Raw genomic sequence first — 144179 nt, 5'->3', positions numbered from 1 at the left:
AATCAATTTAGAAAGCAAGAGGGGAAGCAAGCTTGTGAATGTAAGCAGGTTGTTGAGACGTCACAAGTTTGAAACCATGTGTTAAATGTGGCTTGAATTTTGGTGAGTCCACATAAGAGTTTTGTTCGACTCTTCTTCATTGATCTTTTATGATGACCCATGAGCCTAAAGGAAAGCTAGGTTTCTTAAATTCTAAGAAAATAAAATTAGAAAAAGTGGGTGGGCTCTCTTTTCTGAAAAAAAACTTGAGATAGACTCTTTTGGAGTGTTGTGAACTGAGAAAGAGAGGGGGCATCTCTCTTGGTGAAGGGCCCTCATCAATGGATGATAAGGTGGCTTTTTGTGTTTTTTTGGTAGTTGAGAGACGAATAAAAGAAGAGTGGGTTTAGTTATCTCCTGGTTGCTTTTTAGGTTTGGGCAACGGGCCTGGTTTACTTGGACTCGACCTCAATCAAACCCTATAGGGTCCGGATATGGTGATAAATAAGAAGACCTGATTAAGACCCGAAGGTTCCATTAATACAATGACTAAGGTATAGTTTGTAAAATTTTATACCAAAACTGGACCCAACCCAAGCTTCGATTAAGACCCATAATTTTTTAATGTAAAAATGATAAAAAAATATGGTTTTGTTGGGTTTGGTTCTTGTAAATCTTATCGGTTTCAGGTATAGTTTTTCTTATAATGGACTCGATTAGACCCAGCACCCGATACGATACCCAAAAATCTGGTTTAAGTATGGCTCTACTTAGGTCTGAACCAAACCGACCCGTTAACACCTCTAATTGAGACAAATGGTTAAGAGAAGAGAAAGGTATGTTCGCTTCTTCTTGGTATGGAAAATGAAAATTTGGGTTGCATGCGTGGATCATGTTTGTGGGTCAAATGATAAATGTAGTTCTTGTTTGTGATTTTATTTATTTTATTTATTGATAATTAATTTTAAATGAGGTCATATGTCAGCATGATGACGTGGGGTGAGGGAATGGTGCTTTGTGCACCATGTTGTATTTAGAGCCTCACGCTCCTTTACAGTCACACACTTGTATTGCCCAGATTTAATGTTATAGTTTTTTTTTTTTTAATAAAACCGGCACCAGTAAAAGATAAAATTGTCATGAAAAAACCCTAATAACTTAACCGCAATTCAATGTTGAAAACAGGGAATTTCTCAGTAGTGGAAAATCTCATCATAAATAAAAAAGTTTTTTTTTTTGTCAAAAGTATCTTGCGAAAAGAACACATAAGGTGTGTAAATTTTTTTTAAATATCGGAATATATATATGCAACCTATGGGATCTGATCAGCCCCTTCCTTTATTTGATAAAACTGATCCCCCAAAGGTTTCCATTTGAAACCCCTCATGCATCGAGTTTCGGCTATGTCTAATTTGCCCGCATAAAGCTATAACATATCAAAAATTCATTTTTTATATTTTATAGCCTATATCTTAAAACCCAATATATTCATACATATATATGCGTATACATATCAAATTTGGTATGTAAATGTAGTATATATATGCAGCCCAAAAATTACATTATCATCGGGACCGATTCGGGTTTGAATCGAGTCATAAAAGGAGTTTTTTATTCCAAAAACTATTTATAAGCTAAATATGGTAGAAACAACATTGAATCCTTGTACAAACGAGTCAATGCATGGTTTCACCTATTCAGTCTCAGAATATACTCATGCATAAGAGTTTTTGATTTACGGGAAAAGAATTGAACCCCCTACCTTGTTTTGTTGATACTGGTAGGCATGAACGTTGAAACAACCAGTTCAATGACTCGATCCATGCCACTCCTTCGATGTGTGGCTGCAACTCCTTGATCAGTCCACCTTCAATGGATGTTCAGACCTCCTACACTCAATGAAGGAAAGATATAAGCAAATGAGGAAAAGAGGGGAAAAAAAAGAGAATGAGGGAGAGAAGAGAAGAGAGAGAAAAAGACTAAAAAATCTAAAAGAGACTAATAAGGGAGCCTTGACTCTTTGTAGAGTTTCTCTCCTCTTTCAAACATTTCATAATTCTTTAGGTTCCAACCCAAACTTACAAATTTTCAAAACCACTTAGCCTAACACTACTACACTTATTTGGTAAGTTTTGAATTTATTTTTCTTTATTTCCCTCTTTATTTGTTTTCTTTTTAGGAAACTTTTAGAAATATATTTTAGCTAAGGTTTTTAACTTACACTTTTAAATTAAATTTTAGCATGAGGTACCGTATAGGATGGGCCCACATAGGGGGATGCCCCACCCAGTGGACCTCTACCATTTTATTAAACTTAGTTAATTCAAGTTTTTTATTCTATAAAATCTATATTTAATGTTTTTTATTATTTTAGATTTTGGATTTTAAATCCACATAAACTCAATTTCATAAAAATTCTACTTTTAATCAATTTTATTTTGAATGCAAATTTCACTAAAATCAACTTTAATTCTTCATAAAATATCTTTTAAACTTCAACTTAGACTAATTTGCATTTTTTTATTTTTTCTCATAAAAAAATTTATTAATAGTATTTTATTCATTAAAATGCTTCGAAAAATCATAGGTGTTACATCCAAATTCAATTTAAATTTTAAGTTTAATTTCAACAAAGATTCAAATTATTGTATAATTCAAATTCTAAATTCGCATCCAATTTAATTATAGTTTAGATGCAAATTCTAATCAAATCTAAATTCAATTAAAATATCTGAGATCTAATTACTAAATTTGAATTAAATCCAAATCTGAATTTAAATTCTAGAAATTAAAATCAAAACTCAATGAGACTCCAAATTCAAATGCACGCTCAATTCAAATCCTGACTAAATTGAAACTCAAATTAAATTTCAATTTAGTCCAACTTAAATCCAGATTAAATCTAATTAAAATTTAGATCCCAATTCAAAATAAATTTTCAGTTCGAGATTCATTACAAATCCAAATTAAAGCTCAAATTACCATTAAATCATGTCTTAAGTTCAAATAATATTCTACTATTAAATTCGTCTTTATTCCTTATAAAAATATAAAAAATTTGTGGGGTTCATACAATGAACATAGTCCAGGTTTAAAATAATTTAGAGTCGGATCTTAAAAGAGATACGGATCACTCAAAACCTTCAGGACATAAGATCGAATTCATTATAATGATCTACTCTCAAAACAAGTTGGATCCATATTGATAAATATTATGGGTCTAGAATTCGATCCAAAGATATGGATCAGTTCTTAAAACATATAAAGACCTATATATATATATATATATATATATATATATATATATATATATATATATATATATATAAAGAGAGAGAGAGAGAGAAATTGGTAGTTGCTCACACATTTGGTACGAAATCATACGTGCCAAATATGTTTTTCTGCCTTAATTGTATCTTTTTCATAGTTTAGACCCCATAAATGTGTCAGGCATGGTCGATTTATAAGGAATTCACACTTGGGTCATGTGTTTTTGATGAAAAAAATGATATTTGAAGCCTAAAAATTTATAAAGATTTTTAACCATTGATTTTTTGAACCTTATAAAAACCCACCCATGTGTCAGAATAGAACACTTCAAGAGTTGATCCCTATAAAATCAAGTACATAGATAACATCTGTACGATCAAAATTTAAAAATAAAATGAAAAAAGCTAAAAAATTCATTTAGCACGTTCATTTCACACCTAATGTGTGAGTAGCTACCAATCACTCTATATACACATATATTTATCAAAATAGAAATATGAATGGATTGTTTGGATACGAGATCCAAACGAGGCCCAAAGTGGGTCTCACATAAAATAACGTAAGGTGTGGTCCATTCGGTTCCAACCCAACAAAGAACACAACACTATTGCATTAAAATTGGAATTGGATCCGAATTGGATCCAATCCAATCTCAATTCAATGCACTTTACCTTAAAATAAGGTTTTATAATGGATTTGGATTTTTAAGAATCCAAATCCAAACCACACACACACACACACACACACACTATATATATATATATATATACATAATAAAGATTGAGTTGGATCCAAATGGACCCAACCCAATCCGAAATAAAACACCCAACTAATATATATATATAGATATAGATATAGATATAGATATATATCTATATATCTATATCTATATCTATATCTATATCTATATCTATATCTATATATATATATATAATTAGATTGAATTGGATCCAAATAGACCCAACCCAATCCAACCCCCCTTCCAAACACACTTGAGTGTTTTGGGTTTGGGGTTGGATCCAACCCACACCCAAACACCCCCACCACCACAAAAGGGGTTATAAAACCCCCTTCTCGCTCTCTGATTTTTTTCAAAAAAAAAATGACAGCACCCCTTCCCCCACCATCTCTCTCAACCTTCACCTCTCTCTCCCTCCCTGCTTATGCCGCTACCCCTTTGCCGGGGGGCTGCACACATCGCTGTCGCTTCCAAGGTATGGCCTTCCTCCTCTCCTCCATGCTTCTTTTTCTTCTTCTTTTTCTCGTTGCTTCTCTCGGCCTTCGTGGGAAGCGGCGACAACAACAACTATCGTTGTTGCTGCTATTGTAGCTGACAGGGGAGGAGGGTTGGTCGGTGCGACCCTCCGCCATCTCTCCTGCCCCCTCTGTTTCCTGTGAAGACCAGCAACAACATCAGGTAAGTAAATATCGATTTCATTATGTAAGTACCCACAGGTAGGTAAATATCAAAACAAGGCATGATGGATACACTCTTTTTTCGAAATAGAAAGGATATCATGCTTATACCAATTCATGATTTTTTCAGTTACATGTAATACAACATTCATGAATCATGATTAATACTTGTATTAGCTACGTACAATTGTGTAACCTCATCGTACCTACCAGGCTTTCACAAGTCTAACCCATTTTATGAGATGCAGGTGATGAGTAGAAGGCTACTTCAAGTAATGATGCAACAATATCAAAAAAAAATTCTCTCTATTGTTCACTCCTGAGCACATTTTGACATTTTGTATTAGGATTTTTATATAAAACTATTTATATCTAAATATTTTGTTTATCAGGCTTTCACGAGTCTAACCCATTTCATGGGATGCATGTGACGAGTAGAAGGCTACTTCAAGCAATGATGTGACGATGCAATGATATAAAAAATTCTTTCACTGTTGTTCGCTCCTGAGCATACTAAATCCTTAGTTTAAATATTTATGGTTTTGAATGATTGTATGAAAATACGAGCCTAAATTCAACACATTAGGGAACTCAATCCATTTACTGAAAATTCTATGTATAACCTGCTCAGGATTCACTAACTTGGTCTTTTCGAACTACTATTCTGCTGAACTATCGTTTTAACTTTGAAAAATGATTAACTATAAAAAATTTACTTTTTTCTAAATTTTAAGTTAGAAATTTTGAGACATTACACCCCATGTTTTGGGTAGCTTCTAAACTTGCATTAGTGTGTCATCGTCTCATGGAATGGAAGAAACAAGTGGTGAGAGATTTGTGCATCAGAAAAAATAGCATTGGTGCTGCAATTATTGTATTTCCCTAGGCAGCCCTGAAGCAATTGACTATGAAAATACCTACAGAATGAGCTTGCAGATATCCTTAAAGCGGAAGAATCCAATTGGAGGCAGAAATGGAGATATCAGTAGATCAAAAAAGGTTATCAAAACACTCACTATTTTCAGCTTTTAACAACTAGGAATATGCAACCAGTCAAAAGAGGTCGAGGTAGGCCTAAGAAGACTTGGATGGAGATGATAGGAAAGGATATGAATGCTTTGAACCTCATTGAGGACATGGCATTGAATAAAAATGATTGGAGGAGAAGGATTCATGTGGAGGACCCAGAATGATTTTCTATTTTGGTTCATATCGCCGACCCCAATTGTTTTGGGATGAAGGCGTTGTTGTTGTTGTTGTTGTTGTTGTTGTTGTTGTTGTTGTTGTTGTTGTAACAACCAAGAATATGCAAAGAAAATAAATTCACTAGAGGATGGATCTGAAGTAGTTGAGGGAGAAGATATTTTTATGGAGGCGACATAGTTTTTCTCCACCCTCTTTACTTGTATTGTGATTGATCCCCTTCCTTTTGAGGGACCAATAAACCCAACAATCACCCCAAGCGAAAATAAATGCCTTCTTCATTTTGTTTCAGATGATGAAATTACTGTTGAAGTTTTTAGAATTGATAGAGAGAGCTCCCCTCGTCCAAACAGCTTTACAGGTACTTTTTCACCACTTTCTTGTTTATTATTTCCAAAGACATTTGTGAGGCTATGAAGGATTTTTTTTGTAAAAAGTAAAATTATGAAAAGCATCAATTATACTCGTATTGTCCTCATTCTGAAAGAAGAGGGAGCCCATTCACTATCAAAATTCTGTCCCATTAGTCTTTGCAATTTTCTTTATAAAATTTCTAAGATCATGACGATGAGGATAACTCCCATTAAGAAACGTATCATATCGTCCAATCAAAGGGCATTTATATGGGGTCGTAATATTCACTAAAGTATTCTTATTGCCCATGAGCTTGTGGCTTCTATGGCTCTTTTAGTTTTGTTTAGAACTAACCCAGCCATGGCTTATGATCGTGTTGATTGGCGCTTTCTGGTGGACACATTAAGGAGGTTTGGCTTTGCAGAGCTCTAGATTAACCGTATCATGAGGTGTGTATCTTAACCATCATTTTTTGTGGTGGAAAATGGTGAACCTGATCTGATGTTTTTGAGTAGCAAAGGTGTGCGACGGGAATCCACTCTCCCCTCTTCTGTTTCTGCTTGTTACCGAAGCTCAGAGCTCAATGTCACTTGTTTCTATTAAAAGTTTTGCTTGGAGCCACTCTTTTCTTTTCTTTTGAAGATAATGCATTATTCTTTCTTATAGACAAGAAGAGATCCATTCAGAATTTTTTTGGTATTATTCGCGACTTTGAATAGAAATTGGGGCTTCTTGTTAGTCCAGTGAAATTTATTTTTATTCCTTTTAATCTTTATCTTATTTGATCCTCTTGCATTGTATCACTAAGTGGGTGGCACCAAGGTAGTCTCCCTTTCAAATATCTGGGTCTTCCATTGTTCAAAGGTCGTATGCAAAGGCGTAGCTAGGGGGGTGCAGAACTGGGTTGTAGCCCAGTCCTGCCTCCCAAAACAGTTAATTTTTTTTTTAAAGCCCAGTCCTAGCCCAACCCTGATTCCATATGAAATAGATTTTTATCCATTTTTGTAGCCCAACCCAGCCCTGTCTGCAACAAATAGTTTGATTTGTCCATATGAAATAGATTTTTATTAATAATTGTAGCCATTTTTTATTTTATCTCAAAAAAATTTGGTGGTGCTGCCCCGGAACCCCCGGCTATCACACAAATATTTTTTTTTGCTACACCCATGTCCCCCCCCCCCCCTTCAAATGAATCCTAGCTACACCATTGGTCGTATGAGATCACCTATTTGTGAACCTTTACTCTCTAAGTTTTGCAGGCGACTTGAAAATTGGTGCAGTAGATCTCTTTCAATGTCCGGTAGACTGATTATAATAAAATGGGTTTTGACATATTTTCCTATTTACAGGAGCTCTTGTTTAATTCTTCAAAGTTTGGTGATTTCAAAAATGAAAAGAATGATGAATCAATTTCTATGGTATGAATCTTCTACCAACGAACACTTTCATTTTATGGCTTGCGACAAGGTTTGTAGAATAAAAGGAGGTCTGGGCATCAAATCCTTAAGGATATGTTTGATGTGTCATTTTCAACAGGATTTAGACAAAAATCTTGCTATGAACAAAGATTTTCAACAATCGTTGGATGCGGTGAATACACTAAACGGCATTCGCCATGTTCATGTACATACGATATTTTTTGTTTCACTCTGCCTCTATTTCAAAAGTAATAGGGACGACAGGAGCTAAGTTTCCTCGACGAGCGTGCCTCTCTTGTCTGATACTCTCTGTGACTCGCTGGACAGGAGCCTACCGAAGATAAGCAACGAGCGGGCAGCCAACAGGGTGATCGTTGACGTTGTCACCTGCCCGGTCGGCCAGTCCGCAGAGCGGAGGGAGCGTGCGGACGGGTGGACGAGGCGGCTCTGCTTCGCCGGATTCTCACCCGCGGCCTTCAATGACGATGTTTTCCACGACGTGCGGGCGCTGCTTAAGCAATACAGAGAGGGATGGTCGATGGTTTTCGACAAAGATTTAGCAAAAATATGTTGGATTAATTTCCTGATTACATTGTTTCACAATCAATAGCGTGATAGAAATCAGAACATGTATAAACATGATATTCATGATAGACAATCGATCGAAACATAAACAAGGAGCAAACATGTCGAGTTCCACAATACGCCAAAATCCAGACACATGCAAATGAACAAACAGATGCAAAGAACATAATATAAACAAAAACATGTTAATATTATGTAATAAGCTAAGGCGTACAAAAGTATTTCCTTAGAGAAGATTTGCCCCCATATACGGTGCAAATAGGGTATGGCGTCCTACCCCAAGGATACAATAGCCTCGACGATCAAGATCGATGTACTCTGAAGGTAGATTGTCCTTCGAAGAAAACCTCTCGAAACCGCATTTGCAGAAAATCCCTTTCTGGGAAAACTCAGGAGAGAGAGAGAGAGCAACAGAGAGAGAGAGAAAACAAAGAGTCAGGCGACTTCTTCTCGTGTCTGTAACCCCAACCCTAACCATGTTTTATAACCCACGAACGGTTACAAAATGTGGAAGGGACCCATTACGAAATCTGAAGGGTCGTGACCCGTCAATAGATTTATCTGTTATCCATTTCTTATAACCCATTAATTAATCCAAATAAAAAACTAAAAAACGAGGCAAAAAGAACATTGGACTCTGATTGGATATGGCCCTAAAGAGCCATTTACCCAAACACGAACCGGCTCGGCGCGACGAGCGAACAAGCGTGTGTATGTGGTAGTCATCCCACTCCCTTGTTCTTTGGAACAAGTGTAAGAGCTTTCATGTAGGTTATAAAGCCCACAACATTCTTGAACCTCTTCAATACGATCCACATCATTAAGTCCAAACATACTCCAAAAAGGAGTGGTCCCCATGGTTTTTCATTATTTGAATTCACTCTTCTCCTCTTCTTACACCCAACAGAATATTCCTCTCTCTTCCTCTCCCTCCTTGCAACCTTTGTCGGAGGCCCAGAACTGTCTGAGTGTCGTTGAAGGCCAAGCACTCACAATGCCAGAGGTCTGCCCTTTCCCCTCTCTGTGCCTCTATCTTTCTCTTTGCAACCCCTCTTTCTCCCGCAGGAAGCAGTTGGAGACAGTCGAAGCTCGCCAGAACCCAGTCGGTCGACACAACTTGCAAGAACGCCCATCATCGATGTGACAGGCGGTGGGCTACTTTTGACGTTGTTTTCCTGATGATCACCTCATAAAAGATTTTCTAATGCATCTGAAAGGCTTTCACTATATTTAAAAAATAGGGCAAGGTGGGTTATTTTTTATTCTCTTACTCATGTTCATGCTTTCCCTTTTATTTGTTGGTTTTATGTTAGTTCATCTCTTACTTCATTAGCTTTTGTTATTTGCTTTTTCTTGTGGAGATATTGAGCTCTCTATTTCTTTGGCTCCCATTGCATATATCTTGCATTTGCGAGGTTGTCAATATGTTGTCATTTTATGTAGTTTCCGCAGTTTTTTAGCTCATGGTTGTCAATATGTTGTCATTTTATGTTTTTTTTTATTCATATTTTTCTAGAGATTAGCAAGGTATTATTTTTATTTATTAGAGGCAAGCATAATTACAATCACGTCCCCATGCACAAAAAGATCAATCAACCTCTTGTGTTTTCCCTAATATCTTTCCAAATACAAAAACTTGATCTGACTAGTGGTTTCCAAACATAGACTAATTGACTCAACTCCTTGTGTTTCAACACCTTTATTCTTTCAATCATGTTTAGTAGGTTACTTGAGGTGATTTATGGTTTAATACTAGTTTCTAGAACTTCATTTCAAAGAATTTCTTTTTATTTGAACTTGGTCTTCATTGCAACAAAGCTACATGTTTTTTTTTTCATTTTATATTTTTCTTTTTTACTTTTCATTTTTATTTTTTTAATTAAACAAAGGATGGTGATTTTGAGTATTTTGATAATCACAGCCTTTTTTATTTTTTCTTTTTAATTATTACATATTTACAAAGGAATCATCCAATGAGGGACCAATGACTCAAGTTATCAACAAACATGGTTAGGTGATCCAGTGAGGATCCAATTACGACGATGTTCGAGCGTGAGCTGAAATTATGATTTTAGATATAATTTCGTAATTGGATCCATATCTGGGCAAAAAATCATAATAAACTTGTTAAAACATGTAATATGGGGGACGAATCGGGTCATATGATCCAAAATGAAGTAATTTGACCCATTATTCATGATTGTCAAGTTGTCCGCACATCGTCATCAAACAACGGACATTTGGAACATAACATTTGAGTACGGTTCAAACAAATGTTGGACTTGGAACAATTGTTGCGGAGAACCAATGTTTTGTTCCATTTTTTTTTGTTCATTTCATCCAACCCAGGACAATCGATCAAACATACCCTAAGAGATCATAAACTCTCATGTCTAGCTAAGCAGGGGTGGGTTGTGTTGCAAGACATTTGGTCGCCATGGGTCCATCTTGTTAAATGCAAGTATTTACGAATTTCGTCAGTTTGGTTCCCTCAATTTGCTTCTAAAGCCTCGTTTGGTTGGAAGAGTTTTTGTACTACCACATTGAATGGGCGCATTGGTGATGGTTCAAAAACCTCTTTTTGGCTGGATCCAAGGATTTACATGTCAACGTTCAGGGCCTATGTACCTCACCTAAAGATGCCAGATTTATTTTTTATTTTTTTAAAAGCAAGCTGGGGTTAGGCAGACCCCCTACCAGTCATACAACTATACCACTGGGTTTTGAACCTGCAACGTCCCAAAACACAAGGTGACGTGCACTAGCTACTCCTACCAGACAAGCTGAGCCTCGATGGTAAAATACCCAAGATCTTTGAATTCTTGATCATGTAAGCTTTGCCTTCATTTAGGGAAAGTTGGTGGTAAAGAGGAATCTTCAAAAAATAGCACTTAGGAAATTAGGATGTGAAGTGGAATATACCATTGGCCCTATAGTTTTCACTAGGCTCTGTTTGGGAGCCTTGAATTGGAGCCGTGTTCCGGTTTCCACCAATGCTCTCATGCTCTCCGCCATTTCCAGCTTATGGTCGTTTCATCTATGGTGCCAGCTTGGCCTATTTCAGACTTGCTTGTGGCCAGAAAATGACCAAAGAGCAGCCAATTAAAAAATAAATAACAAAGTGAAAGAATTCCAGCCATTTCTGGCCAGAAAATGGCCGAAACAGTATCGCCCACACCAGGCGGTGCAAGGCTGTAAATGGCCAGTCTGAAATTGGGTTAGAATGTGGGAGGGTAAGGGTAATGAGAGGGGGGTTGTCATAGGGTTGGTGTGAAGGAGGGGTATTTTTTTTATAGGCAAGCTGGGGTTAGACAGACCCCTACCAGATATCTCTTAAGCCCCATGTGGTAGAGGGATTCCAACCTGGGCCTTCAGCTTGGCACAGGAACCCGCTTACCACATCCCTCCCTGTCGTGCACCGCCACTAAAAAGTCGCCACTATTGACTTTGTTCTTTGTAGTGGGTTGAAGCCATCAGGAAAAGGGGTGTGGGGGGGGGGGGGGAGGTGGTAATACTTGTGGAGCTTTATATTGTATTGCAGGTGTTCTCTTGGGACTTACAGTGTACAGTTGCACTTAGAGTCTGTTTTGCTTTTGTTGAGTCTGATGTAAGCTGCCCGGTTCAGGTGAATCAATACCCCGAAGGGGCAGCCCGTATACTTGAACTGTAATAGCCTGCAGGCAAAATTGTGAATAAAGTAAATGCGTTGAGCTTTCTTTTGTTCACCCTCGTTGTGATTGCTTCTTGTGATTACAATTTCTCTCCCTCTATTCTCTCTTGCTCTCTTGCACTCTCATTACAAGCTTCCGCGACCGGCAAGCGAGCTGACGAGTAGGCTTGCGGCGGTAAGGAAGGACTGTCGCGCTGCGCTGGCCCATTGAAGGAAATAGGCTCGTGACAAGTGGTACCATAGCCCGTTCTCGTGCTGGGGAAAGGACTCCAGAGTCGGTGTCGACAGACACACCGACAGGCTGCGATTTATGAGCAAGACATCGTGGCACCTTATCAACACTTGCGCAACACCAAAGGCAAGGCAATTATCGAAGCTGAGGAGATGGGTTCACCTCGGGGCCATGAAGAGTTGGCTGCAACTGTTAACAAGCTGGTGGAAGATGTGACTTCACATGATGAAGCGATTTCACGCGCATGTGAATCATTCAATGGATTGAATGATGTGGTGGCGAGCCTGCAAGAGCAAGTGAACTTACTAATTTGGCAGGTCACTTCATTGACAACTACAGTGACCGATCTTGAGTTGAGGAACCGTACGTTGCAGCGGACGATAACCCTAAATGGCGGAAATGGTGAGAGACCATCAAGGATTGATGTACCTAGACCCGCAAAATTCAATGGTTCTCATGACAGCAAGGTCATTGAGAACTTCTTGTTCCAAGTAGAAGACTACTTGGATATCCAGAACGTGACCCTCGAAGATCTGAGGATCAAGGCTGCAGCGGCCTTACTTGATGGTGATGCTATCGCTTGGTGGAGGCGGAAGCGCAATGACATGGAGAGGGGTCAATGTGTGATAGACACCTTTGATGACTTCAAAGTAGAGTTGCGCAACTACTTCATGCCAAGAAATGCGCAGAGACACGCTTACCGGATGATTCGTGAGCTCAAACATACTGGTTCGTTGCAAGACTATGTCAGAATATTCCAGAAGCTTATGCTGAAGATACCTAACATGCCAGAAGACGACATGCTCAACTGGTTCATTGTGGGACTTCAGCCATGGGCACAGTCTGAAGTGGAAAGGAGCAACCCTTGTATTTTGGAAGAGGCATATGTGGCGGCTGAGCGCTTAATTGACACTCAGCGCAAGCCTTTCACCCCATCAACCAAAGTTGGGAAGAAGCCTGACCACGGAGGCAGGAAGGATGAGCAGCGCAATGATAAAGGTGAGGCGTCGACACGCCATCAATCCGAAAAGAAACCGAACTCCACAAAGCATAACAACAACAACAAGGGTGCGGTTGTGACATGTTGGTTCTGCGGCGATAGACATATCGCCAGGCAGTGCCCAAAGCGTCTTGTAAAGGACGACGGGCAAGCCAATGCTGCACAGAAGGAATGCAGCGATACTGAATGCAGTGACACTGAGACCATGCAACCAAGGATGGGGGCCATGCGATCGATTAACGCAGCTAGAAGTTGCGCAGCTAAGAACATGCAGGTCAGTAAGGAACTTATGTACGTAGAAGTCATTATGAATGAAAAGTCTACTTCAGCAATGGTAGACTCGAGGGCCACACACAACTTTGTCTCGCGGGAAGAGGCAGAGCGATTGGGCTTGAAAGTTGGGCCAAAGCAGGGGACTATCAAAACAGTAAACTCTGAGGCCAAGCCCATCCTTGGTGAAGCAAGAGATGTGGCTACTCAAGTGGGGAGTTGGGTCGGCAAAGCCAACTTCTCTGTGGTGCCCCTGGACGATTTCAAGGTGATTCTGGGTATGGAGTTTCTGCGAAGCCAGAATGTTATGTTGCTGCCAAAGTTTAACACGTTGACGATCATGGGGTCAGACCTGTCACACACAGTGCAGTGCCTTACGCAGAAAGGCAAGTCTTCCGTGTTATCGGCAATGCAACTGAAGAAGGGTGTCAAGCATGGGGAGCAGACATTCTTAGTTGCAGTGCGTGCAGATGAAGAGAAGGTAGAAGCAACAGTGCCACCGACCCTAGCCCCACTATTGGAGAAGTTTCGGGGGGTGATGCCCCCGGAATTGCCAAAGCGTCTTCCGCCAAGACGCGAGGTCGACCACAAGATTGAGTTGACCCCAGGAGCGAAGCCTCTTGCAATGGTTTCATACCGTATGGGGCCAGCTGAGCTGAAGGAGCTGCGCAGGCAGCTAGACGAGATGTTGGACGCATGCATTGTTCGTCCATCAAAAGCCCCATTTGGTGCTCCGGTCCTTTTCTAGATGAAACATGATGGCTCTAAACGGTTATGTGTGGATTATCGTGCCTTGAACAAGGTCACGGTGAAGAACAAGTACCCATTGCCATTGATAGCAGACTTGTTCGATCAGCTAGGCAGTGCCCGTATCTTTTCCAAGCTAGATCTATGTTCGGGTTACTGACAGGTGAGGATTGCCGAAGGTGATGAGCCGAAAACAACTTGTGTCACCCGCTATGGTGCTTACGAATTTCTAGTAATGCCATTCGGGTTGACAAATGCTCCAACCACTTTCACGACTTTAATAAACCAGATTTTCTACCCTTACTTAGACAAGTTTGTGGTAGTCTACCTGGATGATATCGTGATCTACAGCAGCAACATGGAGGAACATGTCGGGCACTTACGAACAGTGTTTCAGGTGATGAAGGAGAATGACCTATGTGTCAAACGAGAGAAGTGTCTCTTCGGGTAGGAGGAGATAAGCTTCATTGGCCACATTGTGGGGCGTGGTGTGCTGCGTATGGATGGGCAGAAGATAAGGGCCATCCAGGAATGGGTTCCGCCAAGCAAAGTGCCAGAATTACGGTCATTCCTTGGTTTGGCAAACTATTATCGGTGTTTCATCGAAGGTTATTCCCTCATTGCTGCGCCACTCACAGATTTGTTAAAGAAGAATCGGGTATGGCTCTGAACAGGAGCGTGCCAAGATGCTTTCGATGGCTTAAAGAAAGCCTTAGTGAGGGAGCCAGTGTTGCGACTGCCTGATCATTCGAGACCCTTTGAAGTCCACATTGATGCCTCAGACTTTGCCATTGGCGGAGTTATTATGCAAGATGGTCATCTGATCGCATATGAGAGTCGTAAGCTGAAGGATGTAGAGAGGCGTTACACAGTGCACGAACGTGAGATGACCGCCATTATGTATTGCCTCAGGACCTGGCGGCACTACCTTTTGGGTGCCGAGTTCGTCGTCAAGACGGACAATGTGGCCACGAGCTATTTTCAGACACAAAATAAGTTGACGCCTAAAAAGCTCGATGGCAGATGTTTTTGGCTGAGTTCGACTTTGTCTTGGAGTACAAGGTTGGAAAGACCAATGTTGTGGCGGATGCGTTGAGCCGTAAAGCTGAACTGGCAGTTGTGCGTGCGGAGTTTTCTGAAGTGCATTTGGAGGGTGCATTGCTGAGCCGCATCCGCGAGGGTACGCAGCAGGATCCGACCGCACAACACCTTGTTTCTCTGGCGCAGGCAGGGAAGACTCGGCAATTTTGGCTACAGGATGGCCTCCTCGTAACAAAAAAGGGATGCATCTTTGTACCACAGTGGTGAAGCCTTCGCCGAGAGCTACTCAAGGAGTGCCATGATACACTATGGGCCGGCCATCCTGGTCAGGAGCGGACCTTAGCACTCCTTGAGCGCGGCTACTATTGGTCGCAGATGAGAGACGACGTTGAGGGGGTATGTGCGGACATGCCTCATCTACCAACAAGATAAGGGGACAAACCAGAAGGCTGCTGGTCTCCTTGAGCCTCTACCAATTCCAGAATGTCCTTGGGATAGCATCTCCATGGACTTTTTTGTTAGTCTGCCAAAGGTAGAGGGCCTCAGTTCTATTTTGGTTGTGGTGGATCGTTTCTCAAAGTATGTCACCTTCATCCCAGCTTCCAAGGAGTGCTCTGCAGAGTTGTTCGTAAAGCATGTGGTGAAGCACTGGGGCATACCAAAGAGCATTGTGAGTGATCGCGATGCTCGCTTCACGGGCAAGTTCTGGCGTGAAGTATTTCGGCTACTTGGCTCTGAGTTGCTTTTTTCAACAAGCTTTCATCCGCAGACAGATGGGCAGATAGAGCGTATCAATGGGATACTGGAGCAGTACCTTAGGCACTTTGTTAGTGTCAATCAGAAAAATTGGGTAAAGCTCTTTGATGTGGCACAGTTTTGTTATAATCTGCAGAAGAGCGAGTCTTCAGGCAACAGTCCGTTCGAGATAGCCACGGAGCAGCAGCCACTGACCCCGCACACTCTTGCCACACAGGAAAAGGGAAGGCCATCATTCGCCTATCAGTTTGTTTGCGTCTGGCACGAGTAAAATGAGTTAGCGAAGGCATTCTTACACAAAGCGACAAAAAGAATGAAGAAGTGGGCGGACAAACACCGTCGGCCCGCAGGGTTCCAAGTTGGGGACCAAGTGTTGGTGAAGTTATATCCTGGTCGCACAAGCATCTTCCATGGGCGGCAACGCGGACTACTCAGAAAGTATGAGGGACCCTTCACCATCACAAAGAAGGTGGGCAAACTGGCATACAAGCTCGAGTTGCCCCCAAACTTCAAGGTGCACCCGATGTTCCACGTGTGCAACCTCAAACAGTTCCATCTAGATGATGGAGACCCGGAACGCAGTGTGCCGCAACGCGCTCCCATCATGCAGAGGGCCCCGGCAGCACAACGGGCCGAGAAGCACCTCAGTCAGATCCTTCGCCACAAGGTCAACTACTTGGGACAAGCGAAGAAATACTTGGTGCAGTGGGAGGAAACAACGGAACCAACGTGGGAGCCTGCATTTTGAATGAACAGCCGCTATCCGGCTGAAGTCAGGGCTTACCACGAAACAGATGGTGCCGAGGACGGTGCATGATTTGAAGGGGGAGCATGTTCCCTTGCGACTTACAGTGTACAGTTGCGCTTAGAGTCTGTTTTGCTTTTGTTGAGTCTGATGTAAGCTGCCCGGTTCAGGTGAATCAATACCCCGAAGGGGCAGCCCGTATACTTGAACTGTAATAGTCTGCGGGCAAAATTGTGAATGAAGTAAATGCGTTGAGCTTTATTTTGTTCACCCTCGTTGTGATTGCTTCTTGTGATTGCAATTTCTCTCCCTTTATTCTCTCTTGCTCTCTTGCACTCTGATTACAAGCTTCCGCGACCGGCAAGCGAGCTGACGAGTAGGCTTGCGACGATAAGGAAGGACCATCGCGCCGCGCTGGCCCATTGAAAGAAATAGGCCCGTGACATCAGGCATCCAAATAGTAGCAAGGCTGTCAATGGATTGAGTTTGTGTCGGGTATCTACCCTGACCAGAACCTAGATATCCATGTATGGATATGATAAATGCTAACCCGAAGTTATTCAGGTTGGCTGAAACCTGACCTGAACATGTGGATTACATTGAAAATTTGTGGGTCTTAATCAGAACTCAGGTCGGGTCCGGGTCTGGTATAAATTTTCACAAACTGTACACAGATCCATGTATTAATCGGACCTTTGGGTTCGATCCCGGGGTCTTAATCAGGTCAACTTATTTATCACCATACCCAGACACTATAGGGTTTGGTACGGGCTGGGTCCGATTAAACCAAGCCTGTTGACACCCCTAGTGTAAACAGCCCGTTCCATCACATTTTCTCGATTCTTTTGTGGATCAAGCCCCATGGGTATGATCCAGATGGTCTGTTTAGTCAAAAACATGTTTTAGATCGTTAGGTTTCATTGTGTAGTAGAATTTTTGAAGGCTTAATTCAGTAGTTCACAATGTGTAGTTATGAATGAGAAAATTCATGTTTTGACATAGAAACTACTAAATCAAAAGCCATTTTCTAGTAAACGAACCATGCTAAATGCATTTGTAGGGTCAAATTAATGAAATAAAACTCTCACGAGTTTTAGATAAAGAGTATGGTACTCTAGAGTGTAACCAATATTGTTCTTATTTAAATTGTGTGATCAGTTTTGGGATTCAATTTCTCGACCTGACATAACTCGAACTCGATTGCTTGTACAGTACTTAGGTGTGAAAAGATCAGGTGCAACCAAGATGGAGGGTGATCAGGTGCTTAATGCACAAATATTTGTGCAATCATATTGCACCCGATCCGGACTCTTTAGTATGGGTAACATCCAAGTTCCAAAATTTCACTAAATGTATCATGATACCTATGAGAATCTCTCTCTCTCTCTCTCTCTCTTACATTTTGTGTGTGAAAAGAAAATATTTGCATATGAATGTGTCATGTCCTACATACTTTATACTGCTATCTGCACCATCCAGCACGCATGCTGGATGCTGCTGGTTAAAGAAAAATTTGTCTAAACTTGACCCAGCTTTTAGTACCAAAGGCATGAGAATGAGAGAGCGCACTACCATTATTTTCTGTCATGAAAATGATGAAAAAAAAATTTGCCTTACAGAGTAAAATTTTAAGTGGGTGTGGATCCATATTTTTTGAAATGGGTTTTAAAACAGGTATTTCGAAAAATAGATCCGGATATAGATTCTTGAGAGACAAGGGTTCTGTTCTTCAAGTATATGAGTTTTTTCTCTTTTGGCGAACAAGGATAAATAGATTTAGGGGTGCAGCTTTTCATCTCATGATTTTGGACATGCGATCCAGATATATATATCTCGACTCAAACTCCTAAAAAGAAGGCAAGGTTGATGGCGCGAAACACCACCAACACTTGAACAACACGAAAAATCCAACAAAAAGTATGATAATTAAAATAAATATGCCCTAATGAATAAAGTAAAATAAAATAATAAAAATAAATAAAGAGGAGGTGCCTACCATGAGCTTAGATATATAGCCATCTTATGACTCTGACGAGCACTGAACTAGTCTGACAAGGCTTTCACAGGATTGAAACTCTAAAGGGACCATGCCTAGATAGAAAGATTGGGGCAATGAATCTTACCTAGCTAGAAGATGGCTAATGGGCTCAACAGGGTGAGGGTGCTAGGTTAAGAAAGATCTTCGATAGTAGCAGTAATCTCACACTCAAACTCATGTTGAAAGAGTAAAAAAGGATCCCTATTTATAGGTTTTTTTACTGGACTTTGGATCTTAATTGGTGGGATTTTAGATTTAGGTATCCAAATTTGACTTCTACACTTGAATTTGATTGGTTGATATATATAGCATGAGGTATCTGGCTGATAAATTTCTTAAAGTTTAAAAAATGAGGTTTTAAGAAGGCTAATGGGATAGGTTTTGGCTCATGTAAGGCTTATCCACGGAACCAAGGGGTTTGGCAAGATAGCTAAACCAGGCTGGCTCGGACAATGGTTGTATGACCTCTTATAACAATTTGGTTATGATAACATGGTCTAACGACAATTATACTTGTCGTCCAACAGGTAGACTAGGCTTATCTTAACAGATTGACTTATTTTAGCCATCTTTCGTGGTTTGATGCATTGGAAAGTTAACATTCTCATCTTTTAGACACAAAACCAAGATTGACTAGAGCATAAGTTTCGGCTTGATTTTATCATAATTTTGTACTCCAATAACAAATCAACATGATTTTTGTCTAGTTCAACTCTCTTTTGGACAAAAACCTTGAGAACATATTTTGAAGGTTAAAAATATTGTAGAAGTCAGGGTTACATTATAAAAAATTCGGGGCAAGTGATTTTTGACATAAGACTATGAGCTTTTTATCTTTTATAGAGAATCCAAAGATAGCTAGCACCTGACCCATGTATGCCAAGAGGCCCAAGACCAATATCCAATCCTCAGCTTATGTATACCAGAATTGCATTGTAGAATTACATCTCTGAATGACAATCATTAGACATCTTAGTATTGGCCATGGATAACCGGACCCTATAAAAGAGGGTGAAGCATCCCCATGCATTTACATCATATGATTTGATCGATGCTTACCAATTATTTTTAGGTTGTGGTTCTTTATGATGTGAAATCCATCTAACCTAAGGAAGGTACATAATCTACCACCGATGATAATAGATGGTGTTCTTTCTCTAACAATCGAGTTTTTCATCAATCCAACTTTACATATTGAATTTTTAGCATTTATTTAGTGAGCAACATATTTTGGATTATGAATTTTTGATGTTTAAATGTGTTTTTTGAAAGTGCAAAAAATCAACATCCCACAATACTTTGTTTTGTAAAGTTTTAAATGCATTGTGAGTCATTGATTGTTCACATTTCAAAAAACATGTCTATATGTCGTAAAGTCTTTGTAGTTTCTCAAGCATTGGAGTTGGTTGAAGATTTTAGACCTTTGGTTCAATGGTCCACTTCTCTCTCTCTCTCTCTCTCTCTCTCTCTATATATATATATATATATATATATATATATATATATATATACACACACACCACACACATGAAAACCTGTATCATTGAATGGGTTTTCGTCAAACAAGGGTCGGCCACGCGTCAAAAAAATTGAAAAAGACCTTTTAGCGTTGGTTCTTGACCGCTGCTAAAAAGTGTTAAAATGGAAAAAATGTGTTGTTGATCGCGTGCGATCAGCGGCACAAAAAGCGCCTGATTTTCATCCGACATCTCAGAGAGAGAGAGAGAGAGTTAAGTGTGATGGCATTTTTAAAAAAAATGGAGGGAATGGATAGGTGTTTTTAGATTTAAAAAAATGAAGGGAATGGATAAGTGTATTTGGATTTTAAAGTTTTTTTAGGAGAAGTGATTGGTCCCTTGAAAATAGCTACAATTTTTCATTGGCTAACAGATCATGTTGTTTCATTGGATAGGTGCTTCTAGCATTGTTCCAAAGGTTAACATGCAAAGGTGGATTTTCTTTGATGGGCATTATAGATGCAATAAAAAATCATTTTTGGCTTACCGGGAATGTCCCTAATGTGCCGAGGCAAAAGGGACACAATTGCAGTTCCTACTCTTTGAACATACGAAAGTGATTTAATTGCCCTTAGTGGAACTTAATAACCATAAAATAAATAAATACCATGAAAATTTGGCATACACTAGCAACAAATAGAAGTGTTGATCTTCTTGTGCGATTAGATATTTAATTTCATTTCCTTATGTAAGACATGTTTGAATCTATAGAAGGTTTTATCTAAATCTAGAGAAGATTGAAAGTTACAACTTTTTCAAGATTTGATAAATTAAATGATCTTTAATCTATCATTATCTTATTTTAATTAGTTATCATATGAGTTGTAGATAAAGTTTCTTATTTGGATCTTGAACATATATAAATATGAAACTTGAGGGATTGAATAAATGAGAAAGAAAAGGGGTGTGAGAGTTTTTTTCATGAAAAAATGTGTTGTCTTATGCACATCCAACTCTCTAAAAAGACCACCCGAAAGAAACAACATTCAACACTGAACGGACAGTGAGTGGTTTCACAACAAGGCTAAACATTTCAAAGAAATCAATGCATTTTTCTTGTGTATAGCCCTCGGCCACAAGCCAAGCTTTGTAATGCTCATGACTCTCATCAACGTGCCTTTTTATTTTAAAAAATCACAACATTATATGAAGACGAAAAAGGAACACGACTCCATGTTTCATTATTTAGGAGGGCATTAAACTCATCTTGCATAGTTTATCATAATTCAATGAGAATGACGGTTGGGAAAGGATAATGGGTAGACACAAAAAAATTGGATTTGAGGGATCTGGTTTGGTTTGATTGAGGAAGAACGAGTGGATATGGATTAGGCAGGTTCATAGGGGTGGGAATTGGGTTAGATCCACTTGAGGATCCATGTGAAGGAAAAGATATAGCAATGAGATTGGGTGTCTTGGGACGAACCTGAGAACCCGTTTACCCGACCCAACCCATTTATTAAATGGGTTGGCGGGTCGTGTCGGGTTACCCGTTTATTAAACGGGCCGGGTTCATGTTTTCCATAGCCGACCCGTTTAATAAACGGGTCGGGTTCGGGTTGAGGTATGCTGACCCACCAACTCGTCGGGTCGACCCGCCAACCCGACACGATTGCCACCCCTATCTAGAAGTAGGAGGCGGGTTTTTAAAGGGGAATACTTATTCATAAAAAGCAATATTTCTGCTTACAAATACCTTATCACTTTAAATATCAAAACATAAGTAACCTTTATATTGCCCATTGTATCTCAAACTAGGCTAGCAAGCACACCCATTTTTTTTTAAAAACTTGTAATTGGAAACATTTTTAGACACTTAAAATAAAGATTTCATCTTTGTAATGAGAGATGGAAGTCTATTAATCAAGCAGACGACAATCACAAACATATAGTCTCAAAACTTGTGTGGGGAATAAGATTGAGCAAGAAAATTAAGACCAAACTCTACTATATGGTGGTGTTTGTGCTCCCCACACCCATTTTGACAAGTGATTATATGCTCTATACCACTTGATTTCAAATACGCGGAAATAGGCTTATATTCACCGACCCAATCACTTTGTAGATACTTTATATGTTTCCAGAACTTATTTTTCACAAGCTTTTAGAAATTTGGAAAAAAAAAAAAACTTCAGAGATTTGTGCTTGATAACATATATCTAGGTGAATCTAGTATTTTTCATGCATCGTTGGCACATGTGCAGGTCTCCACACATCTGAAAAATCAAATCTAAAGGTCCAAGAACTTTATGAGATGATAACTTAAAGGAGAGATCACTCTTACCATGATGACATGACTCACATAATATGATAAAATGACAAACCATATTTATGAATAACATGTTGAACAATTCTAAGGGATGGGTGCCCCATCTATAGATGGGCCGACACCTTTTTTCCAATGCAAACAGCAACATCATGATGATAAGGATAAAAATCAAGCAGTTAAAACCAATAAGATCACTATGAAGAAGTCCCTCTTAGTAAGAAACCCCAGCATAAAATGTGAAAGGAAGTTGGACTCCTTCCATAATGGTTGATCTCACATTTTGGATAAACCAAAGAAGTTAATGTGAGATCAGAATTATCATTTTTTATAATATTGTTTTTGTTTTTATCAGTTTTGATAATTGTTGTTATTATCTTTTGATAGTTGTTATCGTGTTATAAAAAATGTGTATTCCAAAACTATTGTAACAAATTATGTTTATATAATAGAGTGCTCGATCCTCTCGGTGGACAAGAGAGTGATTATCGAGTTTGTCTATCGAGTTTATAGTTATTTCATAGTATCAGAGCTATTAAGCTCAAACGAGTTTTCAATGGCCTCCTCGTTGTCCTTTTCCTTTCCCACGACCCACTGGAATGCTATCGCCAGTCTCATTTTGATAAAATTAAACTGAGTTAACTATTTACTATGGAGATCTTAGCTTGAATCGGTCATGATCAGCCAAGATCTTCTCAAGTTCGTCGATGACTCCTCACCTCAACCAGATCAACTCATTACTGCATTATATGGAGGTAAAACAGAGAATCCAAATTATTCGGTTTGGGTTTGTTCTGATCAATTAGCTCTCAGCTGAATCAAGATGACTATTTCTAAGTTTGTTCTCAATCAAATTATGAGGACAAGAACAACATGTGAAGCTTGGCTTCTTCTGAAAAAAAATATATGGGTCTCAATCTCCTTTGAGACTCATGATTTTGAAGAAAGAACTGACTTTCATCAAGAAAGAGAATATGGACATGTCATATCTAAACTGCATAAAAAATTTAGCTAATTCTCTTGCCACTAACCACCCCGTAGACGATGAAAAACTCATTCAGATAACCTTAAATGAGCTCCCTCTAAAGTATGAGAATTTTATGACATCAATCACCACCAAATCTGGCCTTTTACACCTTCACTGATTTGTATGATCTCCTACTTAATAAAAAAAAGTGTGCTCCTAATCCATACCAAGCCCACTCAAATGCCTGAAACTCAGCATACTGCTTTTACTGCCTTTAAAGATCGCAGTTGCGGACGCGGCCATTATAGAGGTAGTGGAAGGGGCCAAGGGAGAATTTTCCCTCAAAATCCGACTAATGGCACTCAGGTTACATCAAACCAAGGAGGTCGTGGGGCAGTCACCTGTCAATACTGTGAAAAATGAGGTCATACTTCTTTGGATTTTGAGTGTGCAATCCTCTGGATGAACAAGAGAGTGATTATTGAGTTTGCCTATCAAGTTTATAGTTATTTCACATGCACCTCGTTGGGCTCGTTAACCTTATTCAGGTTCACTTTGTATAAGCCTTTGTCACTTGTACCCACCAGAATGGTTTTCCTCATTTTGTTTGCTTTTACATAACACCAGTCAGGATAAAACTCAAAGAAAGCATCATTATTTCTACAAAACTTATGCACAGAAAGAAGATTTCAAGAAATAGATGGCATGTGTAAAATATCATTCATAACAAACTTGCAATCCGAAGAACTAAAATTAGAGTTATCAATGCTTTTGATTTTCATACTTGTATCATTGTCAATCCAAACTTGATCATTTCCTTGATACTCATGTTGCATTGAATGATTGTTCAAATCCGCGGTGACATAATGGGTAGCTCCTGAGTTAGAATACTAGCCACTATCATCCACATGAGAGATGCCAACAACACTTCAGGTTTCGCATCCAACTGATTTCTTGTGAAATAGATGTCTTGCATTGAATGAAACCATGCCCTTGCTTGCAACAGGCTTGAATGTTCTTCGGAAATTGGATTCTACGTGGCCTTGATTACCATATGAGTGACACATGACAATAATTGAAGGGTTCTATATGCCTGCTAATTATAGTTCCGAATACCACGGTTTTCTTGTTCTGACAACCATCACGATTTGTCTGATTACCATAGTACTATTGTTTGAGAGCCATGTTGGATATAGGACTTTTTAGTCCATTAGGATCAAGTTCTTGCATTTGAACTTCATGAACAAGAACCAAGCTAAAATGAGTGTCAAGGGCAATAGCATTGTCTCTGGTATTTAACAAGGTTCTCAATGATACATATTCATTTATTGGAAGACCCAACAAATACATGTTTACAATCTTCTAGAATTGATCCATCATGATCACCTTCTAAGCTGGATGTCCATTTGGTGCCTTCCCCATGTTTTCCTTGTTTGGATTTTGGATCAGTATGACACTCCCGATGCTGACTCAAAATATCGTTAACAGGCTTTTAGGTATATGTCTATTTGATAAATTACACCATGTTAAATTTTTTGGAATAAAAGAGGTCTTATTATGCTGGTGTATCTTGTTGATTGTGTATGGTTTGATCGATATGGATGGATGATTGTTGGAATTTCCACATATAAGCTTACAAGTTCTCATTTCACTAACACAATTAAAGAAACTTTTGCAAAATAGGCATTCATGTGATGGCAGTAGAGTGGAGGAAAGTGGGGATTCATCGAAATTCACCCTGTTTGGGGAGGGGATGGAGGACATAAAATAGAGAATGGACCAAGGATGGAGGTGAAAATAAAAACCTAGGATGGACTTACGCTTCCTCCTGACCTGCCCCATTTTATCTCCAATTCTCGTTAGTTAAATGACTAAAATACCTTTAGTTATTTAACAAAATTATGTATAAATCATATATATATATATATGTATATATATATATATAATTATAATATCGTGCATTTTTCACACTTAGTCATTTTGAGATTTTTCAAAAATTTGGCTAAGTATAGAAGAAAAATCGATAGATTCTCTATTTTAGGCTAATTCTTTTGAGTCTGAGTTTGGCTAAGGTCTTATGGCCAAGGCCTAAACGAGCCACTTAAAACATGAGAAAGAGTTTTACTTTCAACCTTTAAATTCAAGCAAAACTTAGGTTATTTTATGACAAATTTCATAGGCAAAATTCAAGTTATATATTATTGGATGCGTTTCAAAATTCTGAACGTAACGATATTTTACTTTTTCGGATTCGGGCTACGGTTGGCCCAAAAATTGTATTTAAAAAAAAAGACTGCCTCGATGGGTCAGGTCCGAATTTGGATCAGACTGGATCCAATGCTTATGATCCAAATTAATATGGATCTGGACTTTATCCAAGACCCAAATTAATATGGTATTTATCCAGACTAAGACCCATTTATATTTTTGAAGTTTCAAATCCATGCCCAACGAATTTTCAATTTTAAATTCATTAGACACCTTTAAATTGAAGTTAATTAGTGTTAAGAAGTCTCCCAAGTTAATATGGCAACTTTTGGAAGCTTCAGGATAATTATTTATTATTTAATAATTAATAATTAATAATTAATAATTAGTTAATTTTATTTAATTTTAGAATTTTATTTTGGTATTTGTTTAGGACTCTTAGTAGAGTCCTTAAACTCTTGTAAAGAACTAAGAAGGTTTTAGAAAGACTATTTAAATAGAAGCTTTGAAAAAAAAATTGTAGGCAGCTTGAAAGACTATTTACATACCACATACGTTGAGGGGTATGTGGGGACCCCTCTTTGCTTATTTAAACATAAAAAAAAAAAGTGAAGGAAGTAAGGAGAAAGAAAGAGAGAGAAGGAAAGAAAGAAAAAGATGGAAGGAGGAAGAAGAAGAGAGGTTCTTCTCCAATCCATCCGTTCATCCTTGATTCCTTTTCGATCTACACGTATGGTACAGATTTTCTCTCTTGTTTTAAGCGAGAAATTAAATATAGATGAGATTTCCATGCAATATTTTGGTAGAAATCCATAGAAAAAAAGAGAAAACCTAGATGTTTACTCTAAAATACATGGGTGGGGATTTATGGATCCTCTTTCATGGATGTATTTTCTTTATTTTGTGATATCTATCATTTCAAAAATAAATTTTTGTATATGCTTATTTCTATGGTAAAACAAAAATTTGATTCATGATAGAAGTGCTTATTGAGAGCTTGTCCTTTGATGAATATTGATTTTCCATGGATGGTCCATGATATGGATTGTTAGATGCATATAGGCATGTGAAAGAAACCTATTTATGCATGCATATTTATATAAAAATCTTTATGAGTGTGTTGGCAGCTTGAAGAATATGAGCATACTTAAATATTAATATGTTCATGCACGCATACTTGATCTTGAATGTGCTTGTGGTTGCATACTGTGCATATCTAAATGAAAAGGTTCCATATGCATGTTTATTGATTTATGAAACTATGCATAACTGAATATAAACATGCTTATGCCTGCATGTTTGAGATACAAATCTGTATGTGCCTACATAACTGAATCAATTGCAAGCATATCCGGATTTAGTCATATTATTTTTTTGTATCGTTATATTGTTTTTTTCTTGGTTTCTGCTAGGTTGATTGGCAGCCCAGTCGAATCAGATTCGGTTGGCCTATTAGTGCTTGACATACCTGTCAGGTCTAGCCAAATAGGCTGGCTAGAAGGAGGTTAAAGAAAAAAAAAATATCGAGGGGGAGTTGGTCTGGTTGGTTGACCAACCGAGCTCGGCTCGGTTGGCCAGGCCACGCCTGACTAGACCTGGCCACGACTGACAGGTCTGGTCTATTGAGTCGTAGGTGCCCAGCCGAGTGGGCTCAGCTGGGCAGGTATTTATAAAAAGAAAAAAGAAAGATTTGTTTTAAAAACAAAAGAAAATTTTTAAAGGAAAAGATTTTATGCATGTGCTTTGTCTAAAAAATTTTCCAGACTTTCTATGTGTTTTGTATGGTCGGGTATGCATTGGTGAAATTTGGATGGATATATGCAAATCTCTTGCTCATGCTCATGTAATATGCCTATGTGAACCTGAAAAAAAATATATATGTAGTCTGGCATGAATATTTTCAAATTCTTGCTCATGAAAATAAACTTGTTATGGTATGCATGCTCATAGTATTAATGCATATTTGTCTTTCATCTACATGTAAGTGATTGCATGAATGCTCACATGTTTTAATTGAAATGATTCATAAATGAAAGCATGCATTTGACATGAATATGTGTATTAGATGAAAGCATGCACTCAGCAAGAATATGTGAACTCATGCACATGCATATGAATATTGTTGTTTCATGCACATCTTTATTTTGGCATACATGATTGTGTATTGAAAGACATGTGAAACGAATGCATAATGGCATGCAATTCATGATTTTTGCGTATGAATGCATCGATGGTCAAAATGGATCATCGTGGGTCGGGTGAGCCTTGAGCATGTGTTGCTCTTTATTTTAGTTGTTCTATGCATTGCAAAAATCAAATGTGATATTATTGTTCTAATTGCACTATTCTATGTTGTCACGAGTTATGGTCCTGTGAAAAGCTTCAGATATGGATTTACAAACTTGTGTTACTAATTCTGCATATAGAATTGCAAATTAAAGAAGGTGGTTTAATAACAAAATAAAAGAAATTAAAATAATAGTGTAATCTATATTTCATTGATGTCCCTTTTATAGTTTAAAAATCTTGGATATTGCAGTTTTGGAGAAACCGTAAGGATACTAAAACTCTGTGTGCATTGTTGTACCCCTAAACCCGATATTGATGTTCTTCTCTTGGCCACGGTTTTAGGGAGAGTCTGTCACTTTACCTGAAGGTGGTGTGTAGACACAACCGTTGTTTTGGTATATCAAGAAAGTAGCACTTGTGAATGTAGATGTTCCTAGTGTCCAGGCATTAGATATGAATTTTTAATGTTCCGAAGGTTTTTTTTATCAAAGGCTAAGTTTGAAACCCAATAATAAAATGCAAATTGTGTGATAAACTACAACTAGAAACCTAACTTGACCTTAGAAAAATTTACCCGTTTAGAGTATCTGCGAACAACGGTAATAAAAAAAGGATTTTAATTTGTGTGTATTTAATAGGAACATACATATGAAAAGAAAACTTTGATAAAATATAATAATTTATTCATACATGTGCACTGCAATCATGCATATTCCTGATATTCACTAGATCATGCACATTTACTTATTCTCTTACTTGTGATATATGGGTGATTGCATGATATGTGATTTCTATTTCATGATAATTGTCTTTAATGCTTAATTCATGTTCTCTGTTACTTAAATGATTATTTAAATTAAGAATTTATCATAATTGCATTTCTCTAAAATATTGCATTAATCTTATTTGTATTTTTTTTACTTATTTATTTCATTAGAGGGATCCGTACACAAAATTATTTAGATTCTGACACCCTACTTTTGTTTTTTTCGCCGCCTCTGATGCTCAGTGAAGAGATTTGTTTGCGATGAGCTACGAGGGTCATGCGACTACTTGTCAGGCTTTTCTTGGGATGATGTGGCTCTTCTTTTTGCTTTATTATTATTTTATTTTGCTTGTGTCTCAGACTCTATGCACTTTAATAAATAAAGTTGGTTTGGTTTGGAATATGGGTATAAGATCCCTTGTGGTTGTAGATGTGTTATAACTATAAAGGCCTCGGGTCTTTGAGAATATTTTCGCACTTGTTTAAAAAAAAATCATTTTTCACAGGTATGAGTTGGGGTTGTTATACTAATACTAAATTTTTAACCTTAAAGCCTAAAACGACTATTTTGGCTTCTTTAGTTCTCCTACCTTTCATTCTTTTGATTATCATGGTCGACCCTTTCAGCCTTCTTTCAAGGCTCTTCGTGCCACTCAGTGTGACAATTCGATCATCTTGGTTGCTTGGCCTCTCGTTCTCCTCCTTCTAACAACCTCAATGGTAGGAGATAGGGACAATAAATTTGGTAAGATACAGGAACAGTAATAGGAACGGGGTGAGAGGTAGCGATAGAGACGATGACAATAAATTTAAAATGGGGCGAGAGTAAAGGTCCAAAGTCCCCTCGGGAATGAAGTGGAGATGGAGGTCACTATTTTGAGATAGAGTAGAGATGTAGACCTTGTCTCCCACCATCTCTATGCATATGGAGAAATGAAGCAAAGTTTTTGTGAAGCTATTTGTATTAACTTTACATACTGACAAGTGTTGCACCTTCTTATCTTGGGACAATCACCATTTGCCATCTGGCATGCAATGACTATGGTTTGAAACTTGAGGGCGTCCATTGCCATGAGGTCAAAGTTGGGTGTTGTGATGTACTCCCTAGGGGGGGGGGGGGGACTTCAAGGGCTTTAGTAACTAGAGATCTTACAATGTGCTATGGTGATGGGGGTTTTCCTTGGCATAGCAAAAAAAATAATGAAAAGTGCATTCTTAATATTATGAACTTTTCCCTTGGTTGCATGAAATAGCAACATAACCCTTGAACTTTGTAAATATTTTTTATAGCTTTTTAACCATGGCAGTAGCATTTGTATAAATGAGTATTATCATTTTTTGGGCTAATATTGCATTGGATTGGCATGCATATCAAGTTATCAGTATAAGCTCATTCACAACATTCCAAGGAATGAACAATAATATATTAAAACATACATGAAAAAATCCTTGGCTCATTTAAGTAATTTAAAGGTTGAAAAATTATACAAGTAAACTAGCAAAAGTCACGAAAAATATAAGAAAGAAAAAAAAAATTTGGTTCAAATTGAGATAAATCATGATATATTGAAAATTATGGCATTTTGAATTTATTACAAATTTATCAAGTTTTCACATATTGGTAAATTTATCTTAATAAATGTCACTAATATTTAGCACATATACCTAAATTTGTCACATATTGGTTCTTCAAATCCCCAAGATAGATCAAATCGCCATCTTGGACTATCAAATCAAGTTGTTTGCTTGGTCTCAACCAAACCATTACAAGCATGGAGCCACATCCACATGTCCCTATAGATAGTTTAAGTCCCCTAAAGGCCACCCTAGGCTAAATCAAGTGTATTAAGTGCAAGCCCTATGGCATAATGACTAAACCAAGCTCATTTACACTATTGTCAAAAAAATATGGAAGTTGTAAAAATATCATGTTTCCAATAGTCTTTTAAAAACCAATAAAGTGCCAAACACTATTTACATGGTGCTTTTGTTGCTTAGTTTGTAGTTATTTATTTTGTTGTGCTATATCAATTTTTTGATCATATCAGGTACTTGCAAGAATTTTTCTTTTTTGTTACTTGCTTGGATTCATCAAAGCTGCCTTTTCCTCGACATCATACAATCAATGACTAACACAAGGCTTGCATAACTGGCTAGTGAGCTGGCTTAAGACATTCAATTTGAAGGATGGTGTGAGCATCACACCCAAAGTGGGTGAGGGAGGTGGCCAAGGGGTTTTACCACTTAGGAGTGAAACACAATGGTGCATAATTCTCTCTTAGGATCCACCACTTGAACCGGGGTTTGCCCTCATGAAATATTTAAACAAAAAAATGGTTGATAGAGTCTTTAAATACTAAATAATTATAAAATTGCTCAAAATTATTCCACACCAACAAGGCATGATTGATTTCATGTATTCCATGCTTCTATGCTTAGGTTTTTTTTACATTATCTTTTTCAATTGGAAAGTGAAACCTACGTGGTAGTGTTTCTTACCTACAATTAATATATGCTACTTTGGTAATAGATAACAATAAAAGATGGTAAATTATTTATAAATAAAAGACAATGGCCTTCATAAGGTAAAAATGTATATTTATTATAAAACAAGATTGTTGGAAAGAATAATGTTCGAACTATATTTAAGAGCAACAACTTAATGAAATAAAGTCTCAAAACCTAAATATTACTTAAAAGAGTACATGCCTTGTTTTTATAAAGAATTAAAGTAGTGTTTTTTTTGTTTTCTATTTTTTTAAAATCTATTTTTATAGCGTTGGAAAGCGCAAAACTAAAGAGATGGTTCATGGCATCCTTATGAATTTAAGCAAGTCTTCAAAATTTTCCAATCAATATTTTTTATCGAGAATATTTAAAAGTCTTTATATTCTTATGTTGTATGTAAAAAAATAAAAAATACTTTGAAATAGGAAGTCTTTTAATATATGAAAGTTACAAAATTTTCATCAATTTTTAACATATTTAATTATATTGGTTATTTTACAAATATTTTGTGTTTTGTTATGACCTTTGCCAATTACATAGTTTTGCTCTTAACATCCTTGATAGGCGATTGTCAAACAAAACCTTTTAGTGTATTCAATTAATTATTAGAATTTTCTATTAACAAATCTATACAAAATGAATAAAATGTATGAAATTTAGAGCATAATATAAAATGAGTAGTTATTAATTTGTAATTAATTTACTTAAAGAGTTATAGCATGATAAATTATGTCTTTTACCATATATCATAACATAAAACCATACTTCACATTCATAATGCTTGTTATAATATACATTTGTAACTTCATATAAAAGCTTAAAATAGTATGTTTGTTATCATCTTTATATGTTATAATGGAGTCGATAATTGATACAACAAATATAATGGTTTCGACATATGATAAAGGTAAAAAGATTTTCAACTGCACTTTTTGAAAACTTGCCACAAAAAATAACTTCTCGATGCCTATGAGGATCTTGGTTGAAATGCAAGTGATTAATGGAGAGTGACTATAATAGTGGCAAGGCGACCATCAAAAATCAATTCATATTTTTATATAACAAAAAGTTGGGTAAATAATTGATTGTCTTAAAAAAGATCTCAAATATTTTACTTGCAGAAATTTAACCTTTCTTGTTTTGCTTCTCTTTTGTACTAATATGTATATGTTCATGTATAATAACTTAAATAGAATATCAATTGAAAGTTGTGTATGTGCATATGGACATAATTCACTCATGCACTCTTTTTAAAGTTTACTCTAATTGTTTAATGGATTAAATAAAATTTCTTATAGTTCATAAATTGTATAGAAAAATAAATATTATTTATTTTAACATGTCATAAAATGTATAAGATCAATTTCAGTTTAATTAAACAATAACCATATTTTATATGTGCAAAAATATATGTATTCATGTGGTGTATCTATGTCATTAAAACAATTATAACTTAAGAAAATTTGATAATTTTAGATCTTTTTATTATGTGACTAGGCCATATATGTACTACAATGGCAATTACATTGAAAAATAAGGTTGCAAGAATGAGCAAAACTAGAAAATTTATCGCAGTTTAGAATATTCTTTATATCTCAAGGACATGAAGTTCGAATTGCTAAAATTGTGAATTTATTTGCTACATCAAATATATACCCATGCGCTGAGAATTGGTTTTGTCTGAACTATTGAACCAATAATCACCCATGACTTCTATGTCCTACTAGTGACAAATAGTTTTGACAATCTTATTGGGTCAGATGTATTTTTTTAGTGTTTTAATTTCCATTTAAATATGAGATCTTATATTTAATCACATATACCAAAATTTGAGTCAAATTTATAATATTAGATAAGTCAACAAAAATCAATAGGCTAATACATGATTCAAAATCTTATTACTATTTAGTGGTTTAAATAATTTCTTATACAACTCCAAAACCTAAGATAATAGCGTATAAAATAAACTCATGAAAAGTTATGGAGATGCTATGAAGTAGTGAATTTGTATTATTCTATATGTGGTTTCACATGTGAACATTTAGTTAGTATCTAATATAATTCTATAATATGATTTTGTTTGTTTGTAAATAAAAAAAGTTTAAACAATTATATAAGAAAATGGTAGCATTATAAACTTTTTTATGGAAAAATAAAATGCATGGTCTATTGTTGCCATGAGCAATGATAAAACATAATGCTCGAAGTTATACATTTAATTTTTTGATTAATTTCTTATGTAACCTTTAAATTTCATAAGAGAAACAATATGATGCTGGATTATTTATATTTTTTATAAATAATCAACTATGAATTGATCGACACTGTGTTGTAAAACAAAGACCATAATGTCTTATTGCCATGAGTAATGGTAGGACAAAGTATTATAATGAGACATATATTTTAGTCATAACTAAAATGCAAAATCCTAATTGAGAAAATTAAAGCTAATATGTTAGGCACCAATTTTTTTTTTGCTTTCATTATAACAACTTTTTATGAAGTAATATTCATCTTTTATCTATATTTTAGTATATTTTGGCTTCTAAATGATGCAGTTCATAGATGATTGAGTATTGTAGTTGTGTAACTTATCTATTTGTATTAGGTTCATGATTTTTTTTCTTTTTTTCTTTTTTCCTTTCATATTAAATGTAATGAGGGAGGCTTGAAGCTTCTTTTAAAATATAAAATGTGATATCCCTCATTATTCAACACCTTTGGTCCTTTCTAGTTTTATGATGCCATTGTTCTAAGTTAATAAATTTGAATTGCAAGTAGCCTGTGTTTTTTTCTTTTCTAGGTTACACTATATATGACCAACTGCTGTTGGTCTATATTAAATATATTAATAACCATTGTTAGATTATGGCATAGGCCCGACAAGAAGAGTGCGTGCATGTTGAAATGACTAAATGTAATACCTATCATAGTTGTATTATTAAATAAGTGTGTGCATGTGAGAAGGCGTATGCTTTTTATAATTGGTATATTATTAAAAGATGGCTTATGTCAAACCATGAAAACTTACATGTGGGTTATGTGTTTTAAGATCATTGCTTTCAAATGTTATTTGTCTATCTAATCTTGAGATTTATGAATCTAAGAAGTTGGATTGTTAGTTGAGGGTTTGCCGAAGGCAATGAGTAGTAAATGCGGCATGGAGAGTTGGTAATTTTGAAATTAAGTTTGTTTGCCACTTTAATGTCACATAAAACTTAATATTGATTGGTTGTAATTCTGATGTAGGACTATCAAGATTTTCATATATGTTAAGACACACTTGCTTCTTGCCAATAAGCCTTTATTTTTAAACTTGGTTGTTGTTGTCAAAGAAAATAATTTTGCAATAATGTGAACCCCACTAACTCTCGTAATACTCATCTTAAACCTACCTCGATTTACCTATAAAAAAATGCAATAAGATATGCCATTTTTGTTTTAATCCTTTTGTAGTATATAATTTTGTCGAGTTACTTTTTGTTACTACAATTTTGTAGAATAGTATTTCATGTAATAGTATCACATTATTTGTAATGGAAACAACAAAATTTCTCAAATCTATTTCAAATGTGTAGGACTTTTAAACTTCAATGGTGTATGTGTATAAAGACATGTAACATATAGTTTAATTCTCATAAGCAAAAACTAGAAACTATGTGGCTTTTGCATACGTGATGCTTTATTGAAATTGACACTTAAAATTTAACTAGCACATTTTACTTGATTGTTTGTTTTGTTAGAATTTCCTGTTTATATGGTAAAAAAAAGTAAAACCTTTACACATGATAAAATCACATTGGCTCCTTTTATCCTCTAATTGAATGATTTACTCCTTTGTGGGGTGACTCATATATGGAATGACGAGTTAATGCCTTTGAGTTTAAAAATAAAATATGATAAATTTTGTTGTCACTTGTAAATTTATGATTTCTTTCTTTAGAATTTTATCCTTTAACTTAATTGGTTACATGTTACAGTGAAATGAATTTTTCAGTCTGGTCGAACATGTCATTGCCCTTTCCAATTAAAAAGAGTTTCTTTCATAAACATACTTTAAGTTTAGGCAGAGTTGCAATAAAATCATTGAACATGTTTACTTTTAAATCATGCAAGAATAAGAAAATAATATACTATAAATTAGATAAATTTTAGATCATTGGCCATTGTTTTTCCATATATAATATTCTGTATGAACATTTAATATTCATAATTGCACTTGCTTACTGTTTTATTTTACTTGTTTAGTCTAGACATTTAATACAAGTTGTAATTAATTATGTATTTAAAGTTATTTTATTTATCTTATACTACATAGATAAACTTTACCAGGCTAAAGAAAAACTCATAATATTATGATTCCTAAGAATGTACTAGGCCTTACATGACGAGTTTTAATACAAGGTTGAATTGCTCATGAATTACATAATCCTTACCCAGAGTTTGGCTCAATATGTGGGTCCAATAAGATTAGACAACATGCACATAATTTGTGCCAAAAATGTTTCATTTACTTGATAACACAGGGTTCCTAACTAGTCAAACAAAATCCAAATCTCATTTATTAATGTGACATGGAGCATGACCTTGACACAAAGTTGTTCAGGACTCCCCTAAGCCAAGACCTTAATGGTTACAAACTCGTGATGATAAAATTCATATTAAATCATGATATTTTCAACAATTGGTTTTAAAACATCATGATTTAAGTGCAATATTAGCAGGGTATAATTTTATAGTTTATTGAAAGCACTTATTTTGTGTTTCTAACTTAGAATACTGATTTTTCTTTTCGTGTCTCCAAGTTTCAATGTTTTTTCTTTCTTTCTTAGAAACAAACATGTTTAATTTATTTTAAGATTTTCTTTGCATATAAGATCCCGATTCCGAGTTTGTGACATTGGTTGGAATTTTATGCTCTGATAATCAACAAAATACAAATAGAAGTCTGGTATCCCCACATCATACCCACATTCAACTACGCCAGCACAAAATAACATGAACCGAGTATGGCTGGATCCGGATCCATTTTCCATTCCAACCATCACTTCCTAACCCAAATCCAGAAAAGTGTACTACCTTACAACCCTCGTACGGGTCCTGTCCTTGATGCCCGCGGTCCTTACCCACACGAGGCCTAGGCCTCCTACATTTGAGGAAACGGGTACTGTGACATCAATTCTGGACCCGTACCCGACCCGTCTCGAGCTCCCAATTATCCTGTTTAGTCGTCCGGCCGGAACTCAAACCATCCATTAAATTGGGCGTAATGCAAGCCAAAGGCCGCAGAGAGAGAGAGAGAGAGAGAGAGAGAGAGAAGAGGGTGACGAAGAGCGACCGTGTGAGCCCTAGATTTCTCGGACCGTCTATCCACTCCTCTCGATCGTTCGATTCCTGCAATCGGGAGCCCTAGTGCTCGATCCCCTCCTTCTTGATCGTCCGATTCGTACAGGTACGGCGTTAGATTTCCGCCTTTTGTCTGTTATTCGTTCTCTTTTCCGTGTTTTTCATAGTTGGTTTTGATGATTCTTTCAATGGTTTCAATTCTGTGAATTTTGGGGTTCTTGGGTGCGGTTCTCGTTTTTTATTCGTTTTCGGATTCTAGGGTTTTGGATTCGTGGGCGAAGTCCCGGTTTTTAGGGTTGGGAATTGGGGAATTCGTGTGTTGACGTGAATTACGATTCTTTTTTGTGTTTTGAGATAAATTCGGAAACGTTTGATTGGTTTTGGATGGTGGCGGTCTTGGTTGTGTTGTTGAGTTGGTGTCTGTGTCTTTGATTTGGAGTGGATGACGTTGAGGTCCGCATTCGCAGGATATGTCTATGAAGTATAATTCTTCATGTTTGTTGTATAGTTTCGGTTTGGTTCGAGTTTTTGCAGCCATTTGAGTTGATTTGTTGGTGGTTAGCGACACCTTTCCGCCAGTGGAATTCCTATGCTTGGTGTGCCGTTGGACTGTTTGGATGGAAATCACCATTGAGTTAAGCTTGCGTATGCTCAGCGAGCCTCTTGAGCCTTGTAGATTGCTTACGTTCTAATGAGTATAAATTTGTGAGGATGGACTATAGATTCTTCCAGAGATGGGTTTTCACGGTCTCGATGGGCATTGCCATTTTCAGTAGGCTGGGTGTTAGCAGGTCCCATCATCACGGCCAGAACCCAATCTGGAAATTTGAACATTGGATTGCCTAGTGCAACCGATGGTTGATACACCCAAGTTGGTTAATAACATATGGGCTTAGACCCACCTGTTTTCTGCCCTTTTCTAGACTTACCAAAGAGCTTTGGATATCAAACTTCCTCTGGACGAAATTTGGGTGATTTAAAGTAGATTGGTGCTTCAAGAGTCAAGGGCATCTTAAAATGTTTCGTACTGTAAGAGCTGTCAAATCAATGTTAAGTGATCAAATGATTAAGGTTTATATATATATATATATATATATATATATATATATATATATATATATATATATATATATAGTGGCGGAGCCAGGAATCTAAACTAGGGTGGGCACAAATGGAAAGTGAAAAGGAGAAAAAAAAAGCACAAAGAATCTAAAACCTAATTAAATAATCATGCTATAAAAAGGAAATCTAAATCCTAACAAACATCATATATATATATGTATAATAATTAAAAAAACTAAACCCCTAAAATTATAAGTTTATAACTAAAATCAATCATGTGGAATCAAGTTCAATGTTGATTGAAAAGAAAAAATACATAAATACCTAAATGATAATTGGGAAAAATATAAAAAACCAAAAACCTAACAAAATATTCATTTTCATGCTATTTTAAAAATAAAAACTAAATAAAAAACCTAATTCCTAAACAAACATCATTAACATATACATACTAATTGGAAAAAAACCTAAATTTCAAAGTTTCTAACTAAAATTAAGCATGTTGAGTCATGCTTAATGTTGATTAAAAATAAAAACACTAAAATATCTAATTAAATATTCACCTCATTTAAAAAACTAAATTCAAACACCTAAATGCTAATTAAAAAAAGCAAAAAACCTACCGAATTAAATGTTCATGTTATTTAAAAAGTTAAATATAAAACGTAAATCCTAACGAAAAACATTCACATATAATAATTAAAAACCTTAAAATTTTAAGTTTATTAACTAAAATCAAGCATGTGAAATCAAGTTCAAGTTTGATTGACATGAAAAAACACAAAAATACCTAAATGCTAATTGAAAGGAGAAAAAACACAAAAAACCCTAAAACCTAATGAAACATTCATGGTTCATACTATTTAAAAAAAAACTAAATCAAAAGCCTAAATCCTAAACAAACATCATTCATATATATATATATACTAATTGAAAAGGAACCCTAAAATATCAAGCATGGGATCAAGTTTAATGTTGATTGAAATGAAAACACACAAAAATATCTAAATGCTAATTTAAAAAAACACAAAAAACCTTAAAACCTAATGAAATATTCATGGCTCATGCTATTTAAAAAATAAAACCTAAATCCTAAACAAACATCATTCACATATGTATGCTAACTGAAAACAAAAACCCTAAAATTTTAAGTTTTTAACTAAAATCAAGTATGTGGAATCATCAATCATATTTAATGTTGATTGAAAATAAAAACATAGAAGCTAATGTTGCTTTCATCTCATTTGCAAAAACAAAAAAAACCTAATTGCTAATTGAAAAAAGAAAACCCAAAAAACCCTTAAGTATGAAACCCTAAAAGAAAGCACAAGAAGAAGGTGAGGATGGAATGCCTACCGCCTTGTGCCCGCCGACCGTTGGACTCACGCTTGGGACTTGAGAGAGAGAGAGAGAGAGAGAGAGAGAGAGAGAGAGAGAGACTACCAAAAATTCTGATTGTTCAAAAACTTCACCTGAACCTTGTTCAGTGGCTAGTTCGGGCTCAACACTGGGGTGCACTAGCTCCAACCCGTAATGGAGCAGTTCTTGAAGGGGGCGGGCCTCTGAACGATGCCCCTTTGGAACAAAGGGAAAACCCCTGCCACGTGTCGGAAAACCTCCCCGACGAGCTATGGTTGTAAGAGGGGCTTACCAGAAAAGGTTCGCTGGATGTTATGGCGGTGACAAGAGGGGTCGTCAAGTGGCGCGCGATGAGTTGTTGAAACTGCAGAGGCGAGCCCGTGCGGGAGGCACTCGGCAGGGACAACCACGTGTGAAGCGCGCGGCATTGAGGCGCACAGAGTGCGACAGGGCCAGCTGCGCATGAAGCGCACGGGGCACGCGGTATGAGGGAGCGCGCGGGGGGCGTGCAGTGCGGCTGAGGCTTACGGCGTGAAGGCCTGCGGCAGGGGAGCGATGTGGTAACATGGATAGCATGGGCGTGCAGAACGCGAAGCGTCCAAGCACGACGGTGAGGCGCACGGTGGTGCGGCTTGGAGGAGGATGAGGCGGGCGGTGAGGAAAATGATGCAGGGTGAGCAACGCCTTGGGGCATGTGGTGTGATGCAGCTGACTGGGAGAACCATGCCCAGGTTCGAGACCTTTACAGCAGGGTTGCTTCGAAGGGAGTGCCGACCCGAGAGAGGAGGCCAGAGAAGAAGAAAAGACCGATAGGTCCGATGGGGGGGGGAGCAGAGCAGAGGGGAGCGAGAAGAGAGAGCAGAAGGCGAGAAGTCACAGGGGAAAGAAAATTCTATTTCCATTCATAAAAACTCAAAGAGCTACAACATGGGGCTTTATAGGCCCTTCATTTGAGTGGTCCCCACAGGCGGGGCGCATTCCACAAAAGGCAAAAACACAAAAAGCAAAAACGGTGCTTTGGCACGCACGTGCCAGATTGTGCGCCATGTTGGCCACGATCTCTGCGACGCGCCTGCTGCAGGGTGGTGGCCGTACCAACGGATAGGTGTGGCCTCTTGCCACGCCTAGAAGCTTATACTGCAACAGAAGGGTTCGGTCCGCGTGCTTGAGGCGCAGCGCACGTGGGAATGTAAGAGCATCGCTGTGCCTACACTGCAATAATCTGCTGGAGAGAGAGAGAGAGAGAGAGAGAGAGAGAGAGAGAGAGAGAGAGAGAGAGAGAGAGAGAGAGAGAGAGAGAGAGAGAGAGAGAGGTGCTCTCGTGACCCCTGGTGGGTTGGGCCCAGGTGGTGCCCACCTTGACCTGATACCCCTAAGCTATGTCACATGGGTGCGGGTGCGGGGGTGGGGTGCGGCACTTTCAAAAAACTTAGGTGCGGGGGTGCGGAAAAAATATATTATATATATATATATATATATATATATAATTTTTAAGTTTTAACAGTTAACAACATTAACACTAATGAAATAAAAAAGTTATAACTTATATTAAAATCAATCAATTATGCAGACAATCAAGATTTATAATATTAAGTGCAAAGCAGGAATCAGTACACGACACGACAACTGAAAACAAAGATATGTGAGAAATAGAAAAGAGTAAAAACCACATTGAGTGCAAACTTCAAAGCAATAAAAGTCAGTTTTAACAGGCATTACCAAGGTTGATATAAAAAATGTGAATCAATTGGACAAATTCACATTCATTATGAATTTTCAATGCACATTCAAGACTGCAAGTCTGCACCAATAATATAAAAACATAGAATGAAACATGCACTATTGCAGTATCTTTTAAGCGTATTCACAATAAACAAACTTTCGATATTGCATTCAGATGACAGAGAATGAACGAACAAAATTTTAGATATGTGTCTCAACAAGATTTGCAAAAAAAAAACTATTTTTTTTAAATCAAACCGTTTACTAGGAAGGACATAGGATGACTATCAAACATTAGAGGACGTCAAAACTGAGAGAATCAGTTTGACGCCAAGTACTAGGGAAACAATAACACTTACAAAAATCTAATAAAAAATATTTTATTTCAAGGAAAACGTCTAAACAGATTGTGTATACACAAAATTTTTTCTACTTAACGATCAATGTTAACAACCCGATAGCCAACAACAAAATCACAGAAATCAGTCATAAAAAAATCAAATCACAGCATTAGCAAATGAGAGTTCAACCTCTTTCACGCACGCGCGATTATAGGATATATCATCATCAATTCATTGAGAAATTTCGGAAAGCCCCAAACCCCCAAATAACATTATTGAAATTTTTTTGGAATGCCCAAAACCCCCAAATAACATTATTGAAAATGAGTGAGAAAGAGAGAGAGAGAGAGAGAGAGAGAGAGAGAGAGAGAGAGAGAGAGAGAGAGAGAGAGAGAGAGAGAGAGAGAGAGAGAGAGACCTGATAATTGAGGAGCGGCCGGAAGGAGTCGGCGAAGGCGTGTGCGTCGACTTCAGGAAGCAAACTTGGGAGGATTAGGGCAAAATTTGCCCTAATCCTCCTCCCCTTAGCCGTTTTCATCGGGCATTTTTTTGGTCCAAAAATTGGACACAAATGACCCTGGGTGCGTTGACCACACCCAGGGTCTGGTTGACCGCACCCACACGCGCACCTGCATCGCGTCACGTCGACGTGGGTGCGGCACCCGGTTGGCCGAATCCTTGTGACTTAGCCCCTAAGGGGTTTCTCAGGTCAGGGTGGGCAAGCCATATATATATATATATATATATATATATATAGTAAGGTGATCCTAAAAAGTGTTCAACATTCAGCACAATAGTTTGATCTGTTTATTGTTTACTAACTATTCTTTTTTCTGCTTGTGGTGATATCATCTTGTTTATTTCTTGGTTTTTAGCTGCTCTTATGTTTGGTGGACTAGCTTAGGTCACAGCCATGGTCTTGATTAATACATGTACTTGAAAGGCATATACATATTTTTATTACCATTGTCCTCACATGTGAATGCTGGGAGTACTCTTCCCCTCAAGAGAATAGCTATGGACGACCACATGATGCATGTCTACTAGTATTTTCTGTTGAAGCATATCAAGAAAACTTGTTTTCGCTTTCCACTACCATAATTGCATTTGCCAAGTGATTGAGGCATGGATGTGGTAAATCTGATTATCTGCATGAACTCAGAATAATGCATTTGGTTAGGAGCGAAATCTATGTGGCAAAAAGGAATTGTATTTATTGTAAAAATATGGGGGGTAATAATTTCTAAGATTATTGTGGGGCCCATGATTTCTAAGAAACCATTTTACACTTTTACAAGTGGTATTGCTGGACACCTTTGAAAGCCTATTTTGTCCACCTCTTTAGAAATTAACGGAAATCTGACACCACCTTTCACTTTTCTACTTTTCATCCAAACATTTGAAAAATGGGCTAAATGAGATTTCTCACTTAGGTTATCCACATGCACTGATAGTGGCTAGGGAAATATTTAAGAAAAATAAATGCAAAAGGCTTGAGTTTTTAGACTGACTTCCAAATCTAATAATCAAGAAAGCAACTAAGAACTAAGAAAATGAGTTCCCGCAAAGAAAGTGGTGAGGATGTGAACCACAAGAGTCAGGGATCCAGTGCCTGTTTCCAATAGGAGTGAATCTAGAATTTCTTTCCACTATTAAACAAGAAATATCTAAAAGATTGATGCTTTAAAGTTTTTGGAACTAAGAAGTTTGGACCAACACTAAGAAAGATGGGGAAAGCATTCTTTTAACCTTTTTTTTTCTCTCATATTTTTTCTTTTCTTGAACATTTGATGTTGTAATTGTTTAATTTTTTTATGACACATGCTTATTTTGGAGAAAGGCTGTCACATGTGTGCGTCACTTGGGCTGACGGACCCGTGTTGACTCGGAAGGGTGAGGGCGCCGGTACTGCCTGCGTACCGGGTTGGGTCCTGACCTGGCACATCCTGACCAACAACTTTTATCTTTTATTTATTTATTTATTTTTTCTAGGTCAGATGGCAGTATTTTTTGGTTCATATCGCCGACCCCAATTGTTTTGGGATGAAGGCGTAGTTGTTGTTGTTGTGTCAGATGACAGTATTGTTCAGTGGAAGAAGAAGAGTAGAAGAAGGAGGACGAGGAGGAAGAGGGGGAGGAGGATTATAGTACGGGGGCTTTGATTTTAACTTGGTACTAACTTCATATTTTTGTATATGGGTTTGGCACCCAGATTTTTAAAAATTTCCGCGTCGTACCCTTTAACCTGTACCTGAACCGACACCTGCACCCTGTACCCATGTGAAGTTTGTAACTTTCGGTCTCTATTTTCTTTACTTTATTTTATTTTTTGCCCTAGTCATACTATGGTGAAATTTGGATTTCACCATAGACTGGCTTGTAGTGGCAGTATCCAAAACACTGTTTCTGCCATTATATCAGCAACTTCGACAATGTGATCCTTCTCATGCAAGTGGTGGCTTTTTACTTGTTATGTTTGGTCATGTTGTTTGAACACTCATTAGTCTCACATAACTGTCACAATTCTTATAGCTGCTTTCTTGTATTTCTTAGAATTTTTAACAGATGATGCTCAAAGCATTATTCATGCATGTGTTTTATTGCTTTACAGTTAACACCTTAGTAATATGTCAAAATTGTCATGGATCATTTATGTAGACAAGGGATGGGCTGTCCCTTTTGTTAATTCTATCACGCTCTAAACTATCCATCGTATCCATATAGGGAGACTGTTTTTGCTGAATTTGCCATGAACCATCTAAAGAGGAAATTAATTGAAGAGTGAACTACAAAAAGATACCCAAGTTATCTGCTACTTGCAAAGGATTACAACTTTTTGGTTATCACTTTGTCCGCCTGCGTTTTTCATGTTTGTTCCAACAAAGACACTCTTGGTCCTAAAATAATTTGGTCAATTAAAATACCATCCATATTTAATTCTTTTAACAGAATAATAGAGGATGAGCTATTTTATCAACAAAAGGAAAAGTGTTTTATGCTTTAGACAGGTATTTGAATTTCATTAACAAAAAGAGGGCTGAATAACTACAAAAATTGGTGGTTTGTAAATTGCTGATGAGGCCAGCAGCTTTTGTTACTTAATTGATAGTTGCCATCAGATGTGAAGGTTGTCTTGGTAATCCATGGCCATCACTCCAACCCTGGCTCCCAATGTTCCTCCCTCACCGCACATCAAAAGGGAAAAAAATGGGGGGAGGCGGAGCGGGGGTCTGGTTTATCATCAGGTGGAGTTACTGCACGACAAATCCCAGTACGAATCAAGTAATATGTCTTATCAAATCCAATAATGTCATTGTACTTAGAAGATATTATGACATAATTTTTATATAAATGGCTTAATTATGGAGGTTAATGGATAAGCTGTTGTCCAATTGGGTCAAGAGCAGGGATTTCCTTTCTTATTATACCTTGACAGTATGTTGTTCTTTCATGGTGCTTTTCATACCATTGTTTTCTGACTCATACAATCTCATTGGCCACATCGTGATATTGAAAGTCACAAATCAGTTTGATCTTCCTATTTGTTCAATTTATTTGTGAAATAAGCTCAAGAAAAGCAGAAAATTGAAAACTTGTGAATTGGAATATATATTTTTTGCTACTATGAACCCAATTAAAAAAAAAGAAAGCTGCACATGAAAACATGGACAATCTAAATATGACATGCAACAGTGTGGCTTAGCTAGACTCTTGATCCAACTTTGTTTATGATGAATCTGGTTGATAAGGCCAATCTGGTAATGCTTTTTCTGATACCGTGCTTAGTTTGGCTTTTCAGGTTATGTGTCATGTCTTGCACATCATTTGTTTTTACATTTTTTTAATAACCAATGTATGATAGCCATCTTAATCTATCCATCCAACATCATTGTTAATGTTTTGATTGGATTCTTTGACAGGTGGTTTGCTGCTTCACATCTTGTGCCATATGGTTTCAGAATCTGGGCTTTTTACTTGCAGGGTCTGATATTTCGTAACTCCTGATTTTAGTAATAAAGAGGGCTGTGTGCTGCTGGTCGATTAAAAATGGGAGCTTCTGTTTTGGTTTCAGTGTTACTGTTTACTTGACCACTAGCATGAGGTCATGGCCTTATTGCAAACTTTATAGGCACTAGAGATACAAGCGGTTGAAGCCGGAAATTTAAAGTTTTGGTTTACTTGATGTAGTATTTTTTTGGCAAGATGCATGTGCAGGCACATATGTCAGGCCAGGTTCCTGGCCAGTTATCTAGCCAACCAGGTCCACAGTTGCCTGCTTTACCTCAGCAAAATGTTAGCTCTATTCCTTCCCAGATGCAAAATTTGGGAAATCTACAAAGTTCATGGAGAGCTGATCCTGATATTGATTCTATCCGGAACCGTGTAGCAGAAGAAATGTAAGTCACTGCTAATTTTTCGCATCATCAGACAGAACAGTTCACCAGCTTCATGCTTATATTTTGAATTTAATAAGACTAGTATATTAATGGCTGGCTTTATTTCATTTTGCTAACTTGAAAAAACTGCTTCAGCAACCATCTTTATAACTGCTTAATGTTATAAACAGATTACCAATCCATAGCAGATCCTATATTTTGACTTCCTTTTCTTCTTGATGCCATAAACCTTATATTCCCTTTTATATCTAAAATACAAACGTTTCAGTTTCACTTAATGAAAGTAGTAATTCTTGCTGTTCCTCATCTATTTCAGCATGAGTTTTTTTCGGCGGCAACCTCAGGCTAATGAATGGGGGCACAACAAATTATCTGATTTTACAAGGCGATTGGAGCTAGCACTGTTCAAGAATGCTTCTTCTAAGGTTCCTAAGCTTGCATTATAAACTTTCATAGTTCAACACATCTTGTTCTCAGTGTTGCAGGCTGCAAATATATCATTACTGCTTTCCATTGGTGATGTTTGCAATCACTGACTGAAAAACAATCATCATTAATTGGCTAGTACTTTGATATATGAGAATTTTTATTTTTGGCATTACTAATATCAGATTTTCTTCTGATTAGGAGGAGTATATGGACACCAGCACATTGCAGCGTAGGCTAGCAAGTTTTTTGAGTCGTATGTCAGCTGGCAGCCATAGTCAACAATTAGGTCACTTTAATTCATCTTCATCTGTTGGAACCATGATTCCTACTCCAGGTATGTCACAAAGCGGAAATGCAAATTATGTGGTCCCATCTGTTGATAATTCTATGGCTGCTAGTGCCAATGCCAGCCTGATGGTTCCAAACTCGGTTGGCATGGTGAGTTTGTTGCCAACTGCCAATGGGTCTGTTGGTGGAATGCAGCGTAATTCCTTCAACTCATCTGACGGTAAATTTCAGCTTGAATGTTTCCTTGTGCACCATCATTCTATGTGTTTTTATTAATTTAGTGCAATCCACTTCTTTAGGACTACTGCCTAATGGATATCAGCAATCACTTCCTAATATTTCTGTTCGTTCGGGAAGCAATGTGTTATCATCATTGGGTACATCAAGGCATTCAAGTCAGATGATCCCTACACCTGGATTGAATGATTCACGTTCATTGCCCATGAACACATCTATTGGAGGGGTTTTTTCAAGTGTTGAATCTATTATGGCGTCTCAAACACAGCAACCTAGGCAATATATTGGTGGTCAAAATAGTCGTATGGTGCATAATGTTGGTAGACAAATCGGCATGGGTATGGGAATGAGGTCTAGCATGCAGCCCAAACCTTCAGCTTATGGTTTCTCAAGTGGAGTTCCGAACGGTGGGTTGGCAGCAGTGGGGAATAACATGCAATTAATGAATGGGACTGCACATTCTGAGGGTTATTTAAATTCTCCTGCTTATGTGAACTCTCAGAAACCTCCACAGCAGCGGTTTGATCAGCAGCGACAGCAAAAAATAATGCAGAGTACTCTCTCTCTCTCTCACTCACACACACACTCGTGCACAGACACATGTGCAGGCACATGCACGCATGCATAGGCACACGGATGTATGAGTTGGATCAATAGCTTTATGGTTGAGTTATTTTGATTTGATAGTTTATGTTGCTGGAAAGAGATATTATATTTAAACGCAAAAGGGCTTTTTCCTTTTAAGGACTTTATGGAATTGATAGTGTATATCATGTGTATATTGTTTTCAAATATTGATCTGCAAATATTCTTTCTGTATTGAAGCATTCCTGATTGAAGCATTCCTGATCAAATGAATTTTTGGCAGGTGATGGTTACACAATTAATAGCACTGATATTTCTGGGTCTGGAAACCTTTTTGGATCTGTAGGAAATAACCAGAATGTGAATTCTCTTGGGTTTCAGTCTAATCTGAAAGCAAACTCCATGTTGCAGTCTCATCAATCAAATCTGCAGTCACTTCAGCAGGCATGTAATATTAAGTCTCAGTCTCTTGATCATTCTACAAAGATGAATCTGCCAGAATCCCATTCTAGAGACCATTTACTCCAGCCTCAACCACTTCAAAGGGTCCAGCAGCAACAATTCTCACAGCATCCCCATCAGCCTCACGCGCAATTTGCGCATCAGCCTCAGCTGAGGCAGCAGAATCAGCAGCACCAACAGTTGTTGAAGAATGAGAGCTTAAGGCAGCCTCAGTTTCCATCAAATGGTCAACTTGCATCAACTCCAGTCAATCAGATACTGCTGGAGCATGAAGTGGAGTCACATAATGAAGCTCTTCACAATCAACTACCTGATCAATATCAGTTCTCAGATTTGCATAATCAATTCCAGCCTAGTCCTGCACCTGAAGATCAGTCTAAAGGTTCACAGTTTCTCTGCCAATCATCAAGTTCCCAGGATTTGCTTTCTTCATTCTCACATACTTCACATCAATTTCAGCAGATTGTGCAGCCACAGAAACGAGTTGCACAGTTACAAAATGAATTTACAGGTCTTTCTGTTGCTCAGTCAGAAATCCCTGTCGCTGAAGAATGGCATTCTTCACTGGAAGTGAAATCTCCTGTTGTGAACCAGTCATCTGCTGAGCAACACATGCATGAAGACTTACGCCAACGAATAATGCAACAAGATGAAGCTCAACGCCCTCATCTCACTACACATGGGCCAATGAATGGACAAACTGTTTCTTCAGAAAGTTATGAAAGACTTCAAGGTTCATCAAGGGCTCTATGCAGATCTGGAGGTAGGACTCTGAGATCACGTAGGAAAGAGATTATTGACCAACAAAGATGGCTCCTTTTTCTACGACATGCTAAGAAATGTTCTGCTTCAGAGGGAAAATGTCCAGATGGACATTGCGTAATAGCTCAGAATTTATGCAGGCATATGGATAAATGCCACGAGGTTCACTGTAAATATACTTATTGTTATACAACCAAGATGCTGATGAATCATTTTAACAACTGTCATTCTGGAACCTGTGCTCTTTGTGTTCCTGTTCGTCGTTGGACATCTCGACAGAAAGTCTCTGCCAACCCCCCATTAAATTCTGTGCAAGAAAATTCAACAAATGGCACTTGGAAGATGACTTCTTTAGTAGATGCAACTAAAATGACATCTAAGAGTGTTAATTCTAGTTTCGAAACCTCAGGTTGTATGCAGTCGTCACTGAAGCGAGTGAAGCTTGAGCATTCTTCCCCTTCAATCATTCAGCCCAAGGGAGAATTAATGCATGTAGCTTCTTCACCTCTGGAGGAATCAGAGGAACAGCTACAGGGGAACCAACTGCCTGATGCACCTATGCCTACAAAATCTGATGTTATGGAAGTAAAGATGGAGTCTTCCATGAACTCTCTGCTTGGAAGCCCTGATAAAGTTAGCGAAAATAGTCGAAATGACTTAGATAATTCTGGTATGATGAAGTTTGAATCTGAAACTCAGATTTCAAATAATTCTGTATCTGATTTTAAGCAAGAAAATGTGCCTCTTCAGAAGGAACTAGATCAGGTGAGGCAGGATATAAAGCAGGACATTTATGGATCCACAGCTGATCAAACAGCAGGCACTAAATCAGGGAAGCCGAAGATAAAAGGTGTATCTCTGACTGAACTTTTTACTCCAGAGCAAGTTAGGGAGCATATTGTTAGTCTTCGGCAATGGGTTGGTCAGGTCAGTCCTTTTTGTTTGTTTATTCTTTTCCATATCACTAATGTGTTTGATTTACTGGTCATTGCTACTGTTTTGGGCATAATTAGGCACAAATTGATCCAACACATCTGTTGTCTTTTACCGTGTATGGTCTTGCCTTTACACCTTAGAATGTGGAGCAACTACAGTGTTGCTTTCACATGTAGCGGAGAATTTTGTCGCATGTCTTTAATATATGAAAGATGAAAACAATGATGTGGTTAAAATGTATGCATTTAACTCATTTTTTTCAATGTCATGGATTTGGTTGTTGATAGCCGCCCTCAGTGTAAAACTCCACAGAAACTCCCCATTGCCCACTGGAAAGGTTTTCCTTGTGCTTTGGTTTGTGCATTGTATGCACCCTCCTGGTTTTGAATTCGAAATGTTCATCTTAAACAAATCATGCTTTCCCCTTGCCTGATGTGCAGAGCCCATATAGGCATTTAGACTCATGTTTACAAACCTACTCTTTTTAAGTCTTGTAGCATTTCCCTTGTGAATTGTGATTCTATTATAGTTTATGCATGTTTTGTTAGTTTATAGTACCTTAAAAGGTCTATCTTGTGTGCTTCAACCATGGACAGAGTAAATCCAAAGCAGAAAAGAATCAAGCAATGGAGCATTCAATGAGTGAGAACTCGTGCCAGCTGTGTGCTGTTGAGAAACTTACATTTGAACCATCTCCTATATATTGCACGCCATGTGGTGCTCGTATTAAGCGAAATTCTACGTATTATACCATAGGCAGTGGTGATACACGTCACTATTTTTGTATACCATGCTATAATGAGGCCCGAGGTGAGACCATTGAGGTTGATGGAACTGCACTACCAAAGGCACGGATGGAGAAGAAAAAGAATGATGAAGAAACTGAAGAATGGGTAAGTTGCATTCCTTTTAAGGTGTTTGTTTTGGGGAAGAGCTTCTACTATGGTGCGTGCAACCTTATTCTTTTCCTCTTTTTCTGACTGATTTCTTTGTTGTTTCTAGTGGGTTCAATGTGACAAATGTGAGGCATGGCAGCATCAGATTTGTGCTCTTTTCAATGGCAGGAGAAATGATGGAGGGCAGGCTGAGTATACATGCCCTAATTGTTACATTGCAGAGATTGAGAGAGGGGAAAGGAAACCTTTACCACAAAGTGCTGTTCTAGGTGCCAAAGATCTGCCAAGGACTATTCTTAGTGATGACATCGAGCAGCGGCTTTTCAGGAGACTGAAGCAAGAGAGACAGGAAAGGGCAAGAGTACAGGGGAAGAGTTTTGATGAGGTAATTTCTGGCAGAAAATATTAAGTTTGGTTGATTATAAAGCATTTTGCTTTTGGCATTTAGTAGTTGATATATCCTTATCTGAGAAATGGAACTAAACTATTTGGTGGGTTATTTCAATCGCCTTTATTGGATACACTCATGTGTTAATTTTTCTTGCAACAACTTGTACTGTCAGTTCATTGGGTTATTGAAAAATACATCGTGAAAGTACACCTAAGCTCAAGGTTGTGGCATCCTCTCTTGAGAAAAAGGAAAGTTCATATTGCACTGAATACAGTTGTTATTTTAGTTATTGAGAAAATAAGGCCTGAAACCACTTCTGTTTGTTTGGAGGGCTAAAATGGTTTCTCTTATAAATCTTTAAATTGCTTAATTTGGTTGTGTTTTCACATGCTCTTATTGTAATCAAATTTATGACCTATGGAATTGTTGGTTTTCAATGTTATTACATGTTTCTCGGTATGCATTTCTTTCAAGGAGACATTTTGCATTCATATCTATGTTTGGAATTGGTTTTTACTCTTATCCAAGTGTTATGATATCTACATCTGTTTGGTTCTAATTATCTATGTAGTCAAAAGCCCTAGGCGGTGCCTAGTCGGTAGACTTCTAAAAAGACTAGTTGAGGACTAGGCGGGTCAGTACCCCAATTAAAAAATAAAAAATATATACAAAATATACATCAAAATGTTTAATTCTTTTGGTAATAAGATGTTTTCATCAGACAAGTACACAATTACACGCCCTTTCACAGAATATATATATATATATATATATATATATATTCAATGTCATAATATATAATATATTCAGTATAATCAACAAAATATGCTTTTAGCCTTTCATAGAAAATTTGATTGTAACACACACACACATATTATTCATATATATATATATATATAAATCATACTTTCTGCCTTTCACAGAAAAAATCAGACACACCAACACATACATATATAAATAGCATATTACATATTCAGTAATACTGAACATGCTTTCAAGCTTTTATAGAAATTTTTTCAAAATCTCACACATATATACAAACAAAAATCACACATATATATCACTTTCAGCCTTTAAAAAAAAATCAACGGAAACAAATTAACATGCACATATAAAAAACATAATCATTTAAAATTAACCCGCTTCTGTTGTACGTTTTATATATATATATATATATATATATATATATATATATAATACTAAAAATGACTAAACTGCCCTTGCACCTAGGCAAGGGAAGCCTAGTCACTGACTAGGCACCCTAGTCGATGCCTGTTTGGCAAAATTGGTACCTTTTGAGGTACCTACCTAGGAATTGTAAATCCTAGGCATTTTACTTATGCTTAGGCCGACTAGGCGGAGTAGTCTGTGCTTTTGACCAGTGTTGTATGTATCATAGCGTATTGTACGATACACTATGATACATGTCATATCTATGGTTTTTTTTCGGTATGATACACACCCTTGTGTATCTTATGATATACCTCTATATCTTACGTACACTCTGATATGGGGTGTATCTTAAGATATGCTATAAATGCAGTTTAAGTGCACTCATTTCAATAATTTGTTTTTCAAAAACATATAAAGCCACTTAGGGCTAGTTCATATTCATCCCTAAAGAGCTTAACAATGGTGTAAGGAGATTTTTTGCAAAAAAAAAGGAAGAGAATGATGACGATGATGATACTCATGATTGACGCAATCTAATTCATTTTGGTTTGAATTTTGAATAAATTTGGTTATGTAAAATTGGTAAGTATTTAAAAAAAACTTATAAATTTTTTGATGTAAACACATTATTATGAATCTTGTGACTTATTAGATTAGATTCATTATTTAGCATGCATATTATTTGATAGTTTGCATTTTTCTTATGAGATATGCATGCAATTTACAACATATTGTCTTGATTATTGAATCTTCGATGTCTTATGCATGTCATTAATTGCACATAATTGTTTTAATATGTGATGCTATGGTTTTATCTTATGATATTAATCATTGTTTCTTGTGTTATGATTTTTTTTAGATTTTTCTAATTTTTTGGATTATTTTTTATTCTTTTATTTAAAACATACAATTTTTTATGATATGCTACAATACATATCTTATTTTGGGCCCATCTAACTGTGAAGAATCCTTGCAAACAATGAAGTTTTCAAATAACTTGATACTTCAAATACTCAAGACATAAATGCACACTGTTTATAAGCTTTACACCACAAAAGAAGTGCAATAAATGCACAATGTTTATAAGCTTAAGGAGACAACTCTTTACTGTAATACATTATCTTATGAATTATAATTTAACACCCTCCCCTCAAACTTAGGGCAAGATGAACGAAAGTTTGCCAAGGAGAAAATTGAACCACTGAGCACACAAGGCTTTGGTGAAAAAATCTGCCAACTGATATTCTGAAGTTACACATGGAAGATCTATAACTTCTTTCAGATACACTTCTCGAACATAGTGACAATCCATCTCAATATGTGTAGTTTGCTCATGAAAAATATGATTTTTGGCAATGTATATTGCACTCTTGTTATCACAGCATAGCTTGGTGGACCCTTCTATTGAGATTCCCATGTCTTCTAATAGCTGATGAATCCATACAATTTCCATGGTTGTAGTCGTCATGACACAATATTCAGCTTCTGTTGAGGATAGAGACACTTTTTGTTGCTTCTTACATTTCCATGAAATCAGTGAGTCTCCTAAAAACACACAAAAACCAATGGTGGAGTGACGGTTATTTGGGTCACCTCCCCAGTCAGAATCAGTATGAGCAATTAATTTTAATTCAGAAGAGGATAATAATACTCCCTTGTTTAGTGTGCTCTTTATGTATCTCACAATCCGCAAGATGGCACTCATGTGAACTGATGTTGGTAAATGTTGGAACTGACTTGCGGTATGAACTGCATGAGAGATATCTGGTCTAGTAATACTCAGATACATCAAAGATCTTACAAGTTTTCTGTAGGGGGTAGGATCAGAGAGAGGAATACCATCATCAATCTTCATTTCGGCTCCTACTATAGCAGGAGTTTCACAGACCTTATCATCCGTAATACCTGACCTGCCAATAATCTCGGAGGCAAGCTTAGTTTGAGATAAAAAATACCCTCTATGAGAGTATGCTACTTCAATACTCAAAAAATAAGTTAGAAATCTCAAATCAGACATTTCAAACCTATCTTTCAAAATTGATTTTATGCTTTTAACCCCTTTAGAATCACTTCCGGTTATAAGTATATCATCCACATATAAGAGCAGAATGACAATCCTTGCATTGATTTTTCTAATAAATAAGGCAGTGTCAGTGAAACAAAAACAAAAACCATTTTCTAATATTACGAAGTTAAATCTATTATACCAAACTTTGGGGGTTTGTATTAAATCATAAAGTGTTTTTCGAAGGCGAAACACTTTCTCTTTGAGAGTCTCCATTCCTGTCCATATATACCTCTTCATTCAGATCACCATTAAAGAATGCATTTTTAACATCCATTTGATAGATGTTCCATTTGTTGATTGAGGCAACGGTAATGAGACATTAGACAGTGACCATTCATGCCACGGGGGCAAAAGTTTCTTTATAGTCAATTCCGTATTCTTGACTATATCTCTTTGCAACTAATCGAGCCTTATATCTCTCAAGAGATCAATCACTCTTAGTTTTTACCTTAAATACCCATCTACACTCTATTGCTTTCTTACCCTTAGGAAGATCTTAGAACTCCCAAGTCTTTGCCCTGATGAGAGTTGAAAGCTCACATTTCATTGCTTTCAGCCATTCATCATTCTTTTTGGCTTCTTCGAAGTTTCTGGGTTCTATATAGGAATGAATGACGCTAAGGCAGACTCTATGTTTATGAGTAAACGAATCATATGAAATAAACCTAGAAGGCATCTTTCTACTTTTCTCAGTTCTTCGTAGGTTTTCATCATTTGTTGAATTGGACCCACTGGGTTCACTGAATTTTTCAATTGCACTCCTAAAATTGTTTCTATCTCTATGGGTATATGTTATAGGATCTCTCAATGGTCCTTCATTTCTATGTTGAGAGATAGGTGGATGGGAAGAGCCATCTTCTTTATCATTGATGTCATTATGAATGAAATCGTCATCACTCTCAATGGTCCTTCATTTCTATGTTGAGAGATAGGTGGATGGGAAGAGCCATCTTCTTTATCATTGATGTCATTATGAATGAAATCGTCATCACTATCATCATCATGTGCTAACATTTCAAATAAAAAAGTGTAATCCATGTTTTCTTCAGAGGGTTCACTCATTTTAAAACCATTAACATTTTTCAGAAAACTCACATTTCTGAAAACATATAACTTGTCATTCTTAATATCATAGCAACAAAACCCTTTTTGGGTTTTGGAATATCCAAGAAAAGCGCAGGCAATGGCTTTTGATGAAAGCTTTTCGTTCTTGTCAGTAAGAACGAAGCATTTACAACCGAAAATTCTCAACCGACTATAGTCGGGTTCTTTGGTATACAATTTTTCAAAAGGCGAGATATTGTTTAAGTTTTTAGAAGGTAGCCGATTTATTAGATAGACAGATGCTAAAACTGCTTCAGCCAAAAAACCTTTTCGGATGTTTTGAGAAACAAATAATGTTCGAGTTGTCTCTATTATATGTCTATGCTTTCTTTCGGCTAATCCATTTTGTTGAGGAGTTTTCAGACAAGATCTTTGGTGAAGAATACCATGACTTTCAAGATAATTTTTGAATTCACTTGAAAGATATTCTCCACCAGAGTCAGTTTTAAAAATTTTTAGATTCTCATTAAATTGATTTTTAATCATCATATGATAGGTTTTAAAAATCGAGAAAACTTCATATTTGTGTTTAAGAAAATAAATCCAACAATATCTCTTGTAGTCGTCAACAAAAATGACATAATATGCAAAGCCTCCTTTTGATAGGACGGGTGCCGGTCTTCATACATCCGAATGGCTAATTTCAAAAGGTCTTGTTGTAAACATAGATCTTTGACAAAAAGGCAATTTTTTCCTTTTCTCAAGAATACAACTGTTACAAGTGAAATCACTTTTACATAGACTTTTAACAAAAGGTAAATGAGAATTTTTTGCAATATTTGGATGTTCAAGTCTTTTGTGCCATACATTAATATCCTTTTGTTGGACAACATTACAAAACATGTTCTTTGGAATTCAAAGAGAATCGACATAGTATAGATCGCCCTTCCTAGAGCCTTCTCCAATCAATCTCCCGGACCGGTGATCCTGTATCCAACATTTGTTAGATGAAAACTTTATATCACACCCATGATTTGAGAGTTGAGAATCAAAAAACAAATTTAAGTTTAATTTGGGTATAAATCTAATTTTTGGAATAAAAAACCCTTGTTTTTCAAAATTTCTTATTCCTTTTACTTCAAGAGATGTTTAAAGAACTAAAACTTGGGGTCATGTGAAAAGAAGCACCCGAATCTAAAAGTCAAGAGGTCTTACCGGGAGGAGAAAAGGTTGACATGGCGGCTCCGAAAATAGCCCCTTTTAGGAGAGGTTGAAGTGCATCCACGATTTGTTGCAATGAAAGAGCTCTATTTGAAGATGACAAACACTCTTCCTTTTGAGGTTGAGATTGTTAAAATATGTAATCCAAACTTGTAACTTCGTATATATATTTTACATATATAAGGTAATACATATACATATATATAATATATGTATATGTATCTACCTATTATATATGTAAAATATATATAATTCTATCTTTAGTCTTAGGGGTAGTTTAGTCTTTTTTACACATTCTTTTTCGAATATGTCTTGTAATTTCTTTTCCCATTTTTATTTTTCTTTTTCTTTTAATAAATGAGTTGTACCTACCTTGGGAGGGGCCCAACACACTAGTCGTTGGACCCCTCCAACGGTCACATTTGTGACCGTTGGAGGGGCTCCAACGACTATGTGGAGCCCCTTCCAAGGTCTCCTTTAGCCCTATAAATATGGGCTCTCTCCATTGTATTTGGATGAAGAGTTTTGGGATTATAGCCCAACCTCTTTAGTGTTTATGAAACTTATGGGTGCAAGTGCACATTTGTGATTCGGTGTGTTGTGTTCGTTGTGCACAAGTGTTCTTGGGTGTGTATGTTCACACATTTATTCTTAAGGTTGTTGCGTTATCGGCTAAAGTATCTTGTTGAAGATACTTTTACATGGTATCAGAGCAAGGTTGAAGAAGAAGAATTGCGATTCGCCTTCTTTTGCATTCCTCGGGAAGCGTGCCTTCAAGTTTTTTGAAATCAAAGAGGATCATCTTCTTCGAGCAATATTTTAGGAGCCTCTTTTGTCAAGAAAGACGCAAAAAGTAATTAAGGTACATACTATCTCTTGCATTCTTTCCTCTCTAATGGGCGAAAAAGACTCCCATTTCTCTCTTGGGTTTAAGCTTAATGGCTCAAACTATCACATTTGGGCCGGTAATATGGAAGCCCATATTAAAGGAAAGGGGCTTTGGGGTTACGTTCATGGATCCATACCGGAACCGTAACCCAAGATTACCATTGTTGAAGGAGGGGATATTAAGATCCTTGAAGGGGATGAAAGACAAAAGGCCCTTGAAGAGTATTCTAAGAAACATGATGATTGGGAAATGAAGAACTTCAAGATCTTATCTTGGATTTTCTCATCCGTTGAGACCAAGATAAATGCCAACATCATCAAATTTAAAAGGGCTTCCGAAGCTTGGGTATATCTTGAGAAAATGTACACCTCAAGAGATCTATCCCATAAGTACTTTCTCCAAAAGAGGGCCTTGACTCTCCAACAAAATGACATGACCATTCGGGAGTATTTTGCCGAATTATCCTCTATTTGGGACGAGCTCGCTATTCTTGAACCTAAATGGAGTGGTGAGGCAATCAAATTAAGGCACAAACAACTTGAAGAAGACCGGTTCTTCAATTTTTTAAATGGCCTTAGACCCGAATTTGAACAAGTCCGGTCCTCTTTTCTCTCCGCCTTCACATCCCCCTCACTCGAAGATGTTATCACCAAGCTAAGTGGTGAAGAAACCCGTATGGGGATTGGCAAAAATAATCCTAGCATTCTTGTTACTTCCTCTACTCAAGACGATGGTGAAATGGCTAATGCCGTGTCAAGACCGGGAAATAACATGAGAACCTATAGACCTCCTCATTTCAAGAATCAAGGTCAAGGAGGAAATGATCGGTATGGCAAAAAAGATTATAGCAAAGTAACTTGCTATCATTGTAAAGAACCCGGACATATCAAACCCTTGTGTCCTAAATGGAAGAAATTGATTGCAACGGCTATGGCATCTCAAGTTGAAGAACGACCCTCTTTATCAAGTGAGTCTCTATCTCTTCAACAAATCGTGGAAGCCCTACAACCTCTTCTCAAGGGAGGTACTTCCGGAGCCGCTATGTCATCCTCTTCCCCCGGTAAGACATCTTGGCTTTTAGATTCCGGGGCATCCTTTCACATGACCCCTAGTTATTGCACTCTTTCAAACTTTTCTAAAAATGCTTTTCCATCTTTTGTATCAACCGCGGACGGTACATCTCTTGAGATTAAAGGAATAGGTAATTTTGAAAAACAAGACTTCTTTGTTCCAAAAATTCGTTTTATCCCAAACCTTAACCTAAATCTTCTTTCCGTTTCCCAACTCTCGGACCATGGTTGCGATATAAAATTTTCTTCTAATAAATGTTGGATACAGGATCGCCAGTCCGGGAGATTGATTGGGGAAGGCTCTAGAAGAGGAGACCTCTACTACGTAGATTTTCTTCAAGTTCCCAAGAGTCAATTTTGCAACGTCGTCCAAAACAAAGACATTCATGTATGGCATAAGAGACTGGGTCATCCCAATATTGTTAAAATCTCGTATTTGCCTTTTGTTAAACATCTTTGTAAAAGTGACTTTTTGTGTAATGAATGCATTCTTGGGAAAATGAAATGTTTGCCTTTTCCTCAAAGATCCATGTTTACGACAAAACCATTTGAAATTGTCCATTCCGATGTATGGGGACCGGCTCCGGTAATGTCAAAAGGAGGTTTTTCATATTATGTGATCTTTGTGGATGACTATACTAGATTTTGTTGGATCTATTTCCTTAAACATAAACATGAGGTTTTTTCAACCTTTAAAAGCTTTCACATGATGATTTCAAATCAATTCAATGGATGTTTAAAAATCTTTAGGTCTGACTCTGGAGGAGAATACCTCTCAAATGAATTTAAGAGTTATCTTGAAAATTTTGGAATTCTTCACCAAAAATCATGTCCGAAAACCCCGCAACAAAATGCGTTAGCCGAACGAAAGCACAGGCACATCATTGAAACCACTAGGACTTTGCTCATTTCTCAAAACATTCCAAAAAATCTTTGGGCTGAGGCAGCCCTTACCTCTGTCTATCTCATAAACCGACTTCCATCGAAAAATTTAAACAAAATTTCTCCCTTTGAAAAACTGTATGATAAGGAACCTGATTATAGCAGGTTAAGGGTCTTTGGGTGTAAGTGTTTTGTTCTTACTGATAAGAATGACAAACTTTCTCCAAAAGCCATTCCTTGTGCCTTTCTTGGCTATTCTGAAACCCAAAAGGGGTTTCGTTGTTATGATATCAAAAGTGATAAATTGTATGTTTCCAGAAACGTGAGTTTTTTGGAAAATGTTAGTGGGTTTGAACGTTGTGACCCCCATAATGAAAATATGGATTATTCCTTTTTATTTGATTTATTGAATAAGGACGATGATACTAGTGATAATGAGTCAGATCAAAGTAACCCAAATGAACTTGAAACCGAGGAAAACATCTCCTTATCTCCTTCGTCACATCAACCTATTGAATTACCTAGAAACCCTATCACCTACTCTCATAGAGATCAAAACAACTTTAGGAGTGCTCTTGACAGATATAATGATGCCAGTCCCAGTGCCTCTCAGAATGAAGTGATCCCTCGTAGAACTGAGAGAAGTAGAAGGCCTCCTTCTAGGTTCATTTCCTATGACTCTTTCTCACCAAGATATAGAGCCTGCCTTAGTGCCTTCCACTCTTATATAGAACCTAGAAATTTTGAAGAAGCACGTAGATGCCCTGAATGGATTAATGCCATGGACAATGAACTTGAGGCCCTGAGAAGAGCTAAAACTTGGGAGTTTCAACCTCTTCCTAAAGGTAAGAAAACAATAGGATGCAGATGGGTTTTTAAAGTAAAAACTAAAAGTGATGGATCCCTTGAAAGGTATAAAGCTCGCTTGGTTGCAAAAGGATATAGTCAAGAATATGGTATTGACTATGAAGAAACTTTTGCTCCTGTAGCCCGTATGGTCACTGTTCGATGCCTAATAACCGTTGCCTCTATCAACAAGTGGAACATCTATCAAATGGATGTTAAAAATGCCTTTTTAAATGGTGATTTGAGTGAAGAAGTTTATATGGATGCTCCTCCTGGAATGGAGGCTCCTAAGGGAAAGGTGCTTCGTCTTCAAAAAACACTCTATGGTCTAAAACAAGCCCCCAAGGCTTGGTATGATAGATTTAATTCTGTTATGATTGAAAATGGCTTTTCCTCTTGTTTTACTGACACTGCTCTATTTGTTAGAAAATCCAATGCAGGGATTGTAATTTTACTTTTGTATGTTGATGACATGCTCATCACTGGGAATGACTCTAACGGGGTTAAGAGTATAAAATCTATCTTGAAGGATAAATTTGAAATGTCTGACTTGGGTTTTCTAACTTATTTTTTGGGAATTGAAGTAGCATACTCTCTTAGAGGATATTTTTTATCTCAAACTAAGCTTGCCTCTGAGATCATTGACAGGTCAGGTATTACGGATGAGAAGCTTTGCGAAACTCCTGCGGTTGTAGGAGCAAATATGAAAATTGATGATGGGGTTCCACTTTTGGATCCTACACCCTACAGACAGCTTGTAGGATCTCTGATGTATCTAAGTATTACCAGACCAGATATATCCCATGCAGTCCACACTGCAAGTCAGTTTCAGCATGCGCCTACATCCGTTCACATGAGTGCCATCTTACGAGTCGTAAGATACATAAAGGGTACTCTAAATAAGGGAGTTTTTCTATCTTCTTCTTCCGATTTAAAATTAATTGCTTGTACTGATTCTGATTGGGGAGGTGACCCAAATAACCGTCACTCCACCACTGGATTTTGTGTATTTTTAGGTGACTCGCTGATTTCATGGAGATGCAAGAAGCAACAAAAGGTGTCACTCTCCTCAACAGAAGCTGAATATCGTGCCATGGCAACTACTACCATGGAGATTGTCTGGATTCATCAACTGCTTGAAGACATGGGAGTCACAATTGAAGGGCCTACCAAGCTGTGTTGCGACAACAAGAGCGCAATCTACATTGCGAAAAACCACACATTCCATGAGCGGACCAAACACATTGAAATGGACTGTCACTATGTTCGCGAAGCATATCTCCGAGGAGTCATTGATCTTCCTTATGTTACGTCCGAATATCAGTTGGCGGACTTCTTTACCAAAGCCTTGTGTGCTCCACGGTTCAACTTCCTTCTTGGCAAACTATCGGTCATCCTGCCCTAAGTTTGAGGGGGGGTGTTAAAATATGTAATCCAAACTTGTAACTTCGTATATATATTTTACATATATAAGGTAATACATATACATATATATAATATATGTATATGTATCTACCTATTATATATGTAAAATATATATATAATTCTATCTTTAGTCTTAGGGGTAGTTTAGTCTTTTTACACATATTCTTTTTCGAATATGTCTTGTAATTTCTTTTCCCATTTTTATTTTTCTTTTTCTTTTAATAAATGAGTTGTACCTACCTTGGGAGGGGCCCAACACACTAGTCGTTGGACCCCTCCAACGGTCACATTTGTGACCGTTGAAGGGGCTCCAACGACTATGTGGAGCCCCTTCCAAGGTCTCCTTTAGCCCTATAAATATGGGCTCTCTCCATTGTATTTGGATGAAGAGTTTTGGGATTATAGCCCAACCTCTTTAGTGTTTATGAAACTTATGGGTGCAAGTGCACATTTGTGATTCGGTGTGTTGTGTTCGTTGTGCACAAGTGTTCTTGGGTGTGTATGTTCACACATTTATTCTTAAGGTTGTTGCGTTATCGGCTAAAGTATCTTGTTGAAGATACTTTTACAGAGATGTAGTAGCTCAAGACATAAATGCATAGTGTTTATAAGCTTTACACCACAAAAGAAATGCAATATATGCACAGTGTTTATAAGCTTTACACTTCAAAAGAAGTGCAATAAATGCACAGTGTTTATAAGCTTAAGGAGACAACTCCTTACTGTAATACATTGTCTTATGAATTACAATTTAACGCAAATATGGGTTACAACTTACAATACACTTTTACAACCTTACTGTTGACTACGTAGCTAGTCATTTTAATGCTTTTAGCTCAATTCACTCCTCCATTCTACACTTGGTTATCCATATGTACAGGGTGATGGGTATGATTATGATCTATATTCTCTAGTGCCTGAAATTTGCAGTAGTCTTCATTCATTTATTTCTCAGCACTGGGTTTGTATGAAAATGATACTGTCTGATGCCGTGGTTGAGAATCTTCATATAATGGGATTTCTCTTCATCTCAGGTGCCAAGTGCTGAAGGTCTCGTTATCAGGGTTGTATCATCAGTTGACAAAAAGTTGGAAGTGAAACAGCGCTTTCTGGAGATTTTCCAAGAAGATAACTACCCTGTAGAATTCCCATACAAATCGAAGGTGTTTGCTTATTTCTCTTCTTTTTATTCAGACCAAGCATATGAGAGACCTTGTCCACCCCCCCTTTCTCTCTCGTTGTGATTATCTCTAGTGCATCTTTTCTGTTTATTTGACATTAATCTTGTGTATGCTCCTGTCAGGCTATTTTGTTGTTCCAAAAGATTGAAGGGGTTGAAGTTTGCCTTTTTGGCATGTACGTCCAGGAATTTGGTTCAGAATGTCAATTCCCCAATCAGCGTCGCGTTTATCTCTCCTATCTTGACTCTGTGAAATATTTCAGACCTGAGATCAAAGCTGTCACTGGAGAGGCACTTCGGACATTTGTTTATCATGAAATACTGGTACTGAAGACCATACATATTTTTTCGTCAATTGTTTGGTTTTTTCTGATCAGGAATGCATTTGTTTGTCGTCTGGCCTTTTGGAAAACAAGTATCTTTAACAAAGTTTTACTGTGATATGTTAACAGATAGGGTACCTTGATTACTGTAAGAAGCGAGGATTTACTAGCTGTTATATATGGGCCTGCCCTCCGTTAAAGGGAGAGGATTATATCCTATATTGTCATCCCGAAATACAGAAGACACCCAAGTCTGATAAGCTTCGGGAATGGTGTGCTCTCTCTCTCTCTCTCACACACACACTCACACACTCATTGACATCTAGCCTGACAAGTCTGTCTGTGTCATGGATGCTTTATGTTTCCCTATCAGGTATCTCTCCATGCTCCGAAAAGCTACCAGGGAAGAAATTGTGGTAGATCTGACTAATTTATATGACCACTTCTTCCTATCAACTGGTGAATGTAAGTCAAAGGTCACAGCAGCTCGGCTTCCATATTTCGATGGTGACTACTGGCCTGGTGCTGCGGAAGATATGATTAATCAGCTTAGACAAGAAGAAGATGGACGAAAGCTACAGAAGAAAGGAAAGGTGAAGAAGACTATAACAAAACGGGCACTGAAAGCTGCTGCCCAAGCTGATCTTTCTAGCAATGCATCTAAGGATGCTCTTTTGATGCAAAAGGTTAGTATTTGTCTCTCTTTTGCAGTTGACCATTTCATATTCATGTTTTTCTGTATTTCTTTTGGAATTTAGGTATTGCAGAGGAAATTGCTTTTTTTGTTCCCCTGACCTTTTTAAATCACCATTTTACCAAGCTTTGTCAATTTGTGTTGAGTCACTGGTGTTTATTATTATTGCAACTAACTTTTCTTTTTCCTCTACAGCTTGGTGAAACCATCTCTCCCATGAAGGAGGACTTCATAATGGTTCATCTGCAGCATGCATGCACCCATTGTTGTCAACTTATGGTGTCTGGGAGGCGGTGGGTTTGTAACAGGCAGTGCAAAAAATTCCAACTCTGTGATAAGTAAGTTCTTTTATTCTCTCTTTTTTCTGTGTTTCTTATGTTTCTGGACTTTATTACAGGTGTTTTACTTTCCATGGAATAACAAATGAGTTTGTATATTCTATTATTTTGCCATTTGAATTCTCTGTCTGCTTATCCAGTGGGCAGTTGGACACTCTATGTCAGACAGAAACTTCATGAGCAGTGGTCAGCAGGATCATGAATAATACCACGAATGACAATATTATGATCAATATTATATTATTTGTTTTCTTGCCTGTGTACTTGGATTAAAGTTCCTCACACTTTTTGTTTTTCAAGGTTGAAATTAAACTGATGTTTGCTGCGTTTGTTGCCTAGAGAAGATTTGTTCTCAGTTACATTAGGCATAGGATGTTAAAAAATATATATATATATATATATATATATATATATATATGGATTATATATATATCGAGTATTTATGTATTTCCTTTTGTAATGTCCTAGAGGCAATTTAGTTTTTTTGTTCACATGTAAATAGTCTTGTCCACTAGGGACTTTTTTGTAATCATTTATTTTTTGTCTTTTTATTTTTTATTTATTTGTTTAAGGGGTAATAAAGGGGCCTCCCAAAAGAGCTGTTGGGACCCTCCCCAACATTCACAGAGCTCCCAACGTCCCTTTTGGGAGCTCCCTTTGAGGCCCAAAAGCTTGTATAAATAGGGGACTTCTCTCCGACTTCTTGTAATGCTTGTTCAAGCATTTTCAATAATATTCTCTTTAACTATTTTTAAGGATTCTCTCTCATTGTGTGTGCTTTGCTCTTAGCCCTTGAGCCTTATTGTGTTTTGCCCATTGGTGGCTTCTTGTTTGTATACTTATGCATTTGTCTTTGCACTAGTGTTTCATTACATGGTATCAGAGCCTCTAGGTGATTGAACCCTCTTGGGACTCGATTGTTCTATTTTTTTGTGTGCTTGTATTTTGCATACTTGTTATCTTCCTTTTTCTCTTCGATAATAGCCGACAATGTTGCAAAGTTTGATCTCTCATTGAAATTGAATGAGGCTAACTATATAATGTGGGTGGCCGATATGGAAAACAACCTCAAAGGTAAAAAACTTTGGGGATTTGTATGTGGTATGGTTTCAGAACCTCAACTAAAGTTCACCGAGAAGAAAAAAAAAGAAGAAAAAGCCTTGAATGAAGAAGAAAAAGCCAAGGCCATTGAAGAATACCAATCCAAAGTTGAAGATTGAGAAAGTAACCTTGGTAATCTAGCAAAATTCAAGAAAGCAAATGAATTATGGTTCTTCATGAAAGGTATGTACACTCAAAGAGACCTTTCTAGACATTTCATTTTGCAAAAAAAAGTGAGAGCATCAAAGCAAGGAGATATGAGTATTAGAGATCACTATAGCACTTTTCTCGTCTATGGGATGAATTTGCTCTCCTTGAACCCCAATGAGAAGGAAGTGCTATTGCTACGAGGCAAGAACAAATGGAGAGAGAGATTCTTTCAATTCATTCATGGGCTTAAGGCCGAATTTGAACTACTACGAGGATTTTTATTTCATAGGGCTTAAACTCCTCTTAGTGAAATTATTGTCGATCTATGTTAAGAGAAGACACACTTGGCTTTAAAAAAAGATATTGATGTACATGCGATCTCTAAATCAGGCAATAATATGAGGACATATAAGCCTCCTCACTTTAGGAAAAAATACAACAATGGTGGTGGACGAAAATTTGTCATCATTATAATGAACCGGGGCATCTTAGACCCGATTATCCTAAGAGAAAAGTGGCTTCCGTTGGAGAGAACTCAAGCAACTCAAATAGAGATAAAAAAATGGATGGAGATATCAAGGAGTCCATTACACAACTTACAGAAGTATTTCAACAATTTGTGAGGAACAACTCTTCCACACCTACTTTCGGTGTTGCACTTTCATCAACTCCTAGTATGTCTTCTTGGATTCTTGATTCTGGTGCTTCATTTCATATGACTTCAAATGCATCGCTTTTATCCGAACCAAGCACTAAGTATTTCAAATCTCTTGTTTCTACGACCGTTGGTACATCTTTGAATATTAAAAGAATATGAACTCTTAAAACCACTTTAAGCAATGACAAAAAATTCTTTGTTCAAAAAATTAGAATTATTTCAAAACTTAAACCTTTTTTCGGTTTCTCAAACATTCGATTTTGGTTGTAGTGTCTTTTTCATCTTCAAGTTGCTATATGCAATTTTGTAATGAAAAGGAATTTACATGCAATGATTGTATCCTTTGAAAAATGCATTCTCTTCCTTTTCTACGTAGCAACTTCATTTCAAAAAGACCCTTTGAGTTAGTGCATTCGGATGTACAGGGACTGACACCCATCTTGTCTAAAGGAAGATATTCATATTATGTTATCTTTATTATGATTTCACTAGATATACTTGAGTTTATTTTCTCAAAAACAAATCCGATGTTTTTTCTACTTTCAAAAAATTTTATATCCTTATTCAAAACCAATTTCAACATAATATAGCTATCTTTAGATCTGACTCCGAATACATGTCAAAAGAATTTCAAAATTATCTTAAACAACATGACATTATTCATCAAAAATCTTGTCCTAAAACTCCACAACAAAATGGCCTTGCCAAAAGAAAGTGTTAAAAATATAAATATACATATATATATATATGTATAAATATATATTGTCATATGTCATGTAACTAGGAATAATAACTAGGAACAATCTCTTTAGGTTTCCTTTATTTTTTTGGTTGCATTTGAACTAGTCAACACATGTTGATTAGTGAACATAGGGGACCCTTGGGTCCCAACGACTCTCTATGGCTTCCTTCACTTGTGTATAAATATGGGGCAAAGCCCCACTACAAATGAATGAATCTTGCATATGTTGATATAAATAAGATCATTATTTTTTATCTCTTATTTTTATTTCCCTTTAGTGGGTGTCTCTGAGAGAACCCATTTGTGGTTCTTTGAGTGTTCATTTTGGTATTTTGGTGGAACTCTCTTGAGTGTCCACTATTGGTAATTGAGTGAACATCTTTTAAGGAACTCATTTCATTACATGGTATGAGAGCTTGGTGATCATGTTGAAATTGGTTTAGTACATTGGGAAGTGTGCCATTCTAATTTTGAAAGTATTGAAGCTCTTTTGCAATTCTTATACTTTTATTCTCATACATTCAAAATAGGGAACCGTTGGGTCCCAACGACTCTATTTAGAGCATTTGGGGTCCCAACGATTAGTGGGTGTATGTGAGAGAACCCATTTGTGGTTCTTTGAGTGTTCATTTTGGTATTTTGGTGGAACTCTCTTGAGTGTCCACTATTGGTAATTGAGTGAACATCTTTGAAGGAACTCATTTCATTATATGGTATCAAAGCTTGGTGATCATGTTGAAATTGTTTTTAGTACATTGGGAAGTGTGCCATTTTTCAAATTTAAAAGTATTGAAGCTCTATTGCAATTCTTCTACTTCTATTCCCATACATTCAAATCATGCTCCACATGATTTTTGAACTACATTTCAAGGTTTGCACGATCCTTTGCATCACACATACTCACACAGGTAGTTTACCCGATTTCTTAGATAATCTATTTAATTTTTTTTAATGCGCATTGATTCAATGGCTACTTTGTGATACTTAGCATTAAGTATCATATTTTTGCGGTACCTACATGACGATTTATAGACATGTATGGTTCAAACATTTAAGCATTATATATATATATACATTAAAAATTGAATTAACAGATGCATCTATATACATACAATTGTGAAGATAAACATTACATGAGCACTTGCACCAAACTGAAATTACGATGTGCGTGTTAACATAGTTAACTACACACATTTGCGCTTGCTCACATGTATTTTTCGAGGACTTCTCTTGTCAGCTTCTTCATCCTTAGATTTAATTGCTTATATTGATGCTAATTGGGGAGGTGATCCAAATAACCGACACTCAACCACTAGTTTTTGTGTATTTTTAGCTGAATTGTTGATTTCTTGGAGGTGCAAGAAGCAACATAAAGTCTCTCTCTTCAACTGAAGCAGAATACAGAGACATGACTACAACCACTATAAAAGTGGTTTGGCTAAGGAGATTGTTGGCTGACATGGGTGTTCAGAGCAAAAGTTTCATATACACATTGCCAGCAACCAGACCTTCCACGAACGAACCAAACACATTGAGATGGACTGCCACTGTATACAAGAGGAATTCCTACATGAAACTATTGATCTTCCCTATGTTACTTTAGAATATCAATTGACAGATTTCTTCACCAAACCTTTCGTTGTTCCTAGATTTCACTTTCTCTTGGATAAACTTTCGGTTATCCAATCGTAAGTGTGAGGGAGAATGTTAAAAATGTAAATGTATATATATTGTCATATGTAATGTAACTGGGAATAATAACTAGGAATAGTCTTTTTAGGTTTTATTTATTTTTTTGGTTGCATTTGAACCAGAGTTGCCAGTTGGGAAAGCGAAAGCAGGAAGTGAGACACTTCCAAAATTTTAGGAAGCGGGAAACGCGGGACGACTTAGAAGCAAACCAGAAATCGTCTCGGAAGCGAACTGTAAGCGACCTAGGAAGCAAGGGGGAACCGTAAAAAGAGAAAAAACTATGAAAAAAAATGAAAAAATAAGAGGAAGTGAGCTTCCCCTAAATGAGAAACATGCTTCCCAATTTTTTTGGCGCTTCCCCGCACGTTTTTGAAATGCTATTCAGGGAAGCACACTTTCCCATATGTATGGCACTTCTGGTAACCCTGATTTGAACTAGTCAAACATGTTGACTAGTCAACATAGGGAACCGTTGGGGTCCTATCGACTCTCTATGGCCTCCTTCATTTGTGTATAAATATGGGACAAAGCCCCACTACAAATGTATGAATCTTGTATATGTTGAGATAAATGAAATCATTGTTTTTTATCTCTTGTTTTTATTTTCCTTTAGTGGGTGTTTGTGAGAGAACTTGATTGTGGTTCTTTGAGTGTTCATTTTAGTATTTTGGTGGAACTCTCTTGAGTGTCCACTATTGGTGATTGAGTGAACATCTTCGAAGGAACTCATTTTCATACATAAAGCATAAACATCTTATTGAAACTACAAGAACTCTTCTATCTCTAAAAATATTCCAAAAGATTTTTGGGCTGAAGCCGCTCTTTCTACAACGTATCTTATAAATACGATGCCATCCTCATCTTTAAAAAAATGTTTCTACTTTTGAAAAATTGTTTAAAATATTTTCGGATTTTAAAAGATTAAGAATATTTGGTTGTAAGCTGTTTAGTTATGCTTCGCCTGTGTATAACTGTTTAGTTATACACTGTCGGTCCCAAGCCCGGATAAAGGAGGGTTGCGGTAGGCCAGTGACAGCCAGCATAAAAACTTAGTCATACCCTATGAATATGAACCAATATGAGAATTTCGTTGGGGCGTTCCCTACTGAGCGACGCGCTGTGCTCTATAGGCCCGGAGGCAGTGATAAATGGGTAAGGGTTGCTCGGTCGTCGCCCAAAAGCGACGCGTCACACCAGTGCCCAAGTGTGGTGTCAAATAGGCAAGGGTTCCCTCACTTTGTTGGACGGGTGGGGGTAAAGAAGTTAGTCCAAGACCATAAAATTAGGTTAGCCACGTGGAACATAGGGTCTTTAACTGGTAAGTTGGTAGAGTTAGTAGATGTTATGTGTAGGAGAAAGATTGATATTTTATGTCTACAAGAGATCAAATGGGTAGGTGAGAAAGCAAAAGTGATAGAACCTTAGGGATATAAGAGTTGGTATACAAGAATAAATAGGAATATGAATGGTGTAGGGATTGTTATGAGTTGTGAGTTTATAGATAATGTAGTTGATGTCCGTAGGAAGGGTGATATGATTTTACTTATTAAATTAGTATTAGGTACGTATATTGTTAATATTATTAGTGTTTATGCACCTCAAGTAGGTTTAGATGATTCCATTAAGCGTCAATTTTGGAAAGATTTAGATGGAGTAGTACAAGGGATATCTTATGAAGAAAAGCTTTTCATCGGCGGTGACCTTAATGGACATGCAAGCATTAGTAGGGAATCAGGGATGGATTTGAGAGTATCCATGGAGGCTATGGTATAGGAGAAAGAAACGAAAGTGGAGAAAGGATTTTAACACTTGGTTTAGGAAGAGGGAGTGTCACCTAGTAACATTTAAAAGTGGGGTTAATATTAGTCAGGTAGATTTTTTTCTACTTAGAAAGAGAGATAGGGGTTGTTGCATCGATTGTAAGGTTATACTGGGAGAAAGTGTAGCTACACAACATAGAGTCTTAATTTTAGATCTTAGAATTAGACAATGCCGCAAAAGGGATAGACATAGGATAGATCCTAGAATTAAGTGGTTGGCACTGAAAGGAGCTAAACAAGGAATGTTTTTAGAGCAGGTAGTTAAGGAAGTTGATTGGTGTCTCGAGGAGGATTCAGAATCAATGTGGAATAAGATAGCGGGTGGCATGAGAAAGGTGGCTAAGGAGGTATTAGGTGAGTCTAAAGGCGGTGCACCGCTAGGTAATGATACATCATGGTGGAACGAGGATGTCAAATTAGCTATTAAGGTTAAAAGAGAGTTATAGAAATCTAAGTAAGAGTCGTGATAATGAGAATTTGGAGAAGTATATGATAACAAAGAAGGAAGCTAAAAAAGTAGTTCGAAACGCGAGGGATAAGGTATATAAGGAGGTTTATGACAAGTTGGATACCAAAGAGGGTGAAAAGAATATTTTTAGGCTTGCAAAGATGAGAGTTAGGAAATCGAGGGATCTGTGTATGGTTAGATGTATCAAAGATGAAACGCAAAGCGTTTTAGTCAAAGATGAGGAGATTAAGGAGAGATGGAAAGATTATTTTGATAAGCTATTTAATGAAAGTCATGCTCAGGATCTTGGAGACTTCTCCATTCCTTTTCATGAGATAAATTGTGACTTCATGCGCAAGATTCAAAAGAAAGAAATTGCAGAGGCTTTGAAGAAACTGAAATCAAGAAGGGCAGTTGGCCCAGATGGTATACCTATCGAGGCTTCGAAATGCTTGGGGGAGAAAGCTTTAGAATGGTTGACAAATCTTTTTAACAAGATTTGACGGGCAAATAAGATGCCTAATGAGTGGAGGAAGAGCACTTTGGTGCCTCTATATAAGAATAAGGGTGATATACAAGATTACACAAACTATTGTGGTATAAAACTCATGAGTCATACCATGAAACTTTGGGAGAGGGTGATTGCGTTTAGGTTGATGAAGGTTGTCATGATATCGGAGAATCAATTTGGTTTTATGCCTGGAAGATCAACTATGGTAGCTATACATCTTCTTAGACAACTTATTGAGAGATATAGAGAGAGGAACAAAGATTTGCATATGGTTTTTATTGATTTAGAGAAGGCATGCGATAGAGTACCTAGGGACGTTCTCTTGTGGACAATGATGAAGAAAGGTGTTTCTCTCAAGTACATTAGTATAATTAAAAATATGTATGAAGGAGTAGTGACCAATGTTCGCACTTGTGGAGGGGTGACAACCAATTTTCCTATAACGGTTGGGTTACATCAAGGATCTGCTTTAAGCCATTTCCTATTTGCTATAGTGATGGATGAGCTTACAAGATCAATTTAAGAAAATGTGCCATGGTGTATGTTGTTTGTTGATGATATTGTCTTGATTGATGAGTCTAGAGCTGGGGTTAATGCTAAGTTAGAATTATGGAGACAGACATTGGAAGCAAGTGGTTTTAAGTTGAGTAAGAGTAAGACAAAATATATGAAATGTCGGTTTAGTAAGCAACGAAGTAGCGATGGGAGTGTAGTGAAGCTTGGTGAGCAAGAAATACTGGTGGTTGATTGTTTCAAATATTTGAGATCTATCATTCAAAAGTATGGAGAAATTGATGGAGATGGAAATCATAGGATAAAGGTTGGGTGGATGAAATGGAAAAGTGCAACTGAAGTGTTGTGCGATCGTAGAATGCCATTGCGATTGAAGGAAAAGTTTTATAGGATGACTATTGGGCCCGCTTTACTATATGGTACAGAATGTTGGGCTGCCAAGAGACATCATATTCAAAAAATGAGTGTAGCTGAGATGCGTATGCTTAGATGGATGTGTGGAAATACAATAAAAGATAAGATTCAGAACGAGGAGATACGTAAGAAAGTAGGCGTTGTACCCATTGAAAATAAGATGAGTGAGAATCGTTTACGGTGGTTTGGACATATTCGGCGAAGGCCTAATGATGCTCCAGTTAGAAGGATGGAGAAATGGAAAATATATTAGTTAAAAGAGGTCGGGGTAGGCCTAGGAAGACTTGGATGGAGATGATAGGAAAGGATATGAATGCTTTGAACCTCACCAAGGACATGACATTGAATAGAAATGATTGGAGGAGAAGGATTCATGTGGAAGACCCAGAATGATTTTCTTTTTTGGTTCATATCGCCGACCCCAATTATTGTGGGATGAAGGCGTTGTTGTTGTTGTACGAATATTTGGTTGTAAATGTTTTGTTATTTTTTAAGAACAAAACAAACTCTCACCAAAGGCTCTTGAACGTGCTTTTATTGGTTATGGTGAAAATAAAAAAGGATATAGGTGTTATAATGTTAAAAACAACAAACTTTATGTTTCAAGAAAATGCGACCTACTTCCTAGATATAACTCTAAAAAATCTAATGATACAATTTGTGATAGTGAGATTGTTTGTGATAACCATTCACATCAAAGAGATAATTGTCCTAGTGAGAATCCTAATGATATTCATGTATATACTTGACGTGAGGGAAATGAGCATCAAAATGCTTTTGACATATGTTCACAAAATCTCCCTTTAAATAACCAAGTTGATGAATCCTTACCTCGATGATCCTCTAGAAGCATTAGACCTGCTAAAAAATTTGTATCATATGACTCATTTTCTCCAAATTATCGATCTGTCTAATGATGATCCATTTCTATCATGAGCCTTCAAACTTTAAAGAAGCTAGGCAATACTCTTATTGGATAGATGCCATGCACCTAGAATTAGAAGCACTCAATAAGGCCAACACTTGAAAAATTATAACTATCCCTTTAGGTAAAAAAGCTATTGATTGTAGGTGGGTCTATAAAGTAAAAACTAAAAGCGATGGGTCATTAGAAAGATATAAAGCTAGGTTAGTTACTAAGGAATATGTACAAGAATATGAAATTAATTACGAAGAAACATTTGCTCTAGTTGCAAGGATAACGAGTGTTAGAACTCTAATAGCTTTAGTATCGATCAAACAATGACCGGTCTACCAATTAGATGTCAAAAATGTTTTTTTAAATTAGGATCTTTGTGAAGAAATTTATATGGATCCTCCGCTGGGTTTTGAAATAAAAAAAGAAAAAAACACTTAAGCAAGCTCCAAAAGCTTGGTGTGACTGCTTCAGTAAAGTCTTATTATATTGACACTACTCTTTTTGTTAAGAATGCAGGAGACCACATGACTATCTTACTGTTATATGTTGATGATATAATTATCACTGGAAATGATAAAATGGGCATTGAGTCTATTAAAAATGTTCTTAAAAACAATTTTGATATGTCTGACTTTGGATTTCTAAGGTATTTTTTAGGGATTGAAGTTGCATATTTTTCTCGAGGATATGTTCTTTCTCAGATGAAGCTTGTATCAGATATGATGAAACTCCTTTAGAAGATCCCACTCCTTATCGTCAATTGATTGGGTCACTAACGTATGTGTCTATTACCTGGCCGAATATTGTTGATGCTGTTCACAGTTCAAGTCAATTCCAAAATGCTCCTACTGCTATTCACATAGCCGCTGTCATGCAAATTATCAGATATCTAAAGGAAACAATAATAAAAGGGATATTCTTATTCTCTTCTTCATCTCCTAATTTAATTGATTATATTAACTCTGATTGGGGTGGTAACCCCAATGATCGTATTTCTAACACATGTTATTGTGTTTTTCTTGGAGAATCATTAATTTCTTGAAGATGTAAGAAACAACAAAATGTATCATTTATGTCACAGGGATTCGACCAGACAGGTGCCGCACCTGCGTCGACGCGATGCGATGCGGGTGCGGCACCCGGTGCGGTCAACCCGACCCTGGGTGTGGTCAATGCACCCAGGGTCATTTTGGTCCATTTTTGGATTTTTTTTTAAATTTACCCTATGAAACCTCGTCGAAGCGTGGAAGGAGATGACATGGAGCCCTCGACTTGGTGACTGCCATGGAGCCCTCACCTTCATCCTCTTCTTTGTCATTTTACCTTACTGGTTGGACGCCACCATCGATCGCCGGTCCAGCTAGACTCGACCTCGCCAAGGAGGTGCGGTTCACGAGGGGCCACCATCATTGGATGGGGAGATTCACTATTCCCAACGTGGTGCCGTTGGATGGAGTTACCCTGGAGATTATCATGCCCTCTCAACTTCCTTTTTTGAGAGCCAATGAGAGGCAAAGTAGCCCCTTAAATAGAGGAGTCATTATTGAATATTATGTGGATACTCTCAATATTATTGGCAACAAGGTTAGGCCAATCAATGCACTCTTTTTTTATAACGTGTGAGACTGGCCTTTATTGCCCTCTCCCTATTACCAATGGTTTCAAGGCATTTAAATGGCCTCTCATGCATGATTGGTTGGATCTTCACATGGCCCCACTATTACTATTGTTGATTCAGACCCATAATGTGTAACGGTTCTAGACCCCTCTTTATGAAGTTCATCCGGACCAAGAACCTGAAGTGGGCCCAGACCCAGTACTTGAAGTGGGCTCGGACCCAGTACCTAAAGTGGATCCTGACCCGGTTTCTCAAACTGGACATGGCAGGCTAGATTTGCCCAACTCTTTTGGGTCGACCGGAGCCAACCTGCCCCATGACTTGGATGCTCACCACCACCTTCTTTAGGGTGGCATCAGTGTTGTTAAAAACGCGCCTCAAGGCGCAAAAAGCGCGCCTCGCCTCGAGGCGAGGCCCTTTTCGCCTTGAGGCGCACTTAAAAAGCGCAACAGCCTCAAGGCGTACGCCTCATGCGCCTTGAGACGTACGCCTTGAGGCAAGGCGCGCCTCAAAGTGAGGTGCGCATTAAAAATCGGATGGCCCGGACCCGAGTTCGACCCGGATCCGGGCCCGTATTCTCGAAAGATCGAGAACCTGTGTCTTTAAAAAAGACACAGGCGCTTCGGGGCGGGGGAAAGCCCTCGCCCCTTCTCTCTCCACTCCGTCCCCTCTCGTCCACCGCCACTGCTATCGCCGGCCACCACCCGTCGCCGATCATCGCCTCTTCCACCTTCTTCTTTCCTCTGCTGAGAAGGGATCGGCGACCCACAACCACCGCCATGCGACCACTCGCCGCCGCCACTGCTGTCGCCGGCCATCACTCGCCGCCGGCGACCTCTGCGTTTTCCGATGACAGGTAAAGTTCTCTGTTTTCTGCTGAGAAGGCATCGGCGACCCACAGCCACCGCCGACTTTAATTTTCCCGAGAAATTAAAGAGTGAGAAATAAGGGAAAGACGACGGAGGAAGAGTCATCGCACCGCTCGGACTCTTGCACGTGGACTATTTTAAGGGCGTGTTGGCCACCGCTCCGATTCGACGCACAACACATCATTTTCCTTCAGTCTTCTTCAGGGGAAAGGCATCGAGGTGCGAAAATCCCTTCTCCTCCTCTTTCTTCTTCATCATCTTCTTATTCTTATTCCTATTATTCTCATCATCATCCTTATCTTCTTTCTATATCGCATCGATTATTTTCCTCGATCCTTTCCTATTGTTGTTGTTTTCTTGCGAAGAAAGAAAAACCCTATAATTCACGAGGCTCTTTTGCTTTTACGAGGAATTCTAGGGTTTGAGTTTTATATATTGTAGTTCGGATTTTGATGTTATGGTATGGCTTTTTCGTTTTTTTTTAATTAACGGATTGGAGTTTGTGGAAATTCGAGTTGTCGTTGTAGGATTTGTGGCGTTGATTGATTTGTCGATGTTTGATCAACTTTGTGGTTTATTGATTGTTTGGAGTAAGATTTGATTGGGATTAGTCGTCGCCTCATCAGTGTTTTTTCCTTTTTCTGTTTTTTTGCTGGTGATTAGATTGATGCTCCTAAAATCTATCATGTATAGATCGATCGTGCGGTCCCTTGTTTTCCTTTTTCGGATAAGATGTGTCGGTTTTCGTGAATTGGAATTGTGAAACCTTTGCATTTTTTTTTGTTTATTAATTAATGCCTTTATACTGCTTCACGAGTCTCTTTGGATGTACGACCTTTTCTAATTTTATTTGGATAACTGTAGCGATGATGATTTGGTTGTTAATGTTAACATGCATTTTTTAATTATGACATGATGTTGTTAGTGCTAATATGCATTTTGTTGTTAATGTTAGTTTTTTATTGAATGAATGCTCATATTTATGCAATTAGATACTTATATAGATTAAGTTGTTGCATTAATGTTACTTTTACATGTTAATCTCATATTTTTTTTATTTGAGAATTTTTATTTCATGTTGGTTGGCGCTTCATCAATAAAGCATTTCTTATTTATTTATAATTTTAGATCATTTTTATAGTTTTTTTTAAGTTTAAAAATTTTTTTTTGAGGCTTACGCCTCGCCTCAGATTTTGGTGGAGCGCCTCGCTACGCCTCAACGCTTTTCACAACACTGGGTGGCATTGAAGGGGTGCCTCCTCCCTGTACGTTTGACCTGCGCCAGGGGGAACCCCCTTCTCTCTCTCTCTATCTATATATATATATATATATATATATATATATATATATATATATATATATATATATATATATATATATATATTGCCGCACCTCCGCACCCAAGGTTTTTGAAATTGCCGCACCCCCGCACCTGCACCCGCACCCATGTGACATATATATATATATATTGCCGCACCCCCGCACCCATGTGACATAGTGTATCATTGTCTTCTACGAAAAGAGTGATGGCAACTTGTCTGGTTGCGAAGTCTGCTCAAAGATATGGGAGTCATCATCTCTATTCTCTCGAAATTGTGTTGCGATAACAAAAATGCTATCTACATTGCCAACAATCATACCTTCTATGAACGAACAAAACACATCGAGATGGGCTGTCATATTGTTCGAGATGAATTTTTGCGAGGCACCATTCAACTGTCATATGTCACTTCAGAATATCAACTCGCAAATTTCTTTACCAAAACTTTGCAATCCCTCCGTTTCTACTTTCTCCTAAGCAAACTCTCGGTGCTCTCACCGTCAGTTTGAGGGAGGGTGTTAATATATATATATATATATATATATATATATATATATATATATCGAGTATTTATGTGTTTCATTTTGTAATGCCCACTAGGGTCAATTTAGTTCTGTTGTTCACATGTAAATAGGCATGTCCACTAGGGACTTTTTTGTAATCTGTTATTTTTTTGTCTTTTTATTTTTTATTTATTTGTTTAAGGGGTAATAAAGTAGCCTCTGAAAAGAGCTTTTGGGGGAGCTCCCAATGTCCCCAAAAGCATGTATAAATAGGGGACTTCTCCCCTACTTCTTGTAATGCTTTTTCAAGCATTTTCAATAATATTCTCTTTCATTATTTTTAAGGATTCTCTCTCATTGTGTGTCCTTTGCTCTTAGCCCTTTGAGGCTTATTGTATTTTGCCCATTAGTGGATTCTTGTTTGTGTACTTGTGCATTTGTCTTTGAACTAGTGTTTCATAATTCATTACATAGGATTCACCATGGTCGCTTAGGCCAAGGGTCATTGGTTCATGGGTTATGGTTTCTAGGAGCCTAGAGATTATATAAAATATACATTTTATATTTATGTGTATAATTTCATATTCATATTGACATGTAGGGAGTTTTAACTTCCATGGCTTCAAATGGATGCTAGCAAGTTCGGCTCAGTTGCCAGATTGAGAAGTAGAAGCGGTAAACGATTCGGGACGTGCAAGTGAGATTGAGACATTTTAAAATTTATAATTAAAAAGTGGGGACTCCATTTGAAAGCGAAATGATAATCGAAAAGGAAGCAACATGGGAATCAAATGGGAAGTAAAATGAGAATCAAAAGGGAAGTGAAAAGAAAATCAAATGAGAAACAAATATGTATCATGTATATTTAACTTGTTAAAACATATGATCCATACAATTCTTGTGATATGAACTGAAAAAGTAATGATCTTAAAATTTAAAAATTCTTGTGATCAGAATGTTGTGGGGGTGTAAATGGGTATGGAGACTGATGCATAAGTAGGAGCTGATGGGAGGAAGAGAAAGAATAGATAGGAAGGCCATCCATCAAGAGAAAAATGAAACATCAAATAACTTTGCATGTAAAAGTCAAGGTAATGTTAGTATTATAATTGTATGCTTTACTTAATTTAAAATATGATGTATTACTTTGTCTTCCTCCGAATGAGAGTACATACACTCTCTTCCAGCAGAACAAGGCCTCAGGCTCACCTTTTGCTCTCAGGATCCATTAATGATCAATGTTTTTTGGATGAAAGTCGCCTGCCCTCTTACTGGGATTAAGGTTTAGAAATCTTCCGGCTTTGTAGGACAATATTTCTGCAGTTTTCTCGTCTCTCTAATCTTATTTGGAACAAACTTCCGGTTTTTGATAGCTTTGTACAGTTCCTAATAAATGGGGTGAGTATTAGGACAACATTTCTGCAGTTTTCACATTTCTCTAATCTTATTTGGAACAAACTTCAGTTTTTTTATAGCTTTGTGCAATTCCTAATAAATGGGGTGGCTATTTTGACCATCTACCTTTATGTCACTTTAATGTAGCATTCAGACGCCTTTAAGTATGTATATCCGCACCATTCTTTTGGGAGACACACGTATCATACTAGCTGTACCCACATTGTACCACATACCTGTACTCATATCCATGTGACAGCCTTTAATACAATGTGTTGGAACTGAGTTCTTTTGCTACTTTTTTAGTTGTTATTTCCATGAGCTTTTTCTGCATCTAGGTTTTATATGGCATAATAAATTAGCGATTTTTGACAGATTCTGACTTCTTTCAACTTTGTTAGATGTTATGAGGCAGAGCAGAAGCTTGAGGAGAGGGACAGACACCCAATAAACAGCAGAGAAAAGCACACTCTTTTCCCGGTGAGTGTCTAGAAGTGTTCTCATCTGTGATAAGCGAATCTAATATAACTTCTATTCTTGGTTGTGAAATTTTTGTTGCATGAGTGCTTTTATGTGATGTTTTGGAGCCTACCACTTTCTGCTATGACAACTACAAGCTTCAAAGGTTGGAAAGGCTCAAGATGGTTGATTTCATTGGTGCTATAATAATTTATGCTTTCCATGCAGGTTGAGATTAATGATGTTCCTGCAGACACCAAGGATCAGGATGAGATCCTCGAAAGTGAATTTTTTGACACCAGGCAAGCCTTTTTAAGTCTATGTCAGGGAAACCACTACCAATATGATACTCTGCGTCGTGCCAAGCATTCTTCGATGATGGTTCTCTATCATCTCCATAATCCAACAGCACCTGCTTTTGTAACTACCTGCACCTCATGCCACCATGACATTGAGGCTGGTCAAGGATGGCGCTGTGAGATCTGCCCTGATTTTGATGTCTGCAATGCATGTTACCAGAAGGATGGTGGTGTTGATCATCCTCATAAACTGACAAATCCTCCATCAACAGCAGATCGTGATGCTCAAAATAAAGAGGCTCGGCAAAAGCGAGTGTTGCAGGTATTACACCTAGGTTTTTGCCAGTGTTTTACAAAACTTCCTTCTGAAATCTGTAGTTTACGCTTTATCTTTGCTTGTTCTTTTTCTTTACTTTTTGATACAAAAAGCTGGTTGTTGAACCTCTTAGAGCTATTTTCTGATGAATATCAGTTAGGCCTGTTTCCCTCTCTCCATAATCAGTTGATGCGTTACTTTTAGGATAGAAGCTGGATAGCTGTGGAAGACGAAAATTTGCTGGGCAGAAACCTTAAGCTATATTATGTGCAACTTAAGACTTTAAGCGAAATTCATGTTTCCCACATCTTATATTAGGATGAGCTCTCCCTAGGTTTTAATTGCATACTCGTTTACCTAAGGAATCAATGGTTTTTCCAACTCGCCCTTCATTGAAATAGTATAAATACTAATTAGATTTATATAGAATTAATTCTGTTATTTTTTTTAACTATTGTATTTGTATGTAATTCTTAAGATGGTTCAATTGTAGAGTTAGTTTAGATCATTTTCTTCTCTATCCTCGTTGCATATAGGGTGATTGTCATCAATAAAAATGCCCCCTTTGGCTTGGTATATGAGCCATGATCTGAATGACTTTTTGTCCAATGGTAAATGCTAGCGGTACAGATGCTACATTTTATTCTTATCCCAAACTTTACGGTGGCATTGGTATAAAGGTTTTTTTTGTCAATTGATGATTGCTTGAAACATTATCATGTGCAAAAGTTGCAGGTTGGTAGCTTTGCTGTCTAGACTCTAGATGGTCTTGCACATGCTTTTCCACAATTCTGAAACCTGGGTACGATTTAGATTTTAGCACATGATTACACTGTCTGATATTTATACCAAGCAAACAAAAAAAAAGTATAAAAAAACAAGTGAAGATACCAAATAAAGAAATAGAGCAAAACCATCAGCACTTGGTTTGATTGGGCTATACTGCTGATGACCATGTTGGTCAGTAGCTCAAGAAATCTTATGTGCTTCTTATATGGTTTGGCATGTTCCCATGAGAAAAGTATGGGTTATCATCTATAGAGATGCAACACATAATTATGTACCCTGTGGCGATCTCTCTGCCCTTAACCTTCCGTCATGCTTTTGAGGGCTTATCCACCGGTAGTCTTTTGACTTTTTTTTATCGGCGAGTGTGGGCAGTTTCACTCCCTAGCTTATCATGTAACAAGATCAAAATCTGTGTCATGTTTGGCTGTTCAGTACTGGAAAATCTGGTTAGTGCCTCATTAAGGCATAGATAAAATTTGAAATTTATCAAGGGCATGCCAGTAATAGTCTAGTGGGAACCCTATAATAGGAAAGTCTGCAATGTAGTATTACATAGACTTAGTGTTGTCAGTATCGATGCAAATCGACCTAAAATTGATTCCATAAGGGCTGATCCAAAGTGGCCCAAAATTGATTCCATAAGGGCCGATTCAGCCCTCAATCGATTTTTAATCTTTTAATGATTGTAATAGTTTTTTAAAATATTATAATATTTTTAAATTTTCAATGATTTTTTTATTAAAAAGTAAAATTGGCTCATTCAGCTTGATTCAGTTCGAGTCTGAATCTGCTGATTCTCTGAATTGACCTGAAAATCTATTTAGCTTGAACTCGAGTCCATTAGGAACTATAAATAAAAATATGATATGGACAAAAGAAATTCCAGTAAATGCGATTTTATCTGGGATTTCACAAATATTCTACAGTTAGAACCTGAAATCAATTTTGATCAATTTCCCCATCTTTGCTGTTGATTGATATTGTGAACTAGATCCTTTTGTAGTTCTGTCTAATCCAGGTCATGTCTTTTGGGGAATGAGTTGAAACTTTGAACTAGATTATAGAAATAGATCAATTTCATATTAAAGAGTTTCAGAACTACAATATTGAGTGAGAAAAGAAAGCTTATCTAATAAGAATATGGTTGCATTATAGAACTATGAATGTTTTCCAGATGATATGCTTTGCCACCTAAATTCCTAAATGCCTGTGAGCCGTGGTCATGACAAACATCAATACTGAACCTGCCTTGGTTTGTTAGGCTTTGTTTTATGGACCACATTGAACGATCCATCAGAACTTGGTTGGGATCCAACTAGTCCACCAGTTGTTTTCTGCCAGCTCATGTATGTGTTATTGTGGCCAGAACTCAGAACTCTCGGATATTTTGTTATGGGAGAAAGTTATATGATATGGATACTTTTGGAATAGCCAGTGTACTTATGTTGTTGGCTGTACAACGTACTTCGTATATTGTAAAATATGTATATGTTACATCTTTATATCTTTCTTCATATCTTTGAAATCCTTTCTATTCCCAAATAATCATGCAAAGGCATACTTCTGAATTCTTAAGATTTGTAATAACCCACAGTTTTATTCCATCCTTCATACATACTTCAGCGGTTTTAAGATTTTTAGTACCCCATATACTTCTATTCTACCACTTACCCGTACCCATGTATACCTCTACAAGCGTGGGAATGAGGATCAAACTACCAAATATATGCAAATGTCTGTACATATCATTAACGGATATCTTCCTACTCAAGTGCTCTTATGCCTACTCCTAGAGCCATTAGTGCGTTGTTTAAAGTATCCACCAATGAATTTTGTGGTTGATAGATCATGGTCTCATGCACACTGGCCATTTTTTTTATCATACTGCTAGTAAATCATACCTGCTACTTAAAGTTCCTACTTTGTGAAGGCATGTAGAGCTTGACTTCATGTTCTTGATTCTGCTTGTTACCGCGGAGGTACTTCATAAGTTTATTCTTATTTCTTTCTTTTTGGTCTATAACCCTATCAGTACAGCTGTCACGTGGGTACGGGTACAGATGGTACAACACAGAAATTTCAAAAAATGAGAGTACGGGAACACAACTATATATATATACATATATATATATATATATATATATATATATATATATATATATATATATATATATGGGTCTAGATCAAGTGTAGATCTACATTAGGGTCCATATCAGAAATTAAAAAAAGAGTATTCTAAAGGGGTTGACTGCAATTTCTGAAAAGGAAAGGAGGAATGCTTTTGTTTTCTAAACTAAAAAAGAGGGTTGATTATAAAAAAAATAAAAAGGAAGTGGGTTGGGCCAAGAGCGGGGAACAAAAGGGGGTTTTCGTCCCTCACCAGCCCCCTTCCCCCCTCTCTTTCTCTCTCTCGAGTAGATTGGGAGAAGAAGAAGAAGAAGAAAAGGTTGAGGAAAAATCGGTGCTCTCTCTCTCTCCTCATATTTCTTTTTCTTCCTCCTCTTTATTCTTCTTTTCCCTTCTCTTCCTTTCTTTGTCTTTTTATTTTTCTTTCCTCTTTTTTCTTCCTCTCTGCCCTTTCACCCAAGTTAAACGTAAAAAAAAAATGGCGAACAAAAGTTATTTGGGTTGGGTCAAGGTGTAATCAAATACAAAAAAGAGTAATAGAGTGCCTCTTATGGGCCTTACAAACACACAAAAGTGGGTATACACAAGGACCACTTATGGGTCAAATACAAGCACACAATCACAACTCATAGATGGGCAAGAAACAAATAGTAATAAACATAAGTCTTAATAGGATTATTGCTTGAGACAAGCCATTTTACATCTAAGGAGAAGCACCCCTGTATATACACAAAGGAGAGCCAACATAGTTGTTGGGAGCATCCCAACAACTATATTTGGGTAATGACAATATTGCCCATAACAAAAACAGAAATTTACCAAAAAAAATAAAGGAAACAAAAAATATACAAAAACACTAGTGCCCCTAGCGGGCACAACCTATACAGTGAAAAGACTGAAATACCCCTATTGGGTATTACCTATTGCAATGATATATATATATATAATGTGTGTGTGTGTATATATATATATATATATGATACAACTTAACACTCACCCTCAAACTTACGCTGTGATCACCAAAAGTTTGTCAAGTAAGAAGTGAAATCGAAGAGATGCAAACGCTTTTGTGAAGTCAGCTAGCTAGAATTTTGATGCTACATAGGGCAAAATAATAGTTTTCTTAAGATATTCTTTACGAACATAATGGCAATTCATCTCGATGTACTTGGTTCGTTCATGGAATGTATGATTACCGACTATTTAGATGACATTTTTATTATCACAACATAACCTTGAGGGTGATTGCATATGCACGTTTGTTTTCCAATATTCTTTTCAACCACACAACTTCAGATGTTGTGGTGGTCATGGCCCGCTACTCAACTTCGGTTGACGATAATAACACCTTTGGCTGCTGCTTGCCAGTCAAAGTCAATATAAACAATTAATTCAAGTGGAGAGGCGGAAGGCAAAACAATCCCTTTAAAAACAAAATTTTGCAAATATCTAATGATACAAATAATGACACTCATGTGCACAATGGTAGGAAAATTTTGGAATTGACTGGTGATATGGATTGTATGTGATATCAGGACTGGTAATGGTCAAATATGTGAGAGCCCCAATTATTTGGTGGTAAGGAGTAGGATCGTCTAGAGGTGTGCCATCATCTATCGTCTTTTTTTGCATTTATCACTTCAGGATTGTCCACCTTTTTCTTATATGTAATTTCAGAATCAAACTTGGATTGAGTTAGAAAATAGCCACAAGGAGAATATGTAATCTCAATCCCTAAAAAGTATCTAAGAAAACCTAGATTAATCATTTAAAAGATTTAAAAGATTGTTTTAAAACATTCTTAATAAACATAGAAAAGCATAATATGTAACATGTTTGTCTCTTTCAGTGATGATCATATTGTCAACGTAGAGAAGAAGAATAGCAATACCTGCATCAGATATCTTAATAAACATAGCGGTGTCAATATAACGGGAAGTAAAACCTAGTTTAATCATAACAAAATTAAATTGATCGTACTTGACTTTAGGCGTATGTTTCAGACCATAAAGCACTTTCCTTAAGTGAAGCACCTTTACAACAAGAACTTCATATTCAGGTGGTGGATCCATATAAACTTCTTCCTTCAATTCACCATTGAATAAGGCATTCTTGACTTCCATTTGATAAATAGGCCAACATTTAATAACTTTAACTATAAAAGTTCTAACAGAAGTCATCCTAGCTACTGAAACAAAGGTTTCATCATAATTTATTCCATACTCCTAAGAATAACCCTTGACCACTATTCTAGCCTTATGCCTCTCTAAAGTTCCATCACTCTTGGTTTTAATTTTAAATACCCATCTACAATCTATTGTCTTCTTTCTATGAGGAAGATTTTTGATATCTCAGTTTCTGGACTTTTTTAAGGCTTGTATTTCATCATTCATGGCACTCATCCATTTAGGATAATTCTTAGTCTGGTTGTATGCGGAGGGTTCAAAGTAATAAAATATCTTGGCTAGTCAGGCTCTATATTGAGGAGTAAAATGTTTAGGATACAAATCTATCTGGAGGCTTATGTGTTTTTTCTGATTTCCTAAGAGTGCTTGGTTATTGATTTTCTATGCTAAAGATGTCTATCACCAGTTCTTCCATACTGGATAACTAGAGGTCCATCATCAATGTCATGTGATTCACCACACTGGATGTTGTATTGCGATTCATCATTAACAACATCATTATTGTTTAACATTGAAATGAAATGGGGATCTTCGAAACACAAGCTTAGATTCACAAGGGCAAGTGTCAAGAATGACACTAAAGCATAACCCTTAAAAAGGGTATAACTCGACACAAAATAAAAATAAAAATGTATTCTTTACTGATATGAAAAACCAATTGCTTAAAAAGCATTGGAATTAAAATACAAGAGGGGCTGCACCCCTTAATATACACAGCTGAAAGAGGATTCAATAGAGCTGTTGGACACAGTTCTATTTAGAGTTGTTGGGCTGTGTCAGTCGTGTCAGTCCAACAACTCTATTGCTAGTCAAGTCTGGACAAGACTTGACTAGCAACCGTCATTCTAGTTCAAACTGAACTAAATGACATAAAGACAAAAAATAACAATAAAGGAAAAAAATTACAGAGAAGAAAAAAATGAAATATATATATATATATAATATATAATATTATTATTATATATATGTACAATTTTACATTTTAACACTCCCCCTCAAACTTACGGTACAATGAGCGAAAGTTTGTCTAAGAGAAAGTGAAATCGGGGAGCAGCGAGAGGCTTTGTAAAGAAGTTTGCTAACTGATATTCTGAAGTGACATATGGCATATCAATTATCTCGTGTAGATATTCCTTTCTGACGTAGTGACAATCCATTTCGATGTGTTTTGTGCATTCGTGGAATGTTCTGTTACTGACAATGTAGATCACACTTTTGTTGTCACAACACATTTGTGAAGCCTTTGTTGCTTCAGTTCCCATGTCAGCAAGCAGTCGTCGGAGCCAAACTACTTTCATGGTCGTGGTTGCCATGACTCTGTATTCAGCTTCGGTGGATGGGAGAGATACCTTCTGTTGCTTTTTACACCTCCACGAGATCAATGATTCTTCTAAAAAGACACAAAAGCCAGTGGTTGAGTGTCTGTTATTGGGATCACCTCCCTAATCAACATCAGTATATGCAATTAAATCAAGAGAAGAGGAGGAAGATAAGAAAAGTCCTCGTGAAAGAGAGGACTTGATGTATCTGATAATACGCATGACTGCTCCCATATGAACAGAAGTAGGAACATGTTGAAATTGATTTGTTGTATGAACAACATGTGCTATATCTGGTCGGGTAATGGATAGATAGGAAAGTGCCCCGACAAGCTGTCTGTAAGGAGTAGGGTCTGCAAGAAGTTCTCTATCATCAATCTTCATTTTAACATTAACAACTTCTGGAGTGTCAACTTTCTTATCATCAGTAATACCAGACCTGAAAACAATATCAAAAGCAAATTTAGTCTAAGATAATAAATATTCTCTAGGAGAATAAGCAACTTCAATGCCTAAAAAATATCTCGACAAGCCCAAATCAGTCATTTCAAAATGAGATTTAAGAAGTGTTTTGATTGTTTCAAATCCCTGTTTATCGCTTCCGGCGATGATTATATCATCCACATAGAGAAGAAGCACAATGATCCCTGCATCAGAATTCTTAATAAACAAAACAGTGTCAGTTAAACAGAATTGAAAATCAATATCGATCATAACATGACTAAACCTATCATACCAAGCTTTTGGTGTTTGTTTAAGTCCATAAAGAGTTTTTTCTAAGCGAAGGACTTTACCTTTAGGAATACTTAGACCAGGAGGGGGTTCCATGTATACTTCTTCAACTAGCTTTCCATTTAAAAAAATATTTTTGACATCTATTTGAAAAATAAACCATTTTTTGATAGAAGCTAAGGCAATTAAGGTTCGGACAGTTGTCATACGAGCCACCAGAGCAAAGGTTTCTTCGTAATCAATCCCATATTCCTGGGCATAACCTTTGGCTACTAAACAGGCTTTATATCTTTCAAGAGTACCATCACTCTTGGTTTTAATTTTATAAACCCATCGACATTCTATAGTTTTCTTTCCTGGAGAAAGATCATGAATATTCCATGTAGAAGCTTTTTCAAGTGCATCTAATTCAGCTTTCATGGCTTTTATCCATTTGGTATCATTTTTTGCTTGAAAATATGTGGATGGTTCTTCATATGAGTGAATTAATGCAATAACTGCCCTATATGTGGGTGAGAAAGACTCGTATGATACAAACTTTCTTGGAGGCCTCGAGACTCGGGATGATTGTCTAGTTGGAATGTTAGAATATTTTTCAAGTGCACATGGAGGATTAGACTCTTGTTGCCTGAAATATTGAATACTAGTATCTCTATGAACTTCATTTTCAACATTAAGATCAATAATTCTTTGATCATCATCAAAGTTACAGTCAATGTCATATTCATCAGATGCTGATGTTAGATCTAGCAAAAAGGAGTACTCAGTGATGTCTTTTAATTTTCTAAAATCAAAGAAGCTCTCCTTTTCAAGAAAGGAAACATTTCTAGACACATATAGTCTATTATTTTTGAAGTCAAAACATCTATAACCTTTCTGTTTTTCAGCATATCCTAAAAAGGTATAGGTAATTGCACGAGGGGAAAGTTTATCATTTTTGTCAGTAAATATGAAACATTTGCACCCAAATATTCTTAGTCTAGGGTAGTCTGGAGTTATATTTTATAACGAAGAAGGTGACATCTTATTAATGAGATAGGTAGCAGTTAAGGCAGCTTCTGCCCAAAAGTCTTTCGGGACTTGATTTGCTATTAATAAAGTCCTAGTGGTTTCTATAATATGACGATGTTTTCGTTCTGCCAATCCATTTTGTTGAGGTGTATAAGGACAAGATCTTTGATGTGTGATGCCATGCCATTTAAGATAATTTTGAAAATCTATGGATAAAAACTCTCCCCCTGAATCTGTGCGAAAAATAATAATATCATTTTGAAACTTGTTTTTAACCATATTATGAAAAGTTTGAAAGTATGAAAATACTTCAGACTTATGTTTGAGAAAGTAAATCCACGTATGTCGGAAGAAATCATCGACAAAAATAACATAGTAAACAAATCCTCCTTTAGAAATTACTGGTGCAGGACCCCAAACATCCGAGTGTATTAATTCAAGTGGTCTTGAAGAAAAAAATGTTCTGTTCTGAAACGGTAATCTTTTTATTTTGCCGAGAATACAATCTTTACAATCAAATGATTCAGAGTTACAACATTTTCCTAAATTTGGAAAATGTTGGATTTTGGCTATACGTGGGTGACCAAGTCTCTTATGCCACAGTTCCAACTCTATTTTTTGAATATTATAACAAAAAGTTTTCTTCGGCATTTCAAAAAAATCTATGTAATAGAGTCCTCCTTCTCTATGGCCTTCCCCAATCAGCTTGTTTGACTGACGATCCTGTACCCAACAACCATGAGAAGAAAATGAAATATTACACTCATAATCAGAAATTTGAGATACAGATAAAAGATTTAAATTTAATTTAGGAACATGTCTAATTTCTGGAATAAAAAATTTCTTTGTTTTATAAATTTTTTCAAAATTTCCTATTCCTTCTATTTCAAGAGAAGTCCCATCAGCAGTAAAGACCTTTGAAACACTTGTTTTATTTTTAACATATTTGGATAGACTTTGTTTATTTGGGGTCATATGAAAAGATTCACCAGAGTCAAGGAGCCAAGAAATTTTTCCTGGATCAGAAAAAGATGAGGTTGTTGCGCCGATTGAAGCTTCAGATGAGGAAGATGCACCTTTGATGAGGGGCTGATCCAAAAAAATTTCCTGGATCAGAAAAATCTCCATTAGTTGGGTCAGGGAAACTGGTGCATCCTGATCTTTAAGCTCCGATCCAGCAATTGCAGGTCTTTTTTCTCTCAACTCCTTAAGTTTGAGACATTGTGGTCTGTAGTGTCCCGATTCATGACAGTGATGACAAATAACTTTCTTCTTATCATAGTCACCATTTTGTCGGTTAAAGTGAGGAGACCTATATGATCGAACATGATTCCCTAGTCTAGACACGACTAAAACAAAATCATCTTCAATTTTTGAAGAACCTTTCCGGAGATGATTTTCTTCCATTGTTAACTCTTCAATAGTTTCAATAATAGAATGACTTTTTCCCTGGTGAAGTAGGGCCGATTTAGTGGTTTCAAATTTCGGCCTTAATCTAGTGATAAACTGGTAAAAATGTTCAACATCGAGTTTCTGACGAAGCTCGATGTCTTCGACACAATGCCACTTTAATTCTAAAAGGGAAAGTTCTTCTAAAAGTTCGGACAACCCATTGTAATATTCACAAATAGTTTTGTCTCCTTGTGTCATCATTCGAACTTTTTCTTGGAGGTTGCACACATGTGCAATATCTTTAAGGGAATACATATTCTTAAGGTATTCCCATGCCTTATCGGCATGATCAAATTTGGCAAGACTTGAGCATTTTTTAATTTCAACGCTATTGATAAGCAAAGACATTATCTTCGCATGAGATATTCTCCATTCTTTCCATTTCTTCTCGTATGAGGCAAAAGCCTTGATTTTCTCTTCTTCCGATAGAGGGACCTCTTTATCTCCCTCCTTTTTAGTAAGAGATAGCTTAGGTTCCGAATTGGAACCATCCACAATCCCCCCATAGTCCTTTTCCCCATATATGGTGCTTCTTGATTGAAGCTCTTGTTACATAGTCCTTCGCTTAGTTTCATAGGCATGATGGTGACTTTATCATTGTCATCCATCGATTACAAGGAGAGAAAGAATAGGGATAAAAGAGAAACAAGAAGGAAAATTAAAAAGGAAGAAAAAACAATACAATAAGATGTGAAATCTTCTCCAATGAAATGATAAAACACTTCTCTTCAAGTGGCGAACACTTTTGCAAACGGGCACGTAAACCGAGACAGTTTTTCCTCAAGATTTAGTACTTCCGCGGCTTTGATACCATGAAATGAAATGGGGATCTTCGAAACACGAGCTTAGATTCACAAGGGCAAGTGTCAAGAATGACACTAAAGCATAACCCTTAAAAAGGGTATAACTGGAAACAAAATAAAAATAAAAATGTATTCTTTATTGATATGAAAAACCAATTGCTTAAGAAGCATTGGAATTAAAATACAAGAGGGGCTACACCCCTTTATATACACAGCTGAAAGAGGACTCAATAGAGCTGTTGGACACAGTCCAACAACTCTATCAGTCCAACAGCTCTATTGCTAGTCAAGTCTGGACAGGACTTGACTAGCAACAATCATTCTAGTTCAAACTGAACTAGATGACATAAAGACAAAATAAAAATAAAGGAAAAAAATTACAGAAAAGAAAGAAATGAAAAATATATTTATATATATATATAATAATATAATATTATTATATATATATGTACAGTTTTACATTTTAATAAACACTTCATTATTACGTTTAGGAAATAATTCTAGAAAAGAGTAATCATCATTTTCTTTCATAGACACATTTAAATCAAATAAACTTAATACCTTAGGTATGCCTGTTTATGCAGCGTAATGTGTGGTTCGTTGGGGATTGTGCTAAACAAGTATTCGGGTAGAGAGAGAGCGATGTCCTTGAATGATTAAATGTGCGTAAAGATAGATCCTATGTGGTCATGTGGCCCAAGAATGCAGGTCCTTTGGATTATAAGAAACTCTATGTAGGATCCAAGCGACATGTCGGAATGCCAATGCCTTGTTAGGTGGTGGTGCATATGACTTGTACTCATAGTAACAAATATCGAAATGCTTTTTATCACGATATTTTGAAAATGTTGCGATTTTTATCACAATATTTTCAAAATCCGATATAATCCCAAAAAACCTCGATATGTTCAACATATCACCTATTTCAAAAATATCATAATATTATTGCATTATTAACGCAATATGAACATTTTTTTATGTGTTTATATATCTTTAATGTTTTTCCATTATATTTTATATATTTTCTTGTATATTTTTAAATTTTAAATATATTGATAGCTTCCTGACATTTGCCTGAGAAAAACAACTTTTTTTTAAAAATATTTCAAGACTATCCCCTCTGAGAAAATCTTGAAACCAAGACTTTCTACTATGCTTGTACCTGAACAAGAGCCTGTTTCTAACTTTGTTTAGGTGCATACTTTCTGTAATTGCCAGAGCAGGAATAAGAATTGGGAAGCATTCTTTTTAAATTTTTGGATGATTCAGGAAGCTATTAGAAAGCTGTATGAGGAATTGTTTAGGAAGCAATAAGTAAAATTGTGTGGGCGTAAGAATCAAGATTCCTAAAAGAATCGAGATTCCTGAGGTTATCATGATTTCTAAACATAGGAATTGGGATCTTGAGGGAATCGGGGTTCTCATGTAAGGGAATCAGGAATCGTATGAAAAGGAATCTGGATTCCCATGACATGGAAATCAGGATTCTCATTGCTGGTAGTCAAAATTCCCATAACTGGGAATCACGATTCCTGACTGATTTCGATTCTGCTTCTGGGGAATCATGATTTCCATCTACAACAAGCGCTTTTGGTAACTATGGTATTTTCTTTCTTCCTCTAACTGGGGGCACCTTTACAAGCAAACCGTGTCTAGTCCATGAGATCTCTTCTATCCTGAAAATCCAATGGAGTCTCACAGAAGAAATTGCACAAATAAAGATTAAGGAATTCAGGTTATCATCTACACAGGTGATGAACAGAATGACTGTTGGTGATGCTGCTTTTCAGTACTCAGGTTCATCGGTTCTCTTGATTTTTGATCCAATTATGGGATCATGGTGCTGGAAGAAGATGGCAGAGTTTCTATGCGGCAATAAGTCCATAAGTTATCTGTAATAGTAACTAGAATAGGATACAAGGTGATATAAAGTAATAGGAGTTTGAACTTTTCTGGTTATGTTGTTTATTATTGGGGAATTATCTTATTTGGAGGTTGTATTTCATGTTCGGATCTTTTTACTTCTTAAATTCCTGTCCGCTGCCAGCTTGGTTCCACTATTTACTTTTTGCTTTAGGAAGCATTTGGACTACTTTTTACATAGCCTGTCTGCTTTTTCATTGTTGCCGATATTGCATGAAATAAAAACAGGCCTGTTGATTATTGTTATGCTTTTTTAATATTATCTTTCTGCAAAATGTATAGCAAGCTTATGCGACTACAATTGCTTTTGTTGCTGGAATGTTTAGGCTCAATTTCAATTGTTGGAATGTTTTGATCTTGTTTAGGCTTGGGTTTTGGTCCTTGCTTTAAAAGATTGTTGCTCTGTTGTGGACAATCCTTCTCTATGGATACACAAACTGAACTTGGTCTAATTCCATGCTTTGTGGCAGCTACGAAAAATGCTTGATCTCCTGGTGCATGCTTCCCAATGTCGCTCACCGCACTGCACATATCCAAATTGTCGCAAGGTTAAAGGCCTCTTTCGTCATGGTATGGTGTGCAAAACTCGTGCATCTGGGGGTTGCCAACTATGTAAGAAGATGTGGTATCTCCTCCAACTGCATGCTCGGGCTTGCAAGGAGTCCCACTGCAATGTACCACGCTGCAAGTGAGTTGCCCAATTCATGCCGCTTTGCTGCTGCCTACCATCATCCATTTTGTGTGGATCTTTACATGCTTTAAAATTTCAGGGATCTGAAAGAGCACTTGAGGAGGTTGCAACAGCAGTCTGATTCACGGCGCAGAGCTGCGGTAATGGAGATGATGAGGCAACGAGCAGCTGAGGTTGCGGGGAGTACAGAGTAACCCGTTGTACAGGTAGACACAAATGAGCAAGGGATGCAACCTTCTGCTGTCTCATTGCAATGAGATTTCTTGGCCAATCTGCATATAGAAAGAGTGGGATGTTTTAGATGCAGGACTTGATCCACCGGAACAGGGAGCAGCTGTGCAGCGAAGTGGTGGCTTGCAGTCTAACCGTGTACCATGCATGACATTTTGTGCGCTCGAGTCTGGTTCTCGATGGTGCGAACCATTAAGCGTCCAGGCCAGATACCTGCTCCAACACCAAGGGCATCCTGATAAGAGCTATTGATGGGTGTCCATTGCGGGTGTTCGTGGTCCGGATAGGTGTAATTCTTTGATTTATTACCTTGTATTCAAGTGCCATTTAAGAGATGGCATATGTACAATATGGTCTTAATAATTTGATCATCACTCGAGGGAGAAAATTTGCCATTCTTGGGCATCCATGTGGTTGATGCTGGTTACAGTTTACTGGGTCTGCCAGGCGTTTCTTGTATCCAAATGCCATTTGAGAGATGAGAGATGGCTGTGCAAGATGAAGGACACGTTTGAAAGTGGAAAAGATGTTGGACAAGTGATACAAAGTGGAAAATTTGTATAGTTTTTTCATTTAGAGAGTTTTTGTAAAAAGTATACTTTTATAGGAAACATTTATCTACCGGGGTGGTGGAGGATTGTTTTCTATAAAGGACACGTTTGAAAGTGGAAAAGATGTTGGAAAAGTGATACAAAGTGGAAAATTTGTATAGTATTTTCATTTAGAGAGTTTTTGTAAAAATTATAAGTTTTATAGGAAACATTTATCTATGGGGTGGTGGAGGATTGTTTTCTATAAAGGAAAAATGATGATTTACATTCCACCACCCATCTCATCACCACTGCTATCACCATCTATCTCAATACCACCACCCACCACCATCTCAGAAAACTGTCATCTCCATGCACCACCGCCACTATCACCCACCTCTTTAAAAAACTGCACTGGAGAAGCTTCACCACCCCCACAATGATTTTTCATCACCACAATCCATCTCCCCACCATCACCCATTTCCCAAAAAAACAGTGCAGAAGTTCACCACCACCACCACTCCCATAATGATTTTCTACCACCATCATTACGACGATCCATCTCACCACCACCATCACCCACTTTCTGAAAAAAAAAAAGTATCGAAGAACCTTGGCCACCACCTCCTCTCATTTTTTTAAGATTTATTATTTTATTATTTTCATGCTATCTAAACAAGTGAAATTTTTTCATATTAAAAAAATATCACATCAAAACTTCTCATAAGCAAAATTTTCTTTTCCTATTAAAGTTTTTCTTGCTTCCAAATGTGCCCATAGGCTCAATTGTGCTTCACAATCTGAACAAAAAATCTATCTGATGGTCATCTTAATTTTTTCAATTTGGACGGAGTTGACTGTGGCCCCAAAGGGTTTGTGGGAGTGGAGGGGGCTTTCGCCACTAGGTGGGTGGTTAGGGTTCCATTCTCACCAGTGTCATCCTCTTGGTTATTATGAAAGCAAGGGATACGCTCTTGCTAAGCAGAAACTTGTTGACTCTATGGGGGTAAGGGTGTGTCACGGGTTTACACCATCGAGACAGCAACCATAAGTATGGCAGACTTAACCAGTGCAACTAGGTTTCTAATTTTTATTAAACCAAGACTGTTTTGGCAATTCTTCTGCACACCTGGCTAAATGGATCTGCTTATGGCATTCAATTTGAAGGATGTCATTAGTTCAATATACGTGTCATGTCCCTTGCTTTGAGGGGGTTTTAACCGCTTGGAGGTGGGCATACAGCGGGACGTCAACCTCTCTTAGGCCCCCATCACATGATGTGGGCTTTCTCTTTAATAAAAATTAAAATTATAACTAGTTTTTTTGTGCTTCGTAAAAACAAATATTGTTTGTGCTTGGTTGATGGTGCTAACTTGGACGAGAACAAATCGGTTTGGGGCTGTGGGGGAATTAGGTCCAAGTCTAGGAGAAAAGTAGTGTATGAAGAAGAGAAGAGTTTTGCATATCATTTTTGGGAAAATTCTAGAGAATTTTTCAAACATTTACCCAACTTTTTGGTCCAATTCTTGTGTGCCCTTAGTAAAAGGTTGTCTGTGGGTTAGCACTAACTCATGCCTTAGGCCTCTTTTGTTTCATTCCCACTTAAAGGACATGAGAATGAGCATGATTTTCTAAAAATCCTGTCACCTATGTAAAAGCTTTTCACAGGAGAGAGTTATAAATGTATTTACACATAAAAAGCACCAAGATCAGGTGCCATGGCACACTTTGAGTGTGCCTCTGTGCTGCCCTGCGTCTTTGGCTGACAGTCTGTCAGTTGTGGAGCCTAAAAGCAGATGGAGGGAAGCCAGGTGCAGAGGCACAATCAAAGTGTGCCATGTGATGGCACCTGATCCTGGCTCAAAAAAAGCTGAGGCTTAGCTGTGTAAACATGACACTTCAGATATTTGCTTCATTCCTGGATTACATGAGGGATGCCAAGTCAACACTTTCTCATGAAAGTTGCATGAAACAAAAGATGCCTTAAAATTATTGCTTTACCCTTGTAAAAAGTCCCTCTAGCAACTTTTCTTCATGTTTGAATAAAATTACTGTTTTACCCTTTCTATAGAAGTCCAATCATGGCTATCTCATTCAAGATTAATTTGACCTTAAAATGAACAAACCCATGGTCATAAAGTTCGATTTTACCTTTGTAACAGATGCATGCAGCATTTTCCTACATGCCATAAATGAGGACAAAAACAAATGGATCTGGGCATGGTTCAGTCTTGCTGCGACAAGAGGCTGAAGGCCACCCTGCCACTTACAATACCCAGTTGCGTATTTAAGCCGTCTGCAAAGGATTCAGCCAGCCCACCGAGAGGAATTACATTTCAAGGCTACCTTCACGGCTCGTCTACCACACAGGGGATCACCAATGACACAGGCCCTTGAGAGCACGAGGCCCCTAAACATGGGTCTGAATTTGGATCAAGATCCAACTCAAATATTGCAACAACCTTATGGATTTATGTAGGATTATGCTTTGATTACACAAGATCAAGACTCATGAAACCTATTAAATTTCATATAAAAAAACATGTTTTTGTAGCTATTTACCAGAATCAGATAACTAGATACCGCCTTATTGGATCCAAAGCCAATTTGGATGTGGATGAAGAAAAACTAACATGATATGAACAATCTGTCAATCTCAACACCCAGAGAAGGCGTGATGAAGGAAACCACCGTGCAAGACAGTTGGGGATGGGCTCATTCATCCCCACTTCCAGCCCCCACTCGTGACAATGTTGTTCGGTATCGGCCGATACGATACTCAAGTGAATCGTTCTGTATCGGCCCAAATAATAATAAATTATTATGTGTCAATCATAACGTGCCACATGTTAAACCATTAAAATAAATTTTAAATAATATTAAAAAATATTTTTGATATCTTTTATATTATTAAAAATATCCAATTCAAGCTTGCAGCGTATTGACTTTTTGCCGATATACGATGTGTATTGGCCGGTACACACCAATACTGATAACATTGCTCGCGAGTCTAAAACCTATGGGCACCTCTCTCTTGCCCATTGAGAAAGTCTCCGCATCGCATCAGCCTTTCGGGAAAGGAATCACACCCTGGTGTCGAACTCATGACATCCTAGCATTAGGTGTAAGGTTGTAAAGAGCTCATTCGATCTCGTGAAATAGGCTCAACAAGCTAGAGCATGAGCAACCAATGTTGGTTTCGGCTCGGCTTGTAATAATAAATATACTTCAGATATATTTTTTTAGTATAGAATGAATATGGTTGAAGTGGTTGGCCTGCAAGCCATAAGTTTAGGGTTCAAATCCTTTGCTTACAAGTTTGAAACAATTATTTGTTTAGTAAATGAGCTGGTTTGAGCTCGGCTTAGTAAGTTTAGTGTCCAAATTCTATTCTTTTCAACTTTTAGAAAAATATAATTTTTTGTAAATGAGTTTTCTCGTGCTCAGCTCAATTAGCTTGGGCTTTTGATGAGCTCAATCTTGGCTTGGCTTGACACAAGAAACAAACCAAGCTTGAACACTTACCAGCCAATTATAAGAATGATAAGGTGTAGAATGATAGGGTGATCCCAGAGTACCTACTCCCACCTAATAGAAGCTTTAGATTGTCAAATTTCTTTAACTTTTTCAGTTGATGAGACCCCTATATATATTATATATGATCTATAAGGATTATTTAGTAGAAAACAAGTTTTGGATCATGAGATTATGGCATATATGTATGTTTTTTATGACCTTTAAAAATCAATGGCTTACATTGTATCAAAATTTCATGACTTAAAAAATAGTACTTTTATGTCAAAAAAAAAATATGATCCAAAGCATGATTCTTATCAAATTACTATGTTGAGTACACCCAAAAAGTTTAATTGAGAAGATACAACTTACAACCATGATTTCTAATCCGTGGGAGTGGGTAGTCCCGGAGCACCTTAGCATTACTCATTAAATTATATGCTCAACAGATGAAGTGCTTAAAGGTGGCAGATTAAAAAAGTCTGCTTCTGGTTGATTCTGCTTTTGACTTTAGAGAAGAAAAAAAAACTACAATTAATTAAAGGAAATGCTTAAAGGTGGCTTGGGTTTTATAATTAATCAAGCTTTGACCCCAACAAAAATCCAAAATAGAAGAATGTGTGCTTGGATCAGCCTGATATGGTACATTATTTTTTCAAAATCATATTCAAAATCGTTAGTACATTTTGGATCCAGATAAAGATTCCTAATAAAAATGGACTTGGTTACAAAAAGCGAGTATAGATGGACCTGGATGAGGATATCCACCTCATATGTTAACCAGCATGACCAACTGGGGCTCAGCTTGTCTGGCAGGAGCAGTTAGTGCACGTCACCTTATGTTGGAACGTTTCAAGTTCGAATCCCAATGGTATATGATTGTATAACTGGTAGGGGTCAGCCTAACCCCAGCTTTCTCTCTCCAAAATAATATTAACTCGCATCGACGTGAACTCTAATTTGTTAAATTATGGATCATAACCTTTTTAAGATCAGGGTCTTACATAGTTTTCATACAATTAATAGCAAAAATCGACATAATATACAAATGTATGTCTCTAACTTGTCCATGAATATATTTAACTAACATGCATATTCTATATTCAATGTGAAGTCACATTTTATTCAAGGTTTTATTTTTTAGTGTTTTTTTTTATATTAGTCATGCAAACACTACCGTCATGGTTACCCATGTGGTCAGTGGGGTTCTGTGTCAAGAGGAAGGCCCAAGATCGAATCTCGTTGGTGCGTGAGGGCTACCATTGCTTTATTACAGTTGGGGCACATAAGGCTGGGTGGTCGCGTCCTCAATCCCGAGTTTTACTTTGTAGGAAGGTGGGCCCATTAAGTGATCCGGTTCTTGGTGTCGGTTTTCCTTAATTATAAAAAAATATTAGTCACACAAACTAATGACAAAACAACCTGACCCAAATTTATCTAGGGACAGGGGCGGGGGACAAGGTCTCCACCCTTGCCCCATCTCAAAATTTGGACCTCCATCGTCACACAGGTTTGGATTTTAACCTTCATCCCTGTTTCATGTCGTCCATTCTCGGTCCAAACAGGGCGAGGCGAGGGGGGCCTTGTTTTCCCTCGGTCCATTGCCATCCTTAAAGAAGGTTGAGGACAGGATGGAGCAGGGCAAGGTGGGGATAAGGACAAAGACGGGGAAAGCGTAACTGAATCCCTGCCTCCATCCTTGCACGGGTTTTGATTTTAACCTTCATCCTTATTTCATATCCTTCATCCCGGGTCCAAACGGGGTGAGGCGGGCGGGGCCCCATTTTCCCCTGATCCACTGCCATCTCTAATTTTATCTTACTGATTCCTTCTCCGATCATGATCAAGGATTGGGCAGCTTTAAGAAAGGATCTGGTTTCAATCAGACAAACCCTTGCTCAACTAATTGAAGCATCTACCTGAAGAACACTCAACCCTTCACTTTTCTTCCCCTTTAATTAAAGTTGAAGCCTAGTTGCAAATCACTTTATGGGAATTTCTCAGCAGGGAAAAATCTTACAATAAATTGGAAAAATAATTTTTTTTATGAGAAAACACCCTCGAAAATCTTGGCACAAATATATTTAATAATATGAAAAAGTGAGAACATGTAGAAGTGAAAGAAAGATATAAAAAGCCCACAAGGGGGTGTTCATTTGGTAGGAGCCACTTATAAATGTCACCAGCTTAACCAGACATCACAAATTCGAAACCCCAGGGGAGCGGGGTCCCTTGAGTTGAAGCTGAGTATACTTCCTGGTGGGCTGGAGGGACCTCAAGAGTTTCATCAACCGGAGGCCTGCCAACGCGAGGTCGTCTTGGGGTGTTTTCCCTCTGCCTAACCAATGTTGTCAGTATCGGCCTGTATCCGCCGTATCGTATCGGCAGAAAATTGATACGTATCACTCCTGAATCGGCTATTATTTAATAAATATAAAAATACTAAAAATTAAGTTTTTAAATATTATTTTAATAACTTTAACACGTGTCACGTTTTGATTGACAAGTAATGTTTTTTATTATTTTTTGGCCGATACAGAACGATTAACTTGAGTATCCGTATCGTCTATGCAACTGAATCATTTGCCAAACAATTCAGGGCCAATACCGATACTGATAACATTGGGGCTAGCAAAACAAAAGATATAAATCCAGAGTGAGCAAGATCTTTCCATTTCTTGCAAACTTATCGGGTTTTTCACTACAAAATTCCCGCAATAAACTCATGGGAATTTAAAATAAGAAAATATTTGTAATCATGTGGTATAAGTAACCAATTCGTATTGAGGTCCATGCTCCATATCTGTGGCCCTATGTGATGAAAGCACATAAGCATCTTTTGTGGATCCTGTCTCATATCATGGTCCACAAAACCTTTAAGGTTGCGTTTGAATCCGGATCTGAGGGATCTCTAATCAAATCCAAAGATATCCACTTGAGCGAGGGTTCAAAGAATCCATGCCTTGATCCGCGTGTCCGTGGATCTCAGAGATCCAAGGCATTCAAACGAGGGTTTGACTGTACGGACAGTTGCGTTCGCAGGTAGCCGCTGTCTGTGCTCCACACATTTGACACAAATGGCAACACACGTCCGGTAGGACACCTTTTAAGTGTCCCGTTGAACACACCCTTTCTCTTGGAACAGTGGTGTTTAGGACACCTAGGATAAAAGCCAAAAAAAAAAGATAGAACACCTGGGATAAAACCTGACTTGTTCAGGACACCTATATGCCCGACCAGCAGTGTCCAGACAGGCCTGTTCTACACAGTTCTGTTCGTGCAATCAAACACCCCCAGATTCCTAAGAGGTGCCTTTTCTCACCACACTAACAAAAGATCTTGAAGGGTGTCGTGAGGAGATGCCGTGTACGAACAATCTGCTAATCTCACTCCCCACACAAGGCGTGTTAATGTTAGGTGACGTAATGGAAATTAATTATAAGCTTAATCAGATTAACTGATTAAGGCAAGTTGGTGTTTTTTTTTTTTTGAAACAAACTGCTAGGTGCAGAGACCTAGCCAGGCTGGCTCAGCCGGGCGTACTTACGATCTCTGTTCATGTCAGCGTAAAACTCCGAGGGCTTACCCTTCGACCGTAGGACGCAGGGAGGCGCGACGACTATTGGATTTGAACCTAGACAGCCTGTCAAACGGTCAAGGCCCAATCCCACTAAGCCAAACCTTGGGTTTAAGACATGTTGGTGTTAAGTGACATAGTCGCAATATAAATTATATATGATTAATTAGATGGAGTGCCTAAAGGCAGTTGGGTAAACAAGTTCGCCGCTGGATTCTGTTTCTGACTTTTAAGAGAAACAGAAAAAAACTACAATTATTTAAGGTAAGTGCTTTAAGGTTGTTGGGTCTAATAATTTAATTGGATCATGCTTGACCCAGCAAAAACCAAACCAGAAGAATGTCTGATCTGATCAGCCTGATATAGTGAATACATTTTTCAAATTATATATTCAAAATGGTTGTTGGGAAATTTTGGATCCAGGTCAATAACGGATTAGACAAACCAGATCCGTATCTTACAGGGATTCGGATCTTATATGCTTACTGGACACACTTAGTGGATCAGATTATGGTGCTACTGGATTCGACTCATGATGAAGCCCAACTCATTGGTGGTCCCCACCAAGGACCAGATCCGCACAATTGGACTGGGCCAAAGTAGGATCCCAAGTTCATTGACCAGACCCGATATACCCAGCAGCTTGAGCCCATAAAAATTGACCCTATCATCTTTATATGCTCAAAGATAGGCTTGGCGTGACAAACTCTCAAGTTCCTGAAGTATATAACCAAGTTGGGTCTAACCCACCTGCTATGGGAGCCAGCCCTAGAGTAGGGATGGCAGTGGACTCGGGAAAAATGGGCTCGGCTCTGCCTCGCCCTGTTTGGACCAAGGATGGAAGACATGAAATGGAGAGTCGACCCCTGATGGAGGTTAAAATCAAAACCCGTGCGGGGATGGAGAGGCGGGGATGGACTTACTCTTGTCTCCACCTCATCCCTGTTAAGAAAATTATTATTATACTCATATATATATATATATATATATATATATATATATATATATATATATATTCTAACCCCAACATAAAACTCTTTCTCTCATCTCTTCTTGCTTCCATTTCTTTCCTCTCCTTTCTCTAATGTCGGAAGGCGACAGTGACGAAAGGATCAGAAAAATAGAGCCCCGCCCCGTTCGGACTGAGTATAGAGAACATGAAACGGAGAATGAACCAGGGTTGGAGGTTAAAATCAAAACCCGTGAAAGGATGAAGGCAGGAATTGAAGGCAAATTTTTAAACGAGACTGGGGTGAAGACCTTGTCCCCTGTCTCCACCCCGGTCCACTGTCATCCCTACCCTGGAGCCAACAAGGTCAAAATCTATGTTTGACCATGCCTTACTCTTTTGGCAGTATGGAAACCAACCTAACTCATCCACCAACCAAGTTTTCTGGTTTTTTCCTTGGCAACTCTCTCTCTCTCTCCATATATATATATATATATATATATATATAAAGAGAGAGAAGGGAGTAGCTGCCTATGGCCTTATGTGCCTTTAGCAGCCTACTACAAGCGAAGGGGTTTTTTTTTGAGTTGTTTTTCTCAAATCTGACTGCACATCAATTTGCTAAGAAACGATACTTGGATCATATTTTTTGATAAAATGATATGATTTTTTAAGCATTTAATATTTATGATATTTATAAAAATTTACACCATTGATTTTCAAACTTTATAAAAACCTATTTGCGTGTCGGAATTGATTGATGCAAGAGTCTATTCCGATAAATTTAGATTTGAGAAAAACATGAAAAAGAACCCTTTAAAAGCCTTGTAAGTAGTAGTTGGCATGGATCGATGTAGGCAGCTAGTTTCACGAATCTGACTGCTTTGCTTTATATGTAAAGGGCTTTTTTCAATTATTTATTTTGCTGGATCCAGTGTTGTCATGTATAATTTGTACTCGACCGACAAGGGCTTGATGCAAACAGGTAGCTAAATATATAAAAAGACAGATCCATATTAGTCAAAAATTGGAAAACCACTATCCTGGATCCAACCCATTTACATCCTTAGGTCCACTGATTTAGTGACGGCAACACGTAAATGTCACCTATCTGTAGGGTCTCACAAAATTGGAACCCATGGTGCTCAGTCTTTGCTGTGAGCCAAAGCTGGGTGTACTATCTAGTGGGATCTTTGCACCAATGAGCTTGTGGGCATGTTCGGGCTCGGCTCATTTACCAGTAGATTAAGCTTGTGCTTGTGTTTAAGCCAAGCTTGTTCATGAATGAGGCGATACATGAACATTCTATGTTATTTATACATTGAATATATATTTTTCATATATTACACCTATATATATATATATATATATATATATAATTAACAGTTCATATTTTATTGATTCTTCTTTTTATATATTATATTATTACATATGTTATACATAAAAAGTAAATAATTTTTATCTATAGTCTAGTCAAGCCTGAACACAGCTGAACACCTTGTGTTCAGGCTCGACTCGTTTAAGCTTAAATGGGCTGCTCATGGCTCGGCTAACCAGCTATACTAACCAATCACGAACGAGTTCATGACGAGCTGAGTCACTAGCTGCTCGGTTCTTTTACCAGCCCTACTTGTGAGTGAAGTTGTTTTTCTTGATTATGCAGAAAAATGTATACTTTGAATCCAGGTTCAATCATGCCTCATTGGATATGATTCAGACTCAAAACTATTGTTGTCATTTCAGATTTGGCTTGATCCAGTCCATAACCAATCTGCCTGCCTCCCTACATCATCCACCAACCATTCTTGACTTCTACTCTTTATTTTAGATAAATTAAAAAAAAAAACCATCACCCACCTTACATTGGCTAACCTCTAGTTGGTAAAATCCTTGAGGTCCCTTCAGTTCACTGAGAAGTATACCCTTGGATCATGCTAAAAGAGTCGCCGCCAGTAGGCTTTGAACTTGTGACATCCGGCCAACTCGGTGACACATTCACAAGGGGCTCCTATCAGATGAGAAAAACCCATGTGGAGTCCTGGATCTGGTGCAATATGATTGCACAAAAATTGTGCATCCCCTTCATGAGGTCTTGAGCCTCACAATTGACAGGCCCTGTTCCCAAGATGGAGGGTGATCAGGTGCTTACAACAACAACAACTACGCCTTCATCCCAAAACAATTGGGGTCAGCGATATGAACCAACAAAGAAAATCATTATGGGTCTTCCACATGAATCCTTCTCTTCCATTCATTTCTATCCAATGCCATGTCTTCGGTGAGGTTCAAAGCATTCATATCCTTTCTTATCACCTCCATCCATATCTTCTTAGGCCTACCTCGACCTCTTTTAACTAATATATTTTCCCATTTCTCCATCCTTCTAACTGAAGCATCATTAGGCCTTCGTCGAATATGTCCAAACCATCGTAAACGATTCTCTCTCATCTTATTTTCAATGGGTGCAACGCCTACCTTTTTACGTATCTCCTTGTTCCGAATCTTATCTTTTATTGTATTTCCACACATACGCATCTCAGGGTGATCATGTGCTTAATGCACAAATATTTGTGCAATCATATTGCACCTGATCTTTTCACAGCCCATTGTGACTCTTATCGTAGGAGAGGCTCAATCTCTAAAACAGTCCTACTTTTGTAGGGGTATTTTGGTTATGTGACTTATCGTGGCATTCCTGTAATTATGTTCCTTTCTTGGTGGCAATTTCTTAGCATCATTCGCCAGCGCAGTGGTGACCCTATTGTGGTAGGGCACGGCCCCAAATGAGGCCCACCAGAAGTATGTGGCCCGTTATACGTCGCACCAATTGTTGGAAACCGCGTGTCAACATTAGGTGGGGCCCCTGTGCTTAAAGTCCACACTGATACTTAAGGAAGAAGAGAAGTAAGCAGCCCAACTTAACAAAAACTTATATTTTATTTGGATTTATGCTTTATTAGTCATTACCACCAACCATACTCACAAATTGTTGCAATATTTTGAAAATATCGCGATTTTATTGCGATATTTTCAAGATCAGGCAAAAATACCCGAAGGAAGATGGCCAATATTTTAAAATATCATATGTTGATTTTACATATATTAATTTCGTGTATTCTGATTTCTAAAAGTCCTATACATTCCCATAATTTTCTAATTTTTATATCTTAAGGCTTTATATAAGCTTATTTAACCTAATCCAACATATACTTCAATTTGGATGTTAGCCACATTCATATTCGGATTCCGATTCGGATTCGGATTCGGATTCAGATGTAATGTTTCTAAAGCTGAATCCTAACCATTTAGGTAATAGGATCCATAATGGTCCACTGATTCTGATTAAATATCCAAAACCAAACCTGATCCATTGACATTGATTGTTATTTTTACTTCAAAATGTGAACCTAATTTTTCAGAAATTTCAAACATGCCTCTAATCTCGCATGCCGTTTGATGGCAATGGATTTATTTTTTCATATTTTGCCCGAGGAAACCGTGTCCGAGTCTGCAGACATCGCTATCCGGTTGCGTAAAACACCATGGCTAGGACCCTCACCCCCAGAGCCCGTGGGAGTCGAATCCTGACTGCCTGTCTAACAGCCAAAGCTCACTCCAACTACCTAACCCCTTTGGTGTTTGGTAATGGAATTTATTACGAGTTAAATTCACGTTTGGGAATTTGTCAATTCATGAACAAGTTCATTTTCATAGCCCCCACCAAGAAAAGGATTCCCTGTTTTTCCGGACCGTCGATTCGTCGAATTCGTAAATGGATGTTGGCTGATGTGTGGATGGCGTTTGTTCATTCATGACCCTACGGGGCCCACCATGATATGGAAGTTATGGTTTCCATAACATTGGTGAATCTGGACCATCCATTGATTGCATTGATTGCCCAAGACAAAGACATGAACACCAATTATTTTGCATTGTTTGGTATGTTTGGTAACATGCATAACTATTGTACGTGTCTATGTTGCACCTGACCAATATACGGTTACCAGTTAAATGACTACATCATTGTTGCAAGTGGTGAATGGACCCGATTCAGATCCAAATTACATGCCTTTAAAATTATTATACCACAATCACAAATTTTAGCAATATTTTGGAAATATTGCAATTTTAACTTGATAGTTTAAGAAACTCATAAAATCCACAAAATATTGTGATATTCTCAATACACCACTTAATTTAAATAATGTCATGATATTACTGCGATATTTCCATGAATCAATGCTTTCTTTGTCGAAAAATAAAATAAAATTACATCCCCATTGCCCAAAGTAGATCCATGGAAAAGGGAAAAAGAAAAAGGATTGAGTTGAGTGGAAATCCTAGGGAGGATCAGGAATGGGGACCAAAGCAATTGACCCAAAAAGCTTAGAAGGTACAAAGGCCACAAAAATACACATGGGCAGCCAAGTGTGATGTGTTGCTACTAGGCCCATTCAATTATGAGCAATTGAAGAAAACCCTAGCCACTTTTTTTTTAAAGGAATTTTATAGGATTTTGGAGAAGGGTGCAAATGGATCTGGTTTGAACGTACAATTCTGGGATATGGATCTTAAAGATAAGCTTGAAATGCATGGTCAGATCAATTCGGATCCATCAATTCAGCAGTTCATGGATTTGGATATGGATCTTCATTCAGATCAAATTCAATGTTTCTTTTTTCTTTTTGCATCTAAGTAAACAAAATGGTGTTCCCAGCTTTTCCTGGATCCGACAATATCATATCTAGAATTATGGTCAAGTTCAGTTCTACTTCATTGGATGCTATGAGGATCCAGATCCATGTTTGGGTTTATTGCTTACAGTTAGATTTTGGATGCCGGTCAACCATGATGTGGACTTGTATCTGATCTGTTTGAACCCCTAGCTTTCATGACTACCTTGTTTGGTTGGCACAGAATCGGCAAGCCAAAGCTCTACGAATCCAGACATCTCAGAAACTTGTAGAACATTAAGGGGGTTTAGAGAGAGAGAGAGAGAGGCCCAAAACTTTTGATGATATCCAGATAGGTCTTAATTGAATCCAGATCCAAGCAGATTGGATATGGATTGGGTCCAATCTAGGACTCAAGTGGGTTTGATACGAGTGAATCATGCAGTCCTATTTTAGTTTCTCATTACAAGTCCAACAATCCATGAACTGCTGATTGCTAATTGTGATTTTTTGGAGAGTTCTCAGCCTTGTTAAGCAAGGTTTTTTGAAACCATAAATAACCAAAATTTCCTTATTAGGATTGTCTTGAGGTTTCTCGTTCATGGAATTATATGCTTTGTAACAAATATTGCGAGATTTATAAAAAATATCGCAATAATATTTCTCGCAATATTTGTATTTTCAAACCGTGACAAATAGCACGATAAAAGTTTTAGCAGATATTTATCGCGAGATATTTATTTTTAAATATGTTTTATTTATATTTTCTTATAAAATTTAGTTTTTTATATATTATTTATTTTTTTTATTTCGAAGATTTTGCCAAAAATGTGATATTTATGAAAATTTTCAAAATCTCCCGAGTTTTTGACACCCAAGATTTTCGCAAATTTTAACTTTTGTCACTATGATTATATGGTGATTCCATACATTTGAAAGTTTTCTTTGATTCACATCATCCACATTCCAGGGGAGGAAAGGCTATAATTCATCACGTAACATCAAGTTCATAAATCACCTAAAAAGATCTTATCTTGATTTCAAATAATATTAAAAAGTTCTAGATCTTAGAAAAACTCAAGGGTTAAGTAGGCTGAGTGGGGTTTAAGAATAAGAACAAGCCAAAACCTAAGAGCAGGAATACATGATCGCTTAAGTGCATGCCTATGTGACACAAGACAACAACATTCTGTGTGGGGTCTGCATTCTGTTGTTGTGGGGCTCATGGAATGCTGTCATGTTATTGGCCTGTGTCACATGATCAGACACTTAAAGCAAGCCCTGGAACTCGCTCACAAAATCCAAAAGATACTGCAAGGTCGCGTTCAGCCGACATCTTGTAATTTCTAATATCATGTTTGGTTTTGAGTTAGCTTGTAATTATAGAAAAAAATGATAGCCGCCTACCACTTTTTAGCCTAGTCACCACTGAATAGGTGTTTCTGGATTTTTTGTCGCAAATCTAACCCTGCAGATGTGTTTGGCATGGTTGATTTTCTAAGGAATGATACTTGGATTATGTTTTTCAATAAAAAATATGATTTTTTAATCATTGAATATTTTTGAAAATTGTAGTTGGTCGATTTTAAAATCTTATAAAATCCTACTTATGTGTCGGAATCGAACGATCCAAGAAATGATTCGTATAAAATCAAGCATGTAGATCACATCTGTATGGTCAGATTTTAGAAACAATAGAAAAACCCTTCTAAAGACGAATAAGCTGGGGTAAGCTAAAAAAGTGGTAGGCAGCTATCACCTACTGTAATTACATGGTATTTTGTCACTGTCATGGTTAGTAACTTACAAAACAAAATTCTCAATTTCCATACAGTGTAACATGAACCAAATTACCCACAAGGCCTCCGCGCATATGGTCGGAGGTACTTGTGAATGTCATCAAGTGCTGGGACATCATGACTTCGATACCCATGAGTATATGTGGTTCGTTGCGACGAGTCACTGGGTTTTAAAACTATGTATATAATATGATCCAATCAGACCAATGACCTGGCCTTCCCTGGTTTTTAAAGTTTGCATGTAAATGAGTTTCATTCAAGTCACATCCGGATCCAAGAAACCTAAACTGGGTCTAGGTAAGGTTCACTGTGGTTCTGACACTACCAACTAAATGTGTCAAACCCACTGGGACAGGTCCATCTATCATGCCTAACAAGCAGAGATCCTTAATTTCCTGCCCTAGCTTGAATTGTGTTTTTATCCACATGATTTTTGTTTTAATTTGTGAAATTTCAATACATTGTATACCGTTGATTTCCAAAAAAATGTTTTCTATTGAACAGATAATGTAAATCATATATGCAGTGTAGGATCTACTAAAAGAAAGATTAAAAAATAAACAATATAGTGTTCCCAACTAAATAATATGCACATTCAACTATAAATTATTGTTTTTAAAGTTTTGTAGTAATTAATTATAAATAAATAAATCTCTTTCTTTTCTTTGTTAATCAAGTTGGTCCACAAAACCCTTATTTTTGCTTTTTAGTACTAGTTTCTTCTTCATAAGCTATGGCATGGTTAGTGTCACGGGCTTAGAAGCGATAAAGGTGAAAAACATGGCGGTCCGGAACACTGAGATACCTTTGTCATGAGACTGAAGATAGGTATAATCCTTGGTAGATAAGGGGGGTCTGGGATTTTATGTCAATAAACTTGGTTGGAATGGCAAATTTTTTCTCAGGTTATCATAAGGATGTCAATGTGTCAGATGTTACCCGATATCCGACCCCGAATCTGAATCTGGTTACTCGGATTCGGAAGCCAAATCTGGATCTGATTAAAAATTGGATTTGGACCACCGAGGTGGTATCCCATGTGGTAAGCGGGGGGTCCTCTGCCAAGCTGAAGGCCCAAGTTCGAATCCCTATGCCACATGGGGCTTAAGAGATATATAACTGGTAGGGGTCTGCCTAACCCCAGCTTGCCTATAAAAAAAAAATGGATTCGAGTTCAGTATTGAGTTTTACATTGAAACTCGACCAGAATCCGATTAAAAACCAAATCCAACTAAAACCCAAACCTTATTAAGTTCAAATATTGGGTTTTAAGCTAGTCGGATAAGGATTCGATTTTAACTTTTTCATCTCTAAATCTAATTAAGTAAGATCGGATTCAGTCGGATTCGGTAATGTCTAGATCCGACCCATTGGCATCCCTAGGTTATCTATAAAGAAAAAAGAAAAAAAGATAGAAACTATCCATTGTCACAACCCAGTATCTCAACTTTAGCACACTCCTTAGGAATCTGACTATTTAAGGAAAATAGAAAATTTTAGAAACTTCAACTTTTTCTCTCGAAAAGAAAAGGTAAGGTAAGGTGTAGGTTGAGTCAACTTGGATACAATCTAGGCTTGCTATTTTGTTAAACCCTTTCCTCTTCCCTTTTTTTTCTTTTTTATTTCATGAACTTATATATAATATAAGGAAATAAGAAAACCAGCACCAATTTTGGGTGAACTTCGGACCCCACCAATCGGACCCACTAAAGCATATCCTGCCATCCAGTAAGGGCCCATTCGGATCCTACCTATCCATTGTGGTCAAAGTTCAATACGTTGACAGCCTCACTGATAGGTCCAAAAACGGATAAGTTCAATTACTCACCCAAACCATGATTACACCAGTGTCCCTATCAAAATATGTGTAGGATATGGATGTATGATGTAGGACCCAGCTGGATATGGATATAAAATTCTTAAAAATACTATCAGAAACCAAACAAAATCCGGATCCAATTGAGTTTAACTTACGTATATATCTGTACAATAGTACTTACGTATGCTCCAAAATAGATCAGGTAGGGGGATACAAAATATAATATGTTGGACACAGACTTAATCGGTATGGATATGAAACAGGACAGGAGGGTGCCACCAAACTGTTCCTACACCAACTTTTTCTTGGAATTTGGATGACTGTTGATGCAAACCAAGCATAAACCGATCCATATCCGATCCGTTTTCACTTGGTACCAATGAGGTGTACTTGGATTTATGGGTAGCCAACGTAAAATTCTTGAGAAAGTGAACTGTCAAACTCTATAACTGCGTAGAAAGTGAAATGTTGGGCTCTGCTCATCTGGCAGGCACAACCTGTAAATGTCACCAAATTGTCAGGACATCACAAGTTCGAAGTGCACGGATGGCATCCCTTGCTGCAAGGTCGAAGCTGGGTGTACACTCCGGCGGGCAGGGGGGACCTCAAGCATTTTACCAACCGAAGGCCAGCCAATGTGTTGTCGGTGATGATGGAGGATTTTTCCCATGGACTATAAAAAAAATGTCATATGGCTTATGACACAAAGATAAAGGTACGACCCGATGCATATCATGTTCGTGATTTTTTTTTTTTTTTAAATAAGACACGCAGATGTGAAGTTTTTTAATTTTTAATTAATAAAAAATAATTTTGATATGTTAATAAATAAACAAGTAATATTATAAAAAAGATAACCAAATTTATTGAAATTTTGGATGAAGAAAGCGTAATAATTAAATCTTTTTGAATCCAGATATTCATCAGATTCAGATGTAAAATCCTAAGTTGAATCCAAATCCAATTATTAATCAGATTTAATTTCTGTTGCCGAATGGACTAATCATAGTCAGATTCAGTTTCAATGTTGGTTAACATCACATCCCTTGGCGGATCCATAAGAGGGCAGGAAAGTGCTTTCATAAGAAAGGATGCCACTCGATTTTCATAGGAAAAGAAAGACTTTACATTTAATGAGTGAGCCCCACTACCTCTTTTTTTCAAGAAATCTTTGTTTGGCACGCTGTAAAAAAGAGACCTTCCAAACGCACTCTTACCTTCAGTTTGAAAGTTGGGAACAGGAGAGAGTTTATGCATTTAAAAAAGTAAAACTACCAAATATAAACCTAAATCCTCAAGTCCCATCCCAGCTACCAGATACCAAACAGAGTCTTAGTAGAATTGAACTTTAGGGATGTCGGTGGATCAGATTTTACTGGATATCTGACCCCGTTTATTTGGATTTGGTAAGCTAAAACGGTATCCTATTATAATCAGATGCAGATATGATTTTGATTTTTTGACACAGAATGCGACAAATATCTGGATTTGATGGATATTTGAATCTAATTACATGAAAAAAAATGGATTCGGAATGAGCTTTTCACCATTCAAACTTGGATCTGTTTAGCCAACATCCGATTAATAGAATATGGTATTGGCCACATCAGATCTGAATCCGAACCGTTTACATCCAGCTCCACGAAACCCTATAGATTCTCTTTACGATCACAAAATTGGCTTCAAGTTCTACTTAGGGGTATCCCAAACTGATAGGATCTTTCATAAGAAAAATCATACTCAGATCCGATAAAGATTATATATACCAGACTTGGGAAAATAATATTTTTCAAGCTTTTTTACATTGAAAATTTACAAATCTTAATGGAAACTCAGGTTGGATATGGGTTTGATATAAAAATTTCATAAACCATACCTGACCCGTTTAATAATCGGACATCAATGGTCTGACCCAAATAGTTAACCGAACTTACTCCTTTGTTACCAAACCCTGAATCTATCGGATTTAGTACAAGTTGGGATCGAGTCATACCCTATCCGTTGACACCTCTAGTTCTACTGAGTCAGATTTTCATAAATTTTTTGTTTTCTTGAATCTACCCATATAGATGTGATCTACATGCTTGGTTTTATAAGAATCCGTTCTTGAATCATCTGATAAATTTTCTTGAAACTTTAAAATAAAAAACTCATAATCTTGGTAAATATTTATACATTAAAAATCACATTTTTTCATAAAAAATATACAAACAAATGGTTGATTCCTAGCAAATTCACCATGCTAAGCACATACAAATGGTTGGATTTAAAAAAAAAAATGTTAAAAACGCCCATATTTTCTAGTTCTCATATTCTAGATATTACTCCAACTCCAATGTAAGTCATTTTAAAAAGAAAGAGGGCCATAATGAGAGCCACATCCTTGCACCAAACCCACAAAAGCCTATTCTCTACATAATTTGCTTTGAGTGGCATACTAGTAATTAACGCCGAAAGGGTGGGTCTTGTGGCAGAGGGCCTCCCATCTTTTCCACGAGTCCTTTTTGTTTTCCCGATTCCACTGAAACGAGGGAGATGACGTGGACAGGGGAGCATTCGGCATTCCTACGTGGTAGTTTCGGAGGTCGTCACCGTCAGCCACGTCATTGATTTAACGGAGACGGAGAAAGGACGCGTCCCCTCTCATCGGCTCCTCAGTGAGAGAACGTTTCGTCTGCTCTTCGGGCTCTTTCTTTTCCTTTGTTCCAAGTTTCTCTCTCTCTCTCTCTCTCTCTCTCTCTCTCTATATATATCTGTGCTGAGGAAAGGAGGGAGAGAACGTTTTGTGTCTCTTCAGACTTTTCTTTCTATTCTCTGGCTGTTTTTTTATCCTCTCTCTCTCTGTCTCTCTCTCTCTCTCTGATGATCGATGGCGTCCGGGGTGGAGTCGCCGGAGAAGGGGAGGCTGTCGGGGATCGCGTTCGACGTGGTGGCGGGAGACTCACCGGCATCGCCTCCGGCGGTGCCGGAGAGGGTGCGGCGTCGGCTAGCTGAGTCGCCGGAGAGTAAGGCCAAGTGGCCCACCAGCCTCGAGGAGATCCAGGCCAAGCTCAGAGAGGCTGACCTCCGACGCCAGGTGCTTCGGATTCTTCAATCCTGAGGATGGAATTCGTTACCTTTCCGTTAATTTTTTTTATTGTTTTCTGTATACCTATTTCGGTTTCTTTTTTCGGGTACTCTTTTGTTTCCTTAGTTTGGTGAGAATTGTGTCTTTTTGTTTTCGATATAGAGACTTCAATTGGATTTGTAACTTTCGTTCTGTGTTTGCGTGGAGTTTTGGTTCTTGTCCTTGTGTGGGTTCTTGATTTTTTTCCTTTTCTTTTTTATTCATGGGTGTTCTAGGATGTCGAATTCAGCGGAGATTTTTTTGAGTCTGATGATTTTTCTTGATACCCAAATGGGTTTTCTTCATGTTGTGTTGCTGTTTTTTATTTGGTTCTGAATTGTCAATTTTGAGTTTTTCCAAATATTGGTTTTCGTTAGATTTCTTGATATGCCGAACGGATTTTCTTAGCTTTTTAAGTTTTTTAATCGTATTTTGGTTCAAAATTGTTGCTTTCTTTGTACACAATTGGGTTGTCTCGATACTGAATTACGACGATCTGGGTTGTTTTTCTTGAACGTTTACTCTTTATATCGGCGACTTTTGGGTGGGACGCGTTTCTTGTTGCTTGATCCTTGTGGGTTTTTCAGAAGAATTTGGTTTTTGTGGGATGATGGACTGGAAAAGAGTAGGATTGCTTTGACTGATTTCTTTTGAACGGGATCGTTTTTGTTGGGCAGCAATTCCATGAGTGGTTGTCAAGCAAGGCGAGGCCGAAACCAAGAAGTCCGACGTGGTCGCCTCAGGACGAAGATCTAGCACAGCGGCTCGAAGCGAAGCTTTATGCAGCTGAGCAGAAGAGGTGCACTGTTGCTGCTTTTCTGCAGTGGTTTAACAGTTGGTTGCATCTTTCACGGTTTTATGTCTAGTTTATTAATTTTCCACTCTGAATTTTCTCTCATGCACAAATATGTAATTTTTATTACTTTCTTCAATTGTCTTTTTTTTCTTTGATATTGAATCAGATATAGTACATGGTTCTAAATTTGAATTTTCAGCTTATATTGTTCTATTGAATTCTTTTATGTCATCTTGTTTTTTGGGAATAATTTGGCAGTTTTGAGTAATTTTATTTAGCCTTGTTTGTGTATTGTTCTGTCGTTTACACTGTTTATTTTTTTTGTTATTGCTTTGAAACAAAATCTTTTATATCTTTTAAGAGATTAATTGATATTCTTTCTTGGGAACAACACTTAAAGTGAATATCATTTGAAGAATATGAAGCACGAGACAAAGCCAAAGGAATTAGCGATTACTTTGATGAGTTTTCTAAGGTGGTGCTCATGATATAACGATGCTTTCATGCATATGGCTTATTCTAGACTTGCATTCAATAGACATCGTTGTTCTCAAATAACATATAGTGCTTGTTTAACTGAAGTTCTGGATGAGGACTTGCATGAAGCAAAAGATAAACAAGATTCTTTTGTGCATGAGAAGAAATGAAAAGAAAGGGAGAGAGCTTCAATACTAGGAGTTGGTTGGCGATCCCGTTACCCTTGAAATATCATAAACTGTTAATGCTGAATTTGAAATTTATTTTATTGGGAAAATAATTTAATTTTTATGTGAACAGAGCAGATTTTTGTGTAGGATCTCCATTGCTTGGTTTAAAATTTTAACTTATCATTTAAATAAAATAAAAGTATTGTTTAACATTTTAGGAGAAAAGTACCATAAATGTGAAAACTGACAATTACAAAAAGGAAGATTGGGGGAAAAAATTAGAGCCAACCAGTTTTGCTGTCATGGCAAAACTGGTAAGAGTTAAGTTCATGGGTTTGAATCTGCAAGTATATCCGAAACATGGGGATTCCATTTAAGTTGGTTTCTTCCAATGTAGAAAGCTGAATAACACCAATTCAAAGCAGTAATGGGATAAAATTTGGAGCAGGTGAAGGCCAATAAGACTTGATATTGTTATTAAATAGATTTAATGAATAATGAAGAAATACCATGTAGATGGGAAAGGGCCGATGATCATGATAACGAAGCATAACAGGCACATGTGGAAGCTTCATATTTACCTTTTATCCATTTAAAATCTACATTTTTATATTTTCTTTCTTGTTTCACAATTGAGTTTGCTTCTTCACCATTTTGTGTATTAATAGGAAAGCAGGAAGACAGAGATGAGCAAGAAGTTTCTTTTTTTATTCTTTTTCCTTTTAGCTCGCTTTTTTTTGTGGTCAAAAGGATTGTTCGTAATTGATTCAGAGGTTTTGAAGATGCTAACAATAACAATATATATGATGTAAAACCAAAATGGCTTATGATAAAACTCACTTATCTAATGCCTATTGTAATAAGTTCTTTCTTCTTTTCACTGAACTTGATGGAATGGACCTTTCGGTCTTGATAATCTTTATATCTCTTATTTTTATGCTCTGGAGACAGGTTGGGCATGTTAGCTCAGGCTCAAATGCGCTTGGCAAGGTTGGATGAACTGCGGCAAGCTGCTAAGACTGGTGTACAGTTGCGCTATGAAAAGGAACGTGAAGAGCTAGGCTCAAAAGTTGAATCTCGAGTGCAACAAGCGGAGATGAACCGTATGCTACTTCTTGAAGCAGACAAGCAAAGAAGAGCTGCTGCTCAGGAGAGAATGGCTCAGTCTCTGTTGGAGAGGATGCTTAATCAGGACAGGTACAAAGAACGTATTCATGCAGCAATATGTCAAAAGCGTGCTGCTGCGGAAAAGAAACGCTTGGGCTTGATAGAAGCAGAGAAGACCCGTGCACAGGCTACTTTTATGCAGGCACGAAGGGTTGGAAAATCAGTGTACCATCAGCGTGAGATTGAAAGAAGGAAGTTGAAAGACAAGCTGGAAGATCGCCTTCAAAGAGTACGTGCAGCATATTTGTTGCTTTATTCAATGTATTTTGGAACTTGTTTTATTTTAGTTTTAGTTTTTTTGGCAAAACCTATTATGGTATATCTGCAGGCAAGGAGACAGAGAGCAGAATACTTGAGGCATAGAGGTAGTCCTCAAAGTTCTACTCGTACAAATTGGCTTGACATGTACAAAAATGGAGATTTTCTGTCTAGAAAGTTAGCAAGGTATGATTCAACCTATTCAAACCTGATGTAATTTTCTTCTACCATGCAGAAGATTCAGAAATCAAATTAGTGGCAGTGATGGTTTGTTTCTCTAGAGATGTGCGCATGTACACGAGTGCACACACACACAATCTTCTAGATGCCAAAATTTAGAATATTGGTAATTTAGAGCTTGTTGGAATCTGCTTGGATCAAGTTTGGGTGTGTGGTGGTCATGCTTTTCCCCTGCTTTTACTGGATTAAATTCGTGTTGGTCTCGGACTTCATCAGGTCAATTGGCATGGATATGGGCAACCTGGCAAATACAGAGGAGATGCATGTATTCATGAAAAGCTTCAGTTTCATGTCCACCATTTATCCCATTGTAAGACACAATGTGTGTCTAAAACATCAAGTCAGTGTGAACTGGCATGGAGATGTGCTACTCGTTTTCTGGCATCAGACTCCATAGAGTCTCGTGCAAATTTCCTGAGTTTTTGGGCTGCCTGAGCATGAGACTCTTGACTTTTCACTGAAATGATGTTTTGGTTATCTGTTTCTCTCTCTTTATACATGGAATACTTGTTTCTGATCCATGTGAAGTTGGTAACATGTTTAGGTGCTGGAAGCAGTTCTTAAGATCGAGAAGAACCACCTTTGCTTTGGCCAAAGCATGCCTGGCACTAGACATCAATAAGAAGTCTGTGGGGTTGATGCCTTTTGAGCAGCTTGCAGCCCGAATAGAGTCAACTCACACCCTTCAGACCGTTAAGGCTTTACTGGACCGTTTTGAGAGCCGCTTTATGCTTTCACAGGCTAGCCGATTAAATTCAACAGATATTGGTCATCTTCTGAAGCGCCTGGTAAGTCCAAGAAGGAAGAGTACTTCTAACAGTGCCAGCAAAACCAGAAGGGTGAAGAAGGCATCCGGTAAGGCTCCTAGTAGAGAGCAAGGCAGCCCAGAAGTTACTAAGATGCTGAGATATCCAGTTCGAGTTGTTCTATGTGCCTATATGATTTTGGGTCATCCAGAGGCAGTCTTCAGTGGGCAGGGAGAGCGTGAAGTTGCACTAGCTGAGGCAGCAACAAACTTTATTCGGGAGCTTGAATCTCTAATCAAGATTATTATAGATGGTCCTAGAAGCATCTCTGCATCTGTGAGGAACTCAACTCCAACCGAAGTGGTTGATGACCAGAGTCAAGATTTGTCTTCTTTGCCACATGAACGATCATTCAGGTCCCAGTTGGCAGCTTTTGATGAAACATGGTGCTCTTATCTTTATAGATTTGTGGTGTGGAAGGTAAAGGATGCTCGGTCGCTTGAGGATGATTTGGTTAGAGCAGCTTGCCAACTTGAGCTGTCAATGATGCAGACATGCAAGTTAACATCTAATGGGGACATGGCTGATCTTACTCATGATATGAAAGCTGTTAAGAAGCAGGTAAGCTTTCATTCATTTTTCCTTCATGTCTCATCTAAATCATGTTTTTTATTCAATGATGATGTTGATGATGATGATGATGATGATGATGATGATGATGATGGCAATGCTGATGGTTCTTTGATTTTGGTAACTGTTAGGTGTTAGAAGATCAGATACTCTTGCGTGATAAGGTGCAGCATCTAAGTGGTGCACCAGGAATTCAGCGAATGGAGAGTGCTCTCTCAGATGTACGCACCAGTTTCTTTGAAGCTAGAGAGAAAGGCAGCCCTTTGGTTTCCCCCTTTATGCAGGTTTCATCTTCTCCTTCCAAGTCCTCTGGTATGCATTCTCTGCCATCTGATTATAGTAAATCAGATGAACCTGGCGTAAAGCATAGACGTGTGGTCCGTGCTCTTTTTAAAGCCTCTCAGACCTCTGAAACAGAATCAGTATCCTCACATAAGGTGGGTAGTCAATTGGTCAATCAAATCTGTGAGAAGGCACCAACTGAGAATGAAATACTTGTGAATGAGATCATCCATGCAAGAGGCCAGGCATTCATTGATAGCCTAAAGAACACTGACAAAGCTCAAACAGCCGTACAGGTCGGTAATTGTGAAGTTATGAATGAAACAAGAATAATTCAGTTTCAGAAAAAAAGGAATGAAATAAGAATATTAGCAAGGGCTAGTGGTTTGTGGTATTATAATAGGCCACGACATCACTCAATTTGTCTATCTTTTGTTTTTCTGTAGAAACGAATTAAAGCTATGATGGAGAAGGTTTTCTGGGATGACATTAAGAACTCCTTGAAACAAGATGGGAGAAATTATGGTCGAATAGTTGAATTAGTAAAGGAGGTTAGGGATGAACTCTGTGCTATTGCTCCTCATAGTTGGAGGGAAGAACTTGTTGAAGCCATAGATTTAGATGTCTTCTCACAGGTTAATATTCTAATACTGATGTACTCTTTTTTACATTTTAGTTAGAGTGGATCATTGATATTCTATATTGTGTTTCTCAGGTGCTTCGATCGGGAACAAATGACTTGACATATCTTGGAAGGATCCTTGAGTATGTTCTCATCAATCTGCAGAAACTTTCAGCTCCAGCAAAAGAAAATGATATGAAAATAGCCCACAAGAATTTATTGAATGAATTGGCTGAGATTGCCAAGGGAAAAAGTGAATCAGACAGTTCCTTTGTCCTTGCAACAGTGAAGGGTCTGCGCTTTGTTTTGGAACAAATACAGGTACTTTGAAATTTGAGGTTGCTTTGTATGGTCATCCATTTTAGGTGAAATTAAAGAAGGGCCGACTTTCCTTCCTTTTTGCCTGGAATTTCAGATGCTTAAACAGGAAATTAGCTTGTCAAGGATACAACTGATGGAACCGATAATCCGTGGGACAAATGGTTTGGAGTATCTTCAGAAGGCGTTCCAGGATCGCTATGGACCACCCATGGAAGCATTGAATTCCTTGGGATTGACATTGCGGTGGCTTACTTCAATCCGTGCTAGTGCTGAACAAGAGTGGAACAACCATATTTCGTGTATGTCTTCACTGCAGATTGGCCATGTTGGCCTACCTCCAGCAACATCACTTCGTGCGGGTGGCAGCAGTACCCAGGCTGTGTCTAATGGGAAGTTGCCTCTTGTGCAAGTGACAGCTTCATCAGGTATACATGATGCCTTACCTAAGTCAGGGGATTTGATATAATCTGTTGTTTCTTTAGAAGTTCTGAAGCATGTATGGTTTGTCTATGCATGTGGATTGCACTGTACCAGAACTTGAATGCACTGGAGATAGAGTTGATGTGTTAGTCAGACTTGGATTGATTCAACTGGTTAGTGGCTTTGAAGGAATCAGCGAGGGTATGCTTCCAGAGTCTCTTAAGCTCAACAGTGCAAGGCTTAGGACAGTTCAGAGCAAGTTGCAGAAGATCATTGTCATCTGCACAAGGTCTCTCTCTCTCTCTCTCTGAGTAACTTGATTGTCCTAACCAGTTTGGGAACAGAATAATACTTTATTTTGTGGAGAACGTATACTCAATCAGGAATTTATTATGTCTAGATATGTTTTTAAAGAATTTTAAAAATTGATGGCTCATATTATCACCAAAATTTACTATAAAATATGAGGTGCTTTTCATTGAAATAATTTGATCATGATCTTTTCTTTTTCTTGAGCAAGCCACAATCAATGCCTGTAAGTTCAGATTGAGCAAAAAACATCTGAAATTATGACCTTTTTAACAGGTCCATTTACGAGTTGTCTAGGATGGACCAGTTACTATTCATATATAAGATTGACATCAGGTTCTTGAGGTGTCAATAGACAAACTGCGACTGCAAACGTGCAATTATGTAGGTGTTAACATGCCATATTGAGACTAATGTTAGCAAAATGATTTCTTGAGCCAGTTGTATCTTTGACAGAATGAGTCTTGGTAGATGGCTGCTGTCATCATGAAATCTAGTGGAAGTTTCTTCCTAGAATTACCTACACCTTTTTGTTAATTCAAATCATATCTCTGAATTCAATTGGCAGCATGAAATGATGAATGCTTAAAGTTTGTCTTTGTTTCTATCACCTCTTAGCAAGATTTAAGCTCTTACAGTGTATGCAGTGTCTAAAACCATTTTCTCCCATTATCGTTTCATTTATATGCAGCTTATTGGTTCTTCGGCAAGCTCTCTTGTGTGAAAATCCTGTTCCTAGCAGTACATGCATAGAAAGCGCAGTGTCTGGTTCCTACAAGCGACTCTCCGATCTTCTGGAGCAGGAGGATGGTGGCATCTTGGAAATTGCAGAGTCTCTTGAGGCATCATGCTTTGAATATGTTGGCAATGATAGCAAGATAGCAGTAAGGAAGGAGGTGATGATCAATATGTTGGGAAAAAGCTTACAAGCTAGAGATGCCGTCTTCTCCAAGGTCATGGGGGTGGTTCACTCTGCACTAAAAGTGCTTGTGCTTTCCGGTAACAGTGCTAAAGGGAAGACGGCAGCAGAGGCAGCACTTTGTCGTGTGGGTGCACCTGATCTTACTGACTCTTTAGTGGATGTAGCAGAGGTCTTGGCAACAATAGCTGTGGTCAGCAGATCTGTGCATGGGCCTTGGTATGCATGCATGGCTAATTAAAAAAGTTAGCTCTAGGCTTTCACAAGAGTAAAGGTTTGCCTTGTCCAGTGGTGGTGTTTCTTTGTGTAAAGAAGAAAATTGGTCAAAAATAGGATGAAGTGCAAGAATATAAAGTATGGGTAGTGCCTTAGTGGTGTGTGGATATCTGATTATTTGTAAATTATAATGTAGACAGGACCACCACCTCAATAAAGTTTCTATTTCTATATTTTCCTTCTCCTTTTCTGCATCTTATGCACATGGTTATGGAAAAATTGGCTAGACCACTGCTTTAAAAATGGATGTCCATTACAACATATCCGTGTTAAAAAGTTGAGGAATATTTTGGTGGTAAATAAGGACCCCACTAAATTCTACTTGATGAATGGGCCAACCTAGGAAGAATCTTCTTGGTAGTAGCCAGTTAATAATGCTCATGATTTTGATAAGACTTTTTTCTTTGTTTGGATGTCACAAAGCATTGCCTAACAATCTTTGTTGCATCAGACCTACTAGTGTTCAGGGGCCCTGGGCCCTAGAACACGCAAATCAGCCAGGGGCACATCTTCCCAATGATGGTGCATTGTGACCAGCTTGAAGCTCGCCCGTCTTAGAGAAGAATTGAAGCGGTTAGCTCTGGCGATTGAGTGATTGATGGGTCGACTGCCTTGGAAGTGAAGGGGCCATTTCAGAAACCGTTTAGCATCAAAGGGGACAGTTTGGCATAACATGTGTGTACAAACGCAACCAAGCACATCCATATACAAAGATGCTCTACCTGTTTCATTCAATCAATCCTCCCTCTCTCTCTCTCTCTCTCTCTCTCTCTCTCTCTCTCTCTATATATATATATATATATATATATATATATATATATATATATATATATATATATATATATATATATAATGAAAACCTACAAAATGGGCACGGTGCTGCTAAATGAGAGAAGCTATAGGATTTTTTATGTTTTTTCAAAATTTTGACAGCACAGATGTGATTTATATGCTTGTTTTTATAGCAATGACTTGGAGCATTTGATTCCGATGCATGGATAAGTTTTTATAAGGTTTCAAAAATCAACAGCCTACAATTTTCCAAACTAGTAAATCAATCATGCTCAATACATCTATGGGGTCAGAATTTAAAAAAAAAACACCAGAAATCTAATATCATTTTTCATTTAGCACGGTGTCCATTTTGTAGGTTTTCATTTTCACACACACACACACACACACACACACACATATATATATATATATATATATATATATATATATATATATATATATATATATATATATATATATATATATATATATATATATATATATATATATATATATATATATATCAAGGGAAACCACCCCCACCGACCGCACATTCACTAGCCTCCGGTTGGTAAAACCCTTGAGGTAGCATATCCTAAGGCCAACAAACATCAGATTTGATTTTTTTTTATAGTTTTTTTGTAGGCACCTTCAGTTACGATAGTGCCACCTAATCAGGTGGTTGTCCATGGGAGAGCTTATCCATCTGTTCTTTCCTACCAAATTAAGGTATCCAATGACAGCGTTATGTGAGAATGGCGACAGGTATCTGAGATAATCAAAATCCCCAATTGAAGTTGCAGAGCGGGTATCCCCGTCAACTCCAAGCTATCAATACACTTTAGGGTACGTTCGGGTGCCTCAACTGGACGGGATTTGGAATCAGAATGGTTTCAAATCATTCAAATCTCACGGGTTGCCCTGATTTCAAATCAGAGGCTGCCTGAAATCTCATGAGATTTCAGGCTTTTAAAATCGCTTTCTCAGGTTCCCATGAGAAGGTGATTCTGTGGGAATGATCATGTCATGAGGGATACGAGTTGGACATGGAGCTCCAAAACATATGGATACTGTTTTAATATTTTTAATTCTTTTTAATTATATTATAATAAAAATACATTTATATGTATTAAAATATCAAGATGTACTTTTTATTGATAAAAAAATTAAGAATTCATGACCTCGTGTCTTATTCCTCAAAAAACAAAAACGCAAACTTGCATCACGAATTCATGTCATGCATCGGGTCATATGCGTGTCTCTGTGACATCTCCCAAGTGTGCAATCCATGTTATATTTCACAATGATCTGTATATTTATTTCGGACAATCCACGGCAACAGAAAACTGGAAACCTGACACAGTGTTCATTCCTAAAAACTGTTGGCATCTATCTGATTAACAGAGGACATTCCTCCAACGTGTGAATGATAAGCAAAACAAAAAATTCGTGGCTACTTTCACAAATCACTGATACACCACTGGTTAACCCAGCAGCAGCCAGCTTTCAATCAATCATGCTGTTCCTTCTCAGCCTGCAGAGACCAAATAACTGAAATTGATCAAAAAACTGTAATATCTGTCTAATCAAAAGAAAGCTTAGAATGTAATGGTTGCAAGTTTAACAATTTTAAGTAGGTGCTTACCCTTTTCATTAATTGAAAATGGAAGTCGAAGCAGAAATTAGGCCTCATAAGAAGGAAGTGAAACAAACCAGGTGTTAACAATGAAAAATCATGGAAAATTTGAACATAAAGTAATCTCATAGTCGCAAATATCGGTCTCGGCTATATCTTGGCAAGGCAATGTCTCGTGATAATAGATTTAGCTGATAAAACTTGGGAAAATCTCGAAAAAATATTGATGCCTAAAATTTAAATATATATTTATATATATAGCAGAAATAAATAAGAAAATAACATGTTTAGATAATAAAAAACACATATAATAAAAGAAATAAGCAAAAACTATAAAAGAAAGAAGAAAAAACACATTTAAGATATAGAAGTAAAAGAGTAAAACTGATAATATCGGGATATTATCATGATTTATATAAATTTCTGATATTTTCAAAATATTACAAAAGTTTGCCTTTAATATAATTTTATCAATTTACAATGATATTTTCAAGATATCACCTGAAACTGTGTCTATGCATGATCTGGATTAGACTAAGGAAGCATAAAGTGGCTTTGGCGATGACATAGGTAGCAGCAGGAGCTGAGCAGGTACCAGGTTTCAGTTCAATTAACTTGAAACCATCAAAAGTTTCATTGGTCTATAACGACTTCAAAAGCTAAACAATAACAAGATGTCATAACTGAAATCACTGGAACTAGTTATTAAAACTAAAGTTTTGCTAAAATAGCAGGCTACAACACCCTCCGGCTATTAATTCAATGCTAGCCTCCTTTCCTACCTACTGCATGATGAGCTTCAAACTCCCCAATAAAGTAATCAAGAACTAGAAGCATGCATTCTAATTTTCTTTGGGTGGATACTAATAATAAGAGGAACATCCATCCCCTGGCTTCAGGTGCAATGTGTAAACCGAAGAGGAAAGTGGTCTAGGATTGCAAGGCCTACTTTGCATGTTTCTTAAAATTGGCATGGTAGGTTGTCAATGATATATACAGTCCATGGGTTGATTTGATAAAAGTAAAACATCTGAGAATTGCATCCTTATGGTTCCCTCTTAATGCTGCCATGGGATCATGGGTCAGGAAATGCATTAAAGCTGCTATGAAAGTTGTGGAGGAAGGGGCCAAATGGGTGGTAGCCTGGTAGGAGATAGGGTGGAATTTTGGTTTGATCCTTGGGTGGGTCATCATTCCTTGATTTGTCTTTGTAAACATGGATTGAACTCTCAAATATAAAAGGTTATAAAAAAATTATGCCACATTAATGTGGCCAATATGCTTGATCATTCCCTTTCTCTATTATGCAGGTTATAGAATGATGCCATGCAGGTACTAAGTGAAGTGTGGGATTATCCTTCAGCAGCAGCTATGGAACATGCGAAGGATGAATTGAGACAGACTAGTGAAAGAACGCTCATAGTGAAACAGACATGGGACATGATTCGTGATAAGGGAGAGACATGTTGCTGCCATAAAATGACGGTGTAAAAATCACACACAGAGCTGCACTAACTCTTCAGTCCATGGTGTGAAATCAGATGGTGTATGATTAGCAAAAATGGGTATCTCAATTATTAGCAGGTGTATCCTGTGCAAATGTAGTGAAGACCTCACCTTTTTTCTTTAACTGTCCGATTAGTAGAAAGGTATGGCAACATGTTGCTTGCTTATTCAGTTGCTGGAGAACCCCAACCTTGGAAGTAGAAGTCGAGCTATTTTAGATGGCGAATATATAAGTTCACAAAAGTGAAAGTGTGGAAATGCAGGCTATTAGCATTCCAGATAATTGTGTGCCTGTAGACCTTCAGGATCAACAGATTCATGTAGGCACAGCTGCAATCATCCCATTATTAATCGATGGCGTAACTTGGCAAGATGGTTCCCTCCAATGCGGGACTGGATCAAATTAAATTTCTATAGCATCGTAACAACCTGATGGCCAGTTGGGTTCACTATGTGAGATCACTCGAGTCTAATTCTTTTCGCTGGATGGCATAAAGGAGACACATCAGGGCGTAAAAGAGTCTGCGATTACTGGCTAAAAATGCTTCAGTTGGTGGATGTATCCTAAAACATCATTGTTGAGCCTTACTGAAGAGATGCAATTAGTGTTGTAAAGAGCCTGCTTGAGGGAAGGGGAAAGATGGGGCTTGTCAATAGCTAGATTTATTGACAGATTACACCAATTTAATCAGCCGTGTACTCAGAGGTTGTAACTCCTGTAATGACTTGGCACACTTCCTTGCCAGATGTACTGTGATTGATTCAGCCTTTGGAAAGGCAAACCATCCACAGGGTGCCTAACATGCACAAATTATAATGTTATTTCCTGAGACTGACTAGTGACTAATGAACTGGTAGGGGCCTGCCTAATCTCAGCTTGGTTATCTTGGAAAACAAAATGACCTTCCATTGGCAAAGATGGTAGCAAAATGGGCGTTGCAATGTGAAAGACATTCAATAAGACCAGATATAATTTCCAAAAGTTTAAATCATCAAAGTTACAAGATAAGACCAAAAATGGAAGGCACCGAACACAGGTTCACTACTGCATGATCAAAATGACTAGACCAAATGATGCCCCATGTCATCATTGTTCAATTAAATATAGTTTCTGTGAGATTAATGGTACTAATAAACTTAATGTTACTAAGTGTAACAGGTAATAGATAATATCTTTCTGCATTGCATACATTGCTTGCAGAAACTAAATGAAAATAGAAGTGCCAATATAAACAATAACACACAAGCATTAAGCACGAGAAGATGGAAGATGTACCCCACTGTATTTCTAGTATTAACTGTATTTAATGTTCTAAAAATCCTATAAGATGAATTAGTTTGCAGACAGCATGAAATACCAGAAGACTCACTTGAGAAGATTCGGAAGTAGTTCCAGCAGGGCTTTTCAATGGAACAGGAAACTTTGGAGAACCATCAAATTTGTGAGAGCACTCTGTATATGCTGTTCCAATACCCACACCAGCACCAAAAGCTACAGATGCCCATCGTGACACAGGGCTCCCTGCATGGGTGAATCAAAAAGGAAAACTGTATCACCCATATGAAGAAGATGCAAAGCATAAGCAAGATGAATAGGCAGATTTTGGATCATTAAGGCATTTCCACACGTTCATGTTTTCTGTATGTGTTTGAACATATACATTGTGCACTTTTTGTCCATTTCTTTCATGCATGCCAACCATTTATTGATTGCGGCATTCTCTTTATTTTGACCTGAATTTGAAGTGTTAAGCATTGCATTCCATCGCTTTGTACCTTAACTGCTTTCAAGTGGATGACGATGATCATGTGGTCGTCAAGTTTCCAAGAAATCACAAATGTTTTTTTTTTTCTTTCTTGGAACTATTTTGACATTTTGGAAACAATGAGCCACTTTTCTTTATCCAGATTACATGAAACAAAACGAGAACATAAAAGTGAGTTTGCTTGAAAGTTGAAACTACACAAAGGACTCGAAGAAGGACAGGGATATCATATTGTATCTGATTAACCTGAAATGAAACAAGATGTGCACAATCACAATCACAATCACAATCACAATCACAATCAAGGGCTACACAAGTGCACAAATACAATATGGTCTCTAATTGACTGATAACAATCTCATAAAAGAGATATTTAAACCACAAATTTCAATACAACACAATGTAAAAATAATAATCTTTGAATTCACAATAAAATAAGATTAGAAAAGCATATGTTACATATAGAGCCTCACATAAAAGGAAGGGAGGCAGTCCAACGACTAGTTGGACTGCCTCCCAACAGTCAAGTTGACTTACATAAAAAAACAGAAAAATAAAAACTAAATAAAAAGACACTACAGTCCCTATTGGACTGTATTTTATTACATATCATGGAATGACCAAAATATCCCTGATATAGGTATATTGTATAAATATGCGTATATCTGTTAGATACAAATATATATACAATATATTTTAACACTCTCCTCAAATTTACGGTGAGATCACCGAAAGTTTGCTAAGAAGATACAAAACATATGGTAAAGTAATCGTCCCCTTCAAGTATTATTTTCGAACATAGTAGCAATCTATCTCAATATGTTTCGTTCGTTCATGAAATATGTGATTGTTGGCTATATATATGGCACTTTTGTTATGACAGCATAACTTTAAAGGTTCTGAAACATCAACACCTATATCTGAAATTAATAATCTCATCCACACAACCTCGGTTGTTGTTGTAGTCACCGCCCTATATTCAACTTCCGTGAAAGATAAAGACACTTTCTGTTATTTTTTGCATCTCCAAGAAATAAGAGAATCACATACAAACACACAAAAACCTGTAGTTGAGTGACGGTTATTGGGATCTCCTCCCCAGTCAGAATCAACATAAGCAATAATATTTAAAGATGATTAAGAGGATAAGAATAGCCCTTTATATATAGTTTTCTTGATGTATCGAACTATTCTTAACACGACACTCATGTGAACTGATGTAGGTGCATGCTGAAAGTGACTTGCAGTATGTATTTCATACGCAATGTCTGACCTAGTAATAGATAAGTACATTAGTGAACCGATAAGTTGCCTATAAGGAGTTTGATCGTCTAATAAAACTTTGTCTTCAACTCTCATTTTAGCATTTATCACTTCAGAAGTATCAATATATTTTGTTCTTTGTGATTCCCAAATGCGCAACAATATCAGCTGTAAACTTTATTTGAGACAAAATATACCCTCTTAGCGAGTATGCTACTTCAATTCTTAAAAAATATCTCAAAAAACCAAGGTCAATCATATCAAAAGATTTCTTAAACATAATATTAATTTCTTCGATTTCCTTCTGATCATTCTCAGTGGTGATCATATCATCAACATACAAGAGCAGAATGATAAGCGAGGTACCTGTAGATCTTACAAAAAGAGCAGTGTTAGTATAACACAATTTAAATCCAAAATTCAACATAGTTTCACTAAACCGATCATATCATGCTTTAGGAGTTTGTTTAAGCCCATATAAAGCTTTTCGAAGATAAAGAACCATTTCATTTTCAATAGTCAGACCAGGGGAGGATCCATGTAAACTTCTTCATTTAAATTTCTATTTAAGAAAGCATTTTTAACATCTAACTGATATATAATTCATTTTCTAATGAATGCTACTGCAACTAGAGCCCTAACTGTGGTCATGCAAGCTACTGAGGCAAATGTTTTCTCATAATCGATTCCATATTCCTGAGAATACCCTTTTACAACCAATCTTGTTTTATATCTTTCTAGGGACCCATCACTCTTTGTTTTGACTTTAAATACCCATCTACATCATATTGTCTTCCTTCCCTTAGGAAGATGTTTTGTGTAATGCATCTAATTTTATTTTCATAACTTCTACCCATTCTTTTATATATTTGACTTCTTTATAATTGGATGACTCATTATATGAATGAATTGCTAGAAGACATGCCCTATAGTTTGGAGAGAAAGATTCATAGGAGACAAACCTATTTGGAGGTCTATATATTCATTCAGATCTTCTAACACTAGTTTCTTCAATATTTGTTGGTTGACTATACTTTTCAAAAGCACATAGATGCTCCCCATTATTTCGTCTAAAGTATTGTATAAGGTTATGAGTTGGTTCTCTCTCTTCACTTGGTTCATCATTTGACCCAACATTATCACTATCATCATTATCGATATTTTTAATATTAGACTTAGGCAATAAGTCAAACAAGAAGGCATACTCGGATTCTTCCTTAGGTTTTTCAAGATCAAATCATTTTTCTTTTTCAAGAAAATTTACATTTCTAGAGACATAAAAATTATCATTTTTAGAATCATAGCATCGATAGCCTTTTTTATTTTTGGCATATCCAAAAAAAATACATTTAATAACTTTATGAGAGAGTTTGTTATATTTTTCAAGCACAAAACATTTACATTCAAAGACCCTTAATCTTTTCAAACTGGGAGAAATTTTAAAGAGTTTTTAAATTGAAGATTTGTTTTTTAAAGTTTGAGAAGGCATTCTATTTATTAAATAGACTGCAGTGAGAGCGGCTTTAGCCCAAAACCTTTTTGAAACTTCTTTTGAAATGAGTAGAGTCCTAGTAGTTTCAATAATATGACGATATTTTCTTTCGAAAATGTCATTTTGTTGGAAGGTCTTTGGACAAGATTTTTTATGCAAAATACCATGAGTCTTTAGATAGGATTGAAAATCATTTGAAAGAAACTCTCCCCCGAGTCAGAGCGAAAGATTTTAATATTTGTCTTAAATTGATTTTTAACAAGATTATGAAAATTTTAAAATATGAAAAAACTTCAGATTTGAGTCTAAGGAAGTAAATTCAAGTGTGTCTACTAAAATCCTCTATGAATGTAACATAGCATGAATAACCATCTTTTGACATAACGGGAGTGGGTCCCCATACATCCGAATGCACTAATTCAAAGATTTTATTAGTCAAAGAAGTTCTAGATCCGAAAGACATCATTTGCATTTTTTCAAGTATATAATTTTCATATACAAATTCTTTTTCCTTACAAAATTTTTTCAAGAACGGAAAAAGAGATAGTTTGGATATACTTGGATGTCCTAATTTTTTATGCCAAAGATCTAAATTAATTTCTTTGATATGATTAAAAAAAGAGTCTTTAGGTAGATATAAGAAATTCATATAGTAAAGATCTCCTCTTCTATGGCCTTGTCCAATCAGCTTCCTTGACTGAATATCCTACACCCAACAAGCCATAGATGAGATGAATACTTTACACCCATAATCGGATATTTGGGAAACCGAAAAAAAAATTAAATCTAGTTTTGGAATAACCCTAACATTTGGAACAAAAAAAAATTTAAATCATTGTTGAGATTTCCTATACTTTTAACTTTCAAAGAACTGCCATCGACGGTTGATACACATGAAAAATATGAATTAGTACAATCGGATAATAGGGACTCATTATGAGTCATATGAAAATAAGCTCCTGAATCCAAAATCCAATAGGACTTATCTGGAGGAGAAGAAGAGGAGACGGCGGCACCGTATGTAGAGGGAGTTGCTTTTAGTATTTGTAAAACGGCCTCCGCTATTTGAGCGATTGTCAAATCATTGAAGTTGCCTCCTTTCTTTGATTCTTGTGATTCTTCACTTACCGCGGTCACCATTTTGAGTTTCGAACAATCCGGTTTTATGTGCCTTAGTGCTTTGCAATAATGACAAATAATTTTACCTCCCTTGTATCCTCCCCCATTATGCCCTTCATCATTGAATTTTTTCTCAATGTGAGGTGGTTTATAAGATTTTACAAATCTTCCGGGTCTTGATATGGCAAGTACCTCATCATTAGAATTGTGCATTCCAAGTCTTGTTTCTTCTTGACAAATTTGAGTAAAAGCCTCACTTAAAGAAGGAGCCGAAATCCTATGAAGCAAAGATGACCTAACTTGCTTAAATTTCGGTCAAAGACCATATAGGAAAGAGAAAATGTTTTATCATCTCAATTGTTGAACCTTTCCATTTAGGTTCCAACATAGTCAATTCATCCCAAACAGGAGATAAGAGACCATAAAAGTCTCTTAGACTCTTATCCTCTTGTTTGGTACAACGTACATTGTCTTGAAGATAATATAGTTCAGCTATATCCTTTTGAATGAATGTGCTCTTTAAGAAGATCCATGCATCACATGTTTTTTTGAACTTATGATGTTGAACTTCATGTTATTCATGAACCATAAGAGTATTTGAGCGTTGTTAGCCTCTCAATCCTGTATGTTGTCTTGATACTCTTGTAAAGCCTTCTCCTTTTCTTCTTCAAAGAGGACTTTGATTTGATCTCCTTCTTTTCTTGTTAACTTTAGTTGGGGTTCATTAGTGGTTCCACTAACAAAGCCCCATAGCTTTTTCTCTTGATATGGTTTTCTATTGCAATAGCCCACATCAAGTAGTTGCTTTCATTGAGCTTGTAGGAGATGGTAGAGGCGGATTCTTTTTCACCCATGATAAAGAAGGCTTGAGATTGAAGAACAAAATTTGAAGTCCACCACCACAAAGAGAGCACGCCAAAGATAATTTTCAACAATACAAGAGCCCAAGGCTCTGATACCATGAAATGAAACAAGATGTGCATAATCACAATGACAATGAAGGGCTACACAAGTGCACAAATACAATATGGTCTCTAATGGACCGATAACAATCTCATAAAAGAGATATTTAAACCACAAATTTCAATACAACACAATATAAAAATAATAATCTTTGAATTCACAATAAAATATACTTAGAAAAGCATATGCTACATAGAGTGGTCACATACAAGAAAGGGAGGCAGTTGGACTCGTTGGACTGCCTCCCAATAGTCAAGTTGACTTACATAAAAAAACAGAAAAATAAAAACTAAATAAAAAGACACTACAGTCCCTATTGGACTGTATTTTATTACATGTCATGAAATGACCAAAATACCCCTGATATACATATATTGTATAAATATATGTATATCAATATATGTATATCAGTTAGATACAGAAATATATACACTATATTTTAACATAACCAACCCACAAAGTTATAAATAGAGCAAGAATATTGACTTTTAATGAGCTAAAACATGAACAATTTGACACTTGTTACTTCTATCTCATCTACAGTATCGATACAAAGAGCTTCAACTTCTTCTTCATGTGAAAGGCCCACCAATCACCAACCAGGGTTTACAAGGTGAAAAATAATTATCCATCTATATATATAGGGGTGGACATCAGGTCGGGTCGGGCCAGCCCAATAGCAGGCCTGCAAGGGCCAAATTGACCCGATGACTTTTGGAGCCGTTGAAAGCCTGACCCGACAATTGTCCGATCAGGCCGAGCCTGACTTCAATCGGCCTTGGATTTACCCATCCAGCCCGTGACCCACTGACTATTTTAATTTGGATCGGGTCGGGTAAGTAACCCATGATATTTGCCCAATAGGTTTTACACAAAGTGGAGGATCCTCTTCACTTTTATAGGCATTGGAGGGGCTTTCCCTCTCCTTCTCCATCGATATGAAACTAATCAAAAGGAGCAGGTAATTTCTTTTTTGCTATAATGCTTGAAAGGTAAAAAATTTAATGTTTCTTTTTGAGAAATGCTTAAAAGGTAAAAAGTAAATGTTCCTTTTTATGTAGAGAGAGAGAGCACATTAATTGCAAGGCATTTGAAAAAGGAAGCATTATATTTCCCATATCCCAAACAATAATATAGAATAATGAAAATCCTTACGGGAGAATAGTCCCATATCGAAGAGAGGAAGGGAGTGGAAGACCTCCATTGCCTATAAAAAATGGAGGTTCAACTTGTTTAACACCTAGAAAGTGCCCACCATGGGTAGGATTTTGAATTTTCAAAACCTAGATACCGTGTATAAGGGCCTGACTCAGGCTTAGACTGAATCCCGAGCCTGACCCAATTAATTGTTGGGTCGGGTTGGGCCCGACTTCTATCGGGCTTGGTCAACAAATGACCGCCTGAGCCCAACCCGATTCGGGCCGAGTACCCAAAAATCCGATGGGTATATATATATATATATACTAGCCTCTTAATTGGATGGTTTTATTTTTTCTCAGCATTCTAGTAAAAAAAAGGAGAAATATGCATAATTTCAAATAACAATACAAAAAAGTTAAAAAAAAATTAACCGCCTTGTTTCTCAATAGTTAAAGGCAGATCCACATTTTTGCCTCTATCGTATAAGCTTGACCTAACTAGCTAACATGCCTATTACAATAATGTAACCATCATGCCTAATATAATTTACTTTGAGTCCATATCAACCCAATCTATTGAGCAATTGTACGCAAAATAATCTTATCAAATCTTACTACATGGGTTTGATTCGATTTGATATCCATTCCAAACTGGTTTTAAAGCATCCAAATGTAGAACTCCCAATGATTTAAATTTTGAACCAGCTTATCCACCCAATCCTATGAGACCAACCAAGTCTCCTTCTATTCAAACCATAGTCACAGATATCGGTGATATTTTCAAAATATCGCGATGTTATCACTGTAAATTCAGCAAACGATAACATAGGTAAAATATCACGATATTTTGAAAATATCGCCAATTTGATAATATTGCGATATTATCACGAGAATATCACGATATTCTCAATTAGTTTTACATTTTTTATTTATTTTTACTTTTTAAATATGTTTTTCTTCTTTCTTTTATTATTTATGTATTTTTGTCTATACATGATATTTTATTACTTATTTTTTATATTTTTTAAGCCTCAAGATTTTTCCAAGATTTATCACCAAACCTATAATATCGCGAGAAATAGTCTTGCCAAGATATAGCCGATACCGATATTTGTGACTATATATATATATATATATATATATATATATATATATATATATATATATATATCAAACATTTTAATGGATTAAATGTTGAATAACCTGACTTTTAGTATTTGATAACTACTAATAAACCTTGCCTAAAAAGAACACTTAGCATGTACTTCTAAAGGTTAGAGTTGGATTGACCTTCGTGCATGTTGAGCCATACCATTTTATAATCCTAAGTGAAAGATATTTATGCATAAAACCTTTGGTGAATGATAGATCTAGATCAGACCAGCTTTTACTATGTGCTCAACCCAAACATATGAAAATTGCACCAGGTTTTCAATACATGAACAACAACAACCTTGTTATCTCTTTTTGTCTCCCTCAAGCTCTCTCTCTCCATCATCTTGTTGCGGTTAAGAAATGTAATATTGTGTATCACTAATATGGGGTGATACCCCTCGTGTATTTTCATTTCTTTGTTATAGAGTCAAAGTAAAAGGTTCACTTTAGTCCAAATTTAGATAGGTCATTAGCAAATGGAGATCTACCCTTTTATTAATGTAACTTTTTCATTTTTCTTGCTAATGAAGTTTCTTCTATGCTTCCATCTCTCTTTGGTGCATCCTTCTTGCTTTAATAGTTGCCACTAAAGCCATTGGTTTTGTCCCATGGTTAGAAATGGTTTTCATTATTTTTTGGGTTTACATTTACTTGGATATTAGTTTTTGGATTGAAATTTTTGGTTTTATTATGATATTGAATCCATCTCGAATACATAGCAGGAATTAGGTAGGTTTCCTACACATTTACTTTGTTTTCCTATAAATACCTGTCACCTGAGTACGATACAGGTACGGGTACGGAGGGTATGACACGACAATTTCAAAAAATAAGGGTACGCGAACATGGCTATATATATATAGGGTAACTGAAATATGTTTACTGGTATGAACCAAGATTTTCATAGGGTTTTTTACTTTTTGTCGAAAAATTCACTGTACGGATGTAATCTAGACGGTCGGTTTTATAGAAACAGACTCTTGGATCATCCAATTATTATGTATAAGAAGGATCTTTTAAGGGTTGAAAATCAATGACTTAGAATTTTCATAAATATTCAAGGATAAAAAATCACATTTCTTTATCTGATTAAGATGATTCAAGAGTCGATTCCTAGCAAATGGACCATGCCGAATGCATCAGCAGGGTTAGATTTGCAAAAAAATCCATGAAAATCTTGATTCATACCAGCAAATATATTTGCTTAGTAAACATATTTCAATTTCCCTATATATATATATATATAGAGAGAGAGAGAGTTTGGGTCTAGATCAAGTGTGGATCTAGATCCAGACCCAAACTTTCCTTTTCTCTCTTTTATTAACCCCACTCCACCACCTCTCTCTCTCTCTCTCAAGAGAAGAAGAAGAAGAAGAAGGTACTTCTCTCTCTTCGTTCCTCCTCTTTTTCTTACTTCTCTCTCAGTCTTTCTCTTTTTCTTCTTCTCCTGCCCACGAAGGTGGGAAGGGAGAGGGTTTAGACAAAAAAAAAGGAAGAAAAAGAGGTTGTGGATTTGGAGTTCGGTCTTAGTTGGGCATGTCCCAAACCACAAGCCCACGTATCCGTGCCATGCCCGATACCTGTACGCATGTCGAGTCGTGTCGACACGAGCACGTGGCCTCTTATGCGGTGTCCTAGTGACATAGATAAATACTCATTGTAGAGAGTTTTCTCATAGGATGGTAATTGAATATTGAATTTCCTTTTTAACTTATTAATTTCTTAGATTCCTCTAGATCATAGATTAGCATAACTTAGGGTAAGACTAGATTGTATGATAAATGAATATTGAATATCTTTTTAAAATTCTTATTAATTTCTTAGATTCCTCTAGATCATAGATTAGCGTAGCATAACTTAGGGTATCCACCACTTCAAAACTTCTTTTCATTAAATTCAATGTCTTGCGATATCTATAAATATTATGACATTTGGATGACCAAAGGATAAAAAATGGCTTCTATAAAGAATATGTGCTAGTAATCCAATCCATATCATTGTACAATGGTGTATATGGGAAGCAGTAGGCGTACAAGAACCGGAGAGAGAGAGAGAGAGAGATGAAAAATAGTAGGAACGCGAGAAATTGAACAGAGCAGGTAAGACAAGTGTTTGGATGTTATTTTCCCTAATTGTCTCCTATATTCTTAGGAGGTAAATCCATGGCATCACTATGAAAACAAAATCAATTTGCTATAGATAATTTGTATAGGATGAAAAAGCTAAAATAGACCCCTTTAGGGGGTAATCCCTTTCTCTTTATGTAAAACCCAGGAAAAAAATTTGTTGGACCCGGGTCGAATCCAGATTTGGACCCGACCCGGATCCAAAAGGAGACAGGCGGTCGGGCACTGCCTCACAGCTCACTGCCTGCGTGTTTTAAAGATAAAACACGCAAGGGGAGGGACAGTCGGCGAGTCCCTCCCCCATGCGTCGACCACCACCTTCCACCTAGCAGCAATCGTCGCTCCCCCTCTCGCTCGTCTGCCAACGCACGTCGGCGACCTTCCCTCCGACGACCTCCAGGTACGCTCTCCTTGTCCTTCTTCTCCTTTTCTTTTCGTCTCTCTCTCCCTCACTCTCTGTTTGCACAGGGAGGGGCTGAGCCACCTCCCTGCCTCCCTCGATCGCAGGGGAGGGGCAGAGCCCCCTCCCTGCGATATGTTTTGCGAGGGAGGGGCCCAACCCCCTCCCGATGTCTCTTTTGGCGGGGGAGGGGTCGAGCCCCCTCCCTGCGTCTCCTCTTACGGCAGGGGAGGGGGTCGAGCCCCTCCCTGCTCACTGTTACGGCAGGGGAGGGGCTTGAGCCCCTCCTTGCTCCCTGTTACGGCAGGGGAGGGGGTTGATCCCCTCCTTGCTCCTCTTTTTCTGACAGGGGAGGGGTCGAGCCCCTCCATGCACCCCCGTTGTTCAGGAGAGGGGTTGAGCCCCCTCCCTGCTCCCTCTTCTCTAGCGTCAGGCAGAGGCTTCGCCCCCCGCCTGTTTGCGTGTTCGACAGACAGGGGTCAAGCCCCTGCCTCTTTGCATTTTCGACAGGCAGGGGCGAAGCCTCCTGCCTCCCCCTTTGTGCTAATGGGTAGGAGCTTGGCCCCTTGCCTCTTAGCTCTTCCGGCAGGCAGGGCGAAGCCTCAGTCTCCCTCATTGCCTTCATCAAGTAGGGGTGCAGCCCCCTGCCTCCTTGTAGTTTCCTGACAGCAGGTCAGCAGGGGCTCGCAGCCCCTGCCCCTGCGTCTTACACTTAAAACAGGTTCGCAGAGGCACGCTGCTCCTGCCTCTGCCTCTTTCACGTCAGGACAGCGAGAGTGCCTTTGTCCTTACTATTTTCGGTGTAAGCTTGCTAAAAATGTCACTTTTGCAGCTCGTACGACGGATCCCGCTCGCGCACCGTGACCCGAGCTGTCAATCGCTTACACCCGTAGACGCCAGCAAGCTTGCAACTCCCCAAGGTAGAGAAAGATTACACGGAGAACTTGGACAATTGAATTGAGTTCAATTAACTAAAAAGGATAATTAAATATATATATATATATATGTATATATATATTTATACGAGTACGCAGTTAACTCAAGGACACGGTTTCACGTTCTTTGTCATTTACTTTCTGTCAGTCTTTACTTTGTCGTCGCGCTCTGCGCCTAGGCTTTGCGTTTGCACTCCTGCTCACAGTCTTTACTTTGCTGTCGCGCTATACGCCCAGGCTCCCGTTTTTTCAAATGTTTTGTTACTGTCTTGCCATTGCAGATGACACTCAAGTTTTCCGCTCATTGCATGTGCTATAAAGACATCCTCGTGGAGGATGCAAGAGACATTTACCGTTCTCCCTCTTGTGACAATAGTTGAGTCGAGAGCTTTGCGATAAAGACATCCTGGCTTTTCGAGCGAGCAGTCCTGTAAAGTTGACTTGAGAATTTAGGGAGTTGCGCAAAAGCATCAAAGACTACCCAAATCGAAATATTTGGAAGGATGTGATTGGCTGGTTCTGTTCGTCTATTTGACATATCTCGGGTAACCCCGAATTGGGGCTTGAGCAAACCTCTTAGCGGGGGTTCTGTTGAGAAACTTGTATCCTGTCTATCGAGACCGGTATCAAGTCATGCGAGACATGTAGATACCCCAATAGTGGATGAGATTCTAGAAAATCGCATGCCAAATATTACATCTTTGTGAAACACTTTTGTTGAGGCTCCTATTGAGGAGCTATACCCCTTTCATCCTAGAATACTTGTAGTCGTGCACTACACACTAGTACTGCGATGATCGGATGAGACGGTCATGCGACCTCGAACCGTGCTAAATGTATAATGTTGTAATCACATAAAATGGTGATTATTCGCCTTCACAGGCAAGATGCTCGAGTGGTTTAAAGACCACAGCATTAGAATGGGTCATTAGTTAAGCAACACCTAACGCACTCATTCGCTTCTTGTAGTTTGTCAAGAGAGAAGACAAAGCGGTACAAAACTCCAATGGATAGGTTGTTAGCAATCACTCTACGGACAAAGATTCGGCCTCCTCAGTCATTGGAGTTAGGGGAAGAGACTACCAGACATTATCCTAGGTGGTAGATCCCATGAACTTCAGTAGAAGTTGGATGCATCCGTTGCTCAGTACCTGTCTTTGGGGAATCTTCTCTCGGCTAAAGTCGTCCCCTTAGGAAGGGACTCAACTAGCTATTCGGGTTATTAAAAATACATATAATAACATACGCCCGAACTAGTCTCAGTTGTTTCTACATTTTTGTTTGCGCGTACCCGCAGGCCAGTAATATCGAAACATAAAGTTTGTTTACACTGGTTGATGGGTCATAAGACTTTCGTGTGTTTTGGGTACGTATTTTTGTCAAGTAAAAGCTTATCGATGAAATTACGTATGACTTTGTTTATCCCCGAGATTCTTATGATTATGATGCGAATGTTAGCATATAGGTAGATGACATGTCACACCGACAAATGATTAGTTTAAACTATTTAGGTGAATAATGCATCACGCCTACATAGTTTTATTGCAGAGAATTGTGTTATGATTGCCTAAGTGAATATAGCTTACATGTATAACATGATTGATAAGTATCTTGAATTTGATTGAAATGTCTTGCAGATATGTGCGTGAGTTACACGCTAGAAAGGTCGAATGCGATGTGCTTTGAGATAAGAATTGTGAATGCATATGATGATGCAATGATCTGAATATTTGCACATATAACTTGAATCTTGTGAATTTATTGAACTATGTAGGAGTTACATATGTTGATGTTTAGTTGATTCATATTATATAATCTGCGTGTTCTCATATGTATAGGACTCATGCTTTGTTTACGCATGCTTTGGGGTCTTATTTGAGGAATGCAATATTCCTTGTGGCAATGATACGATGCATAGTATTATATGCTTCTGTATGATATGATTGAAATGCCACGTGGTAAGAAATGTTGAAAGCATGCGATAAATGTTCATGGTTCATGAAACCTTATTGGAGGAATGTGTGATCTTGTGATTTGTTTTACCATGTGAAGTGATACGATGCATATTGCTGATATACATGCTTGTGCCCATATTGGTGGCTACTGACCCCAAGAGCGGTCAATTGTTCGGAGCAGTCGATTGTATTAATGCATGTATAACTGTGTATGGTATCTATTGAGGACCTGATCTTCAAAGGATTATCTGCGAGGGTATGTATGATCAAGATCTAGTAACCGGCTAGAGTGGTAGATTCTCTGTGAGGATGTACATTGTCCACGAGCGGGTAGCCGCAAAGACGGTGAACTCCTGTGAGGAAGTGTATGGTCCAAGACCAGGTATACCATCTAGGGCGGTAATTCCTTGTGAGGTTGTACGTTTCCCAGACCAGGTGATCCGGCGTTGATCTTGTTAATTATAATAATGCTATCGACCCTGAGAGCGGTCATTTGTGTATCACAATAATTTTTATTGGATATGGCATTTGCTGAGAACCGGGTTCCCAAAGGATTCTCTGTGAGGATATATATGATCAAGATCTGGTAATCGGCTAGAGTGGTAGATTCTCTGTGAGGATGTACATTGTTCAAGAGCGGATAGCTGCAAAGACGGTGAACTCCTGTGAGGAAGTGTATTGTCCAAGACCAGGTATACCATCTAGGGCGGTAATTCCTTGTGAGATCGTACATTTTCCAGACCAAACAATCCGACGTGGATCTTGTGAATTTTGATTACCATAAAAAGTTATGGTAAGCTGTGATAATCTTCTGCGATTGATATTGATAGTCAATTATGAATTTATAGATTTGGCGTGCTCTTATAGCATGATTTCATGCAGGACTCAGATGTGAAAATCAGATCTTTATTGATTTTAGATCATGATCATGTTTTGAACCTTCTATGGAAGGGTAGGTTTTTCTGAGAAATTATAACGCCTTAAGTGAGTTATAACAGGTGACAGTTGGCCGCGTAAGGCCTTGAGAGATGAGAATAAATTAATATTGTTCAGGACAAAGAGTTTGTTAGAAATAGTGAGAGCGACAAACGATGACTTGATAATGATTAAATGCAGAGACCCCGTTCTAGGAACGAAAATAAGCTTGGTAGTTCACAGCTTACAATCAAATGAATCATAATGTTGCGTTTGACAGTTGCACTGCTTACTTGCTTTGAATTGCTTACCTGCTTGAACTGCTTACTTGTTTTGAACGGCTTATCTGTTTAACTGCATATCTGCTTTAAACTACTTAGCGTGCTGAATTAAATGCTCTTAATTCAGTTTTTTGTAGTCTCTCTTGTGCACCTACTAGTTTTTCGCGAAACTAACTTATTCTATGGGTACAAGTGATGATTAGGTACACCATGGGTGATGGCAAGATGGCTTCAAGACTTCCTCTTCCTGCTCTTAGCTTGTGTCCTGGAGGCTTTTGGGTTTTGTTATCAGAAGTTTGTACTATTTGGGAAACTTCTTAGTGGCTTTTCAAAGTGTTTTGCAAGTAGCATGGATTTTAAGTTTTTGTTCTTTTAGCTACCGTGCCTAAAGTCATCGGCTTGCCTTTTTGAATTATCTTCCGCTGATTTCATAAACAAACTCTGAAAAGTAAGAGATCTTTCTAGTATCTTGCCTGTTTTCTGAAAGGTTCACAAGTTTGAAATTTTGAGACGTTACACTTTAAGCGTGGGATGGGGTTGATGCAGGCCTTAGGGGGTGAAATCAGTATATTAATGCCAAGTGAGAATACACGGAAGTTTCAGTACATGGTCTGGCAATCAGTCCCATTTCACCCTGCTTGACTCCAGCCCCAACTGTAGATGAATCAGTCCAAGAACCCGAATTTTGTTTTTACTCAAGAAAATGCAAATCAACAAGAAATTTCGAATAAATGTGACAAATTCAACAAAGATGACGCATGAATCATGAAAAATGTTCAAGAATACAGAGTGATTGTATCGCTGGATGATCCAAAATAAATACAAAAACATAAAAATAACAAAACCATTCTAAATCTTACAAAGGCAAAAGGAAAAACAACCTCAACGCCACAATTTGTCAACAAATAAGAGAACCACCTTCATGTTTTCACGAAATTAGAGTCACCAACTACCGAATTCTCCACAAAAAGCACGGAAGCGCATGACTCCAATGAAAAAACTCTTCAGCAACAGAAACAGAACGAGATGAACCAGAAAGGGGGGAAAGGATGCACTCACTGAAGAAGAGGAGGCCACCAAAAGCACCAGCCAACGAAGAGTACGCGACTCGGCGAATCGCTAGGTCCGTACAGGCGTCCCATTTTGCCCCTAGATCGTATTCGGAAGGTAATCGCTTGCTTTCGCCCATGGGTGCTCTCTCTCTCTCTCTCTCTCTCTCTCTCTCTCTCTCTCTCTCTCGGAGTTCTTTGTGGCCTTGTGGGAGTATTTTACATTTTTCTGCAAGGTATGTTTGGTTGTATTTTGCAAATATGAAAATAAATCACATGAGATTCGAAATCACGTGATTTGGAATCTCATATGATTCCAATTCTCAGGTTTGTTTGGTGTTAGAAAAGAATTCGTGTTTTCTATGGTGCTACGGTGTTGCCTCCACACGAGACAAACGTTGGATTTTTTTTTTGGATTTATAACCCGAAGAAACCGCACCCGACACGAAGATACTGGCTCAGCCAAACATACTTACTATCGACATGCCGACAGCGTAAAACTCCGAGGTTAGGATCCCTGTCCCCAGTGCCTATGCTACGCGTTGGCTTGTGCAGGGGGGAGACATTGAAACTTGAAACCCTCAACTTTCTTAAAAATGGCTGCTTTTGTATGTTGGCACGTGAATCAGTGTGTGAATTCGAGACATGTGATTCGAAATCACACCGAGACATGAAATTCAAAATCTCACTGAGTTTGAGTGATTTGGAATCACATTTTACTCCAAATCACATACCCCATTTTCTCGTGTTTGGTTGATCACTAGAAAATGGGGCAAATGAGAATCACTCACATACAAATGAGAGTGATTCTCATTTGGTTGACAAACATGTATTAATGTATTTTGTTTACATAGAATGAGAAATCCCTTCATAGACAAACTAACCACGCGGTCAAGTGGGTATCTCTACTCTCTGCGCACCCACTTAAACCCAAATGCATGGGATAAGCTGGGAACTTATTTTAGTATTCTAGAAATTTTCCTAAGAGGGTGTTTGGGCATACTCACTTTTCTGGGAAAAGTGGAATAAAACGGAAACATACACTTATTTTAGTTTGCAATTGACTAACTGGGATTCTCATAAGGCCAATTCCATCTGTATTTGGTCTCAACTTGGGAGATGGTAATTAAGTAAATTTGATGGAAATGAGTTAGAGAGAAATGGTTAGAAATAGACTGGAAAAGAATTAGAGGAACCCATATTGTTTGGCATGGCCTTCAATTCTTTCAAAGATTGCATGAGCTTGCTCCTAAGGGTGCAAATCGATCAGATTGTTTGGACCTCTGATCCATATCCAAAACTTCATTTTTGGACTCCTAAAATAGAATCTGAATCATCTGATGTGCATTTTAATAGGATGCTGATTTGCTTAATCCAATCATCTTGCTCATCTTGGATCCTTCCTTATTAGATTTGGATCAATATGTCCGATCTATGTTAGTACTTGGATATGATCCATTTAAAAAACAAAACAAAACAAAACTTTGATATGATCCTTTGTACAAAGTTCAGGATCAGATCCTGATAGGCATGACCCCCACATGCTCGATTTGTTTCCCTTGTATGAATTATGAAATGCCTTTAGGACAAGAAGATGAACTGGTACTGGAAGTAGAAACCATCTGAGCACATCAGAAATCTGAGTATTCAGCTTTGTTTGGGCCCCATAGATTTCTATTTTTTTTCCATTTTTTAAAAATGACGAAGAACCCCGGTGGAGAACCGGATCACTTAATTTGCGGCGGCCATGCGAGGTTGAACTGACCAAGAGAGAAAAGAAAACAAGAAGATGAACTGGTACTGGAACTAGATACCATCTCTCAGCACTTAACATCAGAAATCTGAATATCCAGCTTTGTTGGGCCCCATAGATTTCATTTTTTTTTTCCATTTTTTCGAAATGACAAAGAACCCTCGTTGAGGTTGAACGGACCAAGAGAGAGAGAAGAAAAAAAAACAAAAAAGACGTCGACAGCAGGATTCGAACCTGCGCAGGCAAAGCCCAACAGATTTCGAGTCTGTCTCCTTAACCACTCGGACATATCGACAATTTGTGATAAGTGTTGTAAAAAAATTATTAATAAGTATTATACGATTGGCAACAGACAAAACCATTAGCGTCTATTTGGTTCAGGCCAGCCCTAATCTGCCCACATAAGTAGTTTCGGGATTCGGTTCCGCTTCGGGTAACTTGAATCCACACTTAATTTCACTACTTTTGGTTATCTAGTTTGGATCCTAATGCAAATTCAAATTTCCTTACTCTTCTGCAGATTCAAATTCAAGTCTATCATGGTCCAGCCGCTATGAAACCTGTTTGCACCCCCTGGTCAACGGCCATTAATGGATCGGATCAGGGCCAAGGTCAGGTTAGACTTTAATCCATCATATAAATGGTAGTCATGTTCGAGTTATGGTAATACTCAGGTCAACTACAATAAAACCCAAAACCCCATTTTTTTAATCTTAAAAATTCCCATATTTGTATTATTCAATCAACGTGATTTAGGTTTAAAGTTGAAGCATTTGGATTAGGGGTGTTAATGGGTCAGACCTCCGTCAAAAGTGGGTGTGCCCAGACTCAGATCCAATTAGAAGGTGCTAGTACTGGGTCTGACCGGATCCTTCATAAAAAAAACCATACCTGAGTTCGATAAGGATTGTGCAATTCAGATCTGATCCATACCCGGTAAAATAATATTCTTTATGCTTGACATTAGAAAATTGTAGATCTTAATCCTAGCTTCAGTAGAAACCCAAGTCCGTATGCTATATGGATTTCACAGGTCTGACCCGGTTAGTTAATCAGACCCCTTCCTTTTTTACACCCTAATGGATTTGGTAGGGGTCAGGACTAGGTCATACCCAACACTAAACACCCCTAATTACGCAAGTTTTAAAAGGCCAAACACCAAACTTTCTGATAGGGCTTCAGGCGGATCACATGTACTTAGATATCTGGTCCAAATCCTACACATTGTTTTCTAGTTTGGGTCCTTACAACAAGATCATTCAGATCTGATTTGAATTTTCTGAATCATATTTCTTTCACATTTAGATTATTTTAGGTTGGAACTAATTGAGATCCAAATCAAAATCTAATTGCGTTTCATTTTTTACATGTAGAGGGCTTAGATTTTATTGTTTCTTGCCTGATTCAGTATAGCCACATATATTTTGGATCCGGATTCAACCCTAACATATCGGTTTTAGTTCCAAATTCGGATTTAGATCTTGTTGTACATTTCAGATTCAGATTCGGATCTAGTTATATCTTGACTGTATCCAATCCATTTACAACCCTATTTGCTGGCAGCACTTTATAAAGGAGGGAGCACCGAAGGGCCAAACCTCCCACACGCACGTGACCTCCGTCGCCCACTCACGTGACTTGCCTCTAGCGAGGTCACCCTTTTTTTGGCAATTTTCGGCAACCTGGTACTCTCTCTCTCTCTCTCTTTCTCTCTCTCTTGTTTGCT

The 144179-nt window shown here is 37.5% G+C and overlaps 3 protein-coding genes and 1 non-coding gene across 7 annotated transcripts; 2 read left to right on the top strand and 2 right to left on the bottom strand.

Annotated features, from left to right (window-relative positions):
- Positions 1-36530: 36530 nt before the first annotated feature.
- Positions 36531-93364, top strand: LOC149838206 (histone acetyltransferase HAC1-like). 2 transcript variants are annotated; one of them, XM_090006450.1, is made up of 17 exons: positions 36531-36697; positions 44996-45472; positions 45789-45897; positions 46100-46409; positions 46489-46980; positions 47295-49162; positions 49768-50064; positions 50174-50452; positions 62111-62239; positions 62380-62580; positions 62709-62851; positions 62953-63265; positions 63469-63611; positions 78687-78765; positions 78973-79365; positions 92172-92389; positions 92472-93364. In XM_090006450.1, the coding sequence occupies exons 2-17, from the start codon at positions 45279-45281 to the stop codon at positions 92584-92586; spliced, it is 5283 nt and encodes a 1760-aa protein (XP_089862576.1). In that variant the 5' UTR covers positions 36531-36697; positions 44996-45278; the 3' UTR covers positions 92587-93364. The 2 variants fall into 2 exon arrangements, with proteins under 2 accessions (XP_089862576.1, XP_089862577.1); XM_090006451.1 differs by having other exon boundaries at positions 36536-36697; positions 46100-46235.
- Positions 93365-112120: 18756 nt separating this feature from the next.
- Positions 112121-120399, top strand: LOC149838205 (uncharacterized). Of its 3 annotated transcripts, XM_090006444.1 has the most exons (11): positions 112121-112563; positions 113271-113392; positions 114988-115432; positions 115532-115647; positions 116246-117068; positions 117209-117655; positions 117806-117994; positions 118075-118302; positions 118397-118727; positions 118837-119011; positions 119723-120399. In XM_090006444.1, exons 1-11 carry the CDS (start codon positions 112357-112359, stop codon positions 120189-120191), a joined length of 3552 nt encoding a protein of 1183 aa, XP_089862570.1. In that variant the 5' UTR covers positions 112121-112356; the 3' UTR covers positions 120192-120399. The 3 variants fall into 3 exon arrangements, with proteins under 3 accessions (XP_089862570.1, XP_089862569.1, XP_089862571.1); XM_090006443.1 differs by having other exon boundaries at positions 112182-112563; positions 114988-115647; XM_090006445.1 differs by lacking the exon at positions 118837-119011 and having other exon boundaries at positions 112182-112563; positions 114988-115647; positions 119723-119952.
- Positions 120400-122281: 1882 nt separating this feature from the next.
- LOC149838204 (MICOS complex subunit MIC10-like) lies at positions 122282-140882 on the bottom strand. Its single transcript, XM_090007624.1, has 3 exons — positions 140711-140882; positions 125513-125664; positions 122282-122534 (listed from the first exon to the last, which is right to left on the bottom strand). Exons 1-3 carry the CDS (start codon positions 140838-140840, stop codon positions 122511-122513), a joined length of 306 nt encoding a protein of 101 aa, XP_089863750.1. The 5' UTR covers positions 140841-140882; the 3' UTR covers positions 122282-122510.
- Positions 140883-142666: 1784 nt separating this feature from the next.
- TRNAS-CGA (transfer RNA serine (anticodon CGA)) lies at positions 142667-142748 on the bottom strand. The gene has a single exon. It is a non-coding gene; the product is annotated as a tRNA-Ser (tRNA).
- Positions 142749-144179: the final 1431 nt, after the last annotated feature.

The sequence above is a fragment of the Nuphar pumila genome, chromosome 5, assembly GCF_984573655.1.
Source record: "Nuphar pumila chromosome 5, dmNupPumi1.hap1.1, whole genome shotgun sequence".
NCBI classification, from domain to species: domain Eukaryota; kingdom Viridiplantae; phylum Streptophyta; class Magnoliopsida; order Nymphaeales; family Nymphaeaceae; genus Nuphar; species Nuphar pumila.
This window is presented reverse-complemented; position numbering and strand designations above follow the sequence as displayed.

What these genes read in the sequence shown, in the direction of transcription:
- LOC149838204 (XM_090007624.1), bottom strand. Translation starts at nt 140,840, where the DNA reads ATGGGCGAAAGCAAGCGATTACCTTCCGAATACGATCTAGGGGCAAAA. An exon ending in TGGTGGCCTCCTCTTCTTCA is followed by an intron (nt 125,665 to 140,710) that starts GTGAGTGCATCC and finishes TCACCCATGCAG; the next exon opens with GGAGCCCTGTGTCACGATGG. An exon ending in CTACTTCCGAATCTTCTCAA is followed by an intron (nt 122,535 to 125,512) that starts GTGAGTCTTCTG and finishes TGGTCTCTGCAG; the next exon opens with GCTGAGAAGGAACAGCATGA.
- LOC149838206 (XM_090006450.1), top strand. Translation starts at nt 45,279, where the DNA reads ATGCATGTGCAGGCACATATGTCAGGCCAGGTTCCTGGCCAGTTATCT. An exon ending in ATGAAGAAACTGAAGAATGG is followed by an intron (nt 50,065 to 50,173) that starts GTAAGTTGCATT and finishes TGTTGTTTCTAG; the next exon opens with TGGGTTCAATGTGACAAATG. An exon ending in AATTCCCATACAAATCGAAG is followed by an intron (nt 62,240 to 62,379) that starts GTGTTTGCTTAT and finishes TGCTCCTGTCAG; the next exon opens with GCTATTTTGTTGTTCCAAAA.
- LOC149838205 (XM_090006443.1), top strand. Translation starts at nt 112,357, where the DNA reads ATGGCGTCCGGGGTGGAGTCGCCGGAGAAGGGGAGGCTGTCGGGGATC. An exon ending in GCAAGTGACAGCTTCATCAG is followed by an intron (nt 118,728 to 118,836) that starts GTATACATGATG and finishes GCACTGTACCAG; the next exon opens with AACTTGAATGCACTGGAGAT. An exon ending in ATCATTGTCATCTGCACAAG is followed by an intron (nt 119,012 to 119,722) that starts GTCTCTCTCTCT and finishes ATTTATATGCAG; the next exon opens with CTTATTGGTTCTTCGGCAAG.